At 46.5% G+C, this 127,186-nt stretch overlaps 1 protein-coding gene across 13 annotated transcripts; it reads left to right on the forward strand.

The window, feature by feature from the left end:
- Positions 1-77,176: 77,176 nt before the first annotated feature.
- On the forward strand, positions 77,177-120,246 carry Mhc (myosin heavy chain). Of its 13 annotated transcripts, XM_084604270.1 has the most exons (33): positions 77,177-77,253; positions 80,176-80,432; positions 83,182-83,184; positions 83,373-83,513; positions 86,969-87,125; positions 87,652-87,679; positions 89,125-89,245; positions 90,799-90,891; positions 90,977-91,040; positions 91,881-91,979; positions 95,678-95,781; positions 96,398-96,655; positions 96,838-96,987; positions 97,865-98,035; positions 99,964-100,143; positions 100,440-100,593; positions 100,794-100,843; positions 102,169-102,256; positions 105,405-105,522; positions 108,275-108,395; positions 109,218-109,354; positions 109,632-109,713; positions 109,882-110,712; positions 113,287-113,343; positions 114,072-114,325; positions 115,428-115,506; positions 116,307-116,552; positions 116,781-116,977; positions 117,205-117,388; positions 117,477-117,794; positions 117,995-118,537; positions 118,932-119,276; positions 119,852-120,246. In XM_084604270.1, the coding sequence occupies exons 2-33, from the start codon at positions 80,247-80,249 to the stop codon at positions 120,128-120,130; spliced, it is 5,838 nt and encodes a 1,945-aa protein (XP_084460396.1). In that variant the 5' UTR covers positions 77,177-77,253; positions 80,176-80,246; the 3' UTR covers positions 120,131-120,246. The 13 variants fall into 13 exon arrangements, with proteins under 13 accessions (XP_084460396.1, XP_084460393.1, XP_084460390.1 ...); XM_084604267.1 differs by lacking the exons at positions 83,182-83,184; positions 83,373-83,513; positions 89,125-89,245; positions 108,275-108,395 and adding exons at positions 82,850-82,990; positions 88,362-88,461; positions 106,575-106,695; XM_084604264.1 differs by lacking the exons at positions 83,182-83,184; positions 83,373-83,513; positions 95,678-95,781; positions 108,275-108,395 and adding exons at positions 82,850-82,990; positions 94,376-94,479; positions 106,575-106,695.
- The last annotated feature ends 6,940 nt before the right edge of the window (positions 120,247-127,186 follow it).

Consider the following 127,186-nt stretch of genomic DNA (forward strand, 5'->3'; position numbering starts at 1 on the left):
ATTCCTGTCCATATATAAGCACTTCTGTTTTTCTCGCAGCTCATTGGTTCACGTATGACATCTCATTAAAACCGTGGAAGTAAAGAAACAATCATTTCGCTTCGAGGAGACATAAAATTGAAAAGGAATTTACTGATCTGTGTACCAGATTGAAATGGGACTTATTAAAAGCCTAAATTCCACCTCGAACGTCGTGTTCCTATTCTTTATAACCCACTGCTATAACTGGGACTGATACGGGATATCTTCGTAGTCGCCTGCCCGCTTTCATTTACAGGTTTTTTTTAAATCTCACAAGACGGCTATCATTTATGCGCCGGTGATACGATGCAGAAACTTTAGTTCGACGAAGATAAGTAGCCGTATATTAAAACTTTTCAGGCTGATAGGAAGACTGACTGAAACATTATAGAGTCATCGATGACTATTCACCAAGAAGCTATCAGCTGGCGTGAAACAGATTCGCCAGGGTAGCCATTCGCCAGGCACTGACTGCAATTAACAACTATTCTCAGTGGTCCTCTGAAATCTGCATGACAGCCCGGTGCACTTAGCGCAGTTCATTTTCACCTGAGAGGCCGTCAGCGCGGGGCGTTTTTAAACAGCCCGAAAGCAATTCCACGTTTGCATTCTTCCATCGCTTCTCGAGAGATGGCGTAGGATGTCCAGTGGGAACACTAAAGGCAAGGCCGTAGCGCGGCAAGCGCGTACTTCCTCCTCCCGCGGCACCATAGTGGGGTCGCCACCATCGCATTGCTCCATTTTGCTTCCGCCGTTAACGCTCAGCAAGAGCACGTGCTGGCTTCCCGCCCCACCTAGAAGAGTCGCGGCTTGGAAGTCCTGCGGTTTCACCCCTTACGGTTTATACGAAGACCACGTGATCAGAGTCTGAGATTGCCCATCTGTGAGGCGTAAAACGCAGCTAATATTCCGCGCGATCACTTACGTCAGTTTGGCAACCTGGTCGCATGACTCTTCGGACCTGCTGAAATGAGCTCTCTTTACCCCTAAAGTTTGAAAAAAAAAAAAAAGAAACACAAAACTACCAGGCTGCATGGTGTGAATTTTGACAGGTGTTACCTGGGGCGTGGGAATATACTCGACCTGAGGCTGAAATAAACATCTTGAAATTTCAATCACTGCCGTTATCCTTCACAGCAAAAGTGGCATTGTGGAAAATTCATGCCGCTCTAGAGATTAAAAAAAAAAGGGGGGAAAAAACTTATTTGTGTCAAAATTCCAGCTCTCCAATGAAGTGAATATCAGTCGACTTAAAGACAGTACGCGCATGCAGTTTGACGTCTGACGCACAACTGTGACAGATGTCGGTTTAAAACGCGAATAATCAACAAATCTGATCTACCAATCCCGAACGAACAAGTCTGTAAAAGTACAAAGAGCCGCCGTCAATATTAAAGAATCGTTTTCCATCATATTGAAAATTATTTTACCGCTGCGTAATGTAATTACTACGTACGTCTTGAATGTTCACAGTGTGTGGAGAGGTGGTGGTGAGGGCGCCGTTAAGGCGCTAAGGCGTGAAAGCCTGAATAGCCATTTTGCGACATCGTTTTTCGAAAACAGCTAGTCTTCGGCAAAAGTCGGCGGGGAACACACGACCACGTTGGAGAGTCGAGTTGGAGATCTTAGCAAGCGCCGATCGCTACTGCAAATGTGCATAGCGGACCCAACAATTAAAAGCCTCTGAAGAACTATACCCATTACGACGTCCTTGAAAGCCTGAGCGCTGTGTATGTTCAATGTCATAAACATGCAAACCATGCCAATCTCACATTAGACAAGCTTATGCACTTCTCAGCTTGGTTGTCCTACGGGGCATTTACAAGAAATAGACAAATGCATCCCCTTCTGCATCTAAGACCGTAATATTAAATCGAAACCTTCACCACGCCATCTAAAGCCAAGATCGACATGCATATCACAAGCCACTATGCGCGTGCGCCGTAACCATGGAAACCATCTGCGCCATTACAAACGTTTTCAGCCGCTACGCTCGCTACGGGGAGGAGAAGGGTTATGAAATGCCGGCAGATGCGCGCGCCGGCGCAGAGAGAAGGGTAGTTCTCACACTGCGCATGCGCGAGCCACCGCGTAGAGCTGACCGAGTGGAGCAGGAAGGCGTCTGCCGGCATCGCATGGTGGTTGTAACACCTTTTAAGGCGATAGCCTTCAATGGCTCATGGTCGCGGATCGTGTCCGTGTGCCCGTAACGCTTTCGTTACAAGCGAACGGGCGAACACACAGATTTTTTTGGTTTTCTGGCGTCAATTCTGGGGCTGAAACAGGTGTGGAATAACTAGCCCCACAGCGCAAATTATGGACTTCAGCAAACTCTCTTGATGCTCGAGCCAAGTTCCACTCTTAACTATCATCATCTGGTGCCCCTATATGTGACTGAATATAATTTTATCTGGCCATCAAAGCCAAAAGTAATTATTTTATAATGATGTCTTGGGGGCGGCCCGATAATAATACAATTACTATTGGTGATCGTGAAGCTTTGGCTCTTCAAGAAAACTGCTTCTTATCTTTTCATGGATCGAATAATAAATAAATACTAAAATTACCAACGTCAACGAATTAAATTTCTTCCCAGCTTTTCAATGGTGGGTTGGACATGATCACCTATTCTATTTTCTAACATAAAAAAAACCTGCATAGCAAACATACAAGAAATAAAACAGAGGTCCAGGTATAATTGATCAATGAAACAAACCTTGACAAAGGGAGCAAGCGCTAACTACTCTGGCACGATGTGTTCATCGTTGATAAAGCAATTATACCTACATCCTTTTCCTTGATCGTGGAGTTACCTTCGTCTATTTTATCAGACCGCTACTTCAAAAGCCAAGAGATGGCACTGCCGAATAATGTCTCTTGAGGGCTGTGCGGTGCTCGCCAGAAACACGGGGGGAGTTGCTGCGGCAGAGACTTGCACTCTGGTGTCCAAAAATATACTCGCGTCTTCCGACGCACGGAATCCAGCTCTGCGCCGAGCCGTGCAACTTGTCTGGCGAAGAAAACAAAACGACTCCCGAGTGGTGAACGGCGGCTACAATACCCAGCACTGCTGGTGCTTGCTTTCGCCGAGGAGAATCTGAGGCGAGGAACAACTGAGGAATGTGTTTAGCGCGTTCTCGGCGATATGCATAAGTTCTTTGGTATAATGTGCAGAAGCCACATGCAGAATGGTACATCCAACACATTCCTCATTTGCGTAATATGTGTCAGTCTTTGTTGAAAAAAAAAAATGAGATCAATCTTGCTTCACAGGGTTTCGCACTCAGATAAGAGACTATAGACAAAGCAGAAGCGGTACTTTGCAAGCATGTTGTCGCTCTACCGAGACCGGCTTGAGGCACGTCCGTTTGGTGTTAAGACGGGTGTCCAAAGTGGCAACAATTTCGGTTGTAAAAAGGGGTGAATAAAAATCACAGCCATAACTGCAATACAAAAAGAGTGTTAACATAACATCATTTGCTGTTGATAATAATACTCAAAGTGTGTGTGTTTTTTAATACTTTTACCACCTTGATCACATATGGTAGATTTACCAATGGAGAGCAAAACTATTAAGTATTAACGTAAAAGTGTGCTTGCGAGTCCCACTTATCCATCGTATGCTTTGTCTGGAATCGTAGCTACCTGTAGGAAGCGTCATCACGAAACTAGGGATGAGCACAAAAACGTAACAAGGTAAGAAAGGCATGCAACCACCTCGGTTGATAACTTTCTCTGTTATCTTGCTAACCGTTTCGAGCAAGCTTCGGACGAAAAGGTTTTTAAAACGAAGAACGATTCCCGTACCAAAAAGGAAATACCATTCAAATATTTGTTCAGAAAGAGCAAGCGGTGCTTTGTGTTTAGCTATCAATGTCAATGAGGACTTCTCTGTGGGATGTCGTGTACCAAAGGGCTCAAAAAAGCGCTAAGCGTGGACATTGTAGAGAGGTGTGCATTGTGGCGCCATCTATGAATGAAATCTTATTTCGCAAACGTGATGCTGAGTGACACCGCTGGCTGCCACCACAATCGCGAATTTAATATCTTTTTTTTTCTGCTACAAGTCGGAGGCGAACGCTTTGAGACAATGAGGAACTAGAGAAAGAGAGCCTGCTTGTTGTGTACTGGAAAAGGGCAGGACAGTGCTGCTGGTAGCGTTGGAATGGCCCGAAAACCTTGCAATGGAGAATGAGGGGCTCCGGCACTTACTATTAACACGAAAGCGTTACTTCGCTATGTTCACAGATTTCTGTCCGCAGACCGTGTCCGCAGCATCTGCGGGTAATTGAGAAGTGGTAGATGTTAATGAGTGATATCAATCGAAAGAGACTGACGTAATTTTGCTGCAGAAAAAATAATGAGACCAATAAGTTAATTAGGTAATTAATTAGAATAAATGTTTCCCAGAAACGGAAAGGCGCAGTATCTGCCACACTTGCTCTGTGGACGCCTGAACCGCGCCGTAAGGGAAGGGAGGAAGATAGGAGTGAAAGAGGAAAGAAACGGGTGCCTTATTAGATATGATGCCAATGATGTGACGTGACGCAACCGGAAGTAGAGCAAAAAAAAAAGGGCATAGGAAGGGATTTGCGCCCAAATTGAAAGCACCAAAGACTAAAAGGGGTAAACAATAAGTGAATTAATGTGAGATAGAGGATGTGACGTCACGCACCCGCAAGTAGAGCCGAAAGGAGGGCATAGGAAGGGATTCGCGCAATTTGAAAGTACCAAAGACTAAAATGGGCAAACAAGAAGTGAATTGAGCAACTAGAAGCAACAAGAAGCAACCAACAGCAGCATCCGTGCTTTCGCATTACTCCAATGCAGATTCTGCAGTGCTCTTTATTATTATTATTTTTTTTTTTGCCTTGGTGTGTTGTATGTAGGCATCGAAGAAAACAGCGCACTCGGTGGCCATATCAATCATTCCTTTAATAAAGTTGCAGCAGCTATTCAGTCCGGAAAAGTAAATTGCTATCCTTTCTCAAAGTCGCAGAGCTCCGAATTGGTGCAATACCGATCCTCTTCATTTCGCTCGTCTTAAGCCTAAAAAATTGGGGCCAGTGAAAAATGTGAAGACAAAAAGGAGGCTACTGAAAGAGAAAGACAAAATCGTGAATTTTGGTGCCGTTAACGCTCGTAGACTACTGAAAAAATTGCGTGTTCATTTGAAATATTCCTGAAATATCAATCAATCTCTTGTCCGTTTCATTCATGCTTTTCAGGCAGCGTGTTATTGGGATGCTTTCTTAAATCTTTTTACGCTCCTCGTCTTTCTACTGGTTGTACTCACCCTGGCATCGCTCAGTTCGCCTCACTGAGCCCATTTTCTCGCTTCAGCCTGCGGTAAACATTTCCGGCTCCGACTCACCAGAAAAAAAAAAATGTAGACGCGGAAGACGAGGCGTCTGGGTGCTATTTTAAGCTCTCAACTAAGAGGACGCTGCATGACAAATCAGAAGCAGTGCGAGCATTTTATGAATTTCTGGCGAAATTAGAGGCAAAACTATATAAAACTCTGAGCTCACGGGATATTTTTAATTTTTTAAACGAAGAAGCTGCCATTGGGTTTTATTTTGTCTGCAGTATACCATATATGAAATGAGTTCTTTTTTTTTTTTTTCATTTCATGCAGTTCATGCTGGTAGTCTTTAACCTCTCCAATACAAACTATTTACTTCATAAAGTAATTCGCTTCTTTAAAAAAAAAAACTAACCTATTCTGCATAAGTTATGCTACAGCCTTTCATGGCGAATGTGGTTTACCCACCTGTATTTGGCCGCGAGCTTTTTTCTGCGTGCAAAATGGACGCGTTCAGTTCAAAAACACTCAAATTGTTAGCCCTCACGTGCGATATCTGCGTGAAAACTGGAATATTTTTAAGGTGGTTTGAAACCAACTCTTCGGTTTCGTACCACACATTTTCAAAGTAAAAATTACCTTGCGAACTAATTTATAGCCATAAATACCACTCCAGAGTAGTAAAGTGACGCACTGAACATTTCCTTCGACACGACGCTGCGAGCGGAAAGCGAAGGGGGAGACTGCTATCGACACGTGAAGCAGGGAGGTACATAAAGGTTTCCTGGGCTTTTTTTTTTTTTTCATTTAGACCGCAAACGCGGGCTGAAAACGCGCGCACCTGGAGTTAAGGTCCGAATGGAGTCCTGTCGCCCACCTGAGCGGCGCTGAGCGGGCTGGGAGGCAGCCCTGTTCTTCTTCTTCTTCATCTTCTTCTTTGATATTTGGCACATACCCACAAAGGGGGATTGGCCAGGGTTCAGTGTGGACTGCCAAATATCCTACACGAACTGAATTAGTGTATTAAAGTAATTGACAACTAAACAAAAACATAAGTTTAAAGATCACCTGTTCAGCCTTGTTCACCTTGGACCCGGGTCACCGAGCGTTCTTTTTCTTCTTCGATGGTGCCACGGCGCAACGCTAGCACGGTGCCACGCAGACGGTTTGAAAACCTAGCGAAGTGTAGCTTTCGCTATGAAACTGACATCACTGAAGAAGAACCTTGTAAGCTTTAATCGCACTTGCTTCGAAGATCAAGAAGTGGGAACTGATTTCATCACCAAGTTCGAGACAGTGACACATGATTGGCTTCGAGAAACGGCGTTTTGATGGGTGCCCTAAAGGGGCCAAGAGAAGGTTGCCCAGTGTTGCTAAGCACCGATTCGAGCATGGTATGAATAGGAGCGTCATGGCACTGTCAGTGAGCTTTGCTCTGCAGATGTTGCGGGTAGCTAAGGTGCTCCGTTGTTTTCCTTTACATATCCTGCAGCAGTGTAAACGACGTGTCATACCGCTTTACAAGGTAATATGTCAGGCCAACCCATGCAACTCAATGAACCTGGCTGATCGCCATCTCAACGGTTCTGTATTCTCGGGAACCTATCCGCGTAGTTGGTCGGTGAATCGAGAAAATGCTTTCTCGGTGGCGATCATAGGGATTTTAAAGCAATTAAAATATGAGACTAAATGTTAATATAAATATTCAACATCCCCCCAACGTCAATCTGACAAGTAAAAGGTGAAGTAAATTGTTTACGCTCAAAACAAAATTGAGGTAATTGGAGAAGAATCGGACCATTCAGGCTAAAGTCGCTATAGTCAAACATGCTGTAGCCTGCTGCCTTCGAGGCCCTTTCCTTCGATTTGGTTAAAGAAAGATCGTGTATATTTTGAAGTAACTATTAATAAATGAGAAACGATGTCCGCGTCCGCACACGGGTATGCAGAGAGGAGTGCAGGCTATTAAAGGGGCATATTGGAACTATCGTGCTGCCCCCTCTTCCCACTTAGTTTTGTCCTTATGGTCGCCTTAGGTAAGCGCTAAAATATTGCAAAGCGAGAAACATATTACAAAGCATCAATATATAAATACGTTGTTAGTGCAGGAACTTATGAACTCTTTTTTTGTTCACAGGAAAATATTTGTTCACCCACTTGTACAAGAGGCGGCCGTGCCTCACGCGTGCTCTAACTTTTTAATTTTGAAATAATCAATACTTTTACTTCTCGTCATTTACACTGGTAGCCTTATAAGGAGACGGAAGCTGTCCTTGCAGGCGTCACTAATACTAGAAAATCACCAGAGCAGCACAGGCACGGGAACCTTGTGTCCGGTACTGATTCCCTCAGATGTATTTGGGAACGTTATTGGCGCTTTCCGAGTGCAGGCCACTTGTTCAAAATAGCGCCGAAGTTAAAACTTGGATAGAGAATTTGGTGAAAATAAACTCCGCAACCTCATTTAAAAGCGCCGGGAAAATATATTTTTTCCATCTTCGTTGCCAATTTTTCGGTATGGATACATCAGAGCTAAGCGGTGTAAACGTGTTGTTGCAAATCTGCCTTAACACTTATAAGCGACTCAGTCTATAACCGACGCCGTATGGGCACCTCCAGATCACTTAAGACGGCTTGGGGACATTAACCGCGCATTGACATCTCGTAGCACACGGGCAAAATGATCTTTTCACCTCCACCTAAGCGCGGTGGGCGCGGCCGGATTCTAATCTTATGTTCGAAGCATAAGCGGTCACGCATAAATGAATATACACAGTTTCGACAGCTTTGTAGCGGCTCTCTCAAATGTGCTTCCTTTCCGGATCAAGAAGAGGTAATGAGAAATAAAAACAAATACTAACTAGTCTGCTATTCTAAGCTGGCTAGCTTGTACTGGAGAAAAGGGGTGAAGGGATAGATGTGGAAAACGATGGCACAAAGCATATATAGTCCCGATTTGACACACAAGCCAGATAGTTACTTTCGAGTAGCAAAACGGTGCCTTGTATGCCCTCAAGGCTATGAGGCTTGGTACGATGATGTTATTTTTGTCGGAGAGTCAGGAACTGGGCGGTCCAGAGCACAATACAGCATAAGCTTTTCGGTTGCACGAGCACGGAACTCGCGTCGAAGACCTGCAATTGTTCCCTCGTATGCGCATGTTTCACAAGCAGGGCTGTTTGTCAGCCCTGCGAGAAATTAGTATTGCTTCATCGGAGAGAGAGTTGGTTTGGTGTTCGTGATAAATACTCACTATCCTGAACTCCTTGCTTTTCTATGTTTTGAGTTGATCGGACAGCCTAGTCAGCACGGTTGTTTCCTGTCAAACTCTATAAGCGGGGTTGCTATCGAAAGTTCATAGGGGAAAATTTCGCTCCATGAATGCCGGGGACCACAGAGAGCGCAATCCCTGCGGTTCACGAAGACATCCTCTTGGCTCGCTCACCGCGCCCTAGAGGAACAAACTCAAAAATGTAGGTAACTCTACATCTACATTTTACTTCATGCGCACCACGAAAGTTTTGTGATAAAATAGCTTTCTCTTCATAGCGAATTCACGTTGCCCTCCATTCTTAGATTAACTGAACACTAAGTACTGATGCCAAAAACATCATCAGAAATTACTCCGCAACCGTCCACTACGGCTCTCCTTACTCTCTTTTCCCTTTCGCTCCCACTTCCTCCCTTCCCTTATGCAGCGGTTCAGGTGCCCGCAGAGCAAGCATGACATACATCGCCTTTCCCTTCCTGTGTACCAAATATTATTATTATTAACAGGCGGAACGGCACAATCTAGGCTCTCTACTAATCGTGCCCCCTAAACCTGGCCACGCTTCCAGCTTAGCAACCCAGCTCGCCAAAAGAAATGCCTGGATAAGACTAAGAGGAAAAATGCCAAGGGTCACGCGCTTCGTTGCACGAAGACAGACATCGACCGCCTACGTCTGTCATCACTCTTGACGAAACACAGTTTGTTTTCTTCGATCGCGGCATGCCAGCTGCATTATATCGGCAGCAACAACTTGAAGCCTTTGGCTCTGTAAAAAGCGCTTCCGGTCCGAAACGAGCACCTGTGGAGAATAGTTCAACACTCAAGCTCGTCTAAACGGAAAAAATACAACGCTGCGGTCAGATGCGCATTCGCTGTCTGCCTGACGCAATAATCCTTAGCTTAATCGATTGCCTCACATCGATTACTTGAGGGGCACCAGATTTCTGGCGCATCTCTGGCATGGAAGGGCGCAAGATGAGTTGAGGCAGAGTGGTCGCGAGTATAAATGGTATCGTATGGTGTGGTATGGTATGGTATGGTATGGTATGGTATGGTATGAGCTTGGTTTGGCTTCGCTGGCTGATATGGTATGGTATGGTATGGTATGGTATGGTATGGTATGGTATGGTATGGTATGGTATGGTATGGTATGGTATGGTATGGTATGGTATGGTATGGTGTGGTATGGTATGGTATGGTATGGGGCATGGTATGGTATGGTATGGTATGAGTATGGGGCATGGTATGGTATGGTATGGTATGGTACGGTACGGTATGGTATGGTATGGTATGGTACGGTACGGTATGGTATGGTATGCTATGGTATGGTATGGTATGGTGTGGTATGGTACGGTATGGGGCATGGTATGGTATGGTATGGTATGGTATTGTATGGGTATGGGGCATGGTATGGTATGGTATGGTATGGTATGGTATGGTATGGTATGGTATGGTATGGTATGGTACGGTACGGTATGGTATGGTATGGTATGGTATGGTATGGTATGGTATGGGTATGGGGCATGGTATGGTATGGTATGGTATGGTATGGTATGGTATGGTATGGTATGGTATGGTATGGTATGGTATGGTACGGTATGGTATGGTATGGTATGGGTATGGGGCATGGTATGGTACGGTATGGTACGGTATGGTATGGTATGGGTATGAGGCATGGTATGGTATGGTATGGTATGGTATGGTATGATACGGTATGGTATGGTATAGTATGGTATGGTATAGTATGGTACGGTATGGTATGGTATGGTATGGTTATGGGGCATGGTATGGTATAGTATGGTATGGTATGGTATGGTATGGTATGGTATGGTATGGTATGGTATGGTATGGTATGGTATGGTATGGTATGGTATGGTATGGCATGGTATGGGTATGGGGCATGGTATGGTAAAGAATTGTACGGGCATGGGACATGATGGGATTGTATGATACACTATGGTATCGTGTTCGTTTATAAGATATGTTACCGTCGGTTATGTCATCGCATAATGTCATGTGATAGAGTATGATAGGTATTACCTGGTTCGTATGGCATGATATTCCACGGAAAGGTACGAATCGGAATGTTACTGTTTTTACGCGAATATGGTTCGGTATGTTGTGCTTCAAGTCCCGAAGCTACCTGCTCCAGAATTTATTTCGATCGCATTGTGTTCTTTAAACTACACTCACATGGCAGATGGTACGGGTCGATATTGCTTTGAAGTTAGGGCGGCTGCCATGACTAGGATTCTATCTTGCCTGTTTGTTTCCATTCCCCGACGCCGTATGATTTGAGCCGCAGCAATCGATGCCGCTGTGTGAGGTTAAATTAGCGGCAGAAAAAGCATGCAAGAAGCTAGAATTTATTTTGTATTCATAAATATAGCTCCATCTAAATGCGGCAGAGGCAAACATAGTAAACCGCTTCCAGTCTTAGCATTTCATTTACCTAATAATTAAATTTCTTTGAATTGCGAGGTTTCCTTACGCAGCATTTCAAATCTTTATTATGGACTATAAAGTCTGCGTCTCCATCATTTCGAATTGTCCCTTACGAGCTCCAAATTACAAATAACTGCAACGCCAGTCCCTGTTTGCATACAGTGTTTCCGGTACATGGATTGGTTTGCTCGGATTCTCAAAAGGCAAAGCGACGTGACCACAGGTTCGGGAGAATTATGAAAGAAGTATTCTGCGTACGTATTCATCCGAATGCAGCATCAAATACGAACATGCTGCAAACTATGCAGTTGTTGCTGGCACCACATATTGTAGGTCGACAACAATAAAATGAAACGAAATGACATAGGTTTGCACTGTTTGATGCAAGAACCCTGCGATAGCTGCGTTCGAAGAAAACAATGTCTGTCAAAGCAGCCTCAGACTCAACAAACAGCTTAGCATGTTACTCACCCCCACTACTCCCTTATCTTTTGTGTCTCTCCTGCACACGTCTCCTCCTTGACTGTGTGGAGGCCTAGCATAACGATGAGAATTCGAGGGACGGAGCCATCAACTGCGTTTCGTGTGAAGTTTGAGAGAAAGTTAGCTAAACCACAAAACAGAGGCTAGAATTACGGCTTCAGATCATTCGGTACCGTGTTAGTCACGTCCAGTGTGCGGGTCAGATAGGCGCAAAAAATGTGGTCTTTCTTGTGCAGTGGCATCACACACGAGTAGCATGCTGCGATAGACTTGAATGTCGACACTCTCGTAACTGTCGCTTTACAAGTGATTTTGTCCTGGTACAAAAGCTAACATCACTGAATATTGTAATATATACATATGCCTCCCCGCCCCCCCCCCCCCTACTTTGTACGATAAAAAGGCGTCCGTGTGCTGTGCGATCTCAGCGCACGTTAAAGATCCACAGGTGGTCGAAATTACTCCGTAGCCCTCCACTACGGCTCCTCTTTCTCTCTTTCCACTTTCACTCCCACCTTGCTCCCTTCCCATACGGCGCGGTTCAGACAGTTACAGCGCCTTCCCCTCCCTATAAATCAATCACTCAGGAAATGACAATTTTCACACGGTTTCGTGAAATTTATTCGTCATGTTGTAGTATGAAAATGTCTTCAGAGATAAGTGGATAGTTTTAGGTGTTGATGACATATAATAATTTTTGAAACTGACGTACTTGAAGTACTAGGAGGGCTACGAAACGTTGCGGTGCTCGGAGGACTAGACCGTGCAGACGATCGACACCGGCCGCTCATACTCCCCTGATGGAGCTGAGACAGGTAGGTCACCGCCGCTTGCGGAGGGGGCTTGCCTGCCACCAAATTTTTATCTGTTGTGGGCCGTCATTGCACCCGCCACCGCTTCGGTGGTGGACGACGGCTGTTGTTGCGGCGCGCGTCTTTCTCTCCCTCATCCTTTTCTTCTCTATTTTCTCTTTTGTCTGCACGAGGTTGTGGAGGTGGCTCAGCTAGCCCCGCCGGGGTGGTGCAGGAGTAAGACGCCCGACTACTGTGCCGGAGTACCCGGGTTCAAACCCGACCTCGGCGGCTCCGTTTCGATGGAGGCGAAACGAAGAGGCGTCCGTGTGCTGTGCGATGTCAGCGCACGTCAAAGATCCCCAGGTGGTTGAAATTACTCTGTAGCCCTCCACTACGGCTCCTCTTTCTCTCTTTCCCCTCTCACTCCCATCTTCCTCCCTTCCCTTACGGCGCGGTTGCGGTGTCCACAGAAAACAAGTGAGACAGTTACCGCGCCTTTCCCTTCCTATAAATAAATCAATCAATCAGGTGGCTCAGCTACAGGGCCAGTAGCAGGCCCGTGCATTTTCTTTTCCTTCTTCCTACCGCCACAAAAACAACACCAACCAGCCGGGCTGCCACGGTTCGGAATCGTAGGAGCATAAACATTTCAATATTGCGGAGTCTTGCAGGGATCCGGGGGCCTGTGTGCCGCGAATTCCTGCATGTGCTTTTTTGTTTTCTCTCTGTCATGGATCCGCCTGAGACAATGATTCCAACTTGGTTAATTGCAAACTATCTATAGTTTAAAGAACACAACATAAGTGCTAACAAAAGCAGTAGGAACTATCGGAACCTAGGGAGAAAGTGCGGTCAAGTGGCTTCTCTTAAAATCATTTAGCGAAACGAAAAAATACGGCCGCAATATGAAACACTAAAATACACAGTTAGCATGCAAGAACACTTCATTTTAGCGGGTTCTTCTTATATGTGCCCTATATTGCACTGAGCATCATGGTACTTGCGAAAATTCTGGATTGCCTAAGCCCGCGTTATGGTTAAAGAACAGCGTAGTTTCCAAAATCCCGGTTCATCACACACTGTGCATCCCTCTCCCAAGAGGACAGTTTGGTTTTCGTGCAATCACTGCCTCTAAGGAGTGAGATACTAAGGAATCACACGTCGATTAGATGCTTCGGCGTGGACTGTAATCGTCATTTTATTTCAAAAGCGTAAACATGGAAGTGAATTATTTTGCCGATCGATTTTATGTCGCCCACACGTTTGCCACGGTTCGATTTTAGATGGTACTGATTTATATATCTTTTATTAGATCATGACATTCACGACGCCTTTCATACATTAACGTTTCGCGAATATTCGCCCTCTACAGATACTGCAGAACTGTCCATATCAGACATGCTTTTCAGCCAAGGCTCAAGTTTGAGCCCAGATACGCCAACGGCGGACACCAGCCAGCGTGTTACTAAGCGTGTGGGAGAGTTTCTCGCGGCCTGTCAGCTCGCTGCATTTGGCCGCAGTGCTGCTCAGGCCCATTGTGCAGCCAAAAATAATCTTCAGTCAGACCAGCAGGCCATGCCAAATGGTCAAAACTACAACATGTTGAAAAGCTCCGAGCAAGCACATCAGGCACAGGGAAGAAGCAACAATGACGCGTTCCTGAAAAGACCGAACGGATGTCAAGGTGATTGGTCGACTCACTGGTGCAGCCACTTGGAAATGTGCCCATGCGACAACAGCGCCGTTGAAGTGTTACTGCGGACAGTTCGAATCCTCCATTTGGATAGCTAACTGCATCGCTCGGCTTCACTGAGTTTGAATATAAAGTCGCCCGAATATGCGCTTTAAGCTTCGGTGGTAACTTGTAGTGCTTAGACGGTAAAGCAATTGTTCCAGTTAGCTCGTGAAAACAGCCTCTTGTGATCTAGATGAATTAGATGAAGCTTTAAATTTGCACTTGGCTGTTGCGTTTTGTTGTCTATAGGTGCTCGCGTCCTCGCTCAATTATCAGAAACATACAGCAAGCCTGACTTCGCTGAATACGGCAGCTCAAACCTCTTAGGTACAGGCCTGAAGCGAAAAGCGCACTCCTCAATGGCCTCCAAACAGCTGTGCCTTTTTCAAGAGCGGACATGACATGCCTTCTTACGAGTTGTATGAAGAATGCTACAGCAGCTTACTGGGCAAAGCCAGAAGCCCGACAAATTCGTCTAAAAAGGCTCGATTGAACATTGAAATTTTATGTTCCGCGGCATATTCCGCGTCATCAGGCATGCTTGATACATAGACTTCGTTTAAACGTGGCTTTCACGTGCAAGTACTTGCATTTAATTGGACAGGTGGACTCGCCAGAATGTTCAACTTGTGGCATCCCAGAGACTGTGGACCATATATTATTGGTGTGCCCAGTATATGCGAGCGAAAGAAGTGTGCTAGCCGCTTCCTTGAAGTTTGGACAAGAGGCCTTTGTCGGAGGAACTGCTGCTGGGCGCTTGGCAGGACAAGGGGAAGGGTGTCCAGGCAGTGCGTGCACTTTGCCGTTTTTTGTGCTCCAGCAGGCTTGATTCGCGCTTATGAGGCAAGCTACTGTGCCTGTATATATATTTCATATGCCTTCTCCCACGTCATCACCCATCATAATCTTCTTTCTTCTCCCCTTCCCCTTCCCCAGTGCAGAGTAGCAGGCCAGATTTGAATTATTCCGGCTAACCTCTCTGCTTTTCCTTTCAATAAATCTATCTATCTATTTATCTGCGGTGTGAAGAAAACGATGCGAGTGCAGTTGTAGAATGCTTGCTCATGTCCCTCGGCTTTGTAGTGGCGCTGGCGCGGACTGTCACAAAACCGGAGCATGTTAGTAAAGCCGAAGCGAAGAGTGCCTCACCCTCGCAAGCCGTGAAAGATAATAGAACCTTGGAGAAAATCATTCTGTTCATTTTTTGGGAGAATGCCTTGCGCCTCTCAGCTCAAGAACAATACATCCTCCTCCTCCAAAGTGAAAAAGCCACTACAGACATCCAGCTTCTCCTAGGCCACTTGGAGGACACGGGCCTAGAGAGCCAACTTTAGGAACACACCACGGCTACTGCTGCCTCTTTCTATACTTTCCCCTTTTTGCCTCCCGATATCGAACTTGTCTGTCTATACGCACGCCGTGTTTGTGTCACTAGTCGTGGCAGGAATGCTCTTTTCTCTTCGTACAATCTCTCGCTCACTCATGCGCTCTCTCAGCAGTGAGCTTGAACTTTATTTGTCTTCTGTCGAAGTGCTCCTATTTAGCAACGGGAATCATCCCACTGTTAGACCAGCCGTCGAATCTGCGAGGGAACGCGCGCCAATCTTCAAAATAGTCATACCGTGTCTCTGCAATAGCCGGGCGGTCGCAGCGCCCGATGGACAGTTTGATGTCTGCTTGCTCGCTCGTTGGCCTCCCTCGTATATTTGTGCGCTCTTGTGGCCAGAGTCCTCACACTATAGCTCCTTATCATGTGACCCCGTCGGGCTGGCGCAGTGGTTACGGCGCTCGACTACTGTTACGTGCACTGACATCGCACAGTACACGGGCGCCTTGCTTTTCGACTGCAACGAAAAGCAAGGCGCCCGTGTACTGTGCGATGTCAGTGCACGTAAAGAACCCCAGGTGGTTGCAATTTCCGCAGTCCTCCACAACGGCATCTCTCATAGCCTGAGTCGCTTTGGGACGTTAAACCTCACAAACCAACCAACCAACCTTGTCAGTTGAGTTCTGCATGCGTTACGCGAGAAAGCTGGGCATGAAACTCCCGTCACATAATTGGAAGCCTCCGGCAGGCTTCTCAAGAAAGCCGAGAGCGCTTCTCCTGAAAGACCACAGCAGCTACACCCCCATACACTCTAAGGGTGCCTGGAAGTGCGCATATGAGTGGAGCATTCTACGGTGGCAAGCATCAGTACAGGTTTTAAGAGTATTGGGCATAGGACACTCAAAGCAGGCGCTCTCATTTGTTAGACTAGAAAGATCCGTACTCCCATATTTCTTCGAAGTTCGTTTTTTGTGCTGTCTTTCTCACGAGTATGACCTTGGTCGGCGGTGGTCGGCAGGTGACACGGCCGGGCAACGGTTGTTCAGTGCTTTGTGTAACTTGATGTGACCACATGTCATGGCCGAACTGAAAGTAGCTGTCAACTTGGGCAGGAAATTTCAGATTAAAATCGAACTCACCGGACCATTGGAACCTGAGTCCGACGAGCTACTCCTATGTCTGCATGACCGTTCTCAAGGTTTTAATGCAAGCGAGGCTCCTCCCCCATGTCGGGCGACATTTGCCGCCACGATTGTCCGCAAGCGATAAGTGAGACCCGAAACCGAATTGAAAAACTTAGGTGCAACTAATGAGTATTTGGTCTAACCATTCTAACTCGGCCGTGATTTATTCTTCTAATAATGTCTGTTGCCTTGAAACCTAATTTTGACAAATATAAGAGCTTGATCTCAAAGCGTATTCGCATATATGTTAACATCCGCATGACCAGCATTACCTGATCCGAGCTAGTTGATCCATTCTCTAGATTAATTTTCTAGCTAGCGGATTGTTATCTGAATCTGACGTTATTTTCATGCAGTTGTGGTTATCCCAAACCGCTCAGGTAGCCATGAATTTTAGCGCACTGTACCCCTTCCGCACGCAGAGATCATGCGTTCGACGTTACTGCGAGAACCCCTTCCCCCCCGCCGGGGTGGCGCAGTGCTTACGGCGCTCGACTACTGTTCCCAAGGACGCGGGATCGAATCCCGGCCTCGGCGGCAGCTTTTCGATGGAGGCGAAAAGCAAGGCGCCCGTGTGCTGTGCGATGTCAGTGCACGTTAAAGAGCCCCAGGTGGTCGAAATTTCCGGAGTCCTCCACTACGGCGTCTCTCATAGCCTGAGTTGCTTTGGGACGTTAAACCCCACAAACCAAACCAAACCAAACCTTCCCCCTTCCCCGCTTACAATCACATGTGAACACATACCGCCAAAGAATAAATAAAGGAATGCATTTTGTATTATTTTGTTTTGAGGCATGGCAACAAAAATAGCGGTGCTGTGCGTGGGCAATTGTTTCTCTTTCTAACGTTATCACAGACAAGGCAAGAGATGCGCGAATATCTTACGTCATGATGTGTACTACGTCAAGAAGGCGCCATTTAAGGCGCATGGATAAATCTAAAACTGCAATAAACTGCATTTGTGACGAATGCAGTAATGTATACTCCACTCGGCTGACAGCGATTAGCTTGCCGCAATAAGATCCCAGGAGCCACGTATTTTTTCGTCATGCAGAGTGTCCAGAGCAACACAGACAAAAAAACAAAATAAACTTACTAAATACCTTAGCGGTTAATAAATGACATCTACTATCACTAGGCAAAGTCTTTTAACAAGTATAGGGCGCGTTCTGCATCCATCCAAATTGCTGACGCCGCTTTCGTCACTCCAACCGCATGGTTAGAGAAATTTGCACCCCATCGGTACAGCAACGTATTCAGAGCACTCTGCACAAGACCACTAAGATGCAAGATAAAGTTCACGGTTAACGAATTGCTGTCAGCCGCTGGCCTCCGGTGTTGGCTTCGTTCCTCGGTGTTCCTGCTTCTACGCCGAATCCAGGTGTGCTGGCTCCCAACGAGAGAGCCTGTCTAGCTCTCTATTCGTCTCAGCTACCCGACGCCCGTCGCACAGTTGGCACTGTCGCAGGGCGCCTCGAGGAATTCAGCGCAAGGAAAAGTAAAGGACTGCAGCCCCGGCTACAGTGCGCATGCGCGTCAAAGTGGGCCGAATGTGTTCGGCCTCAGGAGAGTACCGTGGCTCCTTTTGTTGCCCCCCTTCGCTGATAAGGAGAACGCTTGTATCCCTGGCGAGGCTCGCCACAAGTGTTGCGCTTCACCGGCGCTGTTTGGCTCCGGCAGCGGGGCGGTTTTAGCTGAGAAAACGTAAGCAACAGTAAAGAGCTAGCTTCAAGGCAACGAGTTTTCCGGGAAGGTGAGTTGCGAAACAAGCAGAGAGAAAATAATACAATACACAACCGGAAGAACGTGATACATTGGGTTTACTAGTCTATCTTCGGCACACGGAAGAGGAGAGACACGAGTGCCTTCTTAAGAGATGTATAATTATTCGATAACCACGCAACAAAGCGTTAAAAGTCGAAGTGCGTTTTTTCAGAGCTATTTGTACCTTGCTTCATGTGGTTTTTTAACAGCCATGGCGTTTATCCGGAATAAACTAAACGTGAAGGCCTTCAATTACCCTAATCATCAACAAAATTGCAGCCTAACAATGCCCATTGAGGACAAATGCCCTTTTCATTATCTCTCCAATCCGCTCTCTATTGTGCTCACATCATTTCGACAAGCTTCATAACCTCATCCCCGTATACCTAACTTGCTGCCTCGCCTTGCTATGCTTGGCTTCCGTAGTAATCCCATTTCTTACTTTTAATCCCCGATCGGTTATTCTGGCTTCGCATTGCATAACCTTGCCCATGCCTATTGTTCTTCAGTCTGGCCAGAATATAATTGCTGTCTATTCCATCATGAAGAAATGCGGGCTACTTGTCTTTTAATGCTATCCATGTCATATTCCGGTATAAATAAGGAATTCATTAATGTGGAACTTCTCATGTGGAACCTTTTTTTCGTTAGCTTTACGTTGCTACGCCATAGGTATGTGCCGGTTAAATTTAGCCGCTATGCGATTTGCTCTAGATTAATATTGGTAAACAGTGATTGGAGATATTAAAGTACTATCCAAATGCATTCCACCACATTTTTATTATCTTAATAATAATAATTGGTTTACAGGAAGGGAAAGGCGCAGTATCTGTCACACTTGTTTTCTGTGGACTCTATGGACACCTTAAGGGAAGGGAGGTTGGTTAGTTCACAGGGAGGGAAAGGCGCAGTATCTGTCACACTTGTTTTTGCGGACACCTGAACCGCGCCGTAAGGGAAGGGAGGAAGGTGGGAGTGAAAGTAGAAAGAGAGAAAGAGGAGCCGTAGCGGAGGGCTACGGAGTAATTTCGACCCCATGGGGATCTTTAACGTACGCTGACATCGCACAGCACACGACGCCTCTTCGTTTCGCCTCCATCGAAACGCAGCCGCCGAGGTCGGGTTCGAACCCGGGTACTCCGGCACAGTAGTCGGGCTTCTTAAGGAGAGGCGAGTATGGGGCAAATACAGGAGAGTAGAGGGTGTGGGCACTGAAATGTGGATGGGCAGGCGATCGCTCAAATCATGCGTTAAGTCACGGTGCTGACAGGTGCAGATGCGGAGGTGCTCCCTGGAGTCTTTTCTTTTATTTTTGTTCTTTTTCGGAGGTGACAGGGGACGAGCAATGACCGTGTAAGTACGCTCAAGGAAGGGCCCTCTCCCCCGGCTGATACAGTTTGGGGCCGTCTATATACACCATGATTCAAGGAGGTGCGTTTTCTATAATTGGTTTCGGTCTCCAGGACGGATATTTCTAGAAAATTAATACTGTGGTCAGAGTCCTCGGAATGTTCCGCTATAGGTTTGCGTTCTCTTAAGTTCCATACATCATCCTTATGTGTCCAGATTATTTCCTGTAGGTTTGGTATGGTTTAATTGGTGGGGTCTAGAGTCCCAAAGCGAATCAGGCAATGAGACACACCGTAGTGTAAGGCTCCGGAAATTTTCCCCACCTGGGGTTCTTTAACTTGCACTGACATCGCACAGCACGTGGCCGCCTTGATTTTCGCCTGCATTAAAAGGCGGTCACTGCGGCTGGGATTCCATCCCGCATCCTTGCGGACAATGGTCAGAGGTCCTAACCACTGCGCCATAGCGGTGCGCGAGTTCTTTCCTTAGGTTCTTTCCTAAGCCAAACGAACACCCTAAAGGGAAGAATTTGTTTCACCACGATGGCGTAATTCTTCAGAGCCGACGAGTTACTCGGAGTGTACAGGAATATCCCAGTCGAAAAAAACTACATAACTGTGTCAAAATTACGACAAAATGCCCTGTAGTTCTGTAGTAACCATCAAATTTTTCTGTAGTTCTGTAGTACTTTTCTGTAGTTCTGTAGTTTTTCTGTAATATATTTCTGTTGTCTGTAGTTCTGTAGCACTTTTCTGTTGTAACTACAGAAATATCTGATGTTGCTACAGAATGTTCTGTTGTCACAACAAGTTTCCCGTCAAAAACAGCACAGAAATTCTGTCGTAACATCAGAAGATTTTCTGTAGTTTTTCCGACTGGGATAAGTTGGGTAGATTTGAAGAGTATATACTTGGATTACACTCCCGCGAGGTTCTCCGTTAGGCACTGAAAGCGCGGTACAAGCAAGCTTTGGCATTTCGTCCCCATCCGATTGCGGCCTGTGCTGCCAGGAATAGCGCTCGCGATCCCGTGATCGAGGCCCAGACGCAGCGACCGCTGAGCCAAAGAGGCGGGTTCGACGCGTTCCCTGGAAGCGCTAAGACAGGCAGAACTCGAACGCACCACTTTATTTCTATCTTGGCAGCCTGGACAAGGAGGACAACAAATTTAGGTATTGAGCTGTCATGTTTTAAGGCGAAAGCCTTCAATGGCTCATGCTGTCGTCGACAAATTCTGTCCCGCTTTTGCGGCAACTCTGATTGGCCGAGGCGGGATGACATCATAGATGTGTTGACCAATCACAGAGCTCCACCACAGTATGCGCGAATGCGTGCCTTATAAGGCCATATGTCAATAACCAATTAATTAATAATGAATTACTTATTAAGCAATTCGTTATTCACTAATTATTGACTAATTAATTACATACAGAATGAGTGGTTGAATAATTAACAAATGACTGCGTAAGTAATTAATTACTATATAGTGCAAGTTGCGTAGCCGAATACGGCACTCAGGCTTTCACCTTTCACTACTTTAGTCGCTAAAGTCCTTCGTAATTTTTATGTTTTGTTTTTCACGATCAGCTTTTATGTTTTGTTTTTCCCTATAGCTGCATAAAGCTTTGCTGAAAGGCTAGTGTTGCTGCCGTTTGTAAATTTTCAGCCCTTGCAAACGTGCGCATTAAAGATAGATTTTACATGCCAGTGGTTATCCCCCTTTGGTGCTCGGCTGAGCCCAAGGTAAAGAAATCGAACTTTGGCCATAGCAGGCGCATTTTCGGTAACGGCGCTATAAAAAGACAGCATACAATCCCAACATAAACAGAAGAATTGTAAACAGCTTAGTAATCAAATAAATATCAACATATATTGTGAGCCTTCCGTGGATGTTCTTTAATTTGTTCATTCCATGATCTTCCTCTTTCATTTGTACATACCATCATCATCGTCCCGTGGCGCCGGCTCCGGCACGCGCCTGGGTTTTTGTCATCGGATTAAAACGCTAGACAAGGCATCGCTGGCCTTGCCGTCACGACCTTGCCGTCTCAACCTAGCCTTCTTTCACAAGTGGTGGAGGTCAAATTCGATCCCCTTGCTGCCTTGGACCCTGCCTCTCGCTGGAGCTACGTTCCGGTCGCCGTTTGGCAACTCCCACCATAATCATGTACACCGAGAGCAATCCCGACCAGGCCACGGACCCTCTACCTCGGCTGCATCAGCGCCTCCGACTCTGGCCCCACGTCAACGTGACCCGCCGCTGTTCGCTGGTCGTCGCGACGAAGACGTCGATGACTGGCTCACATATGAACGCTGCAGTGCCTATAACCGGTGGGACGATGCTTTAAAATTCCTCAACGTTTCGTTCTATCTCATTGAGGTCGCCAGAAACTGGTTCATTAATCGCAAACCCCACACTACTAACTGGACCACTTTCAAAGAGCAGTTCCGACAATACTTCGCCGACCCGGCAGTTCGGACTGAGATCGCGAGAAACAAGCTCGCTTCCCGCCTTCAAGGTCCTGATGAATCATATGCGTCTTACATAGAGGCGGTTCTTGCACTTTGTCGGCGCATTAGTCCTACCATGACAGAACCTGAACGTGTGCACCACGTCTTAAAAGGGATCAATTCTATGGCTTATCATACCTTAGTTGCCCAGAATCCTTCAAGTGTTGATTCAATTATAACGACCTGTCAACGCATCGACCAGCTGCAGTCCTCTCGATTACAGCCCAGCTTCGCAACTGGTCCGACCTCTGCTGATCTTAATCTGCGGGCAATGATTCGAGCAAACATCCGCGAGGAGCTCCAAGCACTCAATCCTTTTTGTCAACATAGGTGCGATCATTCTTCCGCACCTTCTAATGACGCCGTTCTCCGCAACATGATTAAAGAAGAGTTATCAACTATCAGCCACCCCATGACATCGGAACCTTCTACAAACCGTCCAGTGCCGACCTACGCGCACGTCGCTGCATCCCCCCTTCTTTGGTTCCCCCGCCCCGACCGGCACCAACTTACAACCACGTTAATGCAATGGCGATGGCTCAACCTACACTACCCTATTACGCACCTTGGCGTCCCTCCCGACCAGTCTGCTATTACTGGGGTATCAGAGGACATATATCCCGCTTCTGTCGTCGCCGCCTTCAGAACGAGCGCCGTGGTTACGACACCTTCGAAACTGACATGCCTTCAACCTCATATTATCAACGCCGGTCTATTCCAAGCCCACCTCGACGATCCTCCCCACCTCCAGTATCTTCCTCAGAGCCTCGTGGCAACCATGTACCCCGACGCCGGTCTACATCCCCATACCGTCGCTCAGTTTCCCCTCTCCGCCCCGCAACCATTCTCCTTGTCCGCCATCCGGAAAACTAAGTGTTGCAGTTTCCGGAGGTCAAACTGCACTCTGTGAACTTACTAAAAGTCCTCCTGATCTCCCGTATAATGTGATTGCTGTTATCGCTGAAGGTTTACCGGTCGAAGCTTTGATTGATACAGGGGCTGCAATTTCTGTCATTCACGCTGATTTGTGCTACCGTTTGCGAAAAGTGACAACACCATATGATGGGCCTGAACTATACGTGGAGCCAATGACGTCCCTTTGCGCCCTTCAGCGAAGTGCACCGTATGAGTTGTTATCGACGGCATCTGCCATCATGTGCAGTTTGCTGTGCTCTCACCTTGTGCGCACCTGATGATTTTTGGATAAGATTTTTTGTCAACCGCTTCAGCGTTAATTTCTTGTGGTGACCGTGTTATTCATATGACAGACAGCGATTTTTCATCTGACTTTTGTGAACGACATCATCCCCTCGTTGCCGCCGCTGATACTGTTTTGCCTCCTCAGTGCGAAAAACTGCTTACTGTTGTTTCTGACCACATCACTGACGGGGACGTACTCATAGCACCATCATATAGTCATCATGCACGCGGCATCGCTTTCCCGTCAAGTCTTGTCCGGTTCCACAACGGCTCAGCGACAGTACTGGCCACTAACACTTCACGTGAATGCTCCCAAAAGGAACTTCTCTGCATTGCATGGTGGATGTTCAACCTTTTTCCCTGATGGTGCTCACCGCCCCTCCGCCTCAGCAAAGTCTTTCATCAGACGTCTCTTTCTGTTCTCGCAAAGACTATTAATCCTAAACTCACGCCGAACCAACGCCAAGAACTGCTCACATTGCTTCGACACCACCAAGCCATTTTTGATGCCACTTCCACACCACTGGGAAGGACTAGTGTTGCGCACCATCGCATCATTACTGAAGGTAACTCTATCGTTCGCCGACGGCCTTATCGGGTTTCCCTCTCTGAACGAGAAGTAATTGAAGAAAATGTAAATGACATGCTCCATCGCAATATAATTCGTCCCTCAACAAGCCCATGGTCCTCCCCAGTAGTGCTAGTAAAAAAAAAAGACGGCTCGGTACGCTTTTGTGTTGATTACCGCGCACTCAACAAAATTACCCGCAAAGATGTATATCCGATGCCACGAATTAATGACGCCCTTGACTCTCTCCAAGGCTCCGAATATTTCTCGACCTTGGACCTCCGCTCAGGTTATTGGCAAATACCTACGCACGAGGACGACAAAGAAAAAACCGCTTTCGCAACACCCGATGGCCTTTACGAATTTAATGTTATGCCTTTCGGACTTTGTAACGCACCAGCGACATTTGAAAGAATGATCGATACTGTGCTTCATGGCCTAAAATGGAGAACCTGTTTGTGTTACTTGGACGATATTATCTTTTCGGAAACCTTTAATGACCATCTCACGCGCCTGAATGAAGTCCTCATCTGTCTCGCTTCGGCAGGACTTCAGCTCAACACCAAAAAGTGCCACTTTGCACAGAAGGAAATTAGAGTATTGGGACATCTTGTCAGCCATGACGGTATTCGCCCAGATCCTGAAAAAATAATCGCGGTCTTGAACTTTGCTCGTCCACAACGGACTACAGATTTGCGCAGGTTCCTCGGCCTCGCCTCTTATTTCCGGCGTTTTATAAGGCATTTTGCAACTATTGCTGCACCACTTCATGAGCTGCTTAAAGCACGCAGCCCTTTCGTGTGGACGGAACAGTGCGAAACTACTTTTAATGACCTAAAGCACGCCCTCACATCAGATCCTGTTCTTGGCCACTTCAGTGACAGCGCTCCAACTATCGTGCACACCGATGCCAGTGGTCACGGTCTTGGCGCTATACTTCTGCAGCGTGATGCAACATCGCGTGAGAAAGTGATTGCCTTTGCCAGTCGGACTCTGACTCCAGCTGAGAAAAACTACACCATTACCGAGCAGGAGTGTCTTGCCGTCGTCTGGGCTGTCCAAAAATTTCGCCCTTACCTATACGGTCGGCACTTCACAGTTGTGACCGACCACCATGCTCTTTGCTGGTTGTCTTCACTTAAAAATTTGACAGGCTGACTTGGCCGCTGAATTCTACGCCTGCAAGAATACCATTTCGACGTCACTTATAAATCTGGTCGCCAACACCAAGACGCCGACGCTCTCTCTCTCGCTGTCCCCTTTCGGAATCAACTTGCTGTTTTTCTTCCCAATGCATTTCCACCTCTGACCAGAGCCGACCATCTCTTTGCCCGACGTATATCACAACCGTTTGTTTTGACGACTCTGAGAACAAGCACCTTCTCCGCTCACAGCAATTACCCGATGCCTACTGCCGTCCTATCATCGACCGCCTTATTGGCGCTTCGGACCCGCCCAATGCTAGGCTTCGCCGACAGCTTCGCAATTTCAAGCTCGAAGATGGCATCCTACTCCGTTACGTGTATTGCCCAGATGGAACTCGCTGGATCCCAGTCGTGCCGCGAGTGATTCGCCCACGTATACTGGCGGCTCTCCACGATGACGCTACTGCAGGTCACCTTGGTTGTGACAAAATTTAAGACCGCGTGAGAAAAAAATTCTTTTGGCCTGGCTTATCTTCCACCGTTGCCAAATACGTCGCATCCTGCCCTCTGTGCCAACGTCGCAAACGGCTGACTTCTTCGCCCGCTGGCCTTCTACAACCTCTTCCTTGTTCCGCCACGCCATTTGATGTAGTCGGCATCGACTCATATGGTCCCCTACCTCTCTCCGATGGGGGTAACCATTGGATTATAACAGCTGTCGACCACCTCACACGCTACGCTGAGACAGCGCCTATACCGACTGGTTCCGCTGAAGAAGTAGCAAATTTCTTTTTGCGATCAATTGTATTGCGTCATGGCGCTCCTCGGGTCCTCCTAAGTGACCGCGGTACAGCCTTCTTATCGAAAGTCGTTGCCGAAGTTCTTCACGCGTCATCCACCCTTCATAAGACAACCTCAAGCTATCATCCCCAGACTAAGGGTCTGACTGAGCGATTTCATCGCACCTTGTCAGACATGATATCCATGTACATCACACCAGATCATCGAAATTGGGACACTATTCTACCATTCGTCACATTCGCCTATAACACAGCAGTGCAACGGACTACCGGTTATTCTCCATTTTTCCTCGTTTATGGCCGTCCTCCCACTACAATTCTCGACGCTTCCTTCTTCTCTACGCCCGACTACTCCTCATCAGTACCTACCAATTTTTTATCTCGTGTGGCCAGATGCCGTCATCTTGCCCGCCTCAGCACGGCAGCGTGTCAGGAAGACCACAAGACTCGCTGTGATTCTACACATCGAGTGGTCTCTTTTCGTCCTGGCGACTAAGTACTGCTTTACACACCATTGCGCACCCCTGACCTTAGTGACAAATTCCACCACCGCTACGTAGGTCCCTATGAGGTGATAAGCCAAACTTCCCCAGTGAACTACAAAGTGACGCCTGTTGATCCCCCAGCTGATCGACGCCACCGTGGAACTGAAATTGTTCATGTGTTTTGCTTGAAACCGTTTGTGCGCCGCGATGCATCGCTTAGTTAGGAGCGGCCAGACTGGCCGCTTCCGACCCCCCGGGCAGATTGTGTGAGCCTTCCGTGGATGTTCTTTAATTTGTTCATTCCATGATTTTCCTCTTTCATTTGTACATACCATCATCATCGTCCTGTGGCGCTGGCTCCGGCACGCGCCTGGGTTTTTGTCATCGGATTAAAACGCTAGACAAGGCATCGCTGGCCTTGCTGTCACGACCTTGCCGTCTCAACCTAGCCTTCTTTCACAGTATATATACCGCATGGGCACATATGTCCAAGAAAGACCAAATGGCATACTAATATTTGTGCCTCCTTGTCAAAGTCTTTAATTCGCTCCCCAAAGAACACGCCAAAATTTATGAATTGCTCTGGGTAACCTTTAGTTTACGTTTGCCCTTGTACACGTTCCACAATCAGTTTTTCGTAACAAACAACGGTTTACTGTTCCAGTTCTTTTATTATCTTACGCATCCAGCAAAGTTAATTCGTCATTTATAACTTGGCGTTGCATTAGTGAACACTCCCTGTCGCATGATTAAAAGTGGAATCATGACTGCTTCACTGCAGTCAGAGCAACTTACTGAGTGTGTAAAACATTCAGAATAAACTGAGGACGGTGCAACGAATTTGAAAAGGAAACCTATTATAACAGCGTTGAAAAGAACCACTAATTTTATTTAGGCGCACACAATTGTTACGGCGGAAATAACAGTTACCAATAGGTGTGCTCAACTACACCACTGTTTCTACTGACACACTTTAGCTGAATTTTACCGATATTATTTTATAGCGGATTCATTCGTTTTTAGCTTCCTCGCGGAAAAAGATATCAGGGAACCCGCTGATGATTGTCCCCCACCAAAGCTAATACACACAGAACTGCTATAAGTCTCACCTCCCGACAACAACTGGCTGCTGTTTCGGTGCACAGCAACTTCGATTTGTACCTCCCACACCTAGATATATGACTGCACAATGAACTACGCCGCGTCGACGAACGTGATAGTGGAACTTACGCCGCTTCTTCCAAGTAGCAGAAAACTGTCCCACCGTCTAGCGACAGTGGTTACAAGCACTTCATCGGCGGTGGAAAGAAGGGCTGCACTTTATCTAAGACGGCACTGGGAAGAGAGGAGTCTAAAATAATAATAATAATAATAATAATAATAATAATAATAATAATAATAATAATAATAATAATAATAATAATAATAATAATAATAATAATAATAATAATAATAATAATAATAATATAAAATAACAATAATAATAATAATGTTTATTTAATATGCGCAGGAACAACCATGTGGTCTTCGTGTGGCAGCACAAAAAATGACAACGCACACACAAGTTTTACACACACAGATAGAACGCAAAAGAAGAAACAAATAACGCATGAAATGAAACTCAGACGAAAAGTGTCACGGAAAGAAAGAAATCAATGTGTACCACGTCTGATATACACAGTCAGAGAATTGTAGAGCACGTCACGAAAAAAAGATAGAAAAAAAAACAACTGACATTGATTATAGTAATAAATATACACATTCAATAAACAATCATTCCAGGCGCAACAAGTGCGTGGTACTTAAAACGCAGGCTAGAAATACAGGGAAATACAATAAAAATATAGAATTGAACGCGGGACAGTAAGATTCAGAAATAAAGTAATAATAATAATAGTTCTTCTTAAAGTGCTCTTTATAATATTTAATTTGTAAGTGGAGGCGGACCCATATACAGTGAGACCATATATAAGTACCGACTTAACTAAGCTCTTGCAGACCATTTTTCTTATGCGTTCAACACACAGCAATCTAAGGGAGAATAGGTATGCCCAAACCATTCTTAAATGTTTGTCTACTTCAGAGATATGAATATTCCATGATAGTGTACTATAGAACGACATGGCTAAGTATTTTGTGCTGTTAATGAGCGGAAAGGGATACACGAACAATGTCCAGAGCAATTGTAATGCAAGCAAATGAAGCCCAGTATTCTGCGCACTCTACAGAGAAGCAGTGGTGTAGAAAAGGAACTCACATCGTTGAATACACCAAGAATGCGAACATTTCACCACAAGATGGACAACCACGTTATGAATTTTAGCGCCAGAATAAAATTATAAGTCCTCGTATCTTCTATAGCAGAGCTCCGATTGCACGATCTTAACTAGATAGTTTCTTTCTACCATACTGTCATGACACAATATGGTCAGTTGTCGCTGCTTCGACGAGACAGGCACAAACACGATTAAACGATATCTATAGCTTAGAACAAGGCAATGACCTGCAATAAACGTATAGGCTAAGCAATGTGAAAAACAAATAATAGATAGCTGTTCTCTGCACCAACGGAATTGATTGCAGTTGAAGAAACCTCAAATTGCACAAAATGGAATTTGCAGGCATAGATAAAATGTTCTATGTACAGATTTGTCAAATCCAGTAAATCTGATCTTTAAGTGTCATTAAATACTTGCTGCAATTATTCACAGAATGGTCCAAGCCGACAAGGTTTATCCGATTTCACTCCCACGTAGCCTTCGGCCGAGGACTAACTGGAAGTGAAATTGGATAGGCGCCATTCATGCAGGGAATGTACGTGGGCCGATGGTGATGATCAATATGGCCACTGCTTCTTTGTAAAATGCATCAGACACCATACCATATCACTTGAGTGCGTCCTTAACTTGAAGAGAAGTCTTCGAGCGATTACCATTTGCCTGGATCCCTGCTCAGTGGACACTTTTTGCTAAGCCTGGTTGCACGACTCCTTCAATCGAGGCACGTGGTGACGAAAATAGTGTATGGGGCCAGATTAAGCAGCAAACTCGGAAGCATATTTTATAGCTGAGTAATGATAATTCCCTGCAGGTGTGCACTATGCCTCAGGCGCCGAGTGTAAAACATGTTTCATTATCCTATCACCTACAATGTAGGCTGTGGTTACTGTCGTTCCTGTTGCCCAATGAACATGCATGAATATATGAGCAATACCTTCACCCTTCCTCACATGAAAGCTTTCCCGTGCTTTTTCCCGTTTGCAGATTCTCGTACTCATAACCTGCAATCGACACAACTATTATAAACCAGCATTTCCTAGCGTTCATAGAAACTATTGTAAATACCCTTTACGAAGTTAACCTTAAGCTGAAGCAATAGCCTTGTTAGATAATTAAATGTTACCGAAAAGTTCGTTTTGCTGCCTATTAGGCCATAGCTTTTTATTCGTTGCCTGAATTTTCCCTCCGACATAACTAAGTCGTCTGCGTACAGTAAATGCCAACAAGGCTCGGTTTGGGGGCCCATGTGTACACACTTCTGAGTTTGGCCGTCGGCTAAGGAGTTAATTCTGGCTGCCAAAAGATAGCTTCAGATCCATCCAATTTTCGGGGCCGATGGTCCAGAAAGGATCTGTCAGAGCCACTGTTGCGCGGCGGGGAGAGTGGTTATGTCAGAAGAGGAGTTTGGAATTCCAGTTGGCATCATCGAAGGAGTCATCGCTGCACACCCGAATTCTTTACGACGCCACGTCCTCACGGTACATAAGACCCCAAGGAATGTTGAATACATGCGGTAGAATTAAAGTTAGCGTGGAAAGATGAAGAAATTAATGCGTAGTGCGTCGAGCCTACACAACGCTTACAGCACAAGGGAATAATTACAATAAGCGACAGATATCGCCAGCCATATCTGGCCAATCGGTGACGGACTGTAGAGCCCGAAGTGCGTGGTGTTGACCCCGCATAGAGGAGGGGACGGGTCGACAGTGCAGCGCAGAGGCATTCTGCTGAAGTAGAAAAACAGTCACGAACGGCTTCGCTTTCTGATATGATTGGGGGAAGCGAAGCTTGAGTGAGTATAAATACGTCTGGCATACATTAGGGAAAGCTGAATATATTTGGCCCGAATTGTCTTCTGTGCTTGTGTTAAAGTAAACTTAAAGCACATGCGATTTAATTGCCAGGAGATGGATCTCTGCCTCCGTCACTGAGCATTGAAAGTGACACATAATACTTCGAGGTCGGTTGTGGGTGACCCAGGGTCACCGCCAGGAAGGGCATTTCTAAAGTGTTGAATGATGCAATGAATAAGACCAGTCGGAGAAATGTGCCAGTAAAGACGTTGCACGACCAGCTTGAAGTTCCAGGCAGTGAGATCTACGAGGCTTCTCCCTGGGGTCATTTGCAGCATTCAGCAGCGCTTCAGCATCTGTCGTGGGAATGGGCAACTTGCAAAGGTAAGGCGATGCAAAGTCAAAGGCCAGCGGATGAGCGCTACCAACGCCAGCGCCGAGTCATTTAAGGGAGCTGGCACGTCCAGGTCGCTTTCGAAGCAGTTCATAGAGAAGTTTGACAAAGCCCACAATACGATTGCAGTAATATAAGTGCGCAACAAAGACGAGACAAAGAGGAGAAGTGGACAGTGGATCTGCGCCGTCGTTGTCCACTTCTCCTCTTTGTGTCGTCTTTGTTGCGCACTTATATTACTGTCCATCATGGTTCACCAACTCGCCCAATCAGCCGTTCTTCTAAAGGTTACAGTGATGGTTTTGCGTGCACTGCGGAAACCTTAGTATTTTCGGCCCTCGACGTTATCTCATTGACGCAACTGTTTCAAAATGCCCGCATATAAAAGCGTTGAAAAAGTGGGTGGCAAGTACCTAACTGCGAAATGTCTATCTCTACGAAGTATACATGCCTGCGAAGTTGAACTTAACACAGCATTTTGTTTTCGCATGCATTTTTCACGTTTTACTGTGCCTCAATTAGCCTAACCATGTTATGAATATGTGGAAAGCAGGGAAACTGATAAAGAAGTTGTAATGCCCATCCACTGCATCTTGATATCTCGTGCAGCAGCAAGTAGTCCTTCCTTGCGGCGTCGCTACGTAATTACGCACAATGCCCCGAATTTCCGCTCGCAATTTTCAGCTTGCGACAATGCCTCGAAGATCAGAGGCAAGTGGCAAGGCAAATACATCTGCCAACATTCAGTTTAGTTCAGTTCAGTTCAGTTCAGTTCAGTCGTTCAGTCGTGTCCGACTCTTCGTGACCCTATGGACAATGTCACGCCATGCTTTCCGGTCTCTCGCTATCTTCCTAACATCTCATAACTTCATCTGCAGTGCCTCGAGGATGCCATCTAACCATCGCGTTCGCTGCCTACCCCTTCTCCGGCGACCCTCAACCTTTCCCAACATCAAATCTTTCTCCAGCGACTCCTCTCTTCTCATCAGATGACCAAAGTAGCTGAGCTTTTTGACCCTCCAATGAGCAGTCAGAGTTTATGGTCGACAATATCGACTGATTTGATCTTCTGGCAGTCCAAGGAACGCTCAAGAGTCTTCGCCAGCACCACAATTCAAACGCGTCAATTCTTCGGCGGTCAGCCTTTTTCACAGTCCAACCCTTGCATCCATACATCACAACTGGAAAGACCATAGCAGGCGTTATATGGATCTTGGTTGGCAGACTAATGTCTCTGCTCTTTACTAGGCGGTCAAGGCTAACCATTGCTCTCTTTCCCAGAAGCAGGCGTCTCCTAATTTCATGGCTGCAGTCTCCTTCCGAGGTAATCTTGGAGCCCAAGAAGAGAAAATCTGTCACAGCGTCCACTTCTTGTCAATTGATGCTCCAGAACTTGATAGGGCAAGACGCCATGATGTTTGTCTTTTTAATGTTCAGTTTAAGCCCAAACTTCTCACTCTCTTGTACGCGCATCAGAAGTCTCGAGTTCCACTTCACTTTCTGCCATTAAAGTGGTATCATCCGCATATCTAAGGTTGTTGATACGTTTTCCAGCAATCTTCACTCCAGCTGAAGACTCGTCTAGGCTGGCCTTCCTCATGATGCACTCTGCAAAAAGGGTAAATAGACAGGGCGACAGTATGCAGCCTTGCCTCACTCCATTCTCAATCGGAAACCAATCAGTAAGACCATGCCCAGTTCGGACTGTGGCCTCTTGCCCTTCATACAGGTTCCTGAGGAGACAGATGAGGTGAATTGGAACTCCCATCTCTTGGAGAGCTTGCCACAATCTGCTGTGATCTACGCAGTCAAACGCTTTCGCATAATCAATAAAGCAGAAGTAGATGGGTTTCTGGAACTCTCTTGCTTTTTCCATGATCCAACATTACATTACTGCTAACAACGAGAGAAGCACAAGCAAGATTTGTAATCACCACTGGCAATCTTTTTAATGCTTTCAGCCTAATAATAACCAACTAGGAAAACTTTACCTGCTGTTAACGAACAAAGAAGAGTGAAGATAGTGGAAAATGTTGATACGCACGCTGGTCCTCTCAATCGAGGAAAAGTTAATTGATGCTTAAGGTACATGTGTAATTGGTTTGGTTTGTTTTGTGGGGTTTAACGTCCCAAAGAGACTCAGGTGTGAGAGACGCCGTAGTGGGAGGACTCCGGAAATTTCGACCACCTGGGGTTCTTTAACGTGCACTGACATCGCTCATCCGGGCATATCCGTCCATATACGCGCTCGCAGCATCTGTGGTAAAATCTAAGGGCACAGTAATGTAAAGTCCTGTTGCTTTCTTTTTTCTTAGTGTCGACCTTCAAACCCAGTGAAGTGATCGCTGTGTCACAAGTATAAAACGTTCATTGTTAATGTTAAAGTCTCTCATTCCTATACTCGGATTTTGTACAGGTTCCGGAAAAAGGGAGAGTTGTCTTTACCGAATATATATTTTTACGGTAAGCAGGTCATCATCTTGCGGTGGGCAGATCTGAACTCCGCAAGCTGTTGCTTGCTGCTTGAATTGAGTCACCAGTCTGTATTTGTCCTCACTGAATGTCTTCTTCAATGTCTTTTGAATGTCTGCCTTCTTAAATGTCTTGAATGTCTCCTTCCTCACTGACAAGCATGCCCTCACAATGCTTCGCACTCGAGTTGCTTTTTCCAGCATTCAGATTCATAGCCTGACACGTCCAGGTTGAGTGATGGAGTGCTGGTATTGCCTTGAACCATGAATATTCCTATTTTGAGTTGGATGTATTCCGTACAGTCTATTAAAGTGCAGATATATTCATCTGTGCAACTTTCTTCGTTGTATATTTTTTGTACTTCTCTGGATACCGCTTTCGGCTTCCTATGTAGTAATTAATGTAGTCCGCGTTTACGGGGTGAACACGGGGGCGAGATTTCATTCGGAGCACTTGCGGAAAGGAGGATTAGAACGCAACAATTTTTTAATTATCATAACTAAGTCGTAAGATTGATATATCCGCTTTGTCCCATTGGCTACCTTGTACGTATTTGCTATTTACTTTAAAAAACGTATCAAATTATTCTTTATAGCAGCCTACGTGTTGGAAGCTTACACTAGTTGGGTCACTACTTTCACAAAGGCGTCACACAGTATTCCACATTTTGGTTTGATTTATGGAGATTAGCGTTCCAATTGACTCAGGCTATTAGAGACGGCGTAGGGCAGAGCTCAGCAAATTTCGAACCCCTGGGATTCTTTAACGTGCACTGACATCGCACGCCACATGGACGCCTCGGTTTCCACCTCCATCGAAAAATGGCCGGGATTCGATTCCGCATCCCTGGACACATACTTTGAGCGCCTTAACCATTGCAACACTGCGGCGAGTATATATAATACACAGTAACAATTATTTAATAATGCTGCTGCTTTTACGGCAGCCTTAATTATTTCTCGTGAGCGTAATGTTTATGCCAACGTCTGCTAAGGGCCCGAAGGTAAGACCATATCGGTCTATATATTAGTAAACCTGTAATATTTATATTGGAAAACACCTCTAACATGTTTCCTACGGCAGCTTTAAATGCTCAATGTGAGCGGAAGAGGAACGGAGGCAGCAAAATGTGTACTACGGGCAACCGATTGCAGCCGTTTCTTGGCAGGGTTGCCCCTTTCCACATTGCCCTTTCCAACACACATCTACACTACAGATGTGAATGGATCTAAATAACAATTAGAAATATTTGCTCACTAAAATAATAGAAAGATATGCTGTTCCAGTGCGCAGTTTCGACATCGAGAAAAGATCATCCAAGCCTGCTATTTTCCAGCACAATAGACATGTAAACTTGAGTTTCATATTTTCCGTGGTGCCTTTAAGATAACAATTTGCATATTCAGGGAGACTGCAAGGATGCTTGCTATTTTAGGCAGCCACTGTTTCTGGCTTGAATAATAAACTGCAACCAAATACCCAGAACAGCGGCACAACGAAGACAACACGAAGAGAAAAGCACAGCACTTCTCTTTTCGTGTTGTCTTCGTTGCGCTATGTTCTGGGTATCCCGCACCAATTCGCCCCACAAGCTGTTATTCTGAAACCAAATAAAACGACAAGAACAAGAAAGTAGCAAGGAGGCACAAAGATGGAGCATAACCGACATATGTGAAAGGAGCACTTCCGGCGCCGCACACGTGCACTTATCCCTCCGTGTGCGATATACCTTCCCCGCGGTCTCACCCGTGCAGAGGAGGTTGCCCTTAGGAGGATCCGGGTCGGTGTTGCCCTTACACCAGCAGTAACTAGGACGTGGTCATACTTCCAACACTTATATCCTCGCCCAGGATGCCCGATCTGTAACAACGAAGATGTCGAGGCCGACATCCACCACTTGCTGTGGGACTGCCCAGCACTCAAGCCAACACGAATCCGGCACCTGAGCATAGCTGGTCTTTCAGCAACCAATCCTGCCTCATACGTCACTTGGACGCAAGGACCTCATCATCGCTCACTTCTGGACTTCATAAAATCAGCCAACCTTTTTCCATTCATTTAATCGTTTATTCATCCTTCATCTCATAACCTACTGATGCCCTGAGGCCATAAATATCGACTAAAAATAAAAAGCCGACATATGCGGACCACGTGTGAAGCACCCAAACTGAGGAAGGACACGTGGCGCCCTCAAGGCCATCAACGGGAATCCGCCTGGGACGCGCTGCTAGTGATGTGCCCTTTTCACTACGAAAGCACAGTCCGCAGGTCGCCGCACGACTGTTGAGCATGCTGTTTTCAATTGTTGCAAGCTCACTGAGAATATTGAGATGAAAATATTACGAGCGTAAATTGAAATTTAATCTTTAATTTCGCTATAAATGCTAAATTCTAGCAGACGTTTCCCTGGATAAGTGAAATTAGTAATAGTGATTCGTACACAAGTTGACCATGATGAGACACGGCGTGCTGGCGCCTTATGCACTGCGAACTTTTAACAAAAAAAGGCGGCGCAGAGCACCTCTGAAGAGTGACCTACAGTTCATTGATTATACCGAAACTCTCCTTGCAATCAGTGATCCAAACTCTGGTGCTCTGATCTGGCACGAACTTGTAAGTTGACGGACTGTCATACCACCGGCAGTTTAAGACCAACGTCGCAGCATGTCACCCTAGTGGCGCCGACATCGTCTTTTAACATCCCAGACTTTCCTACGAAAAACACGCTAATATCAAAGCAGAACTTCACGACAGCAATGCACAAAGAGTTCAAATGAATACAAACTGGCCCGGACGTTTGCAGTGTAAAGGCGTTTTAGAGCTTTCATGTCAGAGACACACTAACTTTTGTTTATATATATATATATATATATATATATATATATATATATATATATATATATATATATTGAAAGGGGTTTTACTGATGGTTCAACAGGGAATAGAGCCCTCTGTAAGCTGCATAGCGAACAGCACAAGAACACAGTCCGTCAAGGCACAAAACCAGCGAGCTCGAGCAGTGCAGCGGCACTTCGTCATCCTCTTCCTCGTCTTCGGGAATCCGCTCTTCGTTCACTACAATTTCCCCCGGGAGCGAAGAGGAGCCACCCTGGCCACCTATGGCGAGGACAAGACGAGCGGGTCGTAGTACGTTTTGAGGCGGCTCACATGCACAGTTTCGCGGCCGCGATGACGCATGTCCGAAGATGGAGTGAGTGGCTCCACGATATAATTTACAGGGGAGGTTTGGTGAACGATGCGGTAGGGGCCGTGGTACTCAGTTCGAAATTTCGATGACAATCCAGGTGGGGTGCCAGGAACCCAGAGCCAAACGAGGGATCCTCTAGGGAAAACATGTGGCGCTTGTCCATGTCTTACTTCCTTCCGTCCTTCGTGTACTTTCGCGCTATTTTCCATCATGAATGTTAACCAACTCGCCCAACTTTCGGCAATTGTAAAACATGTGGCGTTTGATCTCTGTCGTGACGATGCTTTTAGCGCCCTTGAGATTCCGATGTTAAACTGTGGGCCAGCTGGCGACATTCCTCCGCATGCTTTGCAGTGTCGGAAAGGGGAGTCCACTCGGAGGAGTCGGGACGATATAATAATATAGTGTCCATAGTGGACGATGCCTCGCGGCCATAAAGGAGGAAGAAAGGGCTAAATCCGGTAGTTGACTGCGTGGCGGTGTTGTAAGCGTACGTCGCGAAAGGAAGAATGAGGTTCCAGCCGTCCTACTCTTTCGTGAACGTTTGCAATATTCAACCTCTCTATGCAGTTTCACAAGACAACGAACGACTAAATAGGCTCATCATTAGACTTGAAGGCTCCTCGAAAGCTATTCAAGGACTATGCACTCTGCCAAAACGTCCAGAGTCTATCTGAATTTGAAGAGTGAAAAAAAATGCACATTTTATTTACACCAAATTTTCTAAGCATCCCGTACACCAATGCATATTTGATCATTACTGTCTGTAATTTCACCACTTAAAGCCAAACATCAAAAGTATGGACTCACTACCAGATTGATAACTAATTTTTATTTTTTGATGCTGACGTTTATATACTCGACAAGATTATTGAATTTAGATAGTTAATCACATAAATTCCTACTTTCCGAACAGTCTTTTTAGTGCAGGAAAGGCGGGAGGGATGCATGGCTCTATGCTCTGGACGCTGTTGGAAGTATTTTAAGAAAAACAATTTGGGTTGTCAATAGGAGTGCGTTTAAGTTGTTCTCTCTATTGTTTATTGCAGCACAAGATAGGAAGTCGAGCAGGTGTTTTTTCTTTCCTTTGCTTGCAGGTTACGTTGCATTTTGTGCAGAAAATTTTCGCTCGTATCGCTCTCAAGCCACGATTAACAGCAGATGCGTTGTACACTTTTACATCCAGGGCTTTTCCCCTCCGCCAGAGAGCATTTTCAGTGAAAAGAAATGCAAGATGCTTGACGTGAGCCGCAACATCGGACCTCGAAATTTTATTCAGTTCCTTTCATAATTTAGTCAACGTGCTGGTCACTTTGAAACTTATTGCAACAATTCTCTTACTATCTTCGGTATCAGTGAAGAAAGCCCAGTCTATTCTTAGGTAATATTTTGAAGCCTGCACAAAGGAAGAGCAAAGAGAAAGATTTCCTGGTATTCCTGTTCTAAATTGCTCATCCATACAGCGGTGCGTAGAGAAGTCTCGTTGCATCTTGGGCGCAGAGATTGCTGCAGGCGGCTCGTGAGCAAAAACGAGCCCTTGGTGCGTCTGCGTGGGCATAAAAGGTGCATCTGCAATGAGACGCTGCGACATTTGCAACACCAACCTCTTTTAGCTCCCCCGGCAGTGCACCGGTGAGACATTTCGCCAGCTTCGTTTTCTGGGAGCTTCCCTGGCTGACGACTTGTTTCTAGGCGCGTGTACTGGTGCGTCTGATTGCAGTACAATAAACAGGGCAGCATTTTTATTCTGTAACCAGTCCTCAATAAAGGTAGGCGCGCACATGTTCACTCTGCACTGCTAGTTCTCGTCTTTCCTTTCCTTTTGGACAGAAACAACAAAGCCAGGGGGTTTTATTTAGGCTGAAATTCCTAGGCAGTGCCATTTTACGTTTTCCTTAGATCCGCAGCTTGGACGACCAAGAATAAAGTGCGCCCAAAATTGAGCGCATTTTTCAAGTTACCGCCAAAAGCAGCTTAGAACTGAGCAAAGTTGTATAACTGGTCCCAAACCAGCGTAAGTAAGCACTTTTCTTCTCTTTATAAAAGCTTCTGCTAACCGTTTAAAATAATGTGCAGCAAATAAGGTACATGAAAATCAAATCATTGTGAATGCCGTTAAGCAATTCAAGCTTCCAGCTTTCAAGCTTTCAACCTTTCTTAAACTGAACGTAGTTTAAGCCGATGTTTTACGGCCCAGCTTTCAGGTTCCCATCCTTGATTGCGCCTCTTCAGCATTGTTGCTGGCGTGGCAGTCAGCGTAGTAGTTGACGTAACTGGCCACCTCTCAGCATGGCAGGTAGTATAGAGTGCGAAGCGACACCGGCGACGTCTATAGCGAGTGGCAGTACGGTAAATTCGAAATCCCTTTTTTCAATTTGTGCGACACGGTGAAGTGCAATAGGCAATAGCGAGTTTCAATATAGAAGTCCCTATCGATCAGGTGTATGGGGAGTCACGCGGTCAGCGTCGGTCGCGTACCGAAAAGAAGAGATGATTTCGGCATTCGCTGGGCAGATAGCTCTGGGTTTGTATTCCAAGTTTGCGTCGTTTTGGGAAGTGTCGCTATCTCCCCGACCTCGAGTTATCGATTGGTGGAACCACCAGAATCGGTGCGGCGTTCACATGGACCTGAGAGGAGTGGTTTAAGTTGAGTTATCGAGTCGAAAACCGGTGACGGGTTCTCTATAAACGCTGTCGAGTCGGGTCGAAAAGCGTCGAGTCACCTCCGACGAGTGGGCGGGTTGACTCAACTCGACCCAACTGCAGGAGGCATGTAAACGAGATCGACTTGAGTCGGGTCACAGTGGGAGACGAGAACAGTACAGAAAATACTAGATATGCGCAGGAAAAAAAACTACAATCTGTTGCTGTCTGCTAGTTCTTCGCGCACTGTAATCGTTGCTCAGCCTGTCGGGTTCATGTAAACGCTGTAGATGTCGAGTCCAATCGACTGAACTCCTCAACTCGACCCCCCCCCCCCTTTCGCGTCCATAGAAGCGGGGCTCTGATGCCACTACCGCTTCCGGTTCCGGTCTTTCTACCAGTCAGGTGACCCGAGGTCCGGGAGATAGCGACAGTTTAAATAGAGAGATTTAGCACACCATGATCCGCGATCCGCTACCGTGATCCGCCACCGCGCCTTCCACTGCGCATGTCCAGATCACTTTGATGCCGATAGATGGCGCCACATACTGGATGTCGGCACATAGTCCTGCCGCATTGGAACCAATCAGCATGTACGCCCCGCCCACGAGCGGTAAAGGGTCACGGTGGCGGATCGCGCATCACGGTATGCTAAATCTCTCTAATGACGACGCAGACAGGGAATACAGACCCTGGACTACGCCTCAGCCGTTCGCTAGCGCCGCTGCTCCTTCAGCGTTCTTGACATAAATGCGGCCACAGTCGACCCTGTCAGCTGACCTCCACATGGGGATATGGAAATAGCTGGAAGACAGTGCGCGTGCCCTGAATAAAAACCGCATACCTCGCCTTTTTCACGCAGCAGTTTGCGCATGCGCACTCCCTTCCCGCTATTGCCCCATATCTCTTTAACTAACAAGGTTCCCGTATTTTAAAACTCGCTAGTTGCTTGTACAACCGGAAGGTGGTATCACGTAAAAACTTGGGAGTTTAGCAATGATGCATTGAAGGAGGAGGTCAGAAAGAGGCCGAAGAATGCGAGACTAGAAGGTTTTGCTACGAGAAGCATCTGAAATGCGATTACCGTGAAATCAAGACTTTATGGCGACAGCGAAGGAATGGGCACAGCAGGAGGGCGAGGATGAAAGGCGGTGGAGGGAAACACGACTTGAGAGAGGGGAGAGCAGCGGAGGAAGAGGGAAAAGCCAAAGCGGTGATGTGCCAAATGGAGAAAGAGGATGCGGCGGAAGTGGAGACTGGGGATAGGGGCCACTCTCAGTTTGTGCTGGATGATGCCCTATGTACTGCGGCGAAAAAGCATGGTCGCGAGACGACGTGCGACAAACGGCTACGATGGACGTTTTAACACTTTCTGGGCACAGATGTATCTGGCTCATAATACTGCTTGTAGTGGCTACGTGACTTCAATTTACACATAAAGGCAAACAATCACTTCATACCTAAAGTCGCGCGAGAAAAGCTTGCTTTCCTCGTCTTCGTGTCCTTCCTCTCACTACTGTGACGACGTCACGTAACCTAAACACACGCTTCGTCGTTGAGAGCCATGCGTTAATTGGCTCAGCACCTGGAAACAGCTTGTCATCAAACGCTCAGCAATTAGATCAAATGGCGTTGAAAGGGAGTTGAAGGGAAATTTTTTAGCTCAGCACATCGCGAAGTCAAAATACCTGGAGAAGTATGCTGAAATTTTTTGTTGCCGATTATCGTATCCTTCGCTGTTTTTTTCAATCCCCCGACTGCTGAAGTTCGAGCGTCCGGAAATATCTTCTCAGGCACCTCTCTAAATTTTCCTTCCCTCACTTCCTACCCCAGTTCTTTCCTCAGGCCGCCGTTCGGGTGTCCTCCGAGTGCAAGAGTTCTGGCGCCCTTTCGTGTCCTCAAGACTTATGAACAACCCGTGCCTATTGCAACTTAGAGAAATATGTATGCCCTTTAGATCTTTGATAATAATGGGGAGAGGAATACCTCGTTCGCTAATCTTTATTCGACAAGTATCTAATCGAAGCAGTTTCAACACCACCTAAACCAAATTGAAGGAAATCCATCAGTTTAAATGCATCTGTTGATTTGTTTGGAATATAGTGTTTGCAGTTGTAGATAACAAGAAACGCGCATTCAGTTGGGGCTGTGAACTCTATCTCAGGGTACAATGACTGTAGACACTAAACTCACATAGCTCGGCACACAGCAAACCCAACTATGTAAAATAGTTACTCTGGCGCAAATATCCCCGAGGCGTTCATTGCGTAATATTGAGGAGCAGGAGGAGGAGGAGGAGGAGGCAAAGCTTTAACCAACTGAAGATTGGTGGTTTGCCACTGTCCTCTGCATGTTTCCTTAGTTCAGGAGTGCGTTGGCTGTCGCTATTCTGCACACCCATTGCTATAGTCTGCTTTCAGTAGTGAAAGAAATTTGACGTCCATAAATGAACACTGACAAAATGATCCCTGATACGTCTCCGAAGATTCGTCCATGACAAGTTGACGGTTGCTTGCATAATTGCAGCCATATGTGTGTACGATTACGTATTCCTCTGCAGATCTAGGGTGAAGAAGGATATGGCTGTACAGTATGAAAGAGCACTGACCAAGGGTTGAGGTGGAGCCTCAGCTCGCACGCCAAGCTAACGTTTCGACAAAATGATTTGTCCTTATCTGAGCCTGTGTACAATTTTCCGAATGAGCGCACTGGGCAATTCTTAAGCTGCGAGCTCACGAGCGAGTTTCTGTAGGCTTGAATTGGAGCGGGAACGAAAATGGTACGGTTGTTTTAATTCCAGGAGGAAAGCTGCTTCGGAGCGCTTTCGCAGCAAAAAGCCACCATTTTGATACAATTGTTTGCCGTAAGCTGTACTCAATGTTAGAGGTTTGAGCGCCAGCGGACTTGATTCGCGCTTGTAAAGCAAGCTGCTGTGTCTGTATATATATTTCATATGCCTTCTCCCACATCGTCATCCATCATGACCTTCTTTCTTCTCTCCTTCCCCAGTGCAGAGTAGCAGGCCAGATTTGAATTATTCGTTTCAACCTCTCTGCCTTTTCCTTTCAATAAATCCATCTATCTAGAGGTTGTACATACACCAATTTCAAGCATACTTGACAAATTAACTGAGTAGACAAAAGAATACGGAGAATGAGGTAAAGAAAGGCACAGCATATATGCCTTGTTTTATTAGGGGTGTGCTGTAAATTATTTACATACAGTGCCAACTGGCAAACCACGCTATGTTGTCTCATTTATAAAGAGTGCAAAATTTCCTCCCCTGTTGCGCACAAAACATTTATTCTTTAAACAATCCGTAAAATGATTCTTAAGTTATAAACGGCTCTTTGGGCGCACCTCTAATATTAATGATATCAGATACCGCTGAAACGCAAGGACACATCCTTGCTCTGGCTCACTGCTCCGTATTAATTTGCAAAAATAATGTGAGTCCCAAAAGGACAGTAGCCGTGCCGGTTTTTCGTTATTCTTATTCCGAACCTTCGCTCAGAGCCTGAGTATCAAACTCGAATGGACGAACTATACCACAATTTATGACAGACCAATATGTCACGTCACCTGCGGCGTTCCGGATGAACCAGCCAGTGATGCGCAGAAGATAACTGTGGTGATAAAGCGAAATTTTCAACATTTTGTCAATGTCTGAGAGTCTGGCCGCCCATAGGATGTGCTTAAACAGATTGACCGCGAAAAAACAGTCGCTTTTGATGCGGACATAGATTATTACGGTTACTGAGTTTCAGGGAAGCTCTGTAAACCCGCCGTTCAGCTTGGCGAACATGTTAGTGCGACATTTACAAATACGTCTCGTCATTTAAGCGGGTAGAATTACTACAGATACACAAATCGCCACATTTCCAAGCATGTATGACACACTCCCAGCATCACAAAAATAACGCCTGTTTCGGCCAACATGCCAAAGAACGCGTTTTCTGCGCGGTAAGTTAAAAAAATGTTGTTTATCTTCAAAGTATTCGCCCTTCTATCAAAGCTAACCACATCGAAGGTTGTTTCAAGCTCTAAAGGTTATTTCCTTGTTTTTTTTGTTTTTGTTTTTTTTTTTTCAATAATGGAACGGGTGAAAGAGCATCCATCATAAAGCTGCACCTGGTTTCAGCATGAGGACTGTCTACAAGACCGGCAGTTGATTCAGTTTGATGGTCCTTTTCTTTCACGAGTGGAATGCACTGTGCACTGCTCTAGTGCCAAATCAGATCTCCCGCTTTCTGAATAATACCAGTGGCTATAAATAACAGCGAAATAAAGCGTGTACAGGAGCCTTTCCTCGCCCTCGCGCTGAACGCGAACACTAATGTTCCCCCTGCTTTGTAACAACAGCCTTCTGGCGCCGCTTGCGCCACCACAGACGACAAAAAAAACAAGACATTGGTTTCAACTTTTGTGATGGCATATTTTAAGTTATTTGGACCTACTGCGAACATGCGCAGCATTAAACAGTGCTATTCGCAATAACAAAACACCAACTGTGGGATCGATGTGTTTGATTTGTGTCGATATTCACGGGAGCAACTGTCAGTACCTAATTGCTATTAGCTTAATTTTAAATTCTGGCGGCTATTTTATTTTTTTTTGCTCCTCCAATGTGCTATAGACGACCTCTGAAGCCCTATTCAAGAAGTTTTCTTGATAGTCACACCTCTAGAGAACGTCTTATCCGGGCTTACCTATTAACCCAGTTTTTACCAGCTCAGGTTGGTGCTGCAGGCGAATGGAATTGGACGATTTAGCTGCTTCAGCCGTTAAACGTAACTCGCTGGTGACTGAAACAGCGTTAACTGGTAGTATTATTTATTTGCAATACTGCCAGTCTCTAGTTGAAACTGGCAGGTGGGTGGCAGGTGGGCATTACATTCATAATATCGACAAAATGATGATGACGAGAATTAAAGCAGCTCTACAAAAATACAGTATTAGACAATTCTTAAAGCACAAAAAACTGAAAATGTGTTATAAAATTCGCACAAACAGCTTACAAATAAAGAACACGTATAAGTTCAAAAACGAAACAATGGGATAACAGGCTGTTGACTGCGTTAAACAAGCGAACGAAAAAAGAAAGCGAAATTTGTAACCGAATAATGTCAGCTCACACCGTGGCCTGTAGTTTGGAACAAAAACTTGAAAATGAATCAGCGTTAGCAACAGATGAGTGCAGGCAATTCCATTCGCTTGTTGCCAATGGGAAGAAAGAATGTTTAAATGAATCACTGTGACATGAAAATTCGGTTAGCGTGAACGCGTGATGGTTTTTTAACTCTCGGTTATGTGATAATGAAACATACTGTGATAAGTCGATGTTAAAGGCTATAAGGATTTTAATCGCGCCAACAAGTATGCCGGAACACGTTTCTCTTCAAGAAGCCGTCCTCCTCGTCTCGTTGAGGATTACGACAGCTAATTCGTAAGTTGTAGGTAGTGAACTCTGTCATGCCCGATAAAATGGAATTCTTGACACCAGCGACCAATATCGCAGCCCTCTCTTTGGTTCAACAACTTGATGACATAGTTCACCTTCATTTGGAGATGGACACTGTTTAATTCGTGTAGAGATGTGTCCTAAATACCAGTCACACCAAAATATAAGATCGCCCAGGCTTGAATGTCCTCCTCTAAGTACGATGGAGACGCAGTTTCCCGTAATAAGCGAGAACTGGAATCACGAGCCGTGTAAGTCCAGGAACATAAAAGGGCAATGTACAAGCGGCAATAAAAGCCAACAAGGAAACGAGGAAACAATAATGGAAAGGTTCGAAGCGTAGAATCTAAAACACATCCTAGAAACGAAAAACAAGTAACAAAAAAATTGGAAAAGGAATGCTTGCTAATGTACACAAGAAAATTGTAGGAAGAAATAGAAGGTAACATAAAGGATGCGCCACGTATGTTAGATCAAAGAGGAGATTGGTAGAAGGAACGTTATAACGATTAAATATGTTCTAGAAAAGGGCTTTTTCGGACTGGTTGATTCATGTTGAACGAGAGGAAGAAACAGCTCAAACAGACGGGACGTGTAGAAAGGCGAGACAGACAAATGAGCTGACTAACAACCAAATGGTTTACTGCGACGCAAGGAGTAATATAAAGCGGAGAGCCAAAGCATATAAGAAAAATGAAATTGCGACACGTCCTGAGATAAACACTACGACTATCAGAACCGTGCCCTATTACTGGTCAGCTCATGCGTCTGTCTTGCCTTTCTGCACGACCCGTCTGTTTGAGCTGTTTCTTCCTGTCGTTCAATATGTTCTAGCCAGACATGAGGTTGAAAATCAAAACGCCTGTAAAGGAACTACGAATAATAAGACAACGCCCGTCAAAGGAGTGATTCAATGATATTTCTTCAACCGGACAGGGCTGCTCTATGCGCGCTTCCCTAAAGCCAATCCAGGGCCGCCCTCTCCCCTTAAATATGATTCCGAATTTCATTTTATTTCAAGCCACTTCAGCACGGCAATAGCATCGAAAGAAATCAGCAGCCCACCACTCGCAAAAAACCTATGGTAGCATGCCCAGCGGATGTAGCAGCCACTGCCGCTCGCCGCATGCACCAACAAACAACTAGCTCCTTTTACGCAGCCAATGATGAGATCCAGTCGCAAATGTGCCGCGCACCGGTCACTTCCAGCGGATGCTTGAAAGCTGCGGCTTCGTCTACTAACAACAGTGTCTGGATAACGACTCTTTACAGAGTGCCCCTAAGATTTGCAGCCCATTTTTCGCCCTTTCCAGTGGGCTTCTTCTATCGTATTCGGGGGACAGCATAAACAGCTCATTTCGTCGAAAAGGCGTTGTCGTCGTAGTCGCCATAGCTCAAACTTGACTAAAACGTCTCGGAAAAAGTACGCACGGGAATTCGGACCAATATTTTAATGCAGCGTTTCTTTATGCAACGTTCAGGTTGGTGTCTTAACATTTTCGCTTCCTACTTAGTATTCATGTCCTAGTTTATTTCTGGGACAGCTTTCGATAGGGATTGGGACAGGCGACATATATATGCCTCCGATTATGCGCCTTTAATTGCAACTACGGGTGTCATCCGAGAAACACAGCGTCTTACCTACACCAGCACAAATAACGGACTGCTAATAAAGAGAGCAGAAACTACATGTACGCAAACCCGAAATTTAGAAGCGGATGCGAAATATTGGTGTTACCGTGTCACTCCCTTAAAATTTTAAGGGATCGACCTATTTTTTTTTTTTTGCCTTTTAACCAGCAAACTTTATCTGTTCATTCCGTGTTCTAACGTTTTTTCAAGAACTGAGCACAATGTACAATCTCGCTCTGGGTTTATGACCAACGCGCCTACAATCTTGGCTATTTTGGTGTGTGTGTGTGTGTGTGTGTGTGTGTGTGTGTGTGTGTGTGTGTGTGTGTGTGTGTGTGTGTGTGTGTGTGTGTGTGTGTGTGTGTGTGTGTGTGTGTGTGTGTGTGTGTGTGTGTGTGTGTGTGTGTGTGTGTGTGTGTGTGTGTGTGTGTGTGTGTGTGTGTGTGTGTGTGTGTGTGTGTGTGTGTGTGTGTGTGTGTGTGTGTGTGTGTGTGTGTGTGTGTGTGTGTGTGTGTGTGTGTGTGTGTGTGTGTGTGTGTGTGTGTGTGTGTGTGTGTGTGTGTGTGTGTGTGTGTGTGTGTGTGTGTGTGTGTGTGTGTGTGTGTGTGTGTGTGTGTGTGTGTGCGTGTGCGTGTGTGCGTGTGCGTGTGCGTGTGCGTGTGCGTGTGTGTGTGTGTGTGTGTGTGTGTGTGTGTGTGTGTGTGTGTGTGTGTGTGTGTGTGTGTGTGTGTGTGTGTGTGTGTGTGTGTGTGTGTGTGTGTGTGTGTGTGTGTGTGTGTGTGTGTGTGTGTGTGTGTGTGTGTGCACGCGTGTGTCAGAAAGAGTATGAACCCAATAAAGACTCTCCCCGAACAATCATCCACCCTAGGACTGCTTAGCTTCTTCATTAGCAAATGCTGAGACGCGCCGAGCGGAAACGAGCACGCGACAAATGCCCGCACCTCTCTACCTTTGCAGAGTCGGAGAGCTCTTCATCTATGCCTACGTGTCGAGCGGCGTCGCGTTCACGCTTAAAGGGAAATGAAAGAATGCTGCTCTTGAGACGAAGCTGAGTGCCCGTCGGAATCGCAGAGAAAAGAGTCGGTCGAGAGCTTGCGACCAGCGGAGAGAAAGGGGGGGGGGGGGGGGGGCAGGGGTGAGGAGAGAAGCCGAAGGGCTGCGTTGGTTGCGCTGTTCCTCCTACCTCTGAAAAGCTATTCCAGGCGCGGAGGTAGGGTGGCTCTAGTGGTGAGTTCCAGCCCGGACTGCAAAGCGAGGGGAGAGCAGCGGTGGCGCTCTTTTCGGAGTCATCTCTCGTGGGCCTCATTCAGCGAAGCCGCTGCCAAAAACACACCGCCCGCCCGTCCGCCAGCTAAGCATCGCCTAGGAAAGAGTCGGATGAGCGCTGCCACGCTTATAACGCGTGTTTTGCATTGCTGCTGCCGTAATAAGACCTTCTAAGACGGGAAGATCAGTGCGGTGTTATCGCCCGCTCGAGACAAGAATCTGTTCCCTCTTTACCTTTAAAGGGTGTGGTTTTCAGAAGGGTAGCTCATTTGACTTCATAGCCGCAACGGTGGGGTGCTGCAGCTATAGACGCTCTCATGAACTTCCTTGATGACATGATACTCTGTATGTCTTTTTTTTCTTATTTCGACTCTGTTTATGACAATTATGGAGGAGCGCTATTGATAAAGAGAAGCCGTGGGGGCATCCCTGCAGTAGTCCTTGCTTAATATGTACAGCCCTAAAAAGCTTTGAATGCGATGGCTGATATGTCAGAGGTCGTTGGCCTTCTGGCGCAGCGGTAGATGCAGTTTGTACGGATAGCGTGTGAGAGGCGGAGCATTTACCGACGTACCTGAACTAGAAATGATTCTGACTGCGCTACCACACGCTATTAACAATCATACCAGGAACACTTCGTCCACAATCAACACAGCCCCCTCCCAAAAGAAATGCCAATACGCAACTTTACAGTGTTTTGGTGAGCAATGAAATGGTTAGCAGGTGGCAAAGCAGAGACGGAGGGAATTGTTATGTTTCAGAGTCCTCAAAGCTACTTCATTAACGGCGACCTGAGGAAAAATACTTGATTGAAGACACTCAGAATAACGCTTCGCACACATGGGCATGCCATTTCTCCAAGACGCACTGCGGCCACTTAATATTCTAAGCAAAGTTTGGCTTCCCGTCTCTCTTTGACTATATTGAGGCCCTTTTGGCAGCAAAGGACGCATTTATAGGTGAGAAAAATGGATTTGAAATCTTCTCTCATGTCGATTAAAACTCGATCGTCGTACACTTGTCGAAAAGGTAGTGTTTCCATCTTTTTGAGGTGAAATGCGATGCAGGGCAGACTCGTAGATGCTGTGTAGACATCATTTCTAACGCATGCATTTTACTCGCAAAATCAACCGGTAGTCGCGATAACCGCAATTTTTTTATTTGTTTTCAGTTTCCTGCTTATCAAATATTTCTCCAGAGTAGCCTTCTCTATAACTATAACATGGTGCATATGAACATATTGGTCCCCTCGTATACCTTTAAAAAAAGGTGGACCTGAAGTATAACTGAGGCATCGCAACAACCTAAACGTGAAAAGATTAAAAAATATACTAAAATAAAGAAACTAGATCGATTATGGTGCGCAGTGCCCTATATTTACAGGTATAAGAGAATCAAAGTTGTGTGCACACTAATCTTAAACGAAATGAACAAGCGAATGATACGATTCCAGTGCTCGTAAGCAAAGCATGCACATTTCTTAATCCTAACCAATATTAAAATTTTATTACATAACTCAACTCCTTTGTTTCATATAAATTAATATCACACAAAATAAAACAGATACATATAGCGGTTAGAGAATGGTATATTGTGCCAAAGTGTATATGCATAATATTTTTTACCAACCCTGTCCTTTCTCCCTATCGCTCACCTCTTTGATTTCCTCTACCCGGCTCTTCCTCGCTATCCCTTTATTTCCGCCATCCTAGTTCAGGTGCTTCAGATATCAGACAGCAGATACCGGGGCTGGCTAACATCTTTTTCTTCCTTTTATATATATAATAAAATAACCACTACAACATGCAGCAGTCTGCGGCCGCATGTTTGAGTAATTGCGGTATTCCAAACAGAAACGGGTGTATATAATTTTTGAGCGTTTGCATTCTATTGGCAGCAGCAACCTGTTTTGCTTTGACACGGCCCCTAAAGACAGCAGCGCTTCGTTTGAGACGCCGCTTGTCAATGAATCTCAAGCGCCGAAGACCGCGACTAATGATGTTCTTTCCAGCGTGACATGCTCGATATGGACTAGCATCTTTTTTTTAATAGAGTGCGTTCGTATTTCTTTTGCAAAATGCAGATAGGTAAGCAAAAGCGCACAGGAACCGCGAAACAAGCAAATACACTCTTGTACACGCCGCACGCGTGCACGTAAATCACTGCGGGCTGGCACGCGACGCGAACACGCATCCACACTGAGTAGGGTTCGCCGCTATGCCGCTAGGTGGCGACTCTGCTCAATCTCGAGGCCAACACTCAGCCAGAGTGACCACTATCTATACGGGCTCTGTGGGTTGGCTACACAGATCATTGGGCAGTTTCTATTTGGCGCTCTACAGCAGAGCCCATGCGCCGAAACAACCTTTTCTGGAGCATGGAGCGAGGCAGACTGGGCCTAGTGGTCGTCCAATGGTTAATTTTTTTTCGGAACCAAAAGAATAATTTGCTACGTGCGACCACTCAGTATCTCGTCTCGGCGCATCTGGCCCCTTACCTGGCCATAACTAAGCCAATATGGTACGGTATGAGAGTCACGGCGTTCTACAAAGAGGTTGCGCAGTCTCTGGCGCTGCTGCAAGGGCAGGTACTCCCATATGAAAACACTTAGGAGTGCCTGCTCACGGTATAACCGAAAAGCTTTACTGGGACCTACTGACGCAATTTCAACAACCTCCAGTACATCCAGCCTCAGGGGTAGGCAAGACTGATGTCTACAAGCGTGTAAGGACGCTTCCCGTTCCAACAGATTTTAAGGATTGCTACTTCCTTTTCCACATAAGAGATCTGCTCGTGAAAGCCCGTCAGGAAGAGTTGGGTTTCTTCCCACGATGGGGCGCAAACGATCTCCTGTGTGGCAAGCGCGAGACCACCAAACACGTCTTATGGAATGCAATATGGCGCACATCTTCTGGGTCGAAGTAAGAGGTTTTTTTGGCATGGATTTGGACGTCACGTGGCCATTTCTTTTGTGGCTCGACGCACCATGTTACTGTCCAGTGCTCCGAGACATTGTGATAGTACTTGCAATGCATGCACTCTGGCGTGCGCGTGTGGACGTAGTGGAATGTGTGCGTTGCCTGAAACGAACGTGGCGGCACCTGATGAACAAAACAGAGTGGAAAGCTAGCGGACTCGAGTCGTCTGGCTTCGATAACAACCTGCAGGAGGAACAACAGTGGGGCTGCCACGCTATGGTTGTCTTTACGACACATCAGTACAGCCGTCTTGGGTGCCGCTAATGCTGCATGCAGCGTTGCCCAAGCCTTTCTCCCTTTCCTCTCTGGTCTTCCCCCTGTCTTTCCGGTGCCGCATCTCGGGTAAAAGGTCTAACTTTCTCTGTCCCCTTCTTACCAGACCCCTCTATGTAATCCTTTTTTGTGCGTTGAACTCATTTCCTGTTTCTTCTGGTCGACTTTAACGCGAGAAGCAATCAAGACTAGGCTATTGGCTGAGAAGCAGCTTTGTACATATATATGTAAATGAGTTTGTTTTGTTTTGGAACAAAAAAAAATAACGCGGCCTCTTGTCAAAATACTCCGGAAGGCTGCTGCCTGGAGCTGGTGGCAATGGCGCCTCTGTCGTTATGCTCACCTGGCAGCAGCTCGACGGATTATAATTTTCTCTCCCAGACAATGAATGTGTGGAACATCCGGTGTTTGCTCATGGTGGTGTCCTGCAGAAAAAAGAAACCGCGAAGGTTTCAGCGCTTGGGTACGAGGTTCCTCCTACACCGATGGTGCCCCGGCTCGGTTTCCGTTAGTCATGTGACACCTGCTAACGGCGCATCTCCAAAATGTTTCCGGGAATTTATCTTGGGATGTTTACCGCATCCCACTCGACGCAGTTGAGGCAGCGAACGGTGGATGCTACCAAGTCAAGGCTATAAAGAGAGGGGGGGGGGGGGGGGGGCATGAATCTATTTATAGAATGTGACTGACGTCAGTGGTTCCTGGGTCCCTTGTAACGCACCGTTCATTTTTCTACATTCATTTGCTGATTAGCAAACGGGGGCATCGGATTTAGCAGCCTTGATGTCATAAGTAGAGTAAGAGGGTAATCATTCAGCTCCCATACTCCCCTTATATCATGTTTCGATCGACACTTGCGGTAATACTGGACATACTATGTCTGCAGCTCTTCAAAAGGGTCCGGTCATGACTATGCTCAAGGATAAGTTAACGCAAATACGAAAGTAGAAGACTGAACACCTGTCGCCGTAGATTAGTAGGTAAAGCACCATACACAAAATTGGGAGGTCATAAGTTCGAACTCCAAAGGCGTCATGTGGTCTGCTTAAATGCAAAAACACTATTTCACAACTGACGCTCCACAACGCCAGTCGGGTTTGATACCTAATCTTGAAGGCAACATTTATTTGGTGGCCTTTCCTTGAAATAGTCGTTTCCGTTTGTGCGACTGCCCCCTTGCGAATCATTGCGCTGAATACATTTAATTAGTGCGGGAGCATCCAAGAAATTGCGGTGGGTACTTTTGAGTGCACAGAAATTCAAAGAAGGCGAAGCTATCTAAACATAAAAAAAATTGTAATAATATCCAGAAAAGAAACTGCAAGGGCTGTTCTTCGTCATAGGAAACAAAAAGAGCCCACTGATTGATGTTTGGTTCAAGCTGGAAACAAAACCGAAAGGAAAAAAAAAATAACCAGGAACTGTAACAGCGGTCAGGGAAGAAAGAAGAGTAGAAAAAAAATGATTCAAGATGATGATGAAGACTCTATAGCAGACTCTACTCTGAAATATGTTGCATCAAGTATAGGTCATGTATTTAGAAAGAAGAAAAGGGTTATCTGCCTGAAAGAAGAAACAGCACATGACAACATGACGGAAAGAGGTTTAAAAATGAGCAATCATGAACAGACTTCGAGAACTATAGTGAGTCAATTTTAACGAGAATTTCATTATTTCTTGCTTGTTTTAAACAAAAACGGTCTCTCGGTAACAATTGGTTTTCTTCGTCGCGGTGGCTGTGCTGGCGTTCATATAGCAGCGAAAGACAAATTTTTTGGCGCAAAAATCCGAAATGATATCATTCCCACCACTTTATTCAAACTAATGACATTATTGCTGAAAAGAGCGACCTTCCCCCGTTCCGCCATGAGATTAAAAAACTCATGGTGGTAATGGTGATACGTTAAAGTTAATAGAGGACACAAAATGAAAATAGACCAATTGATAGGCAAGACTCGTAACAGATTGGTTGAATAAATGCAAAGTTATAGGAATACCGAGGATGGTGGCGTCTCTTTAAAATGCATGGACGCTCTCATCATCCATCTAATCTATCCATCCAACATCTTGCAACCACCCGTTCCAAAGAGTGTGGAGTATAAATTGTGATAATATTCCGAAAAGCTTCGTCGAAGAGCTGTATCAGTAGCAAATCAACGGACACCCACCAAATTAGAGGAAAGAAATGAAAACAAGGCAATATTTTTGTGTTCTGGTGATAGAAGGAGCTGTAGCGACTACTGCGGATGGACAGATGTGGTGCCATATGCAGCACATGACTGGCGTAATGAGCTTGGTAAAAACTAGGGTAATTGCGTCATGTGATGTTTAAATCAAATTTCACTGTTTGAATGTGCAGTGTTTCTAGAAGGAAACGTAGTCATAAATGCTCCTCTTCCACGAAGGCTGAGGTGTCTTTCCAACCGATGTCATGTTCCGCATTGTGATAATGATAGTGACCTCAGACAAAATGGCACATACCCATGGCGGGGAATTGGCCAGGGTGCATTTTACATTGTAGATATATATGTTCAAGGAGTGGAGTATTCAGATAAATATGGATATTTAACTAGAATTTGGAAAAAATAAAAAGGAAAAGAAAAGGCAATGAAATCGTACCTAGCATAGGAATCAACCTATTGAAATTATGTAATCATGAATAGAATCCCTCACTGGTTTTAAGGCATATACCGTGACGCTTGCCACGAAGGAGAGGAGAACTGAAATGCTTAGTGGAAGGCCTAATCTCGAAAGAAGAGTTGCTAGGGAAATTGTGCGGAGAGATGCGAACCTCCGGCAGACGAGAAAAAAATTGTGACACTGTTTACCCAAAGCGTTTTCTCACGCGAAGCTCTTGGCGGCACATACATACCTGACGCTCCCTCAATGATATGATGAAATCGCGCAATTCGGCACTAAATACATCTTCGCTATTTTTGTGCGGAATTTTCTTCAGAACTCCGAGATATCTGCTGCGCTCCACAGCTCTCTATTTCCAGTATTTTGCTTTTAATTTGATTGTTATAGCTACAACGCTAACGTCAAAGTAATCGCGACTAGGAGGAAGCACTTATTATATTCCCATGCTCGATTAGACTTCATTGCTTTTTATCTTTCTTTTTATTTTTGTCCAAATTCTAGTTTAACGCACGTAACTATCTAAATATTCCACTCCTTGTCCACACATATGTTTATCTGCAATGTACCCTGGCCAATCCCTCGCCGTGGGTATGTCCCATTTTGAATGAGGACATAGCCATCATCATCATACGACGCATGTTTTCAACCAGGCGGAAAGCAATCTTCCTGAGGTATACGCCCGCTCTTTAAGCCTCCTAAGACTCACATGAGGCAATAACTAGTGCATTCGTTTTCATTGTGAACAAGGGAGTCTTACACGCTCGGAAACGTTAAAATATTTTCTAATCTTCTTTCTTTAGTTTAGTGTGCGTTGGTTAATCGTTATTTTAGTTCCTCTACGCTAGGTGTGATGCTGCCACTTAATGTGTTGCTGGCGAAGTCATGGACGTCCTCCTCAACCTAGTTTCCAAGCATTCCTTGCATGGGTGGAACGGGTACAACCGCATGACAACGACTCAAAGAATCGCTTTTATTTACTGTATAGAAAGAAGGCAGGAAATCAGCTTGAAGTTATCTGGGCAGTTGTTCATTGAGCCTGTGCATTTTAATTGCATAAATTACGTGAGGAAAATAAAAAAAAATTTAATAATGAAAAGCATCACTACCTGCCTTTAGATAGCAAATGTTTCATGAGCACAACTCACAGTTCTAGAAGTCACGAGGCAAACTAACAAAACGATTTTGGGTGTATACACCAGACTGTCTAATAGGGACTTGAAATTTGGTAGCCATTTCTTCTTAGACAACTTTAAAATTATGTGTCTATGCTTCTCAAGTACCTGGTGCTCTCTTTTGGATATCATTCTTTTCCTCGCTTCTGTAGCTCTTTTTGTAGGAATATATAAACTTAACTTTTTCTACGTCGCTCTCTGATCCGGTTGGTGCTTACAAATAGATAATACTGGTTCCGCAGTACCAGGCATTTCGGGGAGTGCGTTTTCTGTTTTCGGGAAACAAATATTCCTTCGCAAATTTGCGAAAGAATATGAATGGTCACCTTCACTGACTGCACCAAATCGTACATGATGCGCCCACGTAACGCAATATTCACGTGGAGAGATTTTTGTAGAGAATATTTGCCCCATTTCTTTCTTGTTTTTTTTTTTTTTTTTTTTTTTTTTTTAGAGAGAGTTTTCGAATCCTTATAAGCCAGACCAAAAAGAGCACAGGTGTTGGCTGAGTGCCATAGGAAAAGGCAGGGAGGGAGACTAGTAATAAACGGCCCTGAAAGCAGCAACAGATGGTACACAGAGCATAAATCAGTTTCCGTTAGTACTAGCCGCTGTCCAAAGCCAATGAGCAAAAAACCCAAACAAGCCTTACGTGACGCGCGTCATGATAACGAAAGGCGTATTTCGCCTCTGTACACGCTGACGTAATTGCTCTTCAGGTTAGGTGACCACACAAGTTCCACGGGTCAAGATCTGCGCTGTTTAATAGGGCCTGGTTTGTTCTGGACTCGGACTCAGGCTCGGAATCACGGACATTGTCCTGTAGACCGACATTGCCCTGTGCATGAGGCTCCCTGCTCACGGCTCCTTGTACAATCAAGTCTCGCACTCGCACAAGTGGATAATATAATGCTAACTATAGCGACAAAGCTGAATTACTAGTAAAGTTAATAGTATGGGCATATGAAGGATTAGGCAGCAGTTGTGTTGCTTTTCTTGGCATGTTCACATCGTCTTGTTGTTGCGCAATAAAAAAAGAACAGATACATTTCCTCACCTACTCTTTAGAATGTCTAGAGAAATACAATATTTGCATTGCGCCTAAGACCTGTGAAGGAGATTTCTCATTTAAATAACGGGAGGCATTGCAATCTAGAATTTTACTCGATATTGTTCAAGCTCACACAGGTAAAAAGTCGAATTAAACTGTGCACGATAATGAATGCGCTCGGTTAGAAAAGAAGGCCAAGTTATTCAGTGCAAGGCTCTTCTGCCTTTTCGCATGCATCAGCAAAGGAGTCCGGTCGAATGCCCTAGAGCACAAAATCTAGGCGCCTCATTAACTAGACAGAATAACTCTTTAGACAGCAAAACGAGGTAATGCACCGTAAATTGTTTTTTTTTTTTTTTCAGATCATTCTGCACACAACCATTTCCTTTATACAATGCCCTTTTTTCTGTTCACAACGAGCTCATGAAGTGTCATCACAGATAGCATTTAAATGTAGTTGCACTAACGCTTTCGATCCCATGATAACCCATTCTCTGTGCGTTTGTCTGAGGCTACCTAGACCAGCATAACGAAGTATAGATCAACACGGTAAACTGCGCGCAGCCTCGGTTTCGAAGCCTCATTGCTGGAATTGCCGCGAAAAGATCAACTTCGCTGACTACCGCTATGCTGTCGCCGCAACCGAGAGCCCCTCGCCATTACTGCCCCTCCCTCAAGCTATGCATTGCATATCAGCGTCTTCATCAGCAGTCATTTGTGCGTAGTGGAGGCAGAACACACTGTTTTAAAGGTACACTAAAGACAGCCAAAGATGGTATGAAAATCTAATAAACTACATTTGGTGACACTGTCGCCGCATATCCGGCAGCAAAAAATCGAATAATTGTTTAGATATTGCGATAAGAAGTTGAGGTTCTTTCTTGTTCCCGCCGGTCGAATTCAAACTGTGGCCTCCAACTACGTAGTTGGTGTTGAGTGACGCACACTATGACGTAAGCGGAGACTCCGTGATAGCTAGCGAGCCGGTGCGGCCCGCGGCGTCGCATCCCTCAAGAGCCAACTTGGCAACAGCGTACTCGCAATGACGGCGTCAGCCGAAATAAATAAAACGATTAAGAGAGTAATTTACCGAGCGATGGGCCCATAAAGGAAGAAAAAAAAACATAGAGCGCTTGTAATGCACAATACTTTACATGTTTCTCAAGCTTTTGCGCTCCTTCTTGCACTGTGTATAAACAAACCGAGAACTCGGTCATCGCAACGCTTCCTGACATGTTTACATACAAATAAGATTTAATTACCAGCAAAATAGTGTCCTCGCTGCTGCGCTTGTCAGTTTTGAAGCTTCGTCGCACTTTTTTTCCTTCAAGGTTTGTGCTACAGCTCCGTGTTCAGCGAAAATTACGTCCACGGTAGCAGAACATGACCGAAGTGCCGGCGCCACTACATTTGCCAGCGCTGTGAAATTCCACATGTTAAAAATGGATCCAGTGCACAATATAGTGCGCATAGGCATCCAGAATATTAGTTGCAAGACGTGAGAGCAGGCAGCATGCGCCGATGATCAAGAAGTTGTAATTTTTAGACCGGCAGCAGAAACACTTTATTGTAAATGGGGCCATGACATAAAAATAAGAAATATTTCTGCCTTCCTTGCGGCGCGGCGTAGCCGAGCTGTTAGCACCGAACGTTACGGAGCAAGCGGTAGCGAGTTCGAGTCTTACCGCTTCTGGCATTTTTTTTTTTTTACAAATCGATTTTTTTTAACCTTTTGTAATGTATTTCTGGTGCTTCGTTATTTTTAGTTTCTACTTTTTACCCGAGGCCCTTTTTTTCGCCTGGCGACGTGCGCAATATATCGACGCTCTCCTTGGTATGAGCGGCAAGTATGCCCCTTTTGTTTACGACGCCTGCAAACAGCGCGTTGAAGGTCTTGTTGACGCAGTATATGTTGGTCAGATGTGCCATGATTTAGTGAACAATTGAATGCGTTTTTCCTTCGGTACTTAGCATATGTATGCTTTTCGTGGCGTACGTAGCTGCAGTCAAGCGGTCAGGTCGCAGTCGAAGCGGCAACGTCGGCGATATGTTGGCGCAGAAGTGTGAACGAAGGGGTGTGTCGGCGGTAGCGGATTTCGCTCGCTCGTGCCTCCGAATGCTCAAATGGGAACCATCAAGGCGCATCTGCTGCTCCAAGCTCGTAATTCAGGCGCTGCAGGTTCAAACAAACTATCCGAGTGCGCACGAAATGCCTGAGCCGAAACATAACCAAAACTGAAGTGGGCGCCTGTGGCGCCTCCAAGTATATTTTTGTATTTGCCTTGCAAAGTTTACGTTGTCTTTTCGCCGTCGTTTACGTATGATAAAAGCGTGTTATTATGTTTGAGAAAAAACGTACTACCGCATTCAAACATACAACGTAATTCGCATTTGTCAGCCTCCGGGATCCCTAGCGCGTCACGTGATTTGCAGTTGCGAGCCTCGGCCGTTTGGCTGTGGTGGCGATACCTGTATTTCTGTTATTCTTCTTTACTACCTTATAACAGCTCTGTTTTCAGTAAGAGTGGTCTTTTTGTAATCAGGAACTGGCATTCTATCGATGCAAACCCACTTCCTTTCTCTCTTTAGTGTCCCTTTAAGGCGAAAGCCCGCCTTTAATGGCTCATGTTGTCGTGGACACAATGTGTCCCGCTTTTGCGGCGGCTTTAATTGGCCGAGGCGGAATGACGTCATAAAGGCCTCGACCAATCATAGAGCAACAGCACAGTAGACGCGAATGCGTGCCTTATATGGCCATATGGCAATCAATGATCAATTACTAATTAATTACTAATCATTTATTAATTAATTGAATAATGATTCATAAATAATTATTTAATTATTTACCTGCTTGATGACTAACTGATTAAATAGTTAATTGGCAAAGCCATTATTAATTAGTGCCAGTTGAGTAAGAGAATTCGGCACTCAGGCTTTCGCCTTTCACTACTTTAGTTGCTAATCCCTCGTAATTATTCTCTTTGTCCTCCTGAGGTGCGTTAAGTGGCGCCAAAATTTTAAAGTGCGCTCCCACCATAGCTCCCCAGTGACTGATTTCAGCGAACTTGCACTGAAGCCCTAAACCGAAATCACAGGAAAAAAGCGACGTGCGGGAACACGCCCTTCGCATTTCATTGGAGTCGACAGGAGCTTTTTTAGTGCGTAGCCCTACTAGCCGCAATCACGAATTTCACCGATGTCTGTCCGAAGCCGCTCACTCTCTCTTTCTTCGTGAACGTGAAGTGGAGAAAGAGAAGATGGCTACGCGCGCGCCTCGCGGCTCAGCATTGCGGAGGTGGAGCGGCCGCAGAGCTGTAGTAGACGCCGCTCTCAATCTCTGTCCATCAATCTCTCCGCGAACTTGAGGAGAAGGTAGGGAATGTGGCGAAGCCCGCATCACGCGACCTAACACTGAGGGGGCGGAGCGACCGCATGATGCACTCAGTGAGAGTTGCTGACGTGGCGGCCGTCGCTGGTCAGCGTTGCACAAGCGTATGTGCGTTTACTTCGCGTCGCAATGGATGAAGCCGGGCCATCTGGCACTGCGGTGCAGGCTCGCCGTGCTCGACGTGCTGAAGTACAACTGAAGTACGACGGCTACGAAAGGAGAACCGGAAAACCAGAGGCGCGTAAATCGACAGTCAGTGGAGATGCGGCCGTTTGAACGTTCAAGTACAGGCAAGGCTGGCAGCGAGCTGACAGCGGACGAGCATCGATCACCTTTGTCGGCTCCGAAGATTCCCCATTCAAAGGGGGAGTTAAGTTTGCGGGTTTCTCCCAGAAACGAAGTGTTCACTGCGAGTCCACTGCCGCGGGGGAGATTCCGAAGGGGCAGCTAAGGTCCAGTCCAGGCTTGACGTGAGTTTATTTATAACGGTCGCGCAGACGGCTGCTCTTCGGAAGTGGTATAGGAACACATGGAAACGGGCGACGCCGTCTTTCGGTCCGTTCTGATTCTCGGAAAAGTCGCGCTTCGACCATGCCGCGATCGAAGGAAGCAAACCAGAGCAGTTAAAAAGCACAGCTTAAGTGCAGTGGTTGTGGGTTCGGCGCTGACTACTATATCTCGGTTTGAATGGAAAGGGCGCGGAGGCCATAAATCATAGCGAAACACGGGCTGGGGAGAACGCGCGGAAGAGGGAGCTGCTGTCGGTGTCTTCTCGGCAAGACGCCTGGACATTCGTGCTTTTGAAACTGCCGCCCGTGCGCAACCGACCAAGGGCAGCGATCGGGATATTTGGGCCTTAGGTTTGTGTATGGCGTGTTTTGGAAGCGCAACTGTCGGCGCTGTTTGTCTTTGTCACTGCTGGCCACCTCTTGCGTGAGCTGAGGGAAGATATTAGAGAAAGTGTAAATCGCAGATGTGTGTGGTAATGCATGAAAGGTATAACGTGGATAAGCGGTGCTACGCACCTACTGCGTATTTGATTACCTATTCAAATTGGCCATATATTTTCCATCGGTTAGGGATTTTAATGTTAGAATGCATTTAATGGCTATATTTTCACCTTCTCTTTGACTATCACAGCAGGGCCGTGCAAATCGAGGAACGGGCCGAAAACATTTGTACCGACGCGACATTTCACAAGGAGCTTCTGTAACCAAAGAAGAGAGTAATTAGTCGAAAAGAAAAGCCGGCTAACTTGGATGTGAACTGAGGGTCTTCACATTACGAAACGGGCCCCCTAACAGTTCCGGTGGATACAGGTGATAGGCCCACGCCGAGGAAAGGATGACATGATGAATGCACTATGCTAATGGCAGGGACCCGACAATGCAGATGCGTTCAAACCTTAAGCAAACATATATGATAAAAAGATACCATACGAGACATAAATGTTATCCTATTACGAAATCATGATATTCTCACGAGATGATCAAAAAGCTGCAACAAAAAGCGTTGTTTCATTTTTTACACTTCGGAACCCACACTCGGTCTTTATTCATAATATGTGTCATTTCTTGGGTTCCATGGGAAAAGAACAGTGAACACATATGCATCCCGGCCTCGGCGGCCGCTTTTCGATGGAGGCGAAAAGCAAGGCGCCCGTGTGCTGTGCGATGTCAGTGCACGTTAAAGAACCCCAGGTGGTCGAAATTTCCGGAGTCCTCTACTACGGCGTCTCTCATAGCCTGAGTCGCTTTGGGACGTTAAACCCCTAAAACCAACCAACCAACCAGCATACTGAGTACAGAAGAAGGAGGGTCGGCACTAGGCGGCCTCTAAACTACTTTTATTCCCGGCTGTCCAGCGGTTATCATTAGGACAATATGGCCATCAATCTTCTTCACGCGCTATTGCCAAAACTCGTCTTCCTCCTCCTCATTCCACTTGCAGATTCCCGAGCGAATCTGCAACGAGCTCCGCGCCCTTAAGTGAAACGCAGCTCGAAGCTGGAACAGTGCTACATCAGTAGTCTCTGATGACCATCATGATGAAGTCGGTACCGACATTTCGCTCTTGAATCGCGTCAATGATGATATAAGATACTCCACGGAGACTGGCTTCCAACTTCCGCAGCAAACACAAATTGTGCAGAACAAGATGTATCCGTTGGAGCGTGGCAGGCCAGATTCGAATTGCACTCTGTAGCCCACACTCTGCCCAAGTTTTTTCGAGCATTTTTCTGCTAAACTCCCAGCAACAGACTGCACTGATTCGTTTGGCTCAGTGACCACAATACAGCATTCGGCATCAATCCATTGGTTACTTCAGCATGTACTGTGGTACTTTGTTCCGCAGCCTGTGACACCCTTTATGACGATGACCTGTGACTGATGGATGACGTCCAAGAATCTGTCGCCAGAGTTGTAGACCGGAAGTTGATAGCGCTCGTCCAGCATCTGCTTCAGTTTCGCGTCGTGGTCCCCCTGGTGCTTGTGACTGCTAAAGATATAATCACTGATCGGCTTGCGTCATAATAGGCGTGGGACCCTTATCAATGTCGCACGATATCCACGGGTTTCGATTCTGTTGGGTGAGGACCAGAGCACTATCTTTCTTGGTATTCGCTGTACCACCACTAGCTCTGCTTCGATGTCACTTGGTACTGGTATCCGCTGTACCGTCACTAGCTCTGCTTCGATGTCACTTGTTACTTAGAGCAAATGCTTCACTCAGCTCCTTGGATGACATCTGCTTGTTGCAGCCATGCTCCCCGGCATAAAGCTTTTTTGTGTCATCGTCCCACTTCAATTGAACCATAATGGGCGTTTATCTTGTTCATCTGCGTGAAATGGTGAGTTCAACTCTGGAAGGTCACAGCTGCATCTCGAAGTTTAAGATAAACGGTCTTGACGTCAACACTCTGATAGAACTTACACACACTGACTCAGCACAATCACACACCCATCTGACAGCTGTTAGTACAATGTCACTCATACTTTCAAAAAGAAAACAAAACAAAACGAAATTGTTCTTGCTGTCTTGAATCAGTTTGTATTCTCAAGAGCAGTTTCGCACGAGCGTTCCGAAAGTCATTGTAGGATAACTATTGAGATGACACAAATTACTGCAAAAGTCGCTCAGTTCTGTGCTAAGAATTTTGAAACTTGAACAATATAAGTTGATGCTCTCCCAATTGACACCTACTGCATATGCGCGTACTCGAACTATCGGCGCAAGTTAAGCGCTCTGGTTGGAGATAGAAAATCACACCAAAGGACATTCTAGCACTCACCACTTCTATCTAATAAGGCAGCCAAGGGAGAGTACATGGTCAGATTGGCCAACAAATGGTGAATCCACCAGGATCAAATACACTCGTGTCCCAAGTGAAAATTTCATCCCGCGCGGCGCAAGTAGTCTGCGCGGAATAAACAACCCGATCACACCATGCCCTCTTGGATGGCAAGTCCTTGCAAGCTGTTTGTGCAGTCCGACCGTACAATGCCACAGCTGCCACGAACCTCAAATCGGTGATCCACTTCGTGCGTGATACAGCCACCTTGCAAAATTTAGTTGCTGCTAACCACTGATCGGGCCGCGTAAATACGCACCAGGACCACGGAATGGTTCATAATAATGCACCGTCAACAATGCCGGCGTTTCTTGGTTCTTGTTAGGAAGAGAGACACTGGCCTTTGCGCTACCGAACTTTCCATCGCCTGAAAATATAGCAAGCACAGCACCGAAATTCCCTTAGTTCTCATCTGCAACCTCGATGCGCCTTGTCAGCAACAACTCAGGACCATCCGACGCCATTGGAAGACCTACAGCGCCTGTTTGACAAACGCTACCGTAACAGTGACCTACTGCTTCCGCACCGGTGGGCTTCGAGTGTTCGTACTGGGCTTTCGTACCTATCGAATCACCCTTGTCTTAATGCGCATGCGATCCATCGCGAATATCTTTTTTGCCATCATGCGAGGTGTCAACCTCAGTCGTCCTGAGGTCCTGAATTCGGTCTCGTGCTCACATGGCGCCCACCTGCACACTGACAGCTTGGGATTATTTTTTTTCCTTTCTGCCACAACGGCGTACACAACGACATCAGGCACCTTGCCGCTGACAATCTCTACCATTTTCACCAAGACCCTTACTTCGCTCATGACGCTCTGAATATGAACCGGCTTGACGCTGTCGCACTTTATCCGCGACTGTGTCTCTTTGCCCAGTGTTTCGCTGGAATCTCCTCCATCCGGAAGCTGTGAGTGCTGATGAGTGTCATCCTACACCACGGCCGTCACTTTCTGCTCAACTGCTGTCTCCATAAAACGACGGCTGTCGGCAGCAGGAGTAGGCGCCTGGAGGGCCTCGATGTGGTGGCGGAGGAGCGTCATTGTTAGTGTGGCAGTTTCCTCGAACTCAAGTACAGTTTCGAGGTCTTCCACGCAAACTTTGACTTTAAACTAATAATTAAGTCATGTTTGCGGTCTAGTTGGTTTAACATCTTTTAAAAACTGGGAAAAGACACTGGCGCAAAAATTATAACGTCCACAAAAGAGAGAGACAAGCGGACAACGGGCGTTTACTGAAAGAGAGTTCCGTTTACTTTTGGCTTTCTCACTTGCCAATGTCGGCAGTTGCAAGTCCTTACAAAAGTTAATGAACTTTGTTTTCACTCTCACGGAGTTGGAAGTTGGCGCCTGTCCGTTGTTCCCTCGCGTCTCTCTCTTTTGTGTGCGTTAATTTTGTTACGCCAGGGTCTTTTCACAGTTTTTAGAAGCCTGGATTTTCTAATTTAGCCCGCGTAAACTGTCGTTGCATGTTTTCAGTCTCGCGTCAATAATATCAGCACCAGAATATCTCCTGCGCTCGAATTCAGATGATCGCTTGCCTCATGGGACAGCCAGGTCTGAAAAGAGCGCTGGATGACACGGTTCCTTTTGATGCGGTCCATGATGTATCGCTGAAGCCCTCTTCGTCTCTCTCCGATGAGGTTAGCTGGCGGAGCTCCTGGTATCTATCTTCCTGGAGGGTCGTTGGCGTTCTTTTTGTAACCTCCAGGAGGGATCTATGAAGGAACTCACGATACACTTCCGGGTTTTGGCGCCATAAATATACAAGAAGGAGGACAGACACGAGGCCGCCCCTAAGCTACTTTTAATCCCGGCTTTGTCCTGGCCATCGGTATGAGGATATTTGCGTTGTGCCATTAGTTTATGGCACATACCAACGAGAGGGTAGGACACACTTCAAGCCAGCAGAGATTGGAATAATACTGTTTGATATGAGATCAAAGAAATATACACTAATACATATAAATATATCATACGAAAGAAAAAAGGCCCTATTGATCTCAAGAAAAAAAAAGATTATTTTTAACTCAGTAAGAATCTGAAGGGGAGAAACAGCGGAACTGGCCCACCTAGCAGAGAATCCTACCAGAAGCGTTAACAAATTTTTGTACCGCGGTGCGAACTGCCCCGTGCTGAAGCTTAGACTGCGTGTGTTTATTTCACTTCCAGGTTCTTCAGGTTGGCTCATCATGTTGTTTTTCGATGCCTTTTTGCCTCAACGCTCACCTAAACTAACGTTCATATCTCGGGTTATAATAACCCAGGGACTTCTTCACAACACATATTCTTTAAACGAGTTTTGACAACTAGAACTCCCAGACGTATGCTCCTCTTTGCACTTACAGTGATAAACTTTCAGCCAAGAAGCTCATATAGCTTTGATAGTCTTTTCGATGGAAACATTTCGTAATGTTTAGTGTCGGCTGAACATTCACGGATGCAGGAAAATCCGCACACTGCCTATGTAAATCACTCCAAATAGGTTTTCTGTTGTCATTCGAGCGTACAAAATTGCACAATAAGGCTGAGGCTATGCTAAATGCTTAAAGAAAAGTTGCGTCTTTTAGCGGCTGAGTGTATGGCTGTAATTTCTACTTGCTTGTCTAACTTTAATGTTATGAAGCACAGCAAACTGCAAGCTTGTCTAGAGATGTTTTCAGCCAACCAGCACTGCAAATACGTGAAAAGGGTAGCCACAAAAAAATAATAATGGATTGTGCCGATCGACATGACGCTGTATTTGGGGAAAGCTGGTGCCTCCATTGAACTGGCGTCTCCGCAGCCTTTGCTACATTAATACACTACTTCCAAGAAGGAAACGATGTTGGTGCAACCAATGAGGAAACTGAGTTGGTAAATTGCCGTTGTACTTCTTTTCCGTTTGTAACGAGAGTGCTCACACCCCATGCTATGAGCACTAACCCTCACAGGCCGAAGGTATTGGGCTCATTCCCCCAGCGCCGATGGGTACCCATCGGCATTCTGACGAGCATAAATAGCATCATGTCCTGATGCTTCTTTGTCTTGGATGATATACATAAAAAGACAGGACGCACTCCACCAAATCGTGCAGACCACACACACTATCCATGGAGCTTTTCGTACTACCGATCAATACGGCACTGATGAATTACCCTTATTTATGTGGTTTTAGCTGATTTCTTATAACCACAACCAATCATCGAACAGGGAAGAAGTTATGATATACGGTGCAATGTTTTTCTTTTCAAAAACCATTTAGCTTCACATTTTACCTAACCGACACCTGATTGCACCTGACCTTTACCTTTCCTTGTTTGCGTTGTTGTTAACTTTGCTTGTTATCTGCTGAAAGGTGGTGTTGCCACAATGAATGGCTGCGTGAAACATCACAGAGAGAAGAAAAACCTGTGTTGTTCAGTTCCGTCATCATGCGCTTAAAAGTGGTGTCCTAATGACACATATCCTAACTCGAAATTGTTGCAGATTTTGTTCAGAAGCCAGTTCAATTTTTCTTCAAATACCCGTGCCATCTGCAGACGTCTAAGAATTTAAGTCATGGCATTTATGAAAACTTATTGCCTATAAGCTGTCAACGTACTCTGCGTTGTCCATAAGGACTGCATCAAGCTAAATCATTCAAGCTTGCTGCATACCAGGCTTACCAACAAATGCACCTACGGCAAAACGAGATTTTTTACCCCACAGTACATCCTGCAGAAATCAATATGCCACGCTGTCTTGGGAGCGAATATAAACACGCTGGGCTTTGGGTTATCCACACAATTGCGTGTATAACCCAAAGACCAGCGCGTATTTTTTTTTTCGTTGTTGTTTTAAAAATCTCCACCTGACAGCTTTGGCTATGGCGATGCATCAAGGCCCAAGACAAGGGCAACAAAACAAGCACTTGGCATGAAGGCTAAAGAAATGAAAGACACGAAGTTTACGAACAACAAATGTGCTTGGAGGCCGTGTTTCAGCGATGAGCTGGGCGAAGAGATCCCGCATTTTCGACGTCGGAGTCACTTCTCGTGTGGCTCCCGAAAATAAACGCGTGGCGTCGCCAGGCAAGAAAGAGCGAGACCTGCGAGACACGGCACACTCGTTCGAGTGCCAGGTTTTTGAAGCCGCCCCCTTGTTTTATATACCTTTGCCACGAAGTGGGTGGAGGAAAAGTGCACTGGGAGCTAGACTGACGGTGGGATGATTGCCTCGAAAACTTCGCCGGGTTTTATGCTGGGTGCCGATGCATACTGCATTGGCCCCTTTACGGTAGTGGGGTTTTCTCGATTCCGTGCCGGAAATTTACACATCATCCCTTTTCAGGCATCTAGTGATAAGTCGTGTGAGGAAATAAAAAAGGTATGAAAGACGCGTGAAAAGCTTAAATATATTAGGTACCTATAAATGTTTGCATCATATCGTATCGTTCATTAAGTTGGCTAAAGGTACTGCAAATTTTCTATCGACCAAATCAAGATCAACCAGTGTTTTGCTAACTTTCTTATCTATTACTGCTACGGTGCGTCTCTGAATATTTGAAACCCGACAAGTAGCAACATCAATGGCTAGTGCTCTTAGCGTCTACGTTAAATGCGAACAAGCAATCGATCATCTATTGGGTTGTCGACTATCTTCGCGGCAAGTGGTACCTGATACGTGTGCTCTACCATTACAGAGCCGTAGTTGCGCCATGACATTGTCCCCGCATGTAACTAGGGCTGTGTTCCATACGACTTGATCACCTGCACTACGTCAGCAGTAGTATAAAATTTATAACGAATATGTTTGAGTCTCTCTGACTCGGGTAAAGTCTACAGGTATATTCACGCAGGCTATCGCACCTGCACCGTTCATGGCACTGAGGCAGGCATGGGCGTGTAAACATCCAGTTTAAGGCTTGTCCACCCTCGTGTCAAGAACGCATAACTTTTTAACGTTCTTTACAACAAAAATGGCAACTGCCATGCCAATCTCTCCTAGAGTCTCTCCTACGCTTGTCAGTGCACAATTATCCGCCCCTCATTCCTCTAGGTCTACGGGCGATCTGTTCTAGCTTTCCCTGAGGCCAACTTTAGAACCCCAGCAAGGGTATCGGCTGCGAGTTGGTCGTCCTATGAGACAAAGAGATTGCGCCGTACAAGTAAACTATTTCATAAGTTGGGGCTGACTGAATAGGCCGTTACTTATGACGTTTCTTACTGCATTGCGTAAAACCAATTTTTCGCATAGCTTACTACACCCCACGTAGCTCGTGAAGAAGAACTCAACACCGATAGCCGGTTAGCGTAACGACAACACCAAGTGCTTAGGCAAGGGATATCGGCCCATCGCTTATGGACTCGTAAAACTGGAAACGTAGCGTGCCTTAGAGCGGCAAAACAATGCAAGAGAGGTGTGTGTGCGGTCAAGCGCATTCGCGACCATGACCACAATAGCATTGAGCACGCAGCCTATCCTCTCAGAGCAGCCAGCTCACCCGTAGCGCCTGCCTAGCCAGCTGCGTCTCGACGCAGCATGCCGCCGCAGTGCGCCTCTTTGTCTTTGCTCTTTCCTACATCCAGCATTTACCTCCTGCGCTTCGTCTGTTCTCCTTTGCTAGCGCTTTCTCTTTCTCCGCATCACTCCAATTTCTCTCACATCTCAACGGGCAGTGTTTGCGACCCGTATACGCGGATGCCTTATTATCGCGATCTGATATCGGGTGGAGTGAAGGCAACAATTTAGTTCTGCTGTGAACTCAAGCTCCGGTGTCTCCTGTCACTTGCTCTATCCCTATCCGCTTTGTTCAGTGCGTAAACAAGTTAAACACTAAGCGCATTTGGCTGCGGTTTTGGACAACGTAACGATGAACTGATATGAAACGTTTCGAGCTTTCCTTTCAGAGGTTACTAGGCTACCAGCGCAGCCTACTGTATTCCTTTTCCTGCAGTTAGCTATATAGTTAACCTCACGGGGCAACATGGTTTCACGTCATCCAACGTAATCTTAAATTTGGACATTCTCAGCTTTGAAATGCTCTGTGCAATAGCACCGGCTCATCGCCAGCAATACCGGCATTACTGGCGATACGAGGGAGCGCTACTTGTAAAAACAACTCTGCCCGAGAGGCGTTAGTGCCTTTGGCCGGCACATTTTGCTGACATTTGCGATGGTGCCACTTCCATCACATGCAGATGCGTGGTTGCTAACATAAATCTACAATTTGTTTTCACGTCAAAAGGCATTTTGTACTCTGCAATGCCCTACTAGATGAGCAGACGCCGTTTATGTTCTAGCTAATGCTAATTCCTGCTACTTGCAATGCCTTTGTGACATATGTAGGCGTCAGTTTAGGCCTCCTTTTCAGTTTAGGTTCCACTTCTTTTGGGCTTCTGTCGGGGGTAGTTTCAGCTAAGACATCCGAATGAGATTGTCGGGAACGCCACTCTCAAGTATGTGATGCTTCACATGTTTGAGACGTGGAACGTATTCCTCATCCGTGGCCTCACAAAACTTAACCACAGCTTTTGCAGTCAGTTATACTTCATATATGCACTTCTCGTTCAGTTGGCGATCGCAAGTGATATGGATAGGGCGCGACCCCATGCAATACATAAGGAGCCCCTCCACTAATACGCAAACAGACCTGCACGCCTGAACGGCGAACAGCAGCACGTGGTAGCGATGGTGTATGGTATGCGTTGAAAGTTGTGTAGTGAAGCTATATATACGTTTTTATTCCTGTAAAATGGCGATCATGAGTGGATTTGGGACTTTAAACACCCTAAAGTAAACCAAACCTAATGACGATCAGCTGAATACATAGAACGCCTGGCGTTATTTGACACAGCATATGCACGTTAAGCAAATGGTAGGGGTAACATTAAGAGATAGGAAGCGTGCAGAGTGGGTCAGAGAAATAACTCAAGTTACCGACATTCTAGTGGACATTAAGAAGAAGAAATGGACATGGGCAGGACATGTAGTGCGAAGAGAGGATAACCGATGGTCGCTTAGGGTAACAAACTGGATTCCAAGGGAAGGAAAGCGTAGCAGGGGGCGGCAGAAAGTTAGGTGGGCGGATGAAATTAAGAAGTTCGCAGGGGTCAAGTGGATGCAGCTAGCACAGAACCGGGTTAAGTGGAGAAATATGGGAGAGGCCTTCGCCCTGCAGTGGGTGTAGTCAGGCTGATGATGATGATGATGATGATGATGATGATGATAATGATGATGATGATGATGATGATGCATGTGAAACGTTTCTATTTTGCTGCAGTGGAAATAAGGCTAATGAAACGGGGAATTGAACATGAGAACTTGTAGTCAATAGTTGCATGCCCAAGCCACTGAGCCACCACGCCAGGTGAACCGAAAGAAAGCATTTTTGTTGTATACGCAAGAAAACCTATAACTTAGTTGGAAGCCCATCTTCTCGCTCCTAGAACGCTAACAGATTTCATTTTCTACTTAGCCCCGCAGAAGCGAATTACGCCAAATTCCACTGTTGTGATGAGCTTTTCTCAGGTGTCATACCAGCTTTGGAGTTTGCTGCAATCAGGCAGTTTTCGAATATCCGTTTGTGCACCAAGCACAGCGGGCTTTGCTTGTGCAATGGTTAGTGCGGTCCACTGTTCTACTATATAACGCACCTCGCACAGCATATGTAGTGTCCATAGTGCTGTCGCGGTAACCTTCGCGATTTTAATGGTCGGAGCTTATTCATTTTCATTGGCATCATACTATTACAAACCGCAGGGCCAATTGAAGAGCACGACGATGGCTCAGGTTAAAATATGTTGTACAGGACCTAACATATGCTTTTTTTTTTTTTATCAAGCAAACGGCGGGCATCAACATGCGGGTAATATTTGCGACGTCGCCAGTGCAGTGCTTTCTCGTAGAAATTACCCGCAGCGACACGACAAAAGTAATAAATTTTAAGCCAATTTGCACAGCAATGAAACGACGCGATGCCGTCAGATCCATGACGCGAATGATTAAGCTCGAAAAGACGTCTAGGCCAAAGGTCTTACAACAGAATACGTCAAAGCTGTTAAACAAATTCCGCAATGATAAAGACCAATTAACTGCCAAAGCAGATCCATAATTGAGCGCATGGCTATAACAACGTACTTGATATGCATCTGGTATAGTTCTATGTGTTCAGCTTTACCAGAAGTCATGCCACGTTTCCTGATATTCCTCCGCTTTTTGAAGCCTTGTGCATCGCATTTGAATACCGGTTAGACACTGCACCTCAGCGTTAGCAGAAACAAACCGCGCAGTATTATTGACTCGTAGTATCCATCTCGTATCGAACAGTTAACAGAGCCATAACGCTCGGCCCGTAACCTTAGGTTACGGGCTTAGGTTGCTTAGAGACTTAGGTTGCTCGGCAGTGAACAGTAGGACCCCGGATTATGGGACGTATGCTAATCATATGCAAGGAACAGAGGGGGTATAACTGCGGCTGATCCGCGGAAGTGGCACAGTTATGTATAACACGTCAACTAGCGAGAATTCTTAGAGTTGTGAAGGAATGAGCTGTGTTGCATTTTTCGCCGCAAGCTATCCGTGTTAACACGTCGCGAAGTTACACTTCAAGCCGAGGCCGCGACCGCGAATACGGTCCCTGCGCGCGAGGCTCCGCGACCGCGTCTCTCCTCGAGCAGCACACAGGCCTTGGTTTTTAAAGGGGCTCTGACGACAGCCGGCACGTGTGAAAAAAAAAAAAAAAGAAAAAAAGAAACTGAAAGAGAAAACAAAAAGAGAGAAACGGAGGAAGTGCCCAGAAGAGCGTGAAAAATATTTTCGGCACGAAGCTTCGGCGCGATCCCGACGCAAATGGGTTCCGCGGTCGCTGGAAACGAGACCGGCTCCCTCTGCCTTCCATGCTGGATCAGTGATAAACAGTCTTGTTTTTGCAACTGTCGCCGAAGCCAGTTTTCGGAGGGTAGCTGATGCCACGGGCGAAAGGCAGGGAGTGTAGAGAGACATCGAGCGCGATACAAGCCCCTCTGACGTCTTCCACAGCGTAGACATGTAAATTACTCGCTCTAGCGGAATCTTAACTAATCAGAAAATGCTTCTGTTTTGAAAATCCAGTGATCCGCTAGCTAGTGGCCTCTGCCCTCCTAGCGGAAATTCGGTAATCAAAAACCGTGCGAAACAAAAACGCCACAGGAAGCAAGCAAGCGTTCGCGTCCTTGGTCGTGTTGTAACCGCGCTTCTGTCCTGAATAAATTGCACCACTTTGCGCAAAGTTTATCTTTAATTAACCATTCATTGTTGCTCTACTGCATCTTATGAGAAATATGGTGCTTACATACTGCAATCCCATTTTTCAACAAACGGCTCAAATAATTTTCAAGGACTCGTTTTCGTTTTCACATTTAGTTGTTGCGGAGGGCCTCGGAAGCCACCGGACTAGAAATGGTGCTCTTGATAATTTATTGCACATTTTGTTTCTTTGCGTTGTTCCTGTTATTTTCCCCGGGGTCGTAGCGGAATGAGTTGATTAATAAAAACTCGATAGTGCACACGCAGTCATAGAACAGTGATTGATTCACTGCTTCATCGCCTGGTGCGACTCACAAAGCCTACACGAGTCAGGTTTACTCAAAAGGCGATGGACTAACAGATGCAGAATTGTTGCTTTTAGTGAGCAAGAATTGAAGTGGCCTTTTGCACTCTCTTCTCACTGCACCTAGAGCATGGAGAAACTGAAAATGAATCTCTTGGCAATATTCAGCATTGCAATCAATTATTAAATGCACAAATGCTTGTCATGAGCATGAGCGCATGATTGCTTTTGTGCACTCTGTCTGAATTGTTTTTTTTTTTTTTTTTTAGTGTGATCACTCTCAAGTCTCTAATGCTCCGCTTGCCTTCCGCGTCCGGGGCATCAGCTACGAGTTTTATTGTCACAAAGCCTCAAAATATCTGCGTCTATTAAGATGAAAGCCTCAAATATGTGTTTCGTGGCCATGTTGTCAGGTACTAAAAAAAGAAAGATTGAAAATGAAAACAAACTCAACGATTTGTGCAGTAGGATTCGAACCACCATCATTCTCCACTGCAGCCCAGTGCGCTAACCCCTTCCCTGCATTGATTTTTTTATGTTGTTATAGTCTTCACCGAATTTCCTTTATTGCACTCGAAATAGGCAGTATACACCAAAAATATGATAACTCCCTACATCCTATTGCCTATTTCGCATACGCTGTTAAGGTGCTGTTGGGAGGTACAGAAAAACGGAGTGCGCCGCTCAAGGGAGTCAGCAGTGCTGAAGGGGTGTTCTGAAAAAGGGCGATGGAGACAGTTGGAGATTTGAAGGAAAAGTTAATGGCGGCGCTAGAGGTCGATGAGGAAAAAGAAAATAGCGGTGCTCCGCGGTAGAGCGTCCTGCTGGTCCACCGCTAGAGCAAGATGTCAATGGCAGGGCTCGTATGGCTGTCTATTGTTGTTGTTGTAGTGGTTATTTATTGTATGTACAAAAGGAAAGAAAAGATGTTTGCCAGCCCCGGTATCTGCTATCTGAAGCACCTGAACTGGGGCGGCGGAAATAAAGGGATAGCGAGGAGAAGGTAGAGGAAATCAAAGAGGTGAGTGATAGGGAGAAAGAAAAGAGTAGGTAAAAATAAAAGAAATATATACACTATGGTACAGTATACAGTAGTTTGCTTGAGGCCCACCCGCAAATGTCTTAGGTCACTAAATACTCGGCACATCAGGCGGGCCTCCGCAATAGCTCCACGTCCAGGCAACTGTTCACTACGCACGCACTTGCACACTGCGTGCGTAGCGAACAGTTGCCTGGATAGAAACGGCGGAATTAAGCACGCTAGCAGCACCGTCTTGTATACGTCATCGCGCGGGCTCAGAGATTCATTCCACGTCGCTATTTGTGACGATTCAGTAAGCCCTATAGTCGTGGTCACGGAAGGCCACGAAATTGTTCCATGGCGCAAGAGATTAGAGCATCTCAATACGCCATTCAATGTAACCGCCATTGGAAATTGGCGCGGAAGATGTGTGCTGTGATGACTTGGGCGTTATAGAATGCGAAAAAAAAAAGTACAAAACGTTTAACGAAGCATTCAACTAGGCTTTCGCTTTCTTAGAAACGTTTAAACATGCCCCGTAATTTGTTCCCATATGAAGCTTTGAACAGCTGCTTACACTCTGTGAATACACAATAAAATTTCGGTTGGGCCTAGTTGGTTCATGATTTTGCATGGAAGTGTAAAGTGCAAACAGTAGACAATCCACACAGAAGGCGCAGAGAAGACAAGGACAGGCGCTAACTAACAACTACTATATTCTTCATGGCAACAACGCATATATAGACCTCAGCCTGGTCTATATATGCCTATATAGACCAGCGCATATATAAAATCAGCGTGGTCACCAAACTTTCGAAGCACGTGTAGGCATGTATGCGTTAGGTAAAAAACACTGACTGTAAGTTTGATACAAATCTGTAAAGCAAAACAACTGACCGCAAACGCAAAATTGAGAGTAAGATATCTATGCGTGACACAAGAGTTTGTGCAGAGAAACAAGTGGCCATTGATCTTGGCAGCACTAGGGGCGCCCCTGGTGCCTTGAGAGTTTTTTACGCTCTGGAATAAAGCCACTCTTTGATCTTTATAGAATGATTTATCAAAAAGGAATCTAACGAAAACAACGCTATTTATCTGCGAATACTTATGTAAAAGATTCTGTTTATTAAATATGCATAATTTTGCACTTAAGACAGCACTGTTTAAGACAGCTTGATTAGTATTCGTCGGTAATGAGGAATCGCGCACTCCTGATTCGGCCGCTGCTGCGAGTTGCACATGTAAAACATTTTTACAGACCCCTCTGAGGCAGTGTAGTGTGCATACCATACGCAATAAATGACGCGCGATGTCACCAACCCAGCATGTTCATTCATATATGCATCATGGGCCTTAAGCGAATACATATATTTGCAACCATTATCGAAAGTTCAACGCCAAAATGAGGCGTCATGTCCATTTCCTTAGAGCCATTTTTAAAAGTAAACAGCTCATATCGCGTTCAGATATTATTGTAGGCCTACAATCGATAGACTTGGTAGGCAGAGGAAGCACTAGCCTCAGAAGCGTAACAGTCAAACATTTCATGAGCACTGCTCCTTGGTTTTCGCCACTTCATGTTCATTCTGCCGATGGTTACGCTGGTTACGAGGGACAACGACGACAGCGACGACGCGAAACGCAAGAACGGGCGCTAAAGAGCTGCGTTCTAAAAAATAACCGCTCACCCTCAATGTTGCTCAAATGGATTGCTAAAATAGTTAATTTATTATTGAGAGCTTTAAAAGGTAGAGCATATACTACGTCTCACGGTTAACATACGTACATTCAATAGTAAGCAAATAGGCCCTAGAGTGGGGTTGCTCGAAAGTGAGACATGAAAATTCTCATGTCGTTCCTGTCACTCTAAAAAAAAAAAAAATTAAAGCACGACTACGGTACACTCTAACGCGAAATCTGAGCGCTGCTATTTGAGAATATTTTCTTTATATTGAGACAAAAAATTCTAAAGATGCTTGCACGTATGCATGTGCAGTAAAGCACTAATTATTTTTATCGCGAGCCAAAGAGAATTTCTTAAAATAAATTCAGTTACATCAGCAATGGTACCAACGGCGACGGGAACGCTGCTTAACCACCAACAGACACATAAGAGTCTCACTATAAAAATCAAATTCTAAATATATTCGCCGATAACTATTCCGGCCCATTGCAAGAGTATCTGCCTAGGAGATTAGTTAAATGATGATTTTTCCTTTTATTATCTCAATTCGCAGATCACTGAACACAAACGATACCCTGTGGATATTTCATTCATTTTATATCTTCAAAAACATGATGTGCTGTCTCAAAGGTTGTAGCACTTCATTGATAACAGTAGCCCGTTTAGGTCGCAAAAGCTTTCGGCAGTAGATAATCACATTATAATTTGTTTAGTTCCAAGTAACTGGTGCAAATTCCTCAGATAAAAAGTGAATGTAAGCACAGTAACGAGCGTCGCCGTCCAATTAAAATGGCGGAAAGTGTATACAGAGCATTAGCGTCATTTTATGAACTGCTGCGCACAATTACAGGCGCTCTTAAAACAGCTCCAGACTAGTATTTACTTCCGGTCGACAGTGCAATAATTATTCACCTCAATACCTGTTCCGAGCATTGAGCAATGGCACGCCCGAATGCCAATTGAATGAATACAAATCCTCCTTATGTTGATGATAAGATGGAGCGGCGCCAGCATAGCCTTGCATTCCTAATCCATGTGTATAGCTGTGCGACAGGCGCCATCTTTGAAGCAAAATTATAACCTAAGCTCTTATCTACTCCACCATACATATGAACGCATCACCATATGAAGCGCAGTAAACGCACAGGGAAGCACAGTAAACGAAGAGTTGTCTGGGTCAGTTTTTATTACACACACAATACAAGCAAGGGGGACAGGTCTTGTGTTTTGAGCTAAATTTCCCCATAATACTATGCATCGCTCAGCGCAGCCACAAATTTGACTTCGGTTCTTTATCTGTATGCTGTGTTTGGCCCTGGTTAGTATGTGCAACAAGAGATTAATTCGCGCATCAGCGTTCGTGGAGTGCGCTCGCCCATCTCCCCTTTTCTTCGCACTGATACCATGCCTCTTCATATACACTAATACATCAAATAGGTGAAGTTTATAGTTGAAATGAATAGATATATGTTCAAATATGCGCATAGAGGACGCAAATTCATTGTATCACTTAAAGCTGGTAAATATGACATGAAGAAATTACTTCCTTGTATTGCGGACAGGTTTTAAGACCGCTTTCTCAGGCACTTGGTTTGCACAAAAAAGGGCAGTTCGGCTGTCCCGCAAAAGGGCGCAAGAGACAAGAAAGTCCCACTGTAGATGAGGTGGTTCAGTCACGGAAGAAGCGGGAGCAGCCCTCCCCAGAGGCCAGGCGTAAGTTACATAAGTGGAGCTGCCGCGTCGTGCGTGAGACGTCGGTGCCAAAGGAAGCTCGACCAGAGCCAACTGTGCCACCCGGGATCTGCCGGCCCGGGATTACGACCCAGTGGGGTCAGCGCTCTAGTACCTCTAGTATGGTACTTTTTTGTCAAATAAAATCTCCGGCATTCGGTGGACAGCAGCCGCCTTTTCTGGATGACCGGACAACACAATGAAACCTTCGTTTCGCGACATTGGCCAGTAGGGAAGATTTTATCCCAACTAAACAATGTCGAAGATCGTATTTCCGATCTTTATGCAACCGCCTCCACTTTCTCGAATTTTTGTGTCATCTAGTGCATGTATTATCGACAAATTCCTGATGACATAAGTGATTATGCACCTGTGCCTTTAACTCTCCGTTCTTCAGCAGAATTAGGTTCAACCTTAATTCACGACTGTTCGCTATGTCTAGCTGTCCATATGCATGAAAATGGTTTTATTCATTCGAGTGACGTTTTCTTCTGGTAACTGTCAGAAAGCTGCAGGGAGGCTAAGGCAGCGAATTGGTTTCGCTTCGGGAATTCAGCTAGCGTGCACGGTCACCAAGCGGTCAGCGTCCACTGAGATTCCCTTGCCGGAGGAGTTTGGCCGCCGGGTTGACAGCCTAGCGGCCTTGTCCCGCCGCCGCCGCCGGCTATTTTGGCGAAGCGCCTCGGGCGCCCTGGTCCAAAAATGGAGGGCCCGTGGCCGCGGCGCGCCGGGCTTTGTATGGGGAGGGGGGGATGCCGAGGGGGAAATCGCAGCGTCCAATGGCGCGCCCCTCTCTGGTTTCGGGGGCTGGCGCGGGCGACGGGCTCGCTTAAAAACCGACTGCCGTCCGGAACGGCCCCCACAGCTGAGCTTTTCCAACGTAAGTGCCCCTGTGCCTCCTCATCGCATCTGGATACGCCGCTGACGACGGTGCCACCGTGGGCTGCTGCGATCTTGCGATCGGGATTGTGCCCTAGGCCAGGTAAGGCCTCGCCTCCTCCGGTGCCCGCCACAGGCTCTCCGCCGCCATCCGAGGACAGCGTCTGGTTCGATACGGATTACGATAGTGCATCTCGGATATCTTCCCCCTGTTTGCGTACGTGAGCCGTCAGCAGTTTGAGATAACGTGCCTGTTAGTCCTTGATTATCGTTAAGGCAGTCGCATCGTGAGGCTTGTAAGTCAAGAGGGCATTAGTGCAAAACGTGAGCTTAATGGTGATTTCGAGGGCTTCCGCATTTCTTAAGGCTTAAGCCTGCACTGTGCTCTTGAGAGTTTTCAGCGGGGTGACTTTCAGGCGACCTTTGACGAGAAGTGCTATTGTTAACGGTTCTCAATGAAGTAATTGGGCTCTCCAGGGGTTCCAATCAATACAGCTGCATTCAAAAGTATACCTGAACGCAACCACACGAAAATCAGTGAGCTGATGCCAGTTTTAAGATGCCTAAGAATCTATATCTTAGGGGACTCCGCGAAATCAATATGGCGCCGGTGTGGTAATTGTAACCTTCACTAGTTTTCAAGGTAACCGATGGAAGCCATTGTGGTCATATAGCTTACCAGCATATCATATCGTAATTCTCAAGTTAAGCACAGCCGCGTCTTTTTAACATAAAGTGTTTACCCTTTTAAGGGCATCGTTCCTAAATAGAGCACATATCGAAGGCAATGACCATTCTTTCCCTCTATTGTTATACGCTGTTACAGGAAAGGTAGTTCACAGGCAGTCGCTTCAACAGAGAAAATGTAAATTAAACCTAACGATAAAAGGAATCGTTTCTGCGCCTTTTTATATTATCGCTCTTATCAAGTCCGCTTAGCATAATGACGCTATCAGATATGGAATGCTACCCGAAGCTGTTCTCTTTTCACGCTCCTATGTGAACAGGAGGGATAAGCCGGACATAAAAAGGATAGTTGCTAGCATAATAAATTGTCCAAAAGCGCATCTCTGAGGAAGCGTTTTCAGCTCAGCTTTTTTTTTTTCTGTCATGAACACAATTCGTAAGAGTATTTCTAGCTGTCTTTTGCATCGCTTTTTTTATATATAAAGGCATTTTTTTCTCAGCGATATAGGCAGCTCGATTTACGTAAGATGTTGAAAAAAAAAGAACAACACGCAAGAAGTGCACTCGCAGGCATAATTAATCACAAAAAGGCGCAGTTGTATCGTTCTTCCCATGCTCCGGAGTATTTGGCCAGCTTACAGATGACGACAAAGGAAGTCGTATGGACATGAAAACTACTTTCTCTTTCATGTATGCTCTACCCGCAGGTACAGCAACGTTACATTTTCGGACAAGTCGTGTTTATCTGCAAGCAGTCTTTGAACGAGTCTTCTCTTTCTCGTAGCACTGAGCAGCGTGAGACATTTGTCGACTGCGTACAGAATGCACAAAATCGCGGTGGTTTTTCCAGCCTTTGCTCTCCTCTAATTTAAAGCGAATGCAGTGCAAGGCCATAAATATAAAAGCAATACGATCGCTGAGTAGAGTACGGTAAGAATTAAACCTAATTAATTACGGTCGGAGTCAGCAACCACGTATTTTTTTTTTCTTCGTATGAGCAAAGGGGATATTTAGCACGGGATTTTCTACTGATTTCTGGTCATGTAACATGACGTCGAGGAAAATGTTCATTTGATTACTCCATGAACGTGCCAAAAAGTTCAATGCAGGCTAAATAAGAATACAGAATAGATGATCAGGTCATTCATCCCACGAAATTAGCAGAAAGTCAGCTTGAGCGCAGTTTGTGAAACGTTAAGGGCGACAAGCTTACTTTGGTTAGTAATGCAATATTTTGTTTACCGTCATAACTTCGACAACTGGATACAGGCACCGAACGAGCAGACCAGAACTCAAGACACAAAATTTAAATCATTCGCTGTCACATTTCTAACACCTTTTGCAACAATGGGCTTGGCGTCCAGTGTAGAGCCTGCGGCGCCGGATGTTGTGAGGGGGCGTGGCCACCCTGGTGTCGCAAGATTGAGTCCCCGGTGTTGTGTACCGCTTGTGTTGTGTGCACGTTGTTCGCCTCGCTTCTTATTTGCGCGTTAATGAGAAAATGCAGTACATGAGGCAGCCGAAATCGTAGAAAATATCCTAGCTTAATTTGAGGGTGTGATGTTGTCCAGGATAGAAACGAAGTCACAATTACATTCGATACTTTGTTCATAATGCAGCTGTTAAACTTCCAGCCAGTAAAAAGTCTTATGCGGAAGGTCTCTGTACGTTTTGGCAGATATCAGGTTATCACCTTGTATGTAAGCACTGTTCACGCGTTGAGGAAGTGGAAGGCGGAGGTTTAAGTAACGGCAGACCCTTTAAATCTGGTAGAAGGTGACAGGCCTTCTCACTTAAATGTGTTGCTTTTCTTACTTAAAGCCCATTATGTGGTACCGGGATTTGTAATACGAGCAGACGACTGAAAGCTTAGTGGAGGGATTGCAATACTGTAGACTGGGAACAGCGGCCGGGATCGAGACTCCGTTTTTGCATAGGCTGCTTCAACCCCGCCTTCCATCATTACTATTTCTCTAGTGAGGCTAATTTAAAGAAGCTATCGTCATGCGGAACGGAAACAAGAACTTCGAATTCATAGTGGCTCTATCTCCTGCTAATACAGCATTCCCAAACTGTGTAAGCTGTGAAAGCAGAACAAGCTTAAACCTAGTTAGTGGCACCAAAGCGTGCTCAGTAACCGATGTTGAACCTCTCCGGTCATAACTCAACTGCATAACGTCGCGTAGCGGTAAGTTTTAGCCAGGTGTGATGACGTGTTCGCTCCTTGTCCTCGCAGGCAGGAAGGCTTGCTGAAGCGGCACACGCCGGCCGACTCCTCTCCGAAAGAAGCCCCCCACGAAAGAAGCGATGGCCGAGGACCCCGATCCCACTGAGTACCTGTACGTGTCTCTTGAGACCAAGCGCAAGGACCAGACGAAGCCTTACGATGGCAAGAAGATGGTCTGGGTGCCCGACGAAAAGGAGGGCTTCGTCCTGGGCAACATCAGCTCTACCAAGGGCGACATGGTCACCGTCGACTGCCCCGGCGGAGAGGTAGGAGCCGATCACCACACAACCGCTCTCTTTTGTTGTTGTTCTATTACACTACCTTTCATCGAGAAATGACAGAAGGATTTTTCTAGATTAACTGATGGGAGCTTATCTTCAAATTATGTTGTCTCGCTATAGCTTTCTGAACGGCCAAATTGACCTGCTCAGGATTCAGCGGTCAAGACGTTACTTTATTGTTGGCATCAAACAGAATGCCTTAAAAAGGCAACAAAATCTAGAAGGGTTTAGAAGAGTCCTTATGGAGTGCGTCAAAAACAAAGGCATTACATTTCAAGCACAAACCTGTCAGATTATGTAAACGCGCCCACTGCATCAACAATGCCTTTTGCTAGAGAGGCGAATAGATCTCTATTTTCAGCGTGTTAATTATTTGTATGACGGCTAAAAGAATGAAAACAGTTCGCAAAACTAACGACTTCATGTGAAGCAGATTTGTTTTCTAAATGTCGAATCCATAACGGTTAATGAAAACCGGTCAGCACCTGGATGGTAAAGGTTCATTTTTCCGTAAAGTCAGCAGATTAACCCTTAGACTGATATTGCCACGAAAGAAACTTTCCTGAAAGCTTTAGTCTGCGTATAAGGAAAAGGGAAAGCAAAATCGTTTCATACTAGTGCCCATGGTTGTGTCTATATCAAGAAATTTATCCTAACTTCAACAGAGAGAAAGGCCATATAATCTGAAAAATAAAATATAAGATGAGTGTTAAAAGAGCTGACAAAAATACAAAAAAAAAAGTGAAGTATGGTGAAATCTAGCTCGCAACAGTGAAGCGTTTTTTGTTGTCTTTGTGTTTGTGTGCTTAGTGCTGACGACGTGTATCAATGAGTGCGTGAAAGTTTGTTTCCTTTGTTCTCTTTGAGGAGTTATTATGTTGCCTATGTATACCTCCCGACATTACAGAACGCAATGATGAATGACATGTTCGAGCAAAACATAATTTGGCACCTTCAGCAGAAGCAGCCAGCAACATTCATAATGCGTAAATGCGATCGACAGTTGTAACTCGCGTACACGTTTATCACCGGTCGCCAATCACACTGACATTGCTCACAGCCCGTCAAGAAAGAGCAAGCCGACACCCAGAACAGCGCATGCAATATTCATCTATTAGACATGCTGTTCTGTTTCTCGTCTTATTCTTGTTGTTTTCAGGCTGCAGGAACGAACTAGAAATACAATCCAGTCAAAAGCGATTGTTTTCAAAACAAGATATGTACAATTAGCCCACCAGGAATGTCATCCGGTAAACTTTTTCTTTTCATGAAAGCATTAACAGTTTGTCGACGGGCTCAACGATTCAATAAATCAGCGTGAACACACGTCTCTAAAAAGCGCATTGAAACTCGATAAATTCCAATCAACATATCCACAAACATTAAACCGTAGCTTTAATTTGGAGGTGTCCTGTTCAGCGAGCTCGATGAGTGCCCATGCTGACGTGAGTTGGACGCGTTCTCTTCCCCCTGGCGTACAGTCAGGCGGTTCTCTTCCGCCCGCGCTGCCACATGCGGCGGTGGCCAAAAACGTACTACTCAGGGTCCCAAGCCGTGGCCGCCCAAGTGGCCGGACCGAGTGCGGCTTTAAATGGGCTTGCCGGAACCCTAGCCTCTACCCGTGTGACGTCATCGGGCCGCGGGGCGCCCTATTTCGGGGCGGCGCGGGGCGACGGCGGAGAGCGCGCGTATTTCGGGCTCATTCCAGCGCGGCTGCCCGCCACGCACGGTGTGTGTGCGCGCAAGACGAGCTCACTCGCGCCTACACGCCCCCTGCGCCGAAGGCAGCTGCAAAAAAACATTCTTGGCTTGTATTCGCGAGCTTAAGTAGCGAGAGAGCAGAGCTCCGCCGACGTCCCTTGCTACCTGGATTCTGAACTGCACGCGCGGTTCGAATTGGAGACCGGAAGAGCAGGCTCGCATATATGGCGAGCAGTCACGTCAGCACGGGGAGCTTTTCGTGCGGGAGAAGAGACGGCTATGAAAATAAACGAGATAGATTATTTGGCTGCTTGTAACCAGCGTTAGAAGCGTCTGGAAGTTAAGACGGAGCAAGAAAATAACGAAAAGCAGTGTAGGAATGCGAGAGAACGTGCACACGTTATAGTAAGCAGCCAAAATGCACATGAAAAAAAAAAAGGGGATCACCGACCAGCATTCCCGAGGCAAATCCGCAAATATGTGCGTTAGACTATTGCGGTGCGGTTTGGTTTCTTTTCTGGCAAACCGACGTGCGAGGCATGGGTTAGACGTGTCCCGAGCAAGCCGCAAACACAAAATAAGTAACGTTGATTTTCTTCACGATCGTGACGTATGGAAAGCAATATATAATAACATTGCCCCATGGACTCGACCTCGCGCACAACTTTTAACCCGTGCGAGGCGCCTTGTTCCTTCCACAGCGCGTCTTGAAGAAGGAGCTCCTTCAGCAGGTCAACCCGCCAAAGTTCGAGAAGTGCGATGACATGGCGTCTCTCACCTACCTCAACGACGCATCAGTGTTGCACAACCTCAAAGAGCGATACTACACTAACCTCATCTACGTAAGTGCGGAGGCCGCCTTCGCACCGCAACGCTTCGCCGCCGTGTGGTGTCGCCGTCCGTGTGGTGATCGTGGTTGAAGTTTGTTTCTTTTTGGTTTCGCAAACAAAACATCGCTCCTGGCGCCGCGTAGCCGCCGCACAAGCACCACTAACCGAGTGTGATCTTCGCAGAAATGCCGGCATCGACGAAGACTGTACACACTGACAGTCGCTCGCTGTCGACGCCTTTATACCCGACGGCGCACACGTTCGCTGCCGTGTATATCGCTGCTCACGCCGATTTTGCCGCTCATTACAATTTTTCTTTCTGTTTTTGCTCCCTCTTCCCCCTATTTTGTTTCCTCATTGGCCCTCGTTCAAACGCATGCCCATCCCCCAATAGCGCACCATCAAGAAGGACCTGCTGCAGCAGGTCAATCCGCCAAAGTATGAGAAGTGCGAAGATATGTCGTCCCTCACCTACCTCAACGACGCATCGGTGTTGCACAACCTCAAAGAGCGATACTACGTTAATCTCATCTACGTAAGTGCGGATACCCCCCGCCGCACACTCTGCCCACCGCCCTCCAATCCCTCCGAAGCCCTCGAAAGTGTCCTCCTTACCCCCCAACGTAGTGGTAGTACACGTAGTTCCTAGAAAATGCGCGCATCCCCTTTAAACCCAGCGCGCCTGTCGTCGCCAGCGCCGCCGCAAGCTGCACTAACCACGGGCGATCTTCGCAGAAAGCGTCCACCGTTCTCGAAATCCGTCACTCGACGCCAGCGACCACAAGCGACCGCTGCCTGTCGGTCCGCTGTGGTGTTACATGCAAACGAGCTTCTGCTCTGGCTTGAGCTGAATTGGGCTTTGCCGCTGACCATGGCTTCTTTTCGTGTTTTCTTTCTTTTCTTTCCACACCCTTCTTGCTGACACGCATGCCCGCCCTCGATAGCGCACCGTCAAGAAGGACCTTCTGCAGCAGGTGAACCCGCCAAAGTTTGAGAAGTGCGACGACATGTCCAACATGACGTACCTGAACGACGCGTCTGTGCTGCACAATCTCAAACAGCGATACTACGTTAATCTCATCTACGTGAGTACGGAAAGTCTGCAGCACACGACACGAAAAAAAAAAAAAAAGATTTCCCCATGACGATACCTGAATGGCATCTATTCCGACCACACAGCCTCGATTTCCCCATGACGGTACCTGAATGAAATCTATTCCGACCACACAGCCTCGGGCCCGCACGTATACCGAATCCAACGTACCCCCTTCCACCACTCCGATACCCCGCCTTAAACAGGCCAGTCTAGATGACCGAGTAACGCTGTATCTCGTATGCAGATTCAAATCTTATTCACCATTGTGGCTATTACCTACACTCAGAGCAACTTTCACTTAGCCTGTCAGAGTTGTGTTGTTCAGTATTGTTTTTTGCAAAAGGGGTAAACAATTTGATATCCTCATTCGGTTGTCATTTTTATTTACTGCCAACACTGGTAAAAATAAATATCTGCAAAGGCTAGGTTTTTAACCCTGAATTAACCATGGACAATATAAACCATGGACATATAAACCATATTCCTTAGCAGTAACTTGTTCTATCGAAAGTAAATGATGATTGGAAGTCTTATTTTACTCAAGGATGACCAACCAGAATATCACGGTTTTTAGTAAATGATCATGGCTACTTATACCACCGAAGAGTTTGCAGGAGCAGAAGACCGCTAAGTAAATATGCTATATGCTCTAATTACAAACTTTGAATACCAAAAAAAAAAAGAAGAAAAATGCGGCGCTTCTCATTCCAATCTTGAGTTTGAGTTTCGAGTTTTTGGCACTATACCTGTCACTTAGAAGGCAACCTATCCAGCAGTGGCACAGACGTCATCGTGTACGAAGTGCCACTGTGGCATGTTCACTCACCAAACAACCCCAGCACACCAGTCCTTTTGCCCTAGAAGCACGAACGTACAACCATCCCAACCATGCCTGAGTACAACATATATGTGGCTGTTCAGTAGACTGTCAGAGTGACACTAGGTGACACTAGTGACAGTCTATCGGAAGCCAACGAAGTACCCTTGAACGTAGTTCCCACCGAGCCTTGGGTCCGTATTTCGAGTTTGCGTCGTTTTCAGTGGTGTCATTTTCGCCCTGACCTAAAATCATGATTTGTGGAAACGCCGGAAAAGGACGCCAGTTCGGTTGCCACTAGTTCCGTTTCCAGCGCTTTCACGAGTGCGAAAGCTGCGAAATCGACACTGCTAAAAACGACGCAAACTCAAAATACGGATCCTGTGCTGCCATAGACCAGCAGTGCTGGTCGCAAAACCACCCAACAGTAGACGAACGAGAACGCACGTTTCACCCTGACTTCAGCATCATGCGTAGCCCCAGACAACACCACCACCCAGTGTTCCATCTAAAAAAGAGAAACATGCCCGTAGACTACAAACATGACCTGGTGTGGAACACGTCTTCGCGTGCATAGAAGCCCCGCGATGTGGACCCTGCAACCAGCAACCACCGACAACCACTCCCCTCCAGTGAATGGTAGGACTTGACGGACTCGGAAGAGGGCATGGGTTGCCCGAGCTCTTTCCTACCCCTGCACGACTGCATGCCATCCTCGATGCATGGTAGAATGCATGCCTCTTTCCATTCACTCCTGTTTTTGCAGTGCTCTCCCTGTTGATGTTTTCCACGTGTGAGCTATTCGCCATCTTCATTTGTCCCCACGTTGTCTCGTCATGGAATCTGTCTTTGCTTTGAACAGTAATCGAAACCAGTTGATCTAAGATGACTTGCATTGTAAATGCAGTGTATCTGGCTCTGGACCAATAATTATTTCCAATTATATTCTCAAGAAAAGAAAGACTTACGCAAATGAGTTTACCTGCGTTGTTTTAATTGACGATTCCCTCACGAGACTTGAAGTTGTGTTGCTTATAATGCTAGTCGTGCAATGCTCGTTAATTTTGTAGTAGACGCGGACACTGGCGACAGTGCAGTATTTTCTTCGGGACATCTGTAGTTAAGGAACAAAGTCGAGCGATAGTTAGTCTCGCTGCAGATAATTTACAAAAGAGCATTGGCAAAGTAATCAGTTAGCAGCTTGCGTAGTGGTGCGCTTAAGAGCCAAAATTGCATACAGAGAAATGAATTTTTTATTTACAATAATAAGGAACCTAATGCTGCTTACAAACCAACGAACCGCAGCACCTGAATCCGTAAAGCAACTATTGTCCATGTATTAAAGCACGGAGAGCAGAACGTCGGAATTCGACGATACTGATGTGTTTATTACCCCGGGACGCCCAATGACAAATTCGCGACGTGTTAGATTAGGCCTGTTCGCGGTATCCGCGTACAAACACGTAAAGCGTCTCTGTTCGTACTGATGTGAACTACGCCGCGAATCACTACGATCTGTAAGCACGTAAACCTGGGGCCGTATTCCGAGTTTGCGCCGTTATCGAATGTGTCGCTATCTTCCCCGGCCTCGAGTCATCTGATTGGTGGAAACACTGGAACATGATATTACCACATCTTTCTGTTACGTAGTGGCAACGCCCGGTTCTGGCGTTTCGACCAATCAGATTACTTGAGGTCACTTGAGATAGCGACACCTCGATAACGACGCAAACTCTGAATACGGGCCCTGAATTCCTGTTGGCACGTCCCGTAGCGAGCAGAAAAGGCCAGCCAAAACGTCAGGACAAAAGCGCGTTCTCCTCCGATGCTGTTATGAGACGCGAGCTGCTCGCGCAAATGAAACAAGTATAAATATTAAAACGAGTTCAGACGCCATTCTTAATGCTTCCACGCAGCTGCGTTCCTCGACAGCTCCACGGCGAGAGAGTGCGGAAAGAGGTAGTCTTTAGTTCGAGAGCCACCAGATGCCGCGCTCACGAGTGCCTGGTCGTGCTCATGAGTGACTGACGCCGCGTTTCCTTCTTGCGCTGCTTCCCTTTCCACTTCGGCCAAACAGACGTACTCGGGCTTGTTCTGCGTCGCCATCAACCCCTACAAGCGCTTCCCCATCTACACCAAGCGCGTTGTGGAAATCTACAAGGGCCGCAGGCGTACGGAGGTACCTCCCCACGTGTTCGCCGTCTCTGATGGAGCCTACATGGACATGTTGGCGAGTGAGTATGCGTCAGCATCACTCAGTTCGTAGTCGCAGTGCGAGTTTGATAGGTGAGCGTTCGTAAAAACTAGCTCTGCGTCTCGCCCTGCATAACGTCTATGCTATCATGGGCAGCCCTTTTCTATATTGCACTAAATGGTTCAAGAGATAGGTGTATTGTACGATAACACAGGCAGACCCTTGATACGGCATGTATATTATCGCCAGGTACAGAATCGAAGCTCTTGTGTCGCATGAGAGGCTACGTAGTGAGCATGCTGCTTTCATTTATGACTCGCGTTATCTGGAAAGCAATTCAGATAATGAACACCTTAAAAAGTAAGAAAGGAGTAATTTTGTGACATTCACCTAATGCATACGTGCAAATGTGTTTTTCTTCGCGAGCGTTCTGTAAATACACGAAATCTCTAGGAGATTGCTAGCTTAAAGGACGAGAACCAATATTTAGACGCTCGAAGGTGTAAGAGCACTGGGCTATTGAGGTAAATATTAAGAATGCTTTCTTTTGCTCGCTTTTCTTACAGATCGCGAGAACCAGTCTATGCTCATCACGTGAGTGCTGTTTTGATCCCCATTTTTTTTTCTCTTGTTCATGTAAGCGTCTCTTTGCCGCAGCGTCTGCTGCAAGATGGTTTTGCTGAAGATGAGTTGAGCTGATTATGATTTCATTATTGAGGGAAACGATTGCTACTTACGTCTCCTGTAGGAAAATCAATTGAACCAACTTACATATTCTGCCGGCAGCTGAAACTTACTAAAGATAGAAATGCCTTCAGTATAGAAATTTCACCTGCTGCTGCACCACGGGTGATATTTTCGGATTGATAATTAGTTCCTAGGCCTGTTCTCAAGCTATTATTAAACAAATTGCGGACGCTTATGCCTAGATTTTAAAAGCTTTGAAGACGTTAATTCAAATTATCTGTGTTACTGAAGGACATGTGAATGGGCGAAACCAGCGCTTTAAGTAGCTGGTTTCGTAAGTAGTAACACTTGTGAAGAAAATTGTACTTGCTTTTAGTTTTTTCATCAGCGTGCTCCGTTTGCGTGGCATTTTTCAAGGCCCTCGTCGCAACGCTCCTGATGCATTGAAGAACCTCGAGTCGTCGTAGACCTTGAAAGTGTCCGTAAACGGCGGGCTGGGTAATGACACAACAGTGTTCTATTCTGTTCTCACCTTGTCGGTGACCCCTGCCTGGTAACCCTCTCTTTCCTTCCCTACCTTCCCTCCCAGTGGCGAATCAGGAGCGGGCAAAACCGAGAACACCAAAAAAGTCATTCAGTATTTCGCCCTTATCGCCCCTTCGGGCTATAAGCAGCAGTTTTCGAGCGGAGTAAGTGGAAAACATTCTTGGCAGACACATGGCCAACAGCAGCCACCCTAACTCGCATGCATAACTGCCGCCTGTTGTGTCCGCTGTTGCTGCGACCGGGCACTCCTCGGTGCCTCAAGAAAAGCTACAGTCGGCAGTGGTCCGTTCCGCGGGCCAGCGCCGACTAAATCGCTGCCGTCGTCGTCGGTAACTGTGCGGACGGTATCAATGTTTGTTTGTTTTTTCACGCTTAGTCCACTGTGCGCGCAACCGAGAAAGCTCTTCGACCCCGTGAAAGGTTACAGCAGTGCATTTTCGAGAGCATCAAAGCCTTTCTAGAGAATTAGGTTTAGTGTCTGAATGCCGATAAGAAATGTCTGTCGGACAAAATGTCACAGTTTCTGATGCGCCTCTCCAGCCCTAAGTGTGAGAAAACGTTCGCGTAGAATGCCACGACTCCCGACGTTTCCCTCCTGAAACCCTGAGAAGACCAGTACTAAGCACCTCCAGGATAACAACCCAACCAACCTCCCACCGGACTCCGCACCTGACCCCATTACCTTCGGACTCCGGAAAACCCGACGTCATTGTGGACGCGTTACGTGAACTGTTTCTTTGTCTTTCTTTTTTTCTCCTGTCCCCCTTTTTACTTTCTCCGTCGTGGACCGTGTCTGGCGTCCGTAGCGGCGAGTCTGGTGCCGGTAAGACTGAGAACACGAAAAAGGTCATAGCCTATTTTGCGCACGTCGGTGCCTCGAGCAAGAAAGAGGAAGCCGCTGCCGCTGCCAAGAAGGATTCCAAGAAGGTACCAAGCCTGCCCCAAACCTACTTCGGCCCACCCGTTATCCCGTCATCCCTGTAGTAGTGGGTCCGGGGTATTGAAATACAGTGCATTTACTTTTGCTCCGTCGCTCAAATGGACAGACAACGAGACATCTAACGTGTCCGCAGCACCCGTCTGCATTAGATTTCCCACAATACGTCAAAATTTGCATCCCGAAGCAAGCATGAACACAGCACTGACTTAGATAATTAATGCAAGCGAGTGTGTAGTCTTCAAACACTTTTTCTGGCTCGCGGTGTCCATTGCTTTCTGTTCCTACGTGACGGTACTCTTAGCATACCATACCCAACTCTAAAATGAATTGATTATTTCAGTATTAGAATATGGCTTTTCCCGAAATCAAGGCAATCCATTAAACTCGCGCTGCTCACGACCATAGCAAGGAGCAAGGAACTGCGTTTTGTTATAATATAAAAAAAGGCACCTGATCCGGCAATGGTGCATAATCAGTTCGAAGATTTCTTTTTTTTTTTTGTTGTTGTTGTTGTTGTTGCATATCTGTCCTTGTGCATTGTTTCAAGACGGAGCAACTGTGAAGGCCTGTGGTAAACCCAGGGTATCCTCTTTCTCTCCTATTAACGTTGAAAGCACGCGTGAACCGATCATCCACACCTCCTGGCCCTTCAGTTCCAGTCCCGTCCTTAGGTCATCCGTCTATTCCTCTGGTCCTCAGACTGCCGCCGCTGTGTGACGCTTTCTTCGTCCTTTTTGAGATGCTTGCGCAAAGTGTTTGCCTTCCCGTCCAAGAGCCTGGCTTCAGCCTGTGTGGTACAACTCGCAAACATGACCTGTTTGCAGCTCACACGTCACTTAATGCCAGAGCTTGTTTCATCTCCCGTGATGTCCTGACGCTGGCCTATGACTAACAGCTTTCACCTCTGCTTCCTTCTTTCCGCCTGTTGGGATACTTATCCCAAACATATTAGCCACTAACTCCATGTGTGCCGAAACTAACAATTTTCAAATCTTTGCCACTCTTAGACTTAATGTTAGAAGAAGAAGAAGAAGCGTACGTCTTTAGTTCTGGGACCATGCACGCCGCCATGACAGGGGCGGGAAGCGCACAGCTATGAGTTGGATAAATTTGAGCATTCATGAACCATTTCACCCACCTATCTGCTTTTCGATTCCTTATCACAGGGTTTGCAAAAGTGTACCAAACCTAACATAATTAAAGGTCCTGATGTGATCCGTAATTTCCTTTCCTGTGATTTACCTTTATAGTAGTAGCACAACAGGACAATGATTATTGATACATAAATCATCAGGAAGACCGCAATGCGAAAAGAAAATAGAGGGCTATTTGCGCTTGGGGAGGTTAAATTCAGGACATGCGATAGGCACGGAAAGGGTGGCTTCTATTTTCACTTAAGCGCTTATTACTCTAAAATAAGGAAAGTACGCGTCTTCGATAGAGCGATGAAAAAGGCACGTGAGGAAGCGAAGTTCTCTACCGTCGTGGATCACGGCGATGCAAGTGTACCACGTCTGTAACGCTTTTCGTCGGTGTGCAGGGCAACCTCGAAGACCAGGTCGTGCAGACCAACCCCGTCCTCGAGTCTTTCGGTAACGCCAAGACCGTGCGTAATGACAACTCTTCGCGCTTCGTAAGTATGCGAGATCTACGTGGCGCATCTTGTCGTCAATACTTCAGGGAGCCTGTGACGAGAATCCGCCTTTTTCTCGCTACAGGGTAAATTCATCCGCATCCACTTTGGCCCCATGGGCAAGCTGGCCGGTGCTGACATTGAAACATGTGAGTGCCGCTACCTTCCCTAATGTGACAATATTTTCTTCGTTATCAGCAAGGATTGTTAAGGTGAAAGCTTTTCTAGGCTCATGGAACGAATTCCCGTACGAGAGGGTTGTGCGCGAGATCTGGTATATTTCGCGAGGTTCTTGTCAAGCGTTCCTGCCATCTTCAAACCCACACTTGAAAGCGCGTCAAGGAATGCCCACGGCAAGATCGATGATTGGTTTAGATTTATTGATTGATTTATAGGAAGGAAAAGGTGCGGTAACTGTCTCACTTGTCCTCTGTGGACACCTCAACCACGCCGTACGGGAAGGGAGGAAGGTGGGAGTGAAAGTGGAAAGAGAGAAAGAAAAGCCGTAGTGGTCACACTTGCTGGAGAAAGTGTTACAGATACTGCGCCTTTCCTTCCTTGTAAATCAATTATATGTATCACTGAAACGAACACCGATAAGAGGTAAACTTATTATAAGCAAATGATAGGAGACGAAAGGAAGGCTTTCGTCATTCTCAAAATACAGCTAAGAGACCCTCTAAATTTTGTTCTGTCTTTTGCAATCGACAGCACAGTTTACAGAGAGAAAGCTTTTCATAGGCGTTGTGTTTCAAATCCATTAAGGCTTTGAAGCATTGATCTTAAAATTTAATGTGCTTTGAAATGTTCTAATATAGCTGTACGATTGAATAGTGGACACTGAATAATTGTATTAGAGTACGTTAAAACACACGGATGTGGTGTTGCATTCTTGGGGGCCCTCCGTGTTGCGTTAATCCTCAAATGCGTTAGTTGGCATCCCTGGTTAAACGCAAAATAAAAATTATGTGCCGTTTGTACCCATGCAGATCTGCTGGAGAAGGCTCGTGTCATCTCTCAGCAACCAGCTGAGCGTTCGTACCACATCTTCTACCAGCTCATGTCAGGAAAGATCCCTGGGCTGAAGGGTAAGTTGGCAGCTCCTCTAGACGTTAGCCGTTCCGTTGGCCAATATTTGTACGGTAGCAACTATCACAGGAAATCACAGGTTCATTTATATGTAAATCTAGTGAATCACTTATGCGGGAAAGCCAAACCTATTATCCCGGTAAATGATTTCCATCTTCTATTGCTCGCTTGCTTGCAAAAATGACGCCCTTGTTATGTCGACATTGACATTATTTGAAACCAGACTGTAGCCTGATAACACTTTATAATTGTTGATGCGTGAGCCTGTGTATTACAGTGAAGGTCGCTGTAAATCTATTTGTTTGTGATTTCCTATTACGGCGAACACTGTTTTTACTTTAGTTAAAGCCGCCTTCATCATGTTCGTTCAGCTCCTTGAATGTGCAGCGTTTGTGAGTAGGTGGCTTAGGTGCTTTTTCTGTGTGCTTACAGTAGGTTTTCTTCTTTATATTTGTGACGTGTCGCGTTAAGATGACGGTTCTGCCGGCATTTCAGTCCCATTAAGAGAGCAGTGGGCTGTACGACTCCTTTTCAACCTATGTCATATATGCACACTTGTAGGATAACTTTAAAGCGGATTACATGAAACTATTTTATGACGCCATGGAAATGTTACACGGTTCCTTCAAAGATTTGATACGTTTTAGTTAAAGAAGAAATATTTCGGATGGAGGTAGTCACCGATTATTTTTTGCACACTGGACGATGTGTTTCTAACGCGTTTTATCACAGACACGAGGTCGCCTGCAGGTAGCACATTAAACTTGCAGTCTTCGCGCGGAGGCTGAATATTTGCTCTGTGCCTAAGTCTGTGGCAATACCCTGATAGCCCAGGTGCTCAGTAAGTGTAGTAAGAGCGTTCAAACACTCCACGGACAGCACAGAGCTACAAAAAGTACCCGCTTTTCCCGATACAAGCCAAATACAAGATGACGCACATGCTTTGCGCCGAGTGCTGTAATACCGACAAAGCTAATGCACGCACAGCTCATTTGCGGGCTGCCTTCAGATTTGTTGTACGTAAATGCTGTTCAAAACAAAGATTAAAATCAGAAGCAACGGAGGCAAGCATTTGCCGCTTCCGGGGCTCGCTTTGCCGATTTGCATTGCTTCTTGCGTTGACAAAAAGTTTCTAATTGCTTTGTATGGTTCTTTTCGTTTTCATGCAGTATTTTTGCGTGCGGTAACATGCGTGATATGCGTGGGCTTTATTATGATAGATAAGCGCAATCCGCACTGCATGTTCTCTTCTTCTTTGTGATTATTATTACGCTTTACCAACATGCTTTCTCATGCTTTATCAGCAAAGATTTTCCGCTGCGGTATTGCGGTGAACCGGCATGTGCAGTAACAAGCAAGCGAAAAATCGCTTTTGGAGTAAGACATGACAAGAACCTCTGGTATCTGTACTGCAGTTACAATTCATCACGAGATCTTTGCAACAAGGGTCAGTGGTGCAGCCAGCAAGATGATGATTCTTTTGCACAGCGAAAAGGTTTTTGTAACTTCGTCATGCCATCCAGTCTGAGCAGCTGAATAAGCAATCCCTACTGAAAGACCTAAATTTCAAAGGGGCAATAACATCATGCAATCTCATCTAATCGCATAGACTCTCATACGATGCACATCATTATCATAAAATATCGTACATAATGTATGATAATGTGCAAGAAACTATGAGACCTAATGCGATTATATGTGACTTGTATGTGATTTCTTATGTGAGTTGAGTGATATTCTGTGAGAAAATGTGAGGGTATTGCCTCATACAATTTTTTCAGTAGGGATGTATTTGATCCAGACGTCGGATATGGAGGATATTCAGGGGAGACTATATAGTACCGGTGATTGCTCCCTAACAACTGCGGCTTTCGCAATATGTTTGCGAATCAGAAGCTGGAAGGAGATACTTTTGGAGGCATGGCGCTGGATACATATTCAACTATTTTGTTTCGCCTTTGTGAGGGTAAATAGCCTTCGTAACTGTTTTAAAGTGCAACTTCCCGACTATATAGAGCGATGTTTTGTTTTCAGGACAATCGCCCTGGTAAGAAAGAAAACTATGCGCCGCCATTTCTGATGGACTTGACCAGCTGTCAGATATATAACAATGATCTTGTTCTACTTTGTGAGTGTTTAGGCCAGATATAAATTTGCACTTCCAAAAATTAATCAGGCGACAAAGAGAAAGCAGGAAAGTAATTTTAGCAGTATATGTCTAGCAATTTTGCGCTATCGGCAGTAGCTGATGCTTAGTCCTTCAACGTTGTGGTCGGACTTCACCCATGGGCTGGACCTAACCCGTGTGGCTTGCCGAAGCGCTACGCCGTTTGCTGCTTTCTAATGAGCTTCGCCTTTTTTTTTCGGCGCCTGCCGCTTCCCACCTGAAACACAGAGAAACTGCTGCTCTCCGAAGACATCCACGAGTATTACTTCGTGTCTCAGGGTAAAACTGACATCCCCGGTGTGGACGATGGCGAGGAACTCATTGCCACCGATGTGAGTAGCACGGCCACACGACAGCAACACACGTCACAGCCATGGATCCCGTTACCCCAGATCTGTCTACCTCTCTACCACAGCTCTTTTCTCTGCCACTCTCTACAACCACTCTGTACCACCACTCTTTGCCACCACAACCACCCACTTTCGCAGATCCCACGCACGCGTAGCCCTCTACCCATTCTGGTACTCGTCCTTAGAGCGCTGATTGGCCTTGCAACTACGACAAATACATTCCTAATGTTGTAGAGCTCCACTGATTTCAAAGACAAGGTGCCACATAGGCACCGTTAAAGAGGTGTTCCAAAGCTGCGGATCCGATTTCTGCCTATCGGCCTTTCCTTGATATACTGGCTATGAAACTTTGGCCCATCAGCACCTCTGAAGACGCAGTCAGACACAACCAGCCCCGCCGTTCAATCCGTGCACCCAGACACCCAAGAGACCGCAGAACCATTCCCTTCCACTTAGTCTTCACTGCCCCGTTCCCTCGACAAGGAATCCTACCTACTATCAACTCAGGTTGCGGATAACTTAAGATTCTCACACCACTTCGTTGGACGTTTCTTTTTCAAGACAGCCTGATATCTTGGCCCAGAGAACTGCTGAAAATTCTTGCGTGCTCCTCTACATACCACAGGACAGCGCTCATCGTAATGTATTAAGATTTAGCGCGGGCTCCCTTAAGCGGGTGTGACTTCAGTCCACCAAATGAGCTTCGGTTCAAAAAGCTTCCGTGTTCCATGGCAGTGTAGTAACGTACCTAGACAGTATCTTCACCCTGGGGAGCAAACAATGTGACATGCCGCTTTGCACAGTCTTGCCGGCGCACGATTGACTGATAACGTCTACTTCCGAACGAAAAGGATAAAGGTTGGGCCGAATACCAGAACAACCGAGAGCATAATCTAGGAGCAGAGCGAGTTTAACATTTAACAGAGCGGATATTAAAGCGAACCATTGGCTAACATCCACTGAACGCAGCTTGAGATCCGGCTAAATTAATATCTAGCTTGCGCTTTTAGAGCAGCAGTTCTCAGCTAGTTGCAGTGCACCAGAGCTCACAAGGTCAGTAGGAACATAGCTACAGGGCTTCTGTTGCCGTCTGCGTTGCGGTATCGCAGTGGACATTAGGAAAGGCCATTCTCGAAGTGCAGCTCTTCGACCACCCCGCACCTGTTCCTTCCCATTGCAGAAAAACTGCTCCTTAGCAACAACATCAACGACTACCATTTCGTGTCCCAGGGTAAGACTAGCATCCCCGGCGTTGACGACGCCGAAGAGTTCCAGGTCACCGACGTGAGTAGATCTTTTCCTTCCCTCCCCCACCAACCTCTCACCTTTCCGTATTCACGTCATGTTCATCGTTTTACTTACTTTTCTTTCATCACTCTTCTTTCATCTCGAGTGCTCAATTGTGTTGTTTATCATTGTCCGAAACGTTTTGCACTGTTCGAGCTTCACGGGGTTCTGGGTGACCTTAACATTCGTGTTAAGCTTTAAGTGCCGACTAGTAGGGCAGCTTATTTATTACGATCAACACGCACCTTTTCATAGGAAGGCAAACTACTTGGGAACTTATTCCGAACAAAATTGCAGATTCTTTCGCTATGGCATAAAATATTAAATGCGCGAGTCAAGTGCTGAGCTCAAAATACATGGGCAGTCCTCCACATTTTTACATTCATTATTATTACAGTAGGGACAGCATTTTTACTCGCTTTATTACAAAACCTAGCTCCTCCGAAGTTCAACCGATAACTTAGGTAAATGACCAGAAGAGCATGCCTAAATGGCTCTCGTACTAAAAGGTCACGTAATGCTTGCAATAGGGGATATTGTATATTTTATGGGGCTTCACTTGGACGCGGTAACGAGTGCATCAGAAAGAAAACATTTGGACCATGGCTCGCAGACTGCCTTCGACGTGTTGGGCTTCACGGACGAGGAGAAGGAGAACATCTACAAGGTTACGGCGGCCGTGATGCACTTCGGCTGCCTGAAGTTCAAGCAGAGGCCCCGAGAAGAGCAGGCCGAGGCCGACGGCACCGAGGAAGGCGAGCGTGTGGCCCACCTGCTGGGTCTCAACGCCGCTGACCTTTACAAGAACCTGCTCAAGCCGCGCATCAAGGTCGGCACGGAGTTCGTCACCCAGGGCAGGAACATCACACAGGTAAGGCGCATCTCGTCCCCTCCCTTTTTTTCGTGATTTTTTACGAAGCCAGTCTTTGATACCCTGTTAAAATGAAAAATACGGGGCAGACGCGTTATTTCAAAGCGGACCGCTTTCTTACGTGTGATGTTGAATTTCGTCTTTAAGGAATTAAAGCGAGATGAGTTGTCATTTCCCCGCAGGTGACGGCCTCTGTGGGCGCCCTGTCTAAGGCCATCTTCGACAGGTTGTTCAAGTGGCTGGTCAAGCGTGTCAACGAGACGCTTGATACTAAGCAGAAGCGCCAGCACTTCATTGGTGTGCTGGATATTGCCGGCTTCGAGATCTTCGACGTGAGTCAAAAAGCAATTCTTATCATGTTCCAGAATTTGCGTAGGGTTAAATTAGGTTGTATAATTTAAAAGCTCGTTTGGTGAGCTCAACCCGAGTCGAGTGAAAGCTACATATATATGCGGTTCCTCAATGGTTGAGTCTGAATAGCTTCAATACCTGTACCATTCGCGATTTTACTGAGTCGGAATAGTCGCTTGAAAGCAGCAGGAGCCAATTTGTATTTATGCACCCATTCCGTCCATTTAGCTTTTACTTCCTTATCTTTTATACAGTGTGCCAAACGTGAGGTGGCGCTAGTTGTTTACTTACATATCGTTGCCACCACGACAGCTTCATGGGAACATTACCGCACATGAAAATTGTACGTCATAAAAACTGCTAACGCTGCATAGGCCGAGTAACATTGCGTCTTAGGTATTGGAGAAATTTGAATGTGTAATAGCCAGCGTTAACTATGTAGGAACATCCTTTCAGCTAACCGAGGCAGTAAATCGAAACTACAGAAGCTCAAGAAACAATCTGGACCCAACGCCCTCCATCCCTACAGACCTTCCTTTATAGAAACCCTTATGCTCCTCTCCAGAATGAATCAATAGAAAAAAATGGAAAAAAAAAACACGTGCTGGTCTCAAGGCAGATAACTGAAGACAGTGCAAGGCAGATGTACTGTACAGTTCTTTTAATGCTGCCGAGAGATCACCACAGCTCACGTCGCCTCTGAACGCTACAGCAACGGACTCACCCTCTAAGCCTCCGCCTGATTGCGAGTGGCGCCGTTTCTGTAGAGTGGTGATTGCCTTTGTGTTCCCAATGTAGACCTTTTTCCCTTGCCTCCCCCCTCCTCCTCCTCCTCCTCCTGCTCCTTCACCCACGCAGTTCAATAGCTTTGAGCAGCTCTGCATCAACTTCACCAACGAAAAGCTGCAGCAGTTCTTCAACCATCACATGTTCGTTCTTGAGCAAGAAGAGTACAAGCGCGAGGGAATCGAATGGGAATTCATCGACTTCGGCCTCGACCTGCAAGCGTGTATCGAGCTCATTGAGAAGGTAACTAGTGGTCGCAGAGCCGCTAGTATTGGTGTTTGGCCGCCCGCTGAAGTAACGAGCTCAGCAGCTGCAGGCAGGAACGGACGCGTAACACGGCAGCCTCAAGAGGGCCGACAGCCGCTGAACCATAAAGGCGCCGAGCAAGTTTTTAAATTATTGCTTATTTGCAGTCGCCGAGAGTTTGAGGCGGTGGTAGCATATTTGCGCCGGCACTGTCCATTTCCTCACTAGAGCTGTATGGTTCTGCGACTGCCGGTCCTCAAAGCCGATGGGATGTGGCAATTAACCTCCGGATGTTCTGCTTTTTCTTTCTCTCTTTTCTCACCCCTGACGCCGCCGTCACTGCCACCACACTATTTCTTCTCGAAACCTCCCTCCAAACAAAACATCCGCCACTTGTCCCAACACACCCGACCGCGAACAGTACAACGGCTTCGAGCAAATTTGCATCAACTTCACCAATGAAAAGCTGCAGCAGTTCTTCAATCATCACATGTTTGTTCTGGAGCAAGAAGAGTACAAGCGTGAGGGCATCGAGTGGGTCTTCATTGACTTCGGTCTCGATCTGCAAGCTTGTATCGAGCTTATTGAGAAGGTAACGCCCCACACCTCCAACGACTAAAGTGTCAGCCCCGTGGAATCCCGTACCGTACCGTACCCATTTCGAAGTCTTTCCTTCCGTCGTAGCCGGTATCACGGTAGACCTTCCCACCACGTAGACATCGAGCTGACTAGCCGCCGTGCCATGCAGTAGGGCCAAAGTGAAATGAGTCGAGCGACATTTCGTCACTCCGGCAATAGGAAGCCTCATTTTACTTTGTTCCGGACGTGGTAAACGGATAAAGCAAATGCATGTTCTAGATTGACATGTCTGCACCGAACGTACGAACCCGAATGTATGCACCCTCGAAATTTACCTTCCATACCGCGTAGAACAACCCTTTGTGAACCCCTAGAGCAAGATCGCCCACCATATCCTCTCTACATTTGTTCAGCATGATTACGAAGTACACCACACTCTCCCAGTAAAATATTCCCGGACTTCACCACCCAGGAAACTGCTTGCGTTTATGCATGTTTGGCTCTTACTAACCGATTGCCCCCTTCCTACTGTGCATGACAGAACCATCCTTGAGTGATACTTCCGAGTCTATATTTTACGCGTACGCGTGTTGTCCTGCCATGTTTTGGCTTTTTTTGTTTTGCGAAAGTTAATGTTGATCATAGTATTTTGCTTCCTACGTTGATTATGGGCTTTTAAGTTGCCGCTCATGACATGTTCTTTTTTCTGACGCTAACAAATCTTAAGAACCAGTGTGGTTCATGAGTGTGCAGATGCATGCCTTAGTGGCCCGTCGATTGCCGCTTGTTTCTTTTTAAATATTTCGAAGCGCGGAAACCGCTACTAAACCTTTTTACCGTTATACTGATCACGTGTTTTATTGTGAAGTAACGGTGAAAATTAAATTCAGCAGATGTTTTTGGGTTGTATTTCGTTTTGTCTATTGAAGAGCGTTCAATAATCGCAAGCCCAAGCATGGGCTGTGGTTATAGTATATGAACTATAAAAATGAAGTTTTTTTTTCAAACGCGAAAAGCTTTCAGCATTGATCGAAGCTACCGGCTGCCATGTCGCATCGGTTCAAGTGTGCTTATTTATTTAGCCAAGTTAGCTTTTTTTTTTTTTTTTTTTAATTGGACCTGAACCGATGCTGTCCATGCACCACGTTGCATTGATTAGAATCAGTGGATTAAACTGGAGCAATTAGCGGGAGAAATTAGGGAAAGCACTGAAGCACCCGTTCACAGTCTTAGCGGGAGAAATTAGGGAAAGCACTGAAGCACCCGTTCAGTCTTTTCGGTTGCGATGGAAGTTACCGAGATGCCTGGCGTACTTTGATTGTCCACCCTTTTTTCTTGCGCGCCAGCCCATGGGTGTGCTCTCCATCCTTGAAGAGGAGTCTATGTTCCCCAAGGCCAGCGACAAGACCTTTGAGGAGAAGCTGAAGACCAACCACCTGGGCAAGTCACCCAACTTCATCAAGCCCAAGCCACCCAAGCCCGGCCAGTCTGAGGCGCACTTTGCCATCGTCCATTATGCCGGCACTGTAGGCACTTTTCTTTATCTTGCTTGCCGAAACTTGAGATCGTATCTTGTATACGGACTAGCCAGGAACAGCTCAGAAACCTTACACTCTGCGTCTTTACAAGGCGAATGATCTGCATACCATTCAACTGAGAAGGGCCAGTGTGTTCGTGCGCGGGAATTAATGCAAAATAATCACCGGCGTAACAAACCTCACATTGCGAAGAAAAACGTGGCTGGAACAAGTTGCACAAAGAGAGCCCGCGTAAACTGCAAAAATCCTGCAAATCATCAACGACTACATGTTTTGTTGCCCAGGTGCCCTACAACCTCACTGGCTGGCTGGAGAAGAACAAGGACCCTCTGAACGACTGTGTCGTTGATCAGTTCAAGAAGGGCTCCAACGCGCTTCTGCAGGCCATCTTCGAAGACCACCCCGGCCTGGGTGGTGGTGACGACAAGGGAGGAAAGGGTAAGAGTGCCTTTTTCTGCACCTGTACAATTGTTTGAAGGTCGCCGCAGGTGCACGTGGTTGTACTTGTCTTTTGTCACTGCTTAAGGCCGTCGTTTTTTCTTTTTTTCGTCTTCACGCAACATAGCTGTTTCAGATCAATAATTCAAACTGAACAGTAACAGACACAACCTCTGACACTTGTGAATGTTCTTTTCAAGGTGGTCGCAAGAAGGGTTCCGGCTTCCAGACTGTGTCCGGTCTGTACAGGGTAAGTACCGACAGCTTGGTCGCTTTGCAGCTGAACATTGCTCTGCGCTTTTCGAAACTTTAGTCATCGAAAATATATCTTTATAAATTTTAAACTGATTGTCATTGTTATCAGAAAGAAAGCAATTAACAAATGTGCTAAAAGCAAAGCTTATGAAAGCTGAAGCTGCTTTCAGGGCGCCGCTTATGAAGTGCAAATAACAGCTCACTGCGTCATAAGGCAATGTTTCTTACGCGCATAATCGTAAAGCCATGTGAATTGCAACAGCCTGAGAAAAGAAATAGAGTCGATTTTACTTAACCGTATTCTTTCTTGGTGACAACGCATCAATATGTCAATGATTTGTTTTTAATCATCCTCGTACGCATACAGTAAAGTGATTGACGGTAATGCTCTAGCGGAAAGTTCTGTAACCTGTCTCATGCTGATTCTTTTTCTCTGTGTGCTCAATTTCGTGCGCTTTGGTGGTAGCTGCGCCGCATCGAAGTGAACACGATTCTGACAAACTCCAAGCACACCGAGGACAGTGCGAACACGAAAGTTGCATGTCTCGCTTGTGCGCTCCGACGCTCTGCTGCTTCACGCTTGCTGCAGCTCCTCCGCAAGCACAGAGTCTGATCGTTACCTGCGTGGCGGCTTTAGTATTACGTTCTACTCACCCCGCCTCCTGTTGGCTTCGCGCCACTTTAAGACAGGTGGTTATTCTGCCTTTATGCGCACATCTTCCGAACCATACTCAGCCGAGGAACGACGACTGGATCTGTGCTTGCAGATTGCACAATACTGAGTTTCCTGCATATCAGTAATAGTAAAATCTGTGTAGTGTTTTTTGAACTCCTCGAAATGCATGGGCACTTGTACACCTTTGTACCTTGTATGTTTGTGCTAATGAATCTCTAAGCCTCTTACAGGTTCGTCAACTTCAGCAGCGCGAGCACGTGACCTACAGCAGTGCTAGATGCAATATCTTTCGGGAAGCATGGTGCCCCCAACAAAAGCACGAAATTACTGGCCTATTATCCTCACAAAGAAAGTGAAACTGAAGCTTTACTCGCATCATGGTCCTAGCACAGCAGCGAATGTTGTTTTTATCAGAGATTCGCCTGATAGTAGCATTATTCGTTGACCTTACCTTCAGGAAGCGTTTTATTGTCTCCATACGTTGTCGTGGCGAGACCGTTGAGATGAGGTTACGGCTGCGGTTGAATGCGCGGGTACTGCGGTAGCTGATGGACCTCATTTGCCTGCGCACTGGGTCACGTGCTCGCGTGGCGCTCCGAAGGCCTGGCATGAGCGGCATGACTCCATCCCCTGTCTCTCCGTAGGAGCAACTGAACAAGCTCATGACCACCCTGCGCTCGACGCAGCCCCACTTTGTGCGATGCATCATTCCCAACGAAACCAAATCCCCAGGTACTTGGTTCCCGTCCCCACGCACTCTCCGCACGCAGTCAATTGGAAACTAATGCAAGAGTCATGCTACACAAGGGAATATTGGTGATACTGGCATTTGTAGCTGTGGTACACTAAGTCGAAGCATTTTTCTTTATCTACACGATAAATGTCTCGTGAAATGCGTTGTAACTTTAAGTCGCCGAATATTTTAAAAATTGAACATGGGTAATCAAGGCTTCGGGAAGAGAGTTTTGAGCCTAGAATAAGAAAAATGCGAGAATTTGCATCTTAGAAAACATTTACAGTGCCACTGCCATACCTTTTTTGCTTTTTTTCTGATCCACTTTTGCTCAAAGGATACAAATGAAAAAAAAAAACCTGCAAGAATATTATTAGGCTCGCGTAAACAAGACCATTGCAATTAAAACTATCATGATCACACAAATGTTCACGCCAATGTGCCTTTAGGAAGAGCTGTTATCGTTCAAGCTGCGGAGCGTGCTATCGACTGCGTGCTGTGGACGTTTCCTTGTGTGTTTCTGCATGATTAGTGCCCAGCCTTGATTTTACGTTTCCCCATCTGTCGGTTTTTCATCCTTCCTTTACTTGCACCTTCCATAAATGTCCTGTAAAAAAGTGAACTAAGTCGTTAGTGGATTGCACTGAACAGAAATGCTGAAGTCGTACATGTTTCGTGCAGCCAGCACATCCTACGTCATATTTACATGTCTTGCCTGTAGAAATTGTGTTTTCTTTCCCACTATTATATCCGCCTTGTGATGCACCTTGTATGACTGTACCTACGTACCTATGATATACCTGAAGCCCGTGATTGCTCCTATGAATCTTCTCTCCAGTACCTGTTCTTGCCTTGTATAGCACCTTGTACCAATGCATCGGTCTGCGAGTAATCTTCCTGAAATGAGTCTCTCTTCCCATAAACGTTGTTTACTGTATATGTTTTCGTAATATTTCCCACGAGACCTCCTGAGAGACCCCTACTGCCCCCAAACTTCCACTGAACTTCAAGCACGATTCTATTCCCTGTTTCGTTTAGTCTTGTGGAAAAATACGCCTCCCTTGCACTTTCTCTCAATTCCTATTTTTATTATCAACTTTTCCCGTGGGAATGCTGGATGCCTCTAACCCCTTAACAAATTGCAGGACTGCTTGCTCTTAAATAAATGCGTCCTACCTGGACAGCAGAGCGTTGTATCTATAGTTGCTTACGTAGGAGTGGAAACTCCGTCGGATACCTAGCACGTGGCAGCATTGTCAACACTGGGGGAAGCTGTAAAACGCATGAAGAAAGACGCTTAAATTTGCTTTTTGGCTGTTGTCACATTTGCTTACTTTCTTACTTGCAGCATTGCGCCTAATGCGCCTGCAAACAACTTCATCGCTTTTGCCTTATTTGCTTTTAAAAAGAAATAATTCTTTTGCATGGATCTCTGTTTAGAGGGAGCCTAAGGTTGCAATGCTTTTAGTGCTCATTTATTATTATGCTCGTTACAAAGTCTAGACTACGTGTGCACCTTTATAGTAGCTAACGTGTGACGATGCTAAACTCATGACGTTGCGTGCCGAGGCCGGCTTTAGTCTACGCTTCTGTCCGTAGCCGCATTCAACGTGTGTGTGCGTGTGTGTGGCGCATCTAACGTTTGCTTCGCTCGCTTCTCCACCGCGAAGGAACAACTGAACAAGCTGATGGCCACACTGCACAGCACGCATCCACACTTCGTGCGATGCATCATTCCCAACGAGTTCAAGCAGCCATGTAAGACACGATCCAAACCCAACGCCCAAAGAATGAAACCCGCACTACAGTCCCCCTGTGAGCCCGAACGCGACCCACTGTCCCGCCAAGACACAGCCGGTTTCATTGGCATCTGGTGCCCGACAAAGGAACATTTGAAGCTAAAAAAGGTTTCTTGTCGAAGCTGATGCCTTCTTTCACGCGCCTTGATTTTTCTTTAGCTTTACCTTTACCAGGCACAAAACAAAACATCTGCAGGCTATTCATTTTGCACTGCTATATGTACGTTTGCCGTGGGAAGAAACAGGCGCCAAGATAAGGCAAGAAAAGAATGATATCCATATCGTATCAACGTTTTTCATACAAAGAGGCATTATTATTTGCCCGCTGGAAGAACTCGGAATTTCAAAAGAGAAGGGCGCAGTCGTGACTTCCATGTTTAGGCAAGATTGCAGCGCTGAATTTGGAAACCGGCTGTTCGCGTCGCCTCCACATCGTCCACCACACTTGGTCCCACACCCACCACTTGCAGTAAGTCCCACACCCACCACACGCCGTTAGCCCCACACCCCCCGAAACCCAGGTTCTACACCCCACGACACTGGTGCGGCCTCCACCATGCGCACTGCATTTTTTTTCTGGTGTCACGCCTAACCCTCTGCCCTGCACTGATGACCCACAGGAACAGTTGAACAAGCTGATGGCTACCCTGCATAGTACTTCCCCCCACTTTGTCCGCTGTATCATTCCGAACGAAACCAAGTCCCCAGGTAAATGAATCCTACCCAGATCCTTCTCTTTCTATCTATTATTTCTTCGAGAAACCTAAGGAATCGTGAAATTTTGATTTTACATACAGTGTAGAATATGTTAATATACCTGTAAATAACCAGCGTGTTGTACGTCATGGAGATCAGTGGTAGCTTCTCTTTGAATATTCGGTTTTGTGGAGCTTTTTGATGACGGAACAATATATATGTCTTGGCATTGAATGAACTAATAAAATATAAAATAGTGCTTGCTGGCACTATTTAGCTCCAGAGTACTAAACTAAACGACAAGAAAGTAAATACTGTATAAGAACAACTCTCGCAATAGCGTTAAAGTGTGGCCTTAGCAAGTCCTTGAGAACAATGCTTGTCGGCGTAATAATCTCTTTCAGGTTTCACTTTCGTGATTTCTGGACCCTGCGAACTGTGTCCGCTTTTACCCTCACCATGTTGAAGAAGTCCGTACGACCATGATCTGTAAACTTTGCTTCAGAGAAAGCAGTCGTATTCTGTGGTCCTTAACTGCGTCGTTGCATATTCTCGTAGTTTGTCCAGCTTGTGATCTTCAGGCATGTGACAAATGGCCGAGAAAGCAGCTGAGCGCGGTATATTTGACAGTCTTCGGTGTGCCCATCCGCAGGCGTCATCGACTCTCATCTTGTCATGCACCAGCTCACTTGCAACGGTGTGCTTGAAGGCATCCGTATCTGCCGAAAGGGCTTCCCCAACCGGATGATCTACCCCGACTTCAAACAGCGGTAAGCGCTCTCGGGCATCGACTAAGTCAGCAAAATGTCTATGAGTTGTCTTAAACTGAACACCGACTTTGTTATTTTGCAAGTGCGTGTGGCCATCTATAAAGGCAGAGGAGCACAGCATACGTGCTACTTATTTTTACCATAGTCCTGAACAGCGTTTATGGAAAGTGCTGATGAAAAACAGCCAGTACCAGTTTACTGTTGGCTCCAGCTAATGCGGGATATTTGAATGTGCAAAATGTGTAGCCTGGACAAACTATTCTGTACCACGTCTACTTATCTCTCTTAGAACTGGCACGCGGTAAATTGCGAATTCCCGGAGATTTGCTCTTTTCTTATATGCCTTGAATGCAATGCTCTCACTTTAACAATCAGCAGACTGAAAACCAAAAATATGAAATGCCGCAATATAATTTAGGCACGTGCATACGTTCGGCACACTGGAAATTTCTCATGACTCCCCGCACATTGTGGTAAAATATTGTCAATGCCGTCTCTGCAATCCTATCGAACACGTAGAACTAATAACTGATTGTCGCAGCTCATAGCTGCATGTGCTAATTACGTGTCTCAGAACACCGGGAAAACCGCATCAACTAAACGGTTTCTGCCGCTGCGGAGGACTTGCAGACATGTTGCGGTTTGTGGATATATCCCAATTCATGTCTGCATTTTTAATATATAATTGCTAAGTTGTCTAAGTGTAAGTAACGGCAGGTTGTCTACCAAGCGCTTGTTGGCAATTTTTGGTTCATTCGACGGGTGCACGAGTGCACATAAGCGCCATATTGCTTCCGGCAGTTCTCTCACAAAAACGCTATCTTTTTTTTGGTTTTGCACCGCCTTCTGTTTTGTTTTGTTTTGTTTTGTTTGAATTTTACATTCGCTTTGGCTCGCACGTGTGAGGTGCGTGCGGCTAGTGGCTGCCGGGTGGTCAGTGCTGCAGAAAATGCGCCGCACATTAAACTTAAGGCGGCGAGGACGTAGCAAGCTTCCCTCTCCACGACGGAAGTCCACTGAGATCCTCATGATGGCGCTCTGTTCCCGACCAGATACACGATCTTGGCTCCCAACGCCGTCCCCAAGGGCTTCGTTGATGCTAAAAACTGCGCCGAAAAGGTCATCGAGGCCATTCAACTCGATGCCAACGATTTCCGCTTCGGACACAGCAAGGCATGTACCCAGAGCAAAGCGAGGCCCAATCCTGCCCCTGCCCAACCAACCGACCCCGTGTCGTGCAGTGTTCGCCCATAGAATCGGGATCAGCGCCCATTGCGCTACATTTCTTGAGACCCGCCGATTTCGGCTAAATTGTTCTGGCACCAGGTTTGCCCCGAGTGGGTCAGCATGCGCTGCCGGCCCATACGCGACACACCCCTATTCCTAAAACACAGAAAACATGTTACAAACTGTGGGCGAACTGTACCGGCACAGGCGCGTGTTGTGTCCGAATGAACCCCCAGACACCCCATCCTATAAAAGAAACGCCTGAAACTTCCCCCTCGTAGTCACGTCCCCCCATGTAGTCGACCGCAGTCGGACAGCCTACCATAGAGGGGCGCTTTTTTCCGAAATGTGGTAAGTTCGTGCATTTTTGGACCCCAGTCCGAACACCCCTTCTTACGTCCTGCTCCTTCCACGTTTGGTGCCGATGAGAGGCAACGCCTTTTTTCCCCCATGCAACCTGAGGCTTTTTCCCTCTGGCAGCATGGTTCCCGCCCTTTACCATGCTCATGCATTTTGTATACCGCGAATTTTCGAGGCCTACCTTTGGGCATGTCCTCTTTTCAGCACGGTCCTTTTCCTTTACCCCATTTGCCGTCAAGCGCTACTGGAATAATCGCCTACACTTAAAGTACATAACACTGAGGCATTGACAAAAGCTAAACTCTGGAAATATTTGTCTGTTTCAAACTTGGAACTCTTTCAAGCATTTTGTTTAGTTCTGTTAGCTTCCATAAGAATTTAATGGGGAAAATAATGACGCTCGAACTTTCGTTAAAAACAAAACGCGTGGGATTGTGCCACAAATCGAGCAGTCCCAAAGAAGACCACGTGAGCTGCATCAATGTAGCTTGGACCTTTTGCGGTCCTAGATACGGCATCCTTGCCTGCGGTGAGCTTCCAGACTACTTCATCGAGGGAAGACAAGCGACGGAGATAATTATGAAACACACCAAAATTGACGAGCTTGAGTACCGCTATGGACAAGATAAGGTATGCCCAGCGGCGGCGCGCCCTTGGCTGCTGTTTCGCCCTCTCCTGCTGCTCACCTCTAGACCAACATCCGAGCTCGCACACAGTTGCCTTACACCCGAGAGCTCCACCAACTGCTGACCGCCAGCACGGTGCTTCTAGGCTTGCCAACTAACTCTTCCGTGCACTACGTGCAACGTTGCCATGGCGATGGTGGCCGGGCTTCGCTCCATCCTGGTACCCATTAATGGATAGGAGTTCAGTGAGGCTTTCAATGTCATCCAAATCATAGAAGAGAATCATATATTTTATGCCTCTAAATAGACTCTGGTCATCTACTTTGTCCAAACGCCAGCGTAGCTGCGTATGTGCGGCACATTAAAGGAGCTTTTAGTCACCATGTGCATTCGAGAATGAATGTGATCATTAGGCCTCCACAGCGGTGACCCAAGTGGGAAGAGTGACGGAGCGGAGCCCGTGCCTGTTTCCTTCCAGCTTTGGTTGTGCACACCAAACTGAGCCCTTCCTCCTGTTACGCATCCCCCCTGTCCTGTAGATACGCCATCCTTGCCCCTAACGCGCTCCCCAAAGGCTTCGTGGACGCTCGCGCCGCCACTGAGAAGTTGATGGACGCCATCAAACTGGACGAGGGCGAGTATCGGCTCGGATTCACCAAGGTACGTCCGTTCCCCTGCTCCCCATTTTAGTTTCCCCACTCCTTAAATGCCCTAAAAGGCGCTCTTTTGCTCTCCTTCTATTTATGGAACCCTACTGTTCTTTTCTCCCGTTTGTGTGGAACCCCGCTTTTGTTGATTGCATTTGCGTAACAGTGTTTGGAGTAGTAGATCAAAAAAGTACCATTGATGTAACTCCTCTTAAGGCGGATACATTTCAAATACATGTAATGCAGCCATTTATTTGAAAACGCAAACATTCATGAGAGTGGCCTCAGGCGAGTATTTTATTTTTGATGACAATTTTAAAATCATCGAGAGTAGCCAAAGCCTGGAATCTTCATAACCATAGCTGTTGAAAATGTATAAAATACCGCTTTTCGCGGTAAGTTTCTCCAGCTGCCAAGGTTTATTGCCACGATGAATTACTTTTGTGAAAACTTTTCAGCTTGAAGTTTACCTGGCTAATGATATTCGGGTGCAAATATTTGTTAAATAATGCAAGCTAGAAAATACTACGTTGAGCGATTGTGCAATGCAAATTATTTAGAACTATTAACTGAAAATATACATGTTATATTAGTGCAGTTCTATTTGATTAAAGTTTAGTATTAGTATTTTTGTATGAAAAAGTGCACTTAAGCCGTTGGAGCAGCAAAAATGCCTTGTTTGTGTTTAGAACTATTATCTGAAAATATACACGTTATATCAGTGCAGTTCTATTTGATTTGTACGAAAAAGAGCACTTAAGCCGTTAGAGCAGCAAAAATGTATTGAGTGTACCTAGTGCACAAAAGGGCTAACCTCTTCTTCTGTGCCGTCCAGATCTTCTTCAGGGCGGGCGTATTGGGTCGCCTGGAAGAACTGCGTGACGAGCGTCTCGGCAAGATCATCACCATGATCCAAGCCGCTGTGCGCTGGTACATCACCAAGAAGCACTTCCAGAAGCTCAAGGAACAGAGGTAATGACTTCAGACTTTTTCTCTTGCAGCCATATAAGATTTAATTCATAATCCCACCATATTGATTACCCGAGCGTGTACTGCGAATGGCTTGACAGTCGTGATTAGGTAAAAGGGAAGTTACTGATTTTAAGAGTCTTTGAAGCCCATGACGGTTGTAGTGTAATGGACTGATTTGCCTTTACAGCTGTTCTCCGCTTGATCGACGGGGCTAACAGGGAACAATTCACACCTAGCATTGTTTTTTGAGTTTCCATGTGACTCGCTCTCTTTACAGGGTGGCGCTGCTGGTCATCCAGCGCAACCTTCGCAAGTTCCTCCAGCTGCGCAACTGGCTGTGGTGGAAGCTGTACAGCAAGGTACGGTCCTATGAAATATTTTCTTTTGGTTGCCCATAAACGGTTACTGATAACTATGGTGGAACTAGCACGCACTTCCAATGCGCGTTTTGTAGCTGAGACTATATGGGTTGTATTAAAATTGAAGAGCTGTGAATGTGAGTAACATCGGCCTACGTACCCGTGCAGGTCAAGCCCCTGCTGTCCGTCGCCCGCGTGGAGGATGAGCTCAAGGCGCTCGAAGAGAAGCTCAAGAAGACACAGGAGGCCCTGGAGAAGGAAGAGAAGCTGCGCAAGGAGCTCGAGGGTCAGAACGTTAAGGTGCTGCAGGAGAAGAACGACCTGTTCCTTCAGCTCGAGGCTGAGCGCATGGGCGCCGGCGATGTGGAGGAGCGCCTGAACAAGGCCCTCACGCAGAAGGGAGACCTCGAGAGCCAACTGCAAGAGCTCACCGACAGGCTCCAGCACGAAGAGGAGGCGCACGGCCAACTCTCTACGACCAAGAAGAAGTTGGAGGGTGAAATCTCCAGTCTCAAGAAGGACATTGAAGACATGGAGCTGGCGCTGCAGAAGGCGGAGCAGGATAAGGCCACCAAGGACCACCAGATCCGCAACCTCAATGATGAGATCCAGCACCAGGACGAGCTCATCAACAAGCTGAACAAGGAGAAGAAGCAGCTGCAAGAGCAAAACCAGAAGACCGCCGAAGATTTGCAGGCCACCGAGGACAAGGTGAACCACCTGAATAAGGTTAAGGCTAAGCTGGAGCAGACACTCGACGAGCTCGAGGACTCGCTGGAGCGCGAAAAGAAGGCCCGCGCCGACCTCGAGAAGAACAAGCGCAAGGTTGAGGGAGACCTCAAGCTCGCCCAGGAGGCTGTCGCCGATCTCGAGAAGCACAAGAAGGAGATGGACCAGAACTTGCAGCGTAAGGAGAAGGAGATGGCCAGCCTTGCCGCGAAGCTGGAGGATGAGCAGGCGCTGGTCGCCAAGCTGCAGAAGCAGATCAAGGAACTCCAGGTAAGCCTCCTTAACTCTTGTGTTCGCTTTAATGGCCTAAACGTTCTTGTTCTCAGTATATGAATGCAGCCATGGCTCTAAATGGAATGCTTGAATTGATGAATCTCCTTTAATATGCCTATCCTTTTCGTGTAACACGAGGGAAGTTTTAAGTAGATGGGCTTATTTAGCCTTCGTACAGGTATTTTAAATGTTCTAAGGACGAGGAATTAATTTGTAAATCATGGCAGAAAGGACAAACGGTATTGAACAGTGGCTTTCATGCAATCAGAGTTGTCAAGGTTTTGCGTGAATTTTAATTTTTATTTGTATGCATAATAGAAATGCATGCATTGTGGGCTCTTCGCAGGAATAGCAACCACACACGTTTGCAGCGAGATATCATAATGAATAAAAAATGTGTCGTCTCTTAACTCTGTTACATGAACAAAAGAAAAACACTTCGTCCAGGATATGCCCTCTCATGGAAAACCAGTAGCTTAATACTGATTTAGTAAATCAGGGGTCCTTACTTACCAATGAACTTAAGGCAAGAAGCAGACTGGACGAAACCGTGTTGCACAGCACGTGATATTTCTCTCTCTCTCTCTCTCTCTCTCTCTCTCTCCACTGATCTTGAATAATTTGACATTCTTAATATTGTGTTGTGATGCAGAATTCGACCTATTTCGTACTTCGTAGACGTTCGAACGTGCAACAGCGAAGATTTAGATTTCAATACCTGTTACACTTCGAGTGTGCGGACATATGAAGATTTGTATTCTCGGCTCGACGGACGGTTTTGCTGAAAGACCAAGAAACATAACCCAGAAAGAGGGCCAAGAACGCTTCTGTTTCTTGTTATTGGGTACACTGCTCACAGGAGCCATATAAGGAAAGCTACTAAAAAAGATCCGTGACACAGAGTTTACGTGGTGGTGTCAGTTTGTTTTGTTCGAAAACGACTAAATGCCGTGACCGAGTTGTCACGTACACATTGGTTTGCCTTTTTCGTCGCCAGCTATACACAGAAATTCGAGCGTTTGTCGGCGTTTCTTTCTCAATTTTGGATGAATGCGAATTTGGTGTGCCTACAAAACGTTTCTTCTTTCTCCAAGAGACGTGTACAAAATTACCGGTGGCCACTCTTCTGACATATTGGGCTGAAATAAGCGTGGTTCTTTGCTTGACAAAGTGATGAAGTTTGCCCAATGAAGTGTGACAAATCGTGACAGCGAGACGCTCAGGAATGTGGAGTATGTGTCCCAAAATACCTACTGAAAAGAAAGAGACGGGTGTTTCCAGTGGGAAAAAAATAAAAAACGCAACCGATTAGCGGGTCCAAAGAAAGTCATATCTTACCTGCTTCTCACCTAAAAAACGAGACAGCGTGCCGTCAGTGACGTTTTACGGGCCTAGAAGCGTCCTTGAGCCCTTCTTGCATCGTCTGCCTGGCCGCTCTGAAGCCAAACCCGGCGCGCTTCGAAACCACGTGACCGCAGGCCGTTGCACCGAGCGAACCTTTCACCAGGTGAAAAGCAGACGGGGAAGTGTGACGGACCGCAGACCCGAAGTGCTAAAAAAACGGGAGGCGTTAGGGAGGGACTAGAAAGTCGTCCAAAGGCGTTCGCCCCCTCCTCGCCGCCGCGCTGCCGGTGAGTCAGGAGGGAGCGTCAACGCCGGCGAGCGCGCACATATTTCTGGCCGTAGGTATTTTTGGTGAGCGAACGGCCCGGGGCGAGAGGGTGGCAGCTCGGATTTCCCGAAGCCTAGGAGGCTCCCCCCTTTTAACGCGTGGCCGCCAGGACCGAACCGTCAGTACCGACCCGAGCGAACCGCGGTGCTCCTCGCTCCCTCTTCGACGACGACATGGACAGCTCCTCCCCGCTCGAAGCAGCGTACGCCGTCGCTAACGGCCTGGTCAACGGCGTGACCAACGGCGACGCCGGCCTGGTCAGCCACAGCGCGGTTCCCCCTGCGACCAGAAAGCCCAAGGGTGTGGCTACTGCCGGCGACGCGCTGCTCGGGGACTCCTTCTACCCGCTGCAGAAGGGCCCCTACATCTCGCCTAACTACCGACTCAGCGCCGAGAGCAAGCGACTCGTTCGACAGGCCCAGGAGCCTATTCTCGCCTCCAGCCCGGCTACCGTTCACCTCATCTATGAAGTAGGCCTCGCTCTCCCAGACGGGCCGTGGCTGTTCGCTAGTGTTGCTGCTACTGTGTGCCTGTGTGGTGTCGTCGCTTCGCTAACCACTCTGGGATCACAGGGCTTGAGCCGAGGCCCACGCGGATGCCCACTGTCCGGCGTGTTGCCTAGCCCGACGTCCTGTGCTTGCCGTGCTGTCGTATCGTCTTCGTCGGCTGTGCCTAGAGCATGCTACAGCGGGGCCCTTCTGGCTCCGCTGCGCTTGTTCCCTCGGGGGACTCGTGATGTACGCTTTGCTACCGGCTCTAACGGGGCGATGTAGCCGAGTGCGGGGATGCCGCCGTCCCCTGGGCAAGGACTACGCAAGTGTGTGGTTGCTTCTGCGAGGGCCCGCGCTTTCTGTTTTTGTTGAGGCCTCTCTGTCATACAATGTGGCCTTCTGTTCTAGGCCCGCATCGAGGAGCTCGAAGAGGAGCTGGAAGCTGAACGCCAGGCTCGGGCCAAGGTAAGCATACATGCTGATGCATTCATAAACTTTTTTCTTTCGGTTTTCCTTTGGCATGGGGAGTCAATATTGGCTATTCTGGTCGGTTAGATTGTCGCAAAGCATTTTTCAATAGACGTCAACTATGTAGACTGCACTACACTTGTCACCTACGTCGGCTTTGTACCTTTACTGCGAGACTTCGATAATCTCAGTGTTAGCATAGCATAGCTCTTAATGCCTAACTGAGAACGCATTAACAAGGAGGTAATCAGTACGCTGTGTCGTGAATTATCTCCAATGGCTAGCCGATCCTTCAGCAACAGAAGGTTGCACATACTGTGCAGCAACATTAATGAAGCAATCATGCTGCCAAAGTGTATATCATATTGCCGGGTATATTTGACCTCATACAAAACCCAATAGAAGGAGGTTACCTCTCCTTGCGCCGTGGTCGAGTGGGCAGGTTTAATCTTTGATAACACCACAAACTACTGACTACGGGTTAGTCATTGTTACCAGTCTCTGGCCAGGTGCTTTGCGTTTGCATACATAGTCAGTAGTCTGTAGTATCTGGCCATCTGGCCAGATACTGGTAACAATGAATAATCCGTGAACATCTGCTGGCAGCGAGTAAGCTACTTCAGCGGGGCTATCGGCTTAAGCTAGGAACATGCCTGAAGTGGAGTTTATTAAAGGAGCGAAGAAAGACGCCGTACTTACCACTGTTTCCGATATCTTCGCTACAGGCGGAGAAGCAGCGTGCCGACCTCGCTCGTGAGATCGAAGAGCTGAGCGAGCGGCTCGAGGAGTCGGGCGGTGCCACGTCGGCACAGGTGGAGCTGAACAAGCGCCGCGAAGCCGAACTCGCCAAGCTGAGGCGCGACCTCGAAGAGTCCAACCTGCAGCATGAGCAGGCAATGTCCAACCTGCGCAAGAAGCACAACGACTCGGTCGCCGAGCTCTCTGAGCAGATCGACCAGCTCAACAAGCACAAGGCCAAGTGAGCTACGATACTGTATTTAATTGCCATTTTATAGACTGCCAAGGATGGTGCGCGCGCGAAAGAATCCCCCTCGTAAGCTGCAGTGAGGGTCCCTTGAAGCTGTTCTACATATGACGGTGTATTCGCTATATGATGACTCTTAAGGATAACGCCTCCTATCCAGCGGCGCTTTGGCAGGTAGAGAGAACGTGTACCCTACGGACCACACCTGAAGCGCATTGCGTAAGTTGAGCTTAGCTACTGATTGCCCACGAGAAAAAAATGGTATCGTGTAAAAAAAAGATAGGTCGTGAAGCTAAGTACTCTCTGCTTCATCACTGTCCTTTTGAACGCTATGCAGGTATGTTATCCGTAGCTAACATAGCTATCAACAGTGTGGAAAAGCAGAATTAGTCATCGTTATTTGGTTAAAAACCATTGCCACTTAGGTCAATTCGTATAAGAGCTGGGCTCTTCTAATGTTTCGTCTCTGCTAAGGGTCTTCGGCATTTTCATTTTCATTTCTTGCTGACGCAACGAACTTTACTTGGCGTGCGTCCTTTTTACTTATGGCTTCACTATCTTCACTTTTTGCTGCGAGATCGCAAACACTGTGAATTATTTTACACTGTGATGCATATTGGTGGCGCCTGTTTTTATTGTGGCATGCGCGATTTCTTTTCTTTTTTTCTTTTGACCAATTCTCTTCGATGGCGCGAGTTTTATGTGCCATTTTTGCGACGGGAAATGCTTTCTTTCGACGGCATCTCTTGCCTTCCTCACTGAGGCCAGGAACATGGCCGGTTTTTCTAACAACCCTTTGGCCCTACAGGCTGGAAAAGGAAAAAAGCCAGATGAAAAGCGAACTGGACGACATGCGTGCCAATGTTGACCACCTTAACCGCGATAAGGTAAAGATCCCGTTGCCGTTAGTTTGGTTATCTCCTCCCTATATCCGCGACGGCCCGCATCACGCCCAGCCCGCCTTCTCCAGACCCGCAACAGAATGACAAACGCACCATCCCGCAGATCCGTAGGTCACCCAGATGTGTGAACCTGGAATTGAGCCCCGGTTTCTCTCCCTCCTCCCACTTTCCCACCTCCCCGACCGTGTGCTTAGAGTTGAGAAGGAGCGCGCTACCCTGGCTGCCGAAGTTTCCGACCTCCAATCCCTCCTGGACCACAGCAACAAGTCACAGGTAGCCCTTCCCTTTGAGACAGAGCACACGTTCCAATCCACTTGCAAACAACCTTGCCTGCGGACCACCCAGCAGTTAAACCCAAGGGTTCCTTCCCCTTCTCATGAAAAGGCGGCACTATGTCACGTTTTCTTCGGTATCTCGAAGGGTTGACAAACATGCCCTTAGAATGTAACTTTGGCAAGGTTGTGAGCGAGCGGAAATGGACCGTTGTCGACTTGCATCGTGTAGAGCACGCACTCTTTTAACCTATTCCTGTCTTGCTTCCTCGTGACCTTGATGCATGACCCTCATCCTGAAACAGAAGCTGAGTGATCTACAGTAGCCCTGCTTTTCCTCTTGCCTGATGGTTTACACTTCTCTATTGATATTGACACATTGTCGCGGCAATATGTTATCGGTTACTTCACATCTTCCCTACCATCTTACCAGCTAAATTAAATTATTAAAAGAATCATTTAACCCACACTTACTTATTACGTGAACGCACTTTGGCACTTCAACGACTATACTACATTGCTTACGTGTGAAACGAGGTTTACCTACACTTATGCAAATCAGGGCATCCTACTGTTTCTAATGACAATATTCTTTTTCAACACTGACACACCTCGCGAGAACCACGCTTGATGTCAAACACTGTCACTAAACACCTGACATCTTATTCTGACAAGTATGAAGCACGACATGGTATGTGCACACGTTCGCACTCGCTAACCACTGGTAACACATTTTTAAACCAATGACTACGCAACATCTGACTGGCGCTCTGTTTCTCCTCCCACCTCGACCAAAACAAGGCTAACGCTGAGAAGCAGGTGAAGCAACTGGAGGTGCAGCTCGCGGACGCCCAGTTCAAGCTGGACGAGACCAACCGGACACTCAACGACCTTGATGGCACCAAGAAGAAGATGGGCGTCGAGAACAGCGAGCTCCAGAGGCAGCTTGAGGAGGCCGAATCGCAAGTGGCGCAGCTCAACAAGATCAAGGCTTCGCTGGCCACGCAGCTTGAGGAAGCCAAGCGACAGGCCGACGAGGAGGCTCGGGTGAGTGTCCAACACGTTGTTCATCAGGCTCGGGGTTTTCCAAGGTTACAGTGCCTTGGGAGCCTTCGCGGCATCCTTGTTCTCATGATAACTTGTGATTAGAACTAACCACATGGTACTACCGTGACCAGACAAAGGATTTCCCTCAATGAAGCACCCTGCCACTTTTTATTGAGAAACCTTTGAGCACGGACGAAATGCTCACACGCGCTCGCTCGACGATTGCAGGAGCGTGCTGCCATCCTTGGCAAGTACCGCAACCTTGAGCACGACCTGGACAACCTGCGCGAGAGCATCGAGGAAGAACAGGAAGCAAAGGCCGACTTCCAGCGCCAACTCAGCAAGGCCAACGCCGAGGCTCAGCTCTGGCGCTCCAAGTACGAGAGCGAGGGCCTGGCGCGCCTGGAGGAACTCGAGGAGGCCAAGTGAGTGTGTTCTTCGTGCAGCTTTTTGTTGTATTCACAAATAATTTTAAAGCCTAGTCAGATGATACTGTCGCACATAAGCTTCATAGTAAACGTGCACTAGGTTTCTTGCCCCATATGAGCATAATTTAGAATGAATCTTCTTTGAACGTTCCCGCATTGGGTGTATAAACGGTGTAAAAGTATACCTGAGCTAATGCTGGTTTTTTCACTCTTCTGGCATGCAGGCGCAAGCTTCACGGCAAGCTCCAGGAGGCTGAGGAGGCCATGGAGCAGCTGAACGCTAAGTGCAGCGGCCTCGAGAAGACCAAGGCGCACCTGCAAGGCGAGCTCGAAGACATGTCCATCGAGGTGGACAAGGCCAACGCTCTCGCCTCCTCGCTTGAGAAGCGCCAGAAGTCTTTCGACAAGGTATGCGCCATTATCACCCGCCTGCCGTTCGCAGGCTGTCGGTTTCGGTGGGGTTCGTTCCTTCCCTCATAGGCCCACCTCTCTGCAGGTTATCGCCGAATGGAAGGCCAAGGTTGACGATCTCGCTGCCGAGCTCGACGCGTCCCAGAAGGAATGCCGCAACTACTCCACCGAGGTGTTCAAGCTACGTGCCGCGTACGAAGAGAGCCAGGAGCACTACGAGGCAGTCAAGCGCGAGAACAAGAACCTCCAGGACGAGATCAAGGACCTGATGGACCAGCTGGGCGAGGGTGGCCGAAGCGTGCACGAGCTCGAGAAGTCTCGAAAGAGGCTCGAGATGGAGAAGGAAGAACTGCAGGCTGCGCTCGAAGAGGCTGAGGCTGCGCTTGAGCAGGAGGAGAACAAGGTATGACTTATTGGGTTTATCTGCTTACTTGTGACGTCTTATATAGATATTCCACCAAATGTATACACACTCAAGGGAAATATGCGAAATATTAAAGTTAAACCGCGAGGTTCACGTATGGGAGATTCTACGAAGGTCAATATCCTGTGTCGTTATTCGTAATGTACGCGACTGTACTGACAAGACCTCTTGCTTTGCAGGTGCTGCGTGCCCAGCTCGAGCTGTCGCAGGTGCGGCAGGAGATCGACAGGCGCATTCAGGAGAAGGAGGAAGAATTCGAGAACACTCGCAAGAACCACCAGCGGGCTCTCGACTCCATGCAGGCCAGTCTCGAGGCCGAGGCTAAGGGTAAGGCCGAGGCACTGAGGCTCAAGAAGAAGCTGGAGAGCGACATCAACGAGCTCGAGATTGCTCTCGACCACGCCAACAAGGCCAACGCCGAGGCCCAGAAGAACCTCAAGAAGTACCAGCAGAACGTCAAGGACCTGCAGACTGCCCTCGAGGAAGAACAGCGTGCCCGTGACGAAGCCCGCGAACAGTACGCATCGGCTGAACGCCGTTGCAACGCTCTTCACGGCGAGCTGGAGGAAAGCCGCCAGCTGCTGGAACAGTCTGACCGCGCCCGTCGCGCCGGCGAAGCCGAGCTCAGCGAGATGCACGAACAAGTCAACGAGCTCTCCGCTCAGACCGCCTCTCTGTCTGTGGCCAAGAGGAAGCTCGAGGGAGAAATGCAGGCTCTCCAGGTGATTATATTCTCTTGCAACCATGACGCGTTGGATGGATATGTAGTTTCCACGTCCTTAAAACTTTTTCGTATCAGAGCTGTGCTGCAGCCAATGCAAGGCATAAAACATCCGAAGTGATCATACTGAGGCCAATTGTCTGCCTTTGTATTTAAGCTGAGAACATCAGTATGGTCTAGTAGTATTTTCACCATATGACTTACCCTAAGCGTACATGCTTTCAAGCACACTCCCGCTTTTCTCAAGACGATATAACATATATTAGGCTCTCCGTGACAGTGTAAGCCTTTTTGTAAGAACTCCTTTTTTTAAACACCTATTTTTTGTGAAAACTCCTTCTTCAGAATTATTGATGTTACTTACCACCGTGCTTTCGAAAACTACACCCCCACAGGCTGACCTCGACGAGGTGCTCAATGAGGCTAAGCAGTCGGAGGAGAAGGCCAAGAAGGCGATGGTGGACGCTGCCCGTCTCGCCGACGAGCTGCGCGCCGAGCAAGACCACGCCCTGCAGCAGGAGAAGCTCCGCAAGGCTCTCGAACAGCAGATGAAGGAGCTCCAGGTGCGCCTGGACGAGGCTGAGGCCGCTGCTCTCAAGGGCGGCAAGAAGATCATCCAGAAGCTGGAACAGAAGGTGCGCGAACTCGAAAACGAGCTGGAGAACGAGCAGCGCCGGCACGGAGATGCCGCCAAGAACTTCCGCAAGGGCGAGCGCCGCATCAAGGAACTCCAGTTCCAGGTACGTCGCTCTCAACAGTGGGAAATCTATAGCTTATGTTTCTGCTGTAAATTTGTAGAGGATTACGGCTTACAGAAAATCTGCGGTCAATGTACATTAGCTGATCTTCCTCGCAAAATACATTGTGCAGAATTACGCTAAGATTGCGAATGTTTGAAATCAATAGGCATGCCTAGCATACTAGTAAGAAGTCTAAGAAAGGCGCGTCTTGGTAATGATTACGCATTATAAGCATAAATAAGTGGACAGCGAAAAGGCGAAATCTAGTATTCATTTTCCAGTTTAATGGCTAGCGGGTAGGTATAGCGTCGTCAACTTTTAGCAATAACACGGTCACGGCTTTCAAGCCAACTTTGCGTCCAACTAAGGTGCGCCTCGAAGCAAAGCGATACAAGCACAGAGGGTCACAGAGGTGGGGCTTCTCATGGCCAGCCGTTCAGGCTTATTGCGTGACCGGGTCGCACACAATGGCACTTTGAAAGACGTGGACGACCCTGTACATTCTCTTGGTGCTTGTTCTTGACAACTGCGCGCGAATGTGTGTCTGAGTGTTCGCCCTTTCTCGCGTCGCGCAGGCCGAAGAGGATCGCAAGAACCACGAGCGCATGCAAGACCTGGTGGACAAGCTCCAGCAGAAAATCAAGACGTACAAGCGCCAGATCGAGGAGGCTGAGGAGATTGCTGCTCTCAACCTGGCCAAGTTCCGCAAGGTGCAGCAGGAGCTTGAGGACGCCGAGGAGCGCGCCGACATGGCAGAGAACACACTCGCCAAGCTGCGCGCAAAGAACCGCAGTTCAGCGTCCGCTGGCCGTGCCATGTCTCCCGGACTGGCCGGTGCACCCCTCCGGACCTAAGCATAACACCGCCACCTCTACTTGTCTTTCTTCTGACCCCCTGCCAATATCAATACCACTATGGCTGCTCGCAAGCAGCCAACAAACGACGGAACAATAAACGACACTTTCCAAGATGTGCTTTGCCTCGTGTGATCTTTTGCTGCCGGCTGAGCACGGGCTTGCTGACGCAAACATTTCCTAGTGTGCTCACAACCTGGTACAATTAGCTCTTTTAAAGCTTTAGTAGTTAAGCAGCAAATGCCCTTAGCTCACTTGCTTTATTCTATCGACATGTACAGGAGGCATGAGTGAGCGGGCGTCTCCAGAATTGGTTGGGTTGAGTATCGGCTCAAACGTGCGGCTGTGAGGCCTCTCGCGCTCTGGAAGCATAGCGGCTTTCTGAAGACGCAAACCTGTCCGCTTACTGCGCCTTACTATAAACTACTTAATATGTGCATAATAGAGACCGCAATAATTGGCTCTTTCCTTCACGCTTTTTGGCATACACTACTGCTTGGACTGGGGTTCCATTAGTGGATAAAGGATATCTCTGCTGGATTAACAATGCTGTCGGTTCCGTGGATATGGCTACAGAAAGTAACCAATCTGGCTCCTCCGGGAAATTAGTGGCCAGCGCTGCGTCACCCTGGCAACAGATTTGTCACATCTTATGTTGTTGGGCCACTTCAGATAGTTTTCCACCAGAAGTATGATCAGAAGTTTGGTTAAGCACAAGCTTCCTTGCGCTCATGAATAACCATCAATATGTCGGCTAAAAAGCACTTCTAGTTTGTATTGTATCGATACGCATCATTATAAGTCTCGCAGCTTGTTTGAGCACCGAATGTGCCCTGAAGCAATGAGCATGTAGTTTCACGTAGCAGAACTCTATAAAGAGCTAGTTTGTCTTCAGTCAACGTAGGAGGAAGAGAAAATATTTACGATGATTTGATTTGGGAAGAGAGGTGCGTTTGGTTGTGAAACTGAGTGGCCGACCCTATTCCGGCACGCCATTGGCCGCCACCGCTGCCCGAGCTCTCTGGACCAGGACACGCTGGGCCTCCAGGCCCGAGCTGGACAGGGCCGCTTACCAGCCCTCCCTAGTCGGCTATTTTATAGCTTTTATTTTTGTATTTTGCTGGCAAGCAAACACAATGTGGTATAGGTCAGCATACTCCCCGCAGGATTTGAACCTACCCGTGAATGTCGGGTCCATGTGTTTTAGTATGGCGGGATTTGGAAAACACCCGGTTTGGAGTCGTCTAAGGTGGCAGTCCTCAGATCTGACGAGACCTTTGGTGGGTCTCGGGAGTGCCCTCCTGCAGAGGCGTAAATAATTTGTAATGTCCGCATGAGTTATGAGCGGGATTGGTATGGTTGCCTCGGAGGATTGAGCGGAACCCCAGGGGAGGAACGCTCGAGCAGCCGCGTGAGCGGTCTCGTTCCCCTCCACCCCCTAGTGACCGGGCACCCATACAACCTGTTTTTTACTAGTAACCGAATCTGAATTTTTCGTACGTGCTAATAAGATTCTGCGGGCGAGTGGCGCTATCCTACCCCGCACGTCCACGTAGAGTCAACGTAGAGGTACGCTCAGTTTCTTTTGTTTTTTGTCCCAAGCTCCTGCTGAAGATGAAAATTAAGTGTAGTTGCTAGTTTGCGCTTGCGCCCCTTGCAGTCTGGTCGTAGTTTGTTAGCGGACCTCCACTGTAAGTTCAGGTAACGTTAAGACTACTAATTTACCTTAAGCGCTTGAATAAAATGACGTTTGATACATTTTACGCTGACTCCTATCTGCTGAGGTAGTTTCTCTGCGAACAGCCATTAACATCGCGCCTTTCCTGCCTAAAACATTCATATGCTAACACCACACCTGATTTATGGAGTCTGAGTCTACGTCTATGCTTGCCATAGGGCGGAAATCATAGTATTTTCCAACGGCCGCTCTCCATCAGCTCTATGATGCTAAACTCATATACTGCCACACTCATTGAAAACAAAGTACAAGATTGCACTTAGCTGCTGTCAAGAGCTTAATGGCAAAATCATTTCCTTCTTCTTCTCTTCATTCTCTATCTTGCGTGTTTGTGTACTCGTTATAATTCCATTACTTTCTTTTCTTTGGCTTCTTCTTCAGTACATTATGCCACGTCTCACTGACAAATATCGAATAATCTCGCAAATTCTCGGTGACACATCTCGAGAACACATCTCGATGGCCCGAGATGCTCACCAATAGCATAGAAAGACTTTCACCTTAAATGAGAATGTTAAACGTAGTCATCAACGTGGGTATCATGACTTATACGCGTGAACTAAGGCTGAGATCAAACGTCAATCATAACAAAAAAATATGATATTTTATACTGCCTAATATAGGCTGGCACCTTGTTCTGTCGATCTTGACTAATTCTATCTGGCAACATTTCGCATGACTTTCGAATTCTGTGAAGACAGGATAAAGTTTTTTGAGCTACATCACCGAATACTATCGCGTTTTCTAAATTTCGATTACTGACACAGCTATGAATACTGCACAGCTGCAAATCTCTAGTTGCATCCAGGTACCTATCTGTAGCAGTGTAAACGCAAAGTACTTCAACATTGTTATTCAGTTCATAAGTTAGCGTAATTCATCCGTTTTCTGGCGTCCATCAACAATGGTATTACTTAGCCGAAAAAGTACTGATTAAGTTTGCGCGTTCAACTGGCTCATCTTGCATTGCGTGTTATGGATACATCTTTAATAGTAATCAGACCTCGAAATATTTCGCACCAGATATTTTTCCCGCATGTCGTATCTGTTACCAACATTCTAGTGGAAATTAAGAAGAAATGGGCATGGGCAGGACATGTAGTGCGAAGAGAGGATAACCGATGGTCGCTTAGGGTAATAAACCGGATTCCAAGGGAAGGAAAGCGTAGCAGGGGGCGGCAGAAAGTTAGGTGGGCGGATGAAATTAAGAAGTTCGCAGGGAGTGTGTGGATGCAACTAGCACAGAACCGGGTTAAGTGGAGAAATATGGGAGAGGCCTTCGCCCTACACTGGGTATAGTCACGCTGATGATGATGATGGTGATGTATCTGTCCGGAACAAACTTACAGAAACGTGGTCGACTGCAGATGAATAAAAGTGTTTCTTCCGTTACTTTGTAAATTGATTTTATGTTAGCAACGCCTAAACTAATATATGAGAGCGCATTTTTCCGCGTGTTAATTCCATGTGTTATCCAATATCCCCCGTCTGACTATGACTGTCATTTGCGAAAATTCAGTTCGTTGCACAACCAATAATACCTTTTGCGCTCGGCAGCCGTCTCTAAATAAATTAGTTTGGTTTGGTTTATATAGTTAAAGTCCGAAAGAAATTCAGGTGATGCGAGATTCCGCAGTGGAGGGCTCCGGAAATCTCGACCACCTGGGGTTCTTTTCATGTGCACCGACATCGCACAGCCAACGGGTGCCATGGCGTTTTGACTCCTTTGAAAAATGGCCGCCGCGGTCGAGATTCTGATTCCATGTCCTTGTAAATAAAATTTTGTAAATAAACATACAGGCCTCAAGGAAGCGGTTTTCGCGTGAGATCACCTGATTCAACAAGGTTGACGACTGGGGTGCACGTTGGTATGGGTTCATACTTAACCAGCCAAAAGACGAGACACAGCAAAGAGGAGGACAGGACAAGGCTGGGTCCTGTCCAGCCTTGTCCTGTCCTCCTCTTTGCTGTGTCTCGTCTTTTGGCTGGTTAAGTATGATCACCTGATTAGACATTGCGTGGTGGTTGTTTACTGCTTTCAAAGCTGGCGCTGCACAATATATCCGGTAAAGCAGATGCCGCATAATCAAAGGTCCATACAAGGGCTATCGGCTTTTTGTTTAAGTGCACAGTAACCATAGTCAAACTTCAGTCAGAACGGTATTCCAGGTATGTTAAAGAGAAAAAAATACCTCATAAATTATTAATAAAACGTCATTCGTGGCAGTTCATCTAGTTTCTTTTTTTTTTTTTTTCTAGAACACTGTCATAATACTCTATTCGGACCAGTTGGCTTGCGTTGCCTTGCCTGGGACATACTAGGTGCCGTGAAAGAAAGGTCTCTCTCCTTAAAAAAAGATTCACTTAAGTCACATTATCAGTTACAGCCGGTGTTGAACCTCAACAGTGTACTTACGAAGATTAACATTAAGGAATTAACAAGTTATTCGACCAGCCTGTAATAGGCTGTCCTTGTCAATTAGAAATGCATGTAGCGTCATCATAAATGCGTAAGACTGCGGATTTGATGGCGACAGCACTGTGCTCAGCCCACGCCTAAATTAATTATTCGAAAAAGGCCTTCCGTAGTCTAAATAGCCAAACCAGCCTGCGTTTGTTGAATATCTTGCGTACGCGTATATCCGCAATGCACAACGTGGCCGCTGCAAGGATCGAGATGCAATATAGACGCCGTCTCAAGTTATATCAACGCGCACAAGCTGTTGCAATATAGGGCGAATGCAGAGTTCGTGAATTTCGTTATATACACACAGAAAAAGCGAACAACGAAGGTTTATGTCCGTCATAACGCTGCGCTACTTAAGAGGTTAAAGTAATAGCCTATTCCAAGCGACTCGAGCATTGGTTAAATCTGAAGCATACAGCTTAATGCTAAAATCTAATCAAATTTAAAGCGCTTCGAGCGAAGCCCACTTGCTTCCAGAAGCCGTAGGGCAGTGGTCCTTTTTATGGTCATTTAGGGGCATCAGTTTGCGAAAGGAGTGATTTCACTAAGGCTGTTTTTGATTTCAATGGAACCTGTCAGTGTCAGTGTCACGGAGTGCATGCCATGTACTCTGCGACGACGCGATATCCACAGGTCTGTATGGGTCAGAATTTTTACATGGAGATATAAGCCGCCCATCTGTTTCGTGATTCGAGATCTTGTTAGTTTAGCTAATGACATCGGACACTGGATGGAACACAACATTCCATTCGCTCTTTTATCTGTCTAACCGTGTGTCCCTAAAACCTTTTTTCCAGTCATATTCTCTCTACTGTAGCTCTTACCGCGGGTTTCGGCTACTTCTATCTCATTATTGGCATATTGCGAAGCTCGAGCAAAAATTAAACTGTAGTGTCACACCAACGCTCGGTGACTCGTCGGTGACAAAGACGACAAGCGTATATCGAAAGGCGCCGGCTACAAAGAAGACGGCAGACGAAGAAGAAAGCGCAAGAGACTGACGCGCTGTTAAATGTTCGACCGCAACACCGACCTAAGATTGAACTTACCCTAACAAAGCAAATTATTTTGTGTTCAACACATCAAATCATATAGAGAAGCTTAGCCTTGCAAAGGCATCTTTTCACGGCTGTACGGGGACAGTCACGGAAGATGGCGAGGACCACTGAAATTTAGACTGTCAATCAACCCAACGGAACTCTTGTTAGGGCAAACTTGTTCCCTCAAAACATAGAACTGCTTGGCAGCAGACACAGCTCCAAGCTTGCTTGACGGTATACCCGAAATAGAAGAACACGCTGCAGGGCTTTGTGTTACATGATGCGGAAAAGTAATCGCAAAACTTGGAAGAGTACAGAGGAGAGGAAACAAGTCTTTCACAAGCGCTGGTGAAGTCTTATGTGTCCCTGCCTTGTCCTCGTCCGATTTCGGCGCTGACGTCTTGAGATCATCCGAAAGTTACAATGCCGGAGAAGCTCTGGACCACGCCCGAGTTAAAGGTTACGAAGAAAATTCGAAATGGGACGCCTGCAGCGCCACCAACCAGGATATAAATATTCCGCGCAGTTATAATTATTCTAGATGAACTTGACTCTTTTCGCATGGTAAGTGACAAAAGCACGCGCTGACGATGCACCAGCAAAGAACATTCCAAATCTTGAGCTACAAAGCTTCGGTGCAGTGAGCTCAGTGAGCTCTTTAAATTATTTTGAGGCAGGAAGCATGACCAACACCGATGTCCACTGTCTGTTCGGTTCCCCGGTATTGACGGAATTTCTTGCATCAGTTTAGTAAAGGTGGCACTCAAGAATTTAGGCGTTAGCACAATTAATATAGAGGCACTTTGTACGTGCGTCGTGACGTCACGGCTGTAAAGTGAGAGCTATTTGCTTATGCCTTTCCTTCTCAAAACAGGACATTGAGGCCTCTGCCATCCTGTTTTCGGCGCAGGCGAATAACTTGGAGTCCAGAAAGGAGTGGCAGGCGACAACAGCTGGCTCTTCGCCAAACAAAGCCTCTCACGGCCATCACCCTTGTTGCACGCACGCCAGCAAAGCTGCTGTTTTGGCGGCACGCTAAATTCTCGTCACATGAGTGAGATGCCAGCACAATGCCTTTCGAGAGTAGAAGCCACCCAGCAGTGTCTGTGCAAAGAAAAAGTAGCAAGCGAGAGTCGTGTTGGCGCGGCGAACAGATTTATACTACGTCTCGTGCTGGACGAGGGGCGTCACTAAAACTTCCAGACTGAACAGAAAAGACTGCCGTCCTGATGACGCGAACTCACGGAACAAAGTGAGGTGGTGCTTTTCTTTTTTCTTTGCAGGATTCATGTCAGGGCAAGTTCCAAGCAAATCAGCTATGTTCTGTGGCATAAGTCACCAGTGCACCTACTGTTTCCACGAAGTGTTTGTCATCGTCGAAATTGGGGGTAATTGACGTGCTGTATCAGGAAGAACTGAAGCAACTCCTGGAGTGTTCATGGTGTCTGTAGGCTGAAGAAATAGGAGTGTGAAGCAAGTGCCCGCATGTTCCCTCTTGGGATGATGACGACAGCGGACGTTTTACAGCTGCTGTCACTTTTCCTCTGCTGGTCAAGTAAGCGTATTGGTGTACTTTTTTTTTGTCTCACATTTCATCACCTTTAAAGGAAAGACTTGTGCCATAGTATGCTTCTTGTAAACGTTTTCTTCCAAAAAGCACTGAGAGCAAATTGAATTTGGCCTGCCCCTCTAACGTAATGACTAAAAGACCCCCACCAGTGAAAACAGAGTCTACAGTAATTCCACACGCTAAATGAAAACACCAAAACACCGATGTAACGCCAGTGCCTCCATCCTCAGCAGATTACGCA

Source organism: Amblyomma maculatum, chromosome 5 (assembly GCF_055883805.1).
Source record: "Amblyomma maculatum isolate TAMU_Amacu chromosome 5, ASM5588380v1, whole genome shotgun sequence".
Classification (NCBI taxonomy): Eukaryota; Metazoa; Arthropoda; class Arachnida; order Ixodida; family Ixodidae; genus Amblyomma; species Amblyomma maculatum.

Excerpts from the sequence above, each read along its gene's own strand:
- Mhc (XM_084604270.1), top strand. The coding sequence starts at position 80,247 with ATGGCCGAGGACCCCGATCCCACTGAGTACCTGTACGTGTCTCTTGAG. Across the intron at positions 83,514-86,968 it reads ACTACGTTAATCTCATCTAC|ACGTACTCGGGCTTGTTCTG; the intron begins GTAAGTGCGGAT and ends TCGGCCAAACAG. Across the intron at positions 116,978-117,204 it reads GAGGAACTCGAGGAGGCCAA|GCGCAAGCTTCACGGCAAGC; the intron begins GTGAGTGTGTTC and ends TCTGGCATGCAG.